Genomic DNA, 122383 nt, shown 5'->3' on the forward strand with positions numbered 1-122383 from the left:
CAGTCCCACTACGGCCCAGCCGCTATGTAAGTTAACCTCTGACCCTAACCTGCCCAGTCCCACTACAGCCCAGCCGCTATGTAAGTTAACCTCTGACCCTAACCTGCCCAGTCCCACTACGGCCCAGCCGCTATGTAAGTTAACCTCTGACCCTAACCGTTCCCCCCTGCCCAGTCCCACTACGGCCCAGCCGCTATGTAAGTTAACCTCTGACCCTAACCTGCCCAGTCCCACTACAGCCCAGCCGCTATGTAAGTTAACCTCTGACCCTAACCTGCCCAGTCCCACTACGGCCCAGCCGCTATGTAAGTTAACCTCTGACCCTAACCGTTCCCCCCCCTGCCCAGTCCCACTACGGCCCAGCCGCTATGTAAGTTAACCTCTGACCCTAACCGTTCCCCCCCTGCCCAGTCCCACTACAGCCCAGCCGCTATGTAAGTTAACCTCTGACCCTAACCGTTCCCCCCCTGCCCAGTCCCACTATGGCCCAGCCGCTATGTAAGTTAACCTCTGACCCTAACCGTCCCCCCCTGCCCAGTCCCACTACAGCCCAGCCGCTATGTAAGTTAACCTCTGACCCTAACCGTTCCCCCCTGCCCAGTCCCACTACAGCCCAGCCGCTATGTAAGTTAACCTCTGACCCTAACCGTCCCCCCCCTGCCCAGTCCCACTACAGCCCAGCCGCTATGTAAGTTAACCTCTGACCCTAACCGTTCCCCCCCCTGCCCAGTCCCACTACAGCCCAGCCGCTATGTAAGTTAACCTCTGACCCTAACCGTTCCCCCCCTGCCCAGTCCCACTACAGCCCAGTCCCACTACAGCCCAGTCCCACTACAGCCCAGCCGCTATGTAAGTTAACCTCTGACCCTAACCTGCCCAGTCCCACTACAGCCCAGTCCCACTACAGCCCAGTCCCACTACAGCCCAGCCGCTATGTGAGTCTCTATGACATATAACATATAAATCAATATATTCAGTCCTCTCCTCCTAATATTATTTTATATTATATTATTTTGTATTATATTATATTCAGTCCCCTCCTCCTAACCCAGACAGAATGGGTTATTTCTGTGTGGATCTAGGCAGAGTTACAAAGATAAAAGCCATATCTCAGACTGGCCAATGAAAAGAAAAGATTAAGATGGGGAAAAGAACACAGACACTGGACAGAGGAACTCTGCCTGGAAGGCCAGCATCCCGCTGTAGACCACCAGAATACTACTAGGTTACAGACTAACAGGTTGTTTACGTCCCGCTGTAGACCACCAGAATACTACTAGGTTACAGACTAACAGGTTGTTTATGTCCCGCTGTAGACCACCAGAATACTACTAGGTTACAGACTAACAGGTTGTTTACGTCCCGCTGTAGACCACCAGAATACTACTAGGTTACAGACTAACAGGTTGTTTATGTCCCGCTGTAGACCACCAGAATACTACTAGGTTACAGACTAACAGGTTGTTTATGTCCCGCTGTAGACCACCAGAATACTACTAGGTTACAGACTAACAGGTTGTTTACGTCCCGCTGTAGACCACCAGAATACTACTAGGTTACAGACTAACAGGTTGTTTACGTCCCGCTGTAGACCACCAGAATACTACTAGGTTACAGACTAACAGGTTGTTTATGTCCCGCTGTAGACCACCAGAATACTACTAGGTTACAGACTAACAGGTTGTTTATGTCCCGCTGTAGACCACCAGTTGCGGTGTGAAGAGACCGTAGTCATCTCCTTGGCTGTTGTCTCTGTCCTGGCTGTCATCATCTTCGCTGCCTTCTTCGGTTACCGCATGATGCACAGTGAGTAACCATGGCGATGACTAGACAATAATATGATGCTTATCTGTTGTTTATCCCCGTTCCCTAAGCCTCTGTTTATCCCCGTGCCCTAAGCCTCTGTTTATCCCCGTTCCCTAAGCCTCTGTTTATCCCCGTGTCCTAAGCCTCTGTTTATCCCTGTTCCCTAAGCCTCTGTTTATCCCCGTGCCCTAAACCTCTGTTTATCCCCGTGCCCTAAGCCTCTGTTTATCCCCGTGCCCTAAGCCTCTGTTTATCCCCGTGCCCTAAGCCTCTGTTTATCCCCGTGCCCTAAGCCTCTGTTTATCCCCGTGCCCTAAGCCTCTGTTTATCCCCGTGCCCTAAGCCTCTGTTTATCCCCGTTCCCTAAGCCTCTGTTTATCCCCGTGCCCTAAGCCTCTGTTTATCCCCGTGCCCTAAGCCTCTGTTTATCCCCGTGCCCTAAGCCTCTGTTTATCCCCGTGCCCTAAGCCTCTGTTTATCCCCGTGCCCTAAGCCTCTGTTTATCCCCGGGCCCTAAGCCTCTGTTTATTCCCGGGCCCTAAGCCTCTGTTTATTCCCGGGCCCTAAGCCTCTGTTTATCCCCGTGCCCTAAGCCTCTGTTTATTCCCGGGCCCTAAGCCTCTGTTTATTCCCGTGCCCTAAGCCTCTGTTTATCCCCGGGCCCTAAGCCTCTGTCTGTCTGTGGACTGTGTCTCTGACTGTGTGTATTTTCTCAGGAGGTGGTAAACAGGGCCTTCATAACCTCAACATGATGGAGGGAGCTGGTTCTGAGAGCTCTCTGGACCTGGATAACCTCAAACAGCTGGAGGTCAGACGGCTTCAACTACTACAGCTACTACAGCTATTACAGTTATTACAGCTACTACAGTTATTACAGCTATTACAGTTATTACAGTTATTACAGCTACTACAGTTATTACAGCTATTACAGCTACTACAGTTATTACAGTTATTACAGCTACTACAGTTATTACAGTTATTAAAGCTACTACAGTTATTACAGTTATTACAGTTATTATGGTTATTACAGCTATTACAGTTATTACACCTACTACAGTTATTACAGCTATTACAGCTACTACAGTTATTACAGCTATTACAGCTACTACAGTTATTACAGTTATTACAGCTACTACAGTTATTACAGTTATTACAGCTATTACAGTTATTACAGCTATTACAGTTATTATGGTTATTACAGCTATTACAGTTATTACAGTTATAACAGCTACTACAGTTATTACAGCTATTACAGTTATTACAGTTATTACAGCTACTACAGTTATTACAGCTATTACAGCTACTACAGTTATTACAGTTATTACAGTTATTACAGCTACTACAGTTATTACAGTTATTACAGCTATTACAGTTATTACAGCTACTACAGTTATTACAGCTATTACAGCTACTACAGTTATTACAGTTATTACAGCTATTACAGTTATTACAGCTACTACAGTTATTACAGCTACTACAGTTATTACAGTTATTACAGCTACTACAGTTATTAGCTATTACAGTTATTATGGTTATTACAGCTATTACAGTTATTACAGTTATAACAGCTACTACAGTTATTACAGTTATTACAGCTATTACAGTTATTACAGCTGCTACAGTTATTCGTTATTACAGTTATTACAGTTATTACAGCTGCTACAGTTATTACAGTTATTACAGCTACTACAGTTATTACAGATATTACAGTTATTACAGCTGCTACAGTTATTACAGCTGCTACAGTTATTACAGTTATTACAGCTACTACAGTTATTACAGCTATTACTGTTATTACAGTTATTACAGCTGCTACAGTTACTACAGTTATTTCAGTTATTACAGTTATTAGTTATTACAGTTATTACAGCTACTACAGTTATTACAGCTACTACAGTTATTACAGTTATTACAGCTACTACAGCTACTACAGTTATTACAGCTACTACAGCTATTACAGTTATTACAGCTATTACAGCTACTACAGTTATTACAGCTATTACTGTTATTACAGTTATTACAGCTGCTACAGTTACTACAGTTATTTCAGTTATTACAGTTATTAGTTATTACAGCTACTACAGTTATTACAGCAACTACAATTATTACAGCTAATACAGTTTTACAGTTATTACAGTTATTACAGCTACTACAGTTATTACAGCTATTACAGTTATTACAGTTTTACAGCTATTACAGTTATTAGTTATTACAGCTACTACAGTTATTACAGTTATTACAGCTACTACAGTTATTACAGCTACTACTGTTATTACAGCTGCTACAGTTATTACAGCCACTACAGTTATTACAGTTATTACAACTACTACAGTTATTAGTTATTAGTTATTACAGCTACTACAGTTATTACAGCTACTACAGTTATTACAGCTACTACAGTTATCACAGTTATTAAGCTGCTACAGTTATTACAGCTGCTACAGTTATTACAGTTATTACAGCTACTACCGTTATTACAGCTGCTACAGTTATTACAGCTGCTACAGTTATTACAGCTGCTACAGTTATTACAGCTGTTACAGTTATTGCAGCTACCACAGTTATTTCAGCTGTTACAGCTACCACAGTTATTACAGCTACCACAGTTATTACAGCTGTTACAGTTATTACAGCTATTACAGTTATTACAGTTATTACAGTTATTACAGCTGCTACAGTTATTACAGTTATTACAGCTACTACAGTTATTAAAGCTACTACAGCTATTACAGTTATTACAGCTACTACAGTTATTACAGTTATTACAGCTACTACAATTATTACAGCTATTACAGTTTTACAGCTATTACAGCTATTACAGCTATTACAGCTACTACAGTTATTACAGCTATTACAGCTACTACAGTTATTACAGTTATTACAGCTGCTACAGTTATTACAGTTATTACAGCTACTACAGCTATTACAGTTATTACAGCTACTACAGTTATTACAGTTATTACAGCTACTACAGTTATTACAGCTACTACAGTTATTACAGCTATTACAGCTACTACTGTTATTACAGCCAATACAGTTATTACAGCCAATACAGTTATTAGTTATTAGTTATTACAGCTACTACAGTTATTACAGCTACTACAGTTATTACAGTTATTACAGCTACTACAGTTATTACAGTTATTACAGCTACTACAGTTATTACAGCTACTACAGTTATTGCAGTTATTACAGTTATTATAGCTACTACAGTTATTACAGCTACTACAGTTATCACAGTTATTAAGCTGCTACAGTTATTACAGTTTTTACAACTACTACAGTTATTACAGCTGCTACAGTTATTACAGTTATTACAGCTACTACTGTTATTACAGCTGCTACAGTTATTACAGCCACTACAGTTATTACAGTTATTACAACTACTACAGTTATTAGTTATTACAGCAACTACAATTATTACAGCTAATACAGTTTTACAGTTATTACAGTTATTACAGCTACTACAGTTATTACAGTTATTACAGCTACTACAGTTATTACAGCTACTACAGCTATTACAGTTATAACAGCTATTACAGCTACTACAGTTATTACAGTTATTACAGCTACTACAGTTTTACAGCTATTACAGTTATTACAGTTATTACAGCTACTACAGTTTTACAGCTATTACAGTTATTACAGCTACTACAGTTTTACAGCTATTACAGTTATTACAGTTATTACAGCTACTACAGTTATTACAGTTATTACAGCTGCTACAGTTATTACAGTTATTACAGCTGCTACAGCTATTACAGTTATTACAGCAACTACAGTTATTACAGCTATTACAGTTATTACAGCTATTACAGCTATTACAGCTACTACAGTTATTACAGTTATTACAGCTGCTACAGTTATTACAGCTATTACAGCTATTACAGCTACTACAGTTATTACAGTTATTACAGCTATTACAGTTATTACAGCTACTACAGTTATTACAGTTTTTACAACTACTACAGTTATTACAGCTGCTACAGTTATTACAGTTATTACAGCTACTACTGTTATTACAGCTGCTACAGTTATTACAGCCACTACAGTTATTACAGTTATTACAACTACTACAGTTATTAGTTATTAGTTATTACAGCTACTACAGTTATTACAGCTACTACAGTTATTACAGCTACTAAAGTTATTACAGTTATTACACCTACTACAGTTATTACAGCTACTACAGTTATTGCAGTTATTACAGTTATTATAGCTACTACAGTTATTACAGCTACTACAGTTATCACAGTTATTAAGCTGCTACAGTTATTACAGCTACTACAGTTATTACAGCTACTACAGCTGCTACAGTTATTACAGTTATTACAGCTACTACAGTTATTACAGCTGCTACAGTTATTACAGCTGCTACAGTTATTACAGCTGTTACAGTTATTACAGCTATTACAGTTATTACAGCTGTTACAGTTATTACAGCTATTACAGTTATTACAGTTATTACAGCTACTACAGTTATTAGAGTTATTACAGCTACTACAGTTATTAAAGCTACTACAGCTATTACAGTTATTACAGCTATTACAGCTACTACGGTTATTACAGTTATTACAGCTACTACAGTTTTACAGCTATTACAGTTATTACAGCTACTACAGTTATTACAGCTATTACAGTTATTACAGTTATTACAGCTGCTACAGTTATTACAGCTGCTACTGTTATTACAGCTGCTACAGTTATTACAGCCACTACAGTTATTAGTTATTACAGCTACTACAGTTATTACAGCTACTACAGTTATTACAGCTACTACAGTTATTACAGTTATTACAGTTATTACAGTTATTACAGTTATTATAGCTACTACAGTTATTACAGCTACTACAGTTATTACAGCTACTACAGTTATTACAGTTATTACAGTTATTATAGCTACTACAGTTATTACAGCTACTACAGTTATCACAGTTATTAAGCTGCTACAGTTATTACAGCTACTACAGTTATTACAGCTACTACAGTTATCACAGTTATTAAGCTGCTACAGTTATTACAGCTACTACAGTTATTACAGCTACTACAGCTGCTACAGTTATTACAGTTATTACAGCTGCTACAGTTATTACAGCTGTTCCAGTTATTACAGTTATTGCAGCTGTTGCAGCTACCACAGTTATTTCAGCTGTTGCAGCTACCACAGTTATTACAGCTACTACAGTTATTACAGTTATTACAGCTATTACAGTTATTACAGCTATTACAGTTATTAGTTATTACAGCTACCACAGTTATTTCAGCTGTTACAGCTACCACAGTTATTACAATTACAGTTATTACAGCTATTACAGCTATTACAGTTATTACAGTTATTACAGCTGCTACAGTTATTACAACTATTACAGTTATTACAGTTATTACAGCTACTACAGCTATTACAGCTACTACAGTTATTACAGCTGTTACAGTTATTACAGCTGCCACAGTTATTAGTTATTACAGTTATTACAACTATTACAGTTATTAGTTATTACAGTTATTACAACTATTACAGTTATTACAGTTATTACAGTTATTACAGTTATTACAGTTGTTACAGCTACTATAGTTATTACAGTTATTACAACTGCTACAGTTATTACAACTACCCCATCTGCTACAGCTATTCTACCTACTACACATCTACAACTACCCCAGCTGCTACAGCTATTCTACCTACTACACATCTACACCTACCCCAGCTGCTACGGCTATTCTACCTACTACACATTTACAACTACCCCAGCTGCTACAGCTATTCTACCTACTACACATCTACAACTACCCCAGCTGCTACGGCTATTCTACCTACTACACATCTACACCTACCCCAGCTGCTACAGCTATTCTACCTACTACACATCTACAACTACCCCAGCTGCTACGGCTATTCTACCTACTACACATCTACAACTACCCCAGCTGCTACAGCTATTCTACCTACTACACATCTACACCTACCCCAGCTGCTACAGCTATTCTACCTACTACACATCTACAACTACTACAGCTATCCTACCTACTACACATCTACACCTACCCCAGCTATTCTACCTACTACACATCTACAACTACCCCAGCTGCTACAGCTGTTCTACCTACTACACATCTACAACTACTACAGCTATTCTACCTACTACACATCTACAACTACCCCAGCTGCTACAGCTATTCTACCTACACATCTACACCTACCCCAGCTATTCTACCTACTACACATCTACAACTACCCCAGCTGCTACAGCTATTCTACATACTACTCATCTACAACTACTACAGCTATCCTACCTACTACACATCTACACCTACCCCAGCTGCTACGGCTATTCTACCTACTACACATCTACAACTACCCCAGCTGCTACAGCTGTTCTACCTACTACACATCTACAACTACTACAGCTATTCTACCTACTACACATCTACAACTACCCCAGCTGCTACAGCTATTCTACCTACTACACATCTACACCTACCCCAGCTATTCTACCTACTACACATCTACAACTACCCCAGCTGCTACAGCTATTCTACATACTACACATCTACAACTACCCCAGCTGCTACAGCTATTCTACCTACTACACATCTACAACTACCCCAGCTGCTACGGCTATTCTACATACTACACATCTACAACTACTACAGCTATCCTACCTACTACACATCTACAACTACCCCAGCTATTCTACCTACTACACATCTACAACTACCCCAGCTGCTACGGCTATTCTACCTACTACACATCTACAACTACCCCAGCTGCTACAGCTATTCTACCTACTACACATCTACAACTACCCCAGCTATTCTACCTACTACACATCTACAACTACCCCAGCTGCTACGGCTATTCTACCTACTACACATCTACAACTACCCCAGCTGCTACAGCTATTCTACCTAGTACACATCTACACCTACCCCAGCTGCTACGGCTATTCTACCTACTACACATCTACAACTACCCCAGCTGCTACAGCTATTCTACCTAGTACACATCTACACCTACCCCAGCTATTCTACCTACTACACATCTACAACTACTACAGCTATTCTACCTACTACACATCTACAACTACCCCAGCTGCTACAGCTATTCTACCTACTACACATCTACACCTACCCCAGCTATTCTACCTACTACACATCTACAACTACCCCAGCTGCTACGGCTATTCTACCTACTACACATCTACAACTACCCCAGCTGCTACAGCTATTCTACCTACTACACATCTACAACTACCCCAGCTGCTACAGCTATTCTACCTAGTACACATCTACACCTACCCCAGCTATTCTACCTACTACACATCTACAACTACCCCAGCTGCTACAGCTATTCTACCTACTACACATCTACAACTACCCCAGCTGCTACAGCTATTCTACCTACTACACATCTACACCTACCCCAGCTATTCTACCTACTACACATCTACAACTACCCCAGCTGCTACGGCTATTCTACCTACTACACATCTACAACTACTACAGCTATTCTACCTATTACACATCTACAACTACCCCAGCTGCTACAGCTATTCTACCTACTACACATCTACACCTACCCCAGCTGCTACAGCTATTCTACATACTACACATCTACAACTACTACAGCTATCCTACCTACTACACATCTACAACTACCCCAGCTGCTACGGCTATTCTACCTACTACACATCTACACCTACCCCAGCTATTCTACCTACTACACATCTACAACTACCCCAGCTGCTACGGCTATTCTACCTACTACACATCTACAACTACCCCAGCTGCTACAGCTATTCTACCTACTACACATCTACACCTACCCCAGCTGCTACGGCTATTCTACCTACTACACATCTACAACTACTACAGCTGCTACGGCTATTCTACCTACTACACATCTACAACTACCCCAGCTGCTACGGCTATTCTACCTACTACACATCTACAACTACCCCAGCTGCTACAGCTATTCTACCTACTACACATCTACAACTACCCCAGCTGCTACGGCATAGAGAGAATCGGTTTCAGAGAATCGGACCAAAATGGAATTGAGATCCAGTCGTCTTTTCTCAACCTTTCTTCTCCCTGTTTTTCTCTCTGTCAGCTGATAGGTCGAGGCCGGTACGGCTCGGTGTTCTGTGGTTCGTTGGACGAGCGACAGGTGGCTGTGAAGGTGTTCAGCTCAGCCAATCGGCAGAACTTCCTGAACGAGTGTTCCATTTATTGTCTGCCCCTGCTGGAGCACGACAACATTGCACACTTCATCGCTGCCGACGAACGGCTGGGGACCGAGGGCCGAGTGGAGTACCTTCTGGTCATGGAGTACTACCCCCACGTAAGTACCTTCTACTGGGTTCTGCTGGTACCAGACGGCTGGGGGCTGGGTGGAGTACCTTCTACTGGGTTCTGCTGGTTCCAGACGGCTGGGGGCTGGGTAGAGTACCTTCTACTGGGTTCTGCTGGTTCCAGACGGCTGGGGGCCGAGGGGAGTACCTTCTACTGGGTTCTGCTGGTACCAGACGGCTGGGGGCTGAGGGGAGTACCTTCTACTGGGTTCTGCTGGTTCCAGACGGCTGGGGGCTGAGTGGAGTACCTTCTACTGGGTTCTGCTGGTTCCAGACGGCTGGGGGCTGGGTGGAGTACCTTCTACTGGGTTCTGCTGGTTCCAGACGGCTGGGGGCCGAGTGGAGTACCTTCTACTGGGTTCTGCTGGTTCCAGACGGCTGGGGGCTGAGGGGAGTACCTTCTACTGGGTTCTGCTGGTTCCAGACGGCTGGGGGCTGAGTGGAGTACCTTCTACTGGGTTCTGCTGGTTCCAGACGGCTGGGGGCTGGGTGGAGTACCTTCTACTGGGTTCTGCTGGTACCAGACGGCTGGGGGCTGGGTGGAGTACCTTCTACTGGGTTCTGCTGGTTCCAGACGGCTGGGGGCTGAGTGGAGTACCTTCTACTGGGTTCTGCTGGTTCCAGACGGCTGGGGGCTGAGTGGAGTACCTTCTACTGGGTTCTGCTGGTTCCAGACGGCTGGGGGCTGGGTGGAGTACCTTCTACTGGGTTCTGCTGGTACCAGACGGCTGGGGGCTGAGGGGAGTACCTTCTACTGGGTTCTGCTGGTACCAGACGGCTGGGGGCTGGGTGGAGTACCTTCTACTGGGTTCTGCTGGTTCCAGACGGCTGGGGGCCGAGTGGAGTACCTTCTGGTCATGGAGTACTACTGCTACAGTACTAAAAAAGTATTTGATCCCCTGCTGATTTTGTACGTTTGCCCACTGATAAAGAAATGATCAGTCTATAATTTTAATGGTAGGTTTATTTGAACAGTGAGAGACAGAATAACAACAAAAATATCCAGAAAAACGCATGTCAAAAATGTTATAAATTGATTTGCATTTTAATGAGGGAAATAAGTATTTGATCCCCTCTCAATCAGAAAGATTTCTGGCTCCCAGGTGTCTTTTATACAGGTAACGAGCTGAGATTAGGAGCACACTCTTAAAGGGAGTGCTCCTAACCACAGCTTGTTACCTGTATAAAAGACACCTGTCCACAGAAGCAATCAATCAATCAGATTCCAAACTCTCCACCATGGCCAAGACCAAAGAGCTCTCCAAGGATGTCAGGGATAAGATTGTAGACCGACACAAGGCTGGAATGGGCTACAAGACCATCGCCAAGCAGCTTGGTGAGAAGGTGACATTTGGTGCGATTATTCGCAAATGGAAGAAACACAAAAGAACTGTAAATCTCCCTCGGCCTGGGGCTCCATGCAAGATCTCACCTCGTGGAGTTGCAATGATCATGAGAACGGTGAGGAATCAGCCCAGAACTACATGGGAGGATCTTGTCAATGATCTCAAGGCAGCTGGGACCATAGTCACCCAGAAAACAATTGGTAACACACTACGCCGTGAAGGACTGAAATCCTGCAGCGCCCGCAAGGTCCCCCTGCTCAAGAATACATATACATGCCCGTCTGAAGTTTGCCAATGAACATCTGAATGATTCAGAGGACAACTGGGTGAAAGTGTTGTGGTCAGATGAGACGAAAATGGAGCTCTTTGGCATCAACTCAACTCGCTGTGTTTGGAGGAGGAGGAATGCTGCCTATGTCCCCAAGAACACCATCCCCACCGTCAAACATGGAGGTGGAAACATTATGCTTTGGGGGTGTTTTTCTGCTAAGGGGACAGGACAACTTCACCGCATCAAAGGGACGATGGACGGGGCCATGTACCGTCAAATCTTGGGTGAGAACCTCCTTCCCTCAGCCAGGGCATTAAAAATGGGTCGTGGATGGGTATTCCAGCATGACAATGACCCAAAACACACGGCCAAGGCAACAAAGGAGTGGCTCAAGAAGAAGCACATTAAGGTCCTGGAGTGGCCTAGCCAGTCTCCAGACCTTAATCCCATAGAACATCTGTGGAGGGAGCTGAAGGTCCGAGTTGCCAAACGTCAGCCTCGAAACCTTAATCACTTGGAGAAGATCTGCAAAGACGAGTGGGACAAAATCCCTCCTGAGATGTGTGCAAACCTGGTGGCCAACTACAAGAAACGTGTTTTGCAGAGGGGTCATATACTTATTTCCCTCATTAAAATGCAAATCATTTTATAACATTTTTTACATGCGTTTTTCTGGATTTTTTTGTTGTTATTCTGTCTCTCACTGTTCAAATAAACCTACTATTAAAATTATAGACTGCTCATTTCTTTGTCAGTGGGCAAACGTACAAAATCAGCAGGGGATCAAATACTTTTTTCCCCCACTGTAAGTACCTTCTACTGGGTTCTGCTGGTTCCAGACGGCTGGGGGCTGGGTGGAGTACCTTCTACTGGGTTCTGCTGGTTCCAGACGGCTGGGGGCTGGGTGGAGTACCTTCTACTGGGTTCTGCTGGTTCCAGACGGCTGGAGGCTGGGTGGAGTACCTTCTACTGGGTTCTGCTGGTTCCAGACGGCTGGAGGCTGGGTGGAGTACCTTCTACTGGGTTCTGCTGGTACCAGACGGCTGGGGGCTGGGTGGAGTACCTTCTACTGGGTTCTGCTGGTACCAGACGGCTGGGGGCTGAGTGGAGTACCTTCTACTGGGTTCTGCTGGTTCCAGACGGCTGGGGGCTGGGTGGAGTACCTTCTACTGGGTTCTGCTGGTACCAGACGGCTGGGGGCTGGGTGGAGTACCTTCTACTGGGTTCTGCTGGTTCCAGACGGCTGGGGGCTGAGGGGAGTACCTTCTACTGGGTTCTGCTGGTACCAGACGGCTGGGGGCTGAGGGGAGTACCTTCTACTGGGTTCTGCTGGTACCAGACGGCTGGGGGCTGGGTGGAGTACCTTCTACTGGGTTCTGCTGGTTCCAAACGGCTGGGGGCTGGGTGGAGTACCTTCTACTGGGTTCTGCTGGTTCCAGACGGCTGGGGGCTGAGTGGAGTACCTTCTACTGGGTTCTGCTGGTTCCAGACGGCTGGGGGCCGAGTGGAGTACCTTCTACTGGGTTCTGCTGGTTCCAGACGGCTGGGGGCTGAGGGGAGTACCTTCTACTGGGTTCTGCTGGTACCAGACGGCTGGGGGCTGGGTGGAGTACCTTCTACTGGGTTCTGCTGGTACCAGACGGCTGGGGGCTGAGTGGAGTACCTTCTACTGGGTTCTGCTGGTTCCAGACGGCTGGGGGCTGGGTGGAGTACCTTCTACTGGGTTCTGCTGGTTCCAGACGGCTGGGGGCTGGGTGGAGTACCTTCTACTGGGTTCTGCTGGTACCAGACGGCTGGGGGCTGGGTGGAGTACCTTCTACTGGGTTCTGCTGGTTCCAGACGGCTGGGGGCTGGGTGGAGTACCTTCTACTGGGTTCTGCTGGTACCAGACGGCTGGGGGCTGAGGGGAGTACCTTCTACTGGGTTCTGCTGGTTCCAGACGGCTGGGGGCTGAGTGGAGTACCTTCTACTGGGTTCTGCTGGTTCCAGACGGCTGGGGGCTGAGGGGAGTACCTTCTACTAGGTTCTGCTGGTACCAGACGGCTGGGGGCTGGGTGGAGTACCTTTTACTGGGTTCTGCTGGTTCCAGACGGCTGGGGGCTGAGGGGAGTACCTTCTACTGGGTTCTGCTGGTTCCAAACGGCTGGGGGCTGAGTGGAGTACCTTCTACTGGGTTCTGCTGGTTCCAGACGGCTGGGGGCTGAGTGGAGTACCTTCTACTGGGTTCTGCTGGTTCCAGACGGCTGGGGGCTGGGTGGAGTACCTTCTACTGGGTTCTGCTGGTACCAGACGGCTGGGGGCTGGGTGGAGTACCTTCTACTGGGTTCTGCTGGTTCCAGACGGCTGGGGGCTGAGGGGAGTACCTTCTACTGGGTTCTGCTGGTTCCAGACGGCTGGGGGCCGAGTGGAGTACCTTCTACTGGGTTCTGCTGGTTCCAGACGGCTGGGGGCTGAGGGGAGTACCTTCTACTGGGTTCTGCTGGTACCAGACGGCTGGGGGCTGGGTGGAGTACCTTCTACTGGGTTCTGCTGGTTCCAGACGGCTGGGGGCTGAGTGGAGTACCTTCTACTGGGTTCTGCTGGTACCAGACGGCTGGGGGCTGAGTGGAGTACCTTCTACTGGGTTCTGCTGGTTCCAGACGGCTGGGGGCCGAGGGGAGTACCTTCTACTGGGTTCTGCTGGTACCAGACGGCTGGGGGCCGAGGGGAGTACCTTCTACTGGGTTCTGCTGGTACCAGACGGCTGGGGGCTGAGGGGAGTACCTTCTACTGGGTTCTGCTGGTACCAGACGGCTGGGGGCTGGGTGGAGTACCTTCTACTGGGTTCTGCTGGTACCAGACGGCTGGGGGCTGGGTGGAGTACCTTCTACTGGGTTCTGCTGGTTCCAGACGGCTGGGGGCCGAGGGGAGTACCTTCTACTGGGTTCTGCTGGTACCAGACGGCTGGGGGCTGAGGGGAGTACCTTCTACTGGGTTCTGCTGGTACCAGACGGCTGGGGGCTGAGGGGAGTACCTTCTACTGGGTTCTGCTGGTACCAGACGGCTGGGGGCTGGGTGGAGTACCTTCTACTGGGTTCTGCTGGTTCCAGACGGCTGGGGGCTGAGGGGAGTACCTTCTACTGGGTTCTGCTGGTACCAGACGGCTGGGGGCTGAGGGGAGTACCTTCTACTGGGTTCTGCTGGTTCCAGACGGCTGGGGGCTGAGTGGAGTACCTTCTACTGGGTTCTGCTGGTACCAGACGGCTGGGGGCTGGGTGGAGTACCTTCTACTGGGTTCTGCTGGTTCCAGACGGCTGGGGGCTGGGTGGAGTACCTTCTACTGGGTTCTGCTGGTACCAGACGGCTGGGGGCCGAGGGGAGTACCTTCTACTGGGTTCTGCTGGTTCCAGACGGCTGGGGGCTGGGTGGAGTACCTTCTACTGGGTTCTGCTGGTTCCAGACGGCTGGGGGCTGGGTGGAGTACCTTCTACTGGGTTCTGCTGGTTCCAGACGGCTGGGGGCTGAGTGGAGTACCTTCTACTGGGTTCTGCTGGTACCAGACGGCTGGGGGCTGGGTGGAGTACCTTCTACTGGGTTCTGCTGGTTCCAGACGGCTGGGGGCTGAGTGGAGTACCTTCTACTGGGTTCTGCTGGTACCAGACGGCTGGGGGCTGGGTGGAGTACCTTCTACTGGGTTCTGCTGGTTCCAGACGGCTGGGGGGTGGGTGGAGTACCTTCTACTGGGTTCTGCTGGTACCAGACGGCTGGGGGCTGAGTGGAGTACCTTCTACTGGGTTCTGCTGGTACCAGACGGCTTAGGCAGCCGATTCCCTTTTATCTAAAGTGACAAACCACCTCAGCGCTCTCTGCTCTCTCTCTCTGTGTCCTGGTGTATTATGATGTATTAATACAGTATCTCTCTCTGTGTCCTGGTGTATTATGATGTATTAATACAGTATCTCTCTCTGTGTCCTGGTGTATTATGCTGTATTAATACAGTATCTCTCTCTGTGTCCTGGTGTATTATGATGTATTAATACAGTATCTCTCTCTCAGGGCTCGTTGTATCGCTACCTGGGGCTGCAGACAGGAGACTGGATGAGTAGCTGTCGTCTGGCCCATTCCATCACCAGAGGCCTGGCCTACCTGCATACTGAGCTGCTTAAAGGAGGTGAGACACACACCTGTCCTCCACACTCTGACCTCCTGACCTCCACACCCTGACCTCCACACTCTGACCTCCACACCCTGACCTCCTGACCTCCACACCCAGACCTCCTGACCTCCACACCTGTCCTCCACACTCTGACCTCCTGACCTCCACACCCTGACCTCCACACCCTGACCTCCTGTCCTCCACACCCTGACCTCCTGACCTCCACACCCTGACCTCCACACTCTGACCTCCACACCCTGACCTCCACACCCAGACCTCCTGACCTCCACACCTGTCCTCCACACTCTGACCTCCTGACCTCCACACCCTGACCTCCACACTCTGACCTCCACACCCTGACCTCCTGACCTCCACACCCTGACCTCCACACCCTGACCTCCTGACCTCCACACCCTGACCTCCTGACCTCCACACCCTGACCTCCTGTCCTCCACACCCTGACCTCCACACCCTGACCTCCACACCCTGACCTCCTGACCTCCACACCCTGACCTCCTGACCTCCACACTCTGTCCTCCACACCCTGACCTCCACACCCTGACCTCCTGACCTCCACACCCTGACCTCCTGTCCTCCACACCCTGACCTCCTGACCTCCACACCCTGACCTCCACACCCTGACCTCCACACCCTGACCTCCACACCCTGTCCTCCACACCCTGACCTCCACACCCTGACCTCCACACCCTGACCTCCACACCCTGTCCTCCACACTCTGACCTCCACACCCTGACCTCCACACCCTGACCTCCTGACCTCCACACCTGTCCTCCACACTCTGACCTCCTGACCTCCACACCCTGACCTCCACACTCTGACCTCCACACCCTGACCTCCACACCCAGACCTCCTGACCTCCACACCTGTCCTCCACACTCTGACCTCCTGACCTCCACACCCTGACCTCCACACTCTGACCTCCACACCCTGACCTCCTGACCTCCACACCCTGACCTCCACACCCTGACCTCCTGACCTCCACACTCTGTCCTCCACACCCTGACCTCCACACCCTGACCTCCACACCCTGACCTCCACACTCTGACCCCCTGTCCTCCACACTCTGACCTCCTGACCTCCACACCCTGACCTCCTGACCTCCACACCCTGACCTCCTGACCTCCACACCCTGACCTCCACTCCCTGTCCTCCACACCCTGACCTCCTGACCTCCACACCCTGACCTCCACACCCTGACCTCCACACCCTGTCCTCCACTCCCTGTCCTCCTAACTGGTAGAGGATCATCTATCAGAACAACACTGGTCCTAGTTCTAAATATTATCTCTGTTGTCCAGGACTCTCACTGCCCTCTGGTGGATACTGTGATACTGCACCAAGCCAATAGAGGTCCCTGGGCCCTGGTTGTCAGTAATAACTGGTAGAGGATCAGTTCTCCTCATCTATTACAACGATCCCGGTTATAAATATTATCTGGTAACTCCTTTCCCTCCTCCCACTCCTCCTCCTCCCACTCCTCCTCGTCCTCCCCCTCCTCCTCTCTCCCTTCCTCCTCCTCCTCCTCCTCCTCCTCTCTCCCTTCCTCCTCCTCCTCCTCGTCCTCCTCCTCTCTCCTTCCTCCTCCTCCTCCTCCTCGTCCTCCTCCTCTCTCCATTCCTCCTCCTTTCCCCTCTCCTCGTCCTCCTCCTCTCTCCATTCCTCCTCCTCCTCCTCCTCGTCCTCCTCCTCTCTCCATTCCTCCTCCTTTCCCCTCTCCTCGTCCTCCTCCTCTCTCCATTCCTCCTCCTCCTCCTCGTCCTCCTCCTCTCTCCCTTCCTCCTCCTTTCCCCTCTCCTCGTCCTCCTCCTCCTCCTCTCTCCCGTCCTCCTCCTCCTCGTCCTCCTCCTCTCTCCCTTCCTCCTCCTTTCCCCTCTCCTCGTCCTCCTCCTCCTCTCTCCCGTCCTCCTCCTCTCCCTTCCTCCTCCTCTCTCTCTCCCTTCCTCTCTCCCTTCCTCCTCCTCCTTCTCGTCCTCCTCTTCCTCTCTCCCTTCCTCCTGCAGACTTCTACAAGCCAGCTGTGTCTCACAGAGATCTGAACAGTCGGAACATTCTGGTGAAGAACGACGGAACGTGTGTCATCATCGACTTTGGTCTCTCCATGAAGTTGACGGGGAATCGGCCCGTACGGGGAGAGGAGGAGAACGCTGCCATCAGTGAGGTGAGACTATAGAACCCTTTGGAACCCATGTCACCAGTGAGGGGAGACCATAGAACCCTTTGGAACCCATGTCATCAGTGAGGGGAGACTATAGAACCCTTTGGAACCCATGTCATCAGTGAGGGGAGACTATAGAACCCTTTGGAACCAGGTCTCTCTCCAGGTGGGTACAGTCCGCTACATGGTTCTGGAGGGTTAGTGTAGTATTATAACCCTGGTTCTGTCTCTCTCCAGGTGGGTACAGTCCACTACATGGTTCTGGAGGGTTAGTGTAGTATTATAACCCTGGTTCTGTCTCTCTCCACGTGGGTACAGTCCACTACATGGTTCTGGAGGGTTAGTGTAGTATTATAACCCTGGTTCTGTCTCTCTCCAGGTGGGTACAGTCCACTACATGGTTCTGGAGGGTTAGTGTAGTATTATAACCCTGGTTCTGTCTCTCTCCAGGTGGGTACAGTCCACTACATGGTTCTGGAGGGTTAGTGTAGTATTATAACCCTGGTTCTGTCTCTCTCCAGGTGGGTACAGTCCACTACATGGTTCTGGAGGGTTAGTGTAGTATTATAACCCTGGTTCTGTCTCTCTCCAGGTGGGTACAGTCCACTACATGGTTCTGGAGGGTTAGTGTAGTATTATAACCCTGGTTCTGTCTCTCTCCAGGTGGGTACAGTCCACTACATGGTTCTGGAGGGTTAGTGTAGTATTATAACCCTGGTTCTGTCTCTCTCCAGGTGGGTACAGTCCACTACATGGTTCTGGAGGGTTAGTGTAGTATTATAACCCTGGTTCTGTCTCTCTCCAGGTGGGTACAGTCCACTACATGGTTCTGGAGGGTTAGTGTAGTATTATAACCCTGGTTCTGTCTCTCTCCACGTGGGTACAGTCCACTACATGGTTCTGGAGGGTTAGTGTAGTATTATAACCCTGGTTCTGTCTCTCTCCAGGTGGGTACAGTCCACTACATGGTTCTGGAGGGTTAGTGTAGTATTATAACCCTGGTTCTGTCTCTCTCCAGGTGGGTACAGTCCACTACATGGTTCTGGAGGGTTAGTGTAGTATTATAACCCTGGTTCTGTCTCTCTCCACGTGGGTACAGTCCACTATATGGTTCTGGAGGGTTAGTGTAGTATTATAACCCTGGTTCTGTCTCTCTCCAGGTGGGTACAGTCCACTACATGGTTCTGGAGGGTTAGTGTAGTATTATAACCCTGGTTCTGTCTCTCTCCAGGTGGGTACAGTCCACTACATGGTTCTGGAGGGTTAGTGTAGTATTATAACCCTGGTTCTGTCTCTCTCCAGGTGGGTACAGTCCACTACATGGTTCTGGAGGGTTAGTGTAGTATTATAACCCTGGTTCTGTCTCTCTCCAGGTGGGTACAGTCCACTACATGGTTCTGGAGGGTTAGTGTAGTATTATAACCCTGGTTCTGTCTCTCTCCAGGTGGGTACAGTCCACTACATGGTTCTGGAGGGTTAGTGTAGTATTATAACCCTGGTTCTGTCTCTCTCCAGGTGGGTACAGTCCACTACATGGTTCTGGAGGGTTAGTGTAGTATTATAACCCTGGTTCTGTCTCTCTCCAGGTGGGTACAGTCCACTACATGGTTCTGGAGGGTTAGTGTAGTATTATAACCCTGGTTCTGTCTCTCTCCAGGTGGGTACAGTCCACTACATGGTTCTGGAGGGTTAGTGTAGTATTATAACCCTGGTTCTGTCTCTCTCCAGGTGGGTACAGTCCACTACATGGTTCTGGAGGGTTAGTGTAGTATTATAACCCTGGTTCTGTCTCTCTCCACGTGGGTACAGTCCACTATATGGTTCTGGAGGGTTAGTGTAGTATTATAACCCTGGTTCTGTCTCTCTCCAGGTGGGTACAGTCCACTACATGGTTCTGGAGGGTTAGTGTAGTATTATAACCCTGGTTCTGTCTCTCTCCAGGTGGGTACAGTCCACTACATGGTTCTGGAGGGTTAGTGTAGTATTATAACCCTGGTTCTGTCTCTCTCCAGGTGGGTACGGTCCGATACATGGCCCCAGAGGTTCTGGAAGGGGCGGTGAACCTGAGGGACTGCGAGTCGGCTCTGAAGCAGGTGGACATGTACGCCCTGGGGCTCGTCTACTGGGAGACCTTCATGAGGTGTACTGACCTTTTCCCAGGTAATAACCCAGGTAATAACCCAGGAAATAACCCAGGTAATATCCCAGGTAATAACCCTGGGCCTCATCTACTGGGAGACCTTCATGAGGTGTACTGACCTGTTCCCAGGTAATAACCCAGGTAATAACCCTGGTAATAACCCAGGAAATAACCCAGGTAATATCCCAGGTAATAACCCTGGGCCTCATCTACTGGGAGACCTTCATGAGGTGTACTGACCTGTTCCCAGGTAATAACCCAGGGAATAACCCAGGTAATAACCCAGGAAATAACCCAGGTAATATCCCAGGTAATAACCCTGGGCCTCATCTACTGGGAGACCTTCATGAGGTGTACTGACCTGTTCCCAGGTAATAACCCAGGTAATAACCCAGGTAATAACCCAGGAAATATCCCAGGTAATAACCCTGGGCCTCATCTACTGGGAGACCTTCATGAGGTGTACTGACCTGTTCCCAGGTAATAACCCAGGTAATAACCCTGGTAATAACCCAGGTAATAACCCTGGGCCTCATCTACTGGGAGACCTTCATGAGGTGTACTGACCTGTTCCCAGGTAATAACCCAGGTAATAACCCTGGTAATAACCCAGGTAATAACCCTGGGCCTCATCTACTGGGAGACCTTCATGAGGTGTACTGACCTTTTCCCAGGTAATAACCCAGGTAATAACCCAGGTAATAACCCTGGGGCTCGTCTACTGGGAGACCTTGATGAGGTGTACTGACCTGTTCCCAGGTAATAACCCAGGTAATAACCCAGGTAATAACCCTGGTAATAACCCTGACCTCTAATCCTGGGAGACCTTCATGAGGTGTACTGACCTTTTCCCAGGTAATAACCCAGGTAATAACCCAGGTAATAACCCTGACCTCGTCTACTGGGAGACCTTCATGAGGTGTACTGACCTCTTCCCAGGTAATAACCCGGGTAATAACCCTGGTAATAACCCAGGTAATAACCCAGGTAATATCCCAGGTAATAACCCTGGGCCTCATCTACTGGGAGACCTTCATGAGGTGTACTGACCTGTTCCCAGGTAATAACCCAGGTAATAACCCAGGGAATAACCCAGGTAATAACCCAGGAAATAACCCAGGTAATATCCCAGGTAATAACCCTGGGCCTCGTCTACTGGGAGACCTTCATGAGGTGTACTGACCTCTTCCCAGGTAATAACCCTGGTAATAACCCAGGTAATAACCCAGGTAATAACCCAGGAAATATCCCAGGTAATAACCCTGGGCCTCATCTACTGGGAGACCTTCATGAGGTGTACTGACCTGTTCCCAGGTAATAACCCAGGTAATAACCCTGGTAATAACCCAGGTAATAACCCTGGGCCTCGTCTACTGGGAGACCTTCATGAGGTGTACTGACCTCTTCCCAGGTAATAACCCGGGTAATAACCCGGGTAATAACCCGGGTAATAACCCAGGTAATAACCCAGGTAATAACCCTGGGCCTCGTCTACTGGGAGACCTTCATGAGGTGTACTGACCTCTTCCCAGGTAATAACCCGGGTAATAACCCGGGTAATAACCCAGGTAATAACCCAGGTAATAACCCAGGTAATAACCCTGGGCCTCGTCTACTGGGAGACCTTCATGAGGTGTACTGACCTCTTCCCAGGATTTTTTTTAAATTTAACCTTTATTTAACTTGACAAGTCAGTTAAGAACAAATTCTTATTTACAATGACGGCCTCCCCCGGCCAAACCCGGACGACACTGGGCCAAATTGTGCGCCGCCCTATGGGAGTCCATGTCACGTCCGGATGTGATACAGCCTGGAATCTAACCAGGGTCTGTAGTGACACCTCTAGCACTGAGATGCAGTGCCTTAGACCGCTGTGATACAGCCTGGAATCTAACCAGGGTCTGTAGTGACACCTCTAGCACTGAGATGCAGTGCCTTAGACCGCTGTGATACAGCCTGGAATCTAACCAGGGTCTGTAGTGACGCCTCTAGCACTGAGATGCAGTGCTTTAGACCGCTGCGATACAGCCTGGAATCTAACCAGGGTCTGTAGTGACGCCTCTAGCACTGAGATGCAGTGCTTTAGACCGCTGCGATACAGCCTGGAATCTAACCAGGGTCTGTAGTGACGCCTCTAGCACTGAGATGCAGTGCCTTAGACCGCTGCGATACAGCCTGGAATCTAACCAGGGTCTGTAGTGACAGACCCATCTTAGACCGCTGTGATACAGCCTGGAATCGAACCAGGGTCTGTAGTGACAGACCGATCTCGGGAGCCCAGAGAAACTTAACAGTTAGTTGTGAAATCACAGTATTGAACGTCCACCTTAACGTTCTCTCTGCTTGGGTTCCTCGTTCCTCTCCAGGAGAATCCGTTCCAGACTTCCAGGTAGCATTCCAGGCCGAGGCAGGGAACCACCCTTCCTTTGAGGACATGCAGGTCCTGGTGTCCAGGGAGAAGCAGAGACCCAAGTTCCCCGAGGCCTGGAAGGAGAACAGCCTGGTGAGACCTGTGGTGGTGTGGTGGTGTGGTGTGGTGGTGTGGTGTGGTGGTGTGGTGTGGTGGTGTGGTGGTGTGGTGGTGTGGTGTGGTGTGGTGTGGTGGTGTGGTGGTGTGGTGTGGTGGTGTGGTGTGGTGGTGTGGTGTGGTGGTGTGGTGGTGTGGTGGTGTGGTGTGGTGGTGTGGTGTGGTGGTGGTGTGGTGGTGTGGTGTGGTGTGGTGGTGTGGTGTGGTGTGGTGGTGTGTATGGTGGTGTGGTGGTGTGTTGTGGTGTGGTGGTGTGGTGTGGTGGTGTGGTGTGGTGTGGTGGTGTGGTGTGGTGGTGTGGTGGTGTGGTGTGGTGTGGTGGTGTGGTGTGGTGGTGTGGTGTGGTGTGGTGGTGTGTATGGTGGTGTGGTGGTGTGTTGTGGTGTGGTGGTGTGGTGGTGTGGTGGTGTGGTGTGGTGGTGTGTATGGTGGTGTGGTGGTGTGTATGGTGGTGTGGTGGTGTGGTGGTGTGGTGTGGTGTGGTGTGGTGGTGTGTATGGTGGTGTGGTGTGGTGTGGTGGTGTGGTGTGGTGTGGTGTGGTGTGGTGGTGTGTGGTGGTGGTGTGGTGTGGTGGTGTGGTGGTGTGGTGTGGTGTGGTGTGGTGTGGTGGTGTGGTGTGGTGTGGTGGTGTGTATGGTGGTGTGGTGTGGTGGTGTGGTGTGGTGTGGTGGTGTGGTGTGGTGGTGTGGTGTGTATGGTGGTGTGGTGTGGTGTGGTGTGGTGTGTATGGTGGTGTGGTGGTGTGGTGTGGTGTGTTGTGGTGTGTATGGTGGTGTGGTGTGTGGTGGTGTGGTGGTGTGGTGGTATGGTGTGGTGTGGTGTGGTGGTGTGTATGGTGGTGTGGTGTGGTGTGGTGTGTATGGTGGTGTGGTGTGGTGGTGTGGTGTGGTGTGTTGTATTGTGGTGTGGTGTGGTGTGGTGGTGTGTATGGTGGTGTGGTGGTGTGGTGTGGTGGTGTGTATGGTGGTGTGGTGTGGTGTGGTGTGTTGTGGTGTGGTGGTGTGGTGTGGTGTGGTGGTGTGGTGTGGTGTGTATGGTGGTGTGGTGTGGTGTGTTGTGGTGTGGTGGTGTGTGTTGTGGTGTGTGTGGTGTGGTGTGTGTGGTGTGGTGTGTATTGTGGTGTGTGTGGTGTGTATTGTGTTGTGGTATGTGGTGTGTATTGTATTGTGGTGTGGTGTGTGTTGTGGTGTGTATTGTGTGTGTGGTGGTATGGTGTGGTGTGGTGTGTGTATTGTGGTGTGGTATGGTATGTGTGGTGTATTGTGGTGTGTATTGTGTGTGGTGTGGTATGGTGTGGTGTGTATTGTGGTGTGTGTGGTGTGTATTGTGTTGTGGTGTGTGTGGTGTGGTGTGTGTGGTGTGTATTGTGGTGTGGTATGGTGTGGTGTGGTATGGTGTGTATTGTGGTGTGTGTGGTGTGTATTGTGTTGTGGAATGTGGTGTGTATTGTATTGTGGTGTGGTGTGTGTTGTGGTGTGGTGTGTATTGTGTGTGTGGTGGTGTGGTGTGTATTGTGGTGTGGTGTGTAGTGTGGTGTGGTGGTGTGTGTGTTGTGGGGTGTGGTGGTGTGGTGTGTGTGTGGTGTGGTGTGGTGTGTGTGGTGGTGTGTGTGGTGTGGTATGGTGTGTGTGGTGTGTATTGTGGTGTGGTGTGGTATGGTGTGTGTGGTGTGTTGTGTATTGTGGTGTGGTATGGTGTGTATTGTGTGTGGTGTGTGTGGTGTGGTCTATTGTGGTGTGGTGTGTGTATTGTGGTGTGTGGTGTGTATTGTGGTGTGTGTTGTGTGTGTGGTGTGTGGTATGGTGTGGTGTGTATTGTGGTGTGGTATGGTGTGGTGTGGTATGGTGTGTGTGGTGTGTATTGTGGTGTGTATTGTGTTGTGGTGTGTATTGTGGTGTGTATTGTGTATGGTGTGGTGTGTATTGTGTGTGGTGTGGTGTGTGGTATGGTGTGTGGTGGTGTGTATTGTGTGTGGTGTATTGTGGTGTGTATTGTGGGTTGTGGTGTGTATTGTGGTGTGGTGTGGTGTGTGTTATGGTGTGGTGTGTGTATTGTGGTGTGGTGTGGTATGGTATGTGTGGTGTGGTGTATTGTGGTGTGTATTGTGTGTGGTGTGGTTTGGTGTGGTGTGGTGTGTATTGTGTGTGGTGTGGTGTGTATTGTGGTATGGTATGGTATGTGTGGTGTGGTGTGGTAAGGTGTGTTGTGGTGTGTATTGTGTGTGGTGTATTGTGGTGTGGTATGGTGTGGTGTGTTGTGGTGTGTATTGTGGTGTGTTGTGGTGTGTGTTATGGTGTGGTGTGTGTATTGTGGTGTGGTATGGTATGTGTGGTGTGTATTGTGTGTGGTGTGGTATGGTGTGGTGTGTATTGTGTGTGGTGTGTATTGTGGTGTGGTATGGTATGTGTGGTGTATTGTGGTGTGGTATGGTGTGTTGTGTGGTGTGGTATGGTGTGGTGTGTATTGTGTGTGGTGTATTGTGGTGTGGTGTGGTATGGTGTGTTGTGGTGTGTATTGTGTGGTGTGTGGTGTGTGGTGTATTGTGGTATGGTGTGGTGTGTTGTGGTGTGTATTGTGTGTGGTGTGGTGTGTATTGTGGTATGGTGTGGTGTGTGTATTGTGTTGTGGTGTGTGTATTTTGGTGTGGTATGGTATGTGTGGTGTGTATTGTGGTGTGGTGTGTATTGTGGTGTGGTATGGTGTGGTATTGTGGTGAGGTGTGGTGTTGTGTTGTGGTGTGGTGTGTATTGTGGTATGGTGTGGTGTGGTGTATTGTGGTGTGGTGTGTGTATTGTGGTGTGGTGTGTGTTATGGTGTGGTGTGTATTGTGGTGTGGTGTGGTATGGTGTGTTATGGTATGGTGTGGTGTGTGGTGTGGTATGGTGTATTGTGGTGTATTGTGGTGTGGTATTGTGTGGTGAGGTGTATTGAGGTGTGGTGGTGTATTGTGGTATGGTGTGGTGAGGTGTATTGAGGTGTGGTGAGGTGTTTTGAGGTGTGGTGTGGTGAGGTGTATTGAGGTGTGGTGTGGTGAGGTGTATTGAGGTGTGGTGTGGTGAGGTGTATTGTGGTGTATTGTGGTGTGGTATTGTGTGGTGTGGTATGGTGTGGTATGGTGTATTGAGGTGTGGTGTATTGTGGTGTGGTGTGGTATGGTGTGGTGAGGTGTATTGAGGTGTGGTGTGGTGGTGTATTGTGGTGTATTGTGGTGTGGTATTGTGTGGTATGGTCTATTGTGGTGTATTGTGGTGTGGTGTATTGTAGTGTGGTGCGGTGTGGTGTATTGTGGTATGGTGTATTGTGGTGTGTTATGGTGTGGTGTATTGTGGTGTATTGTGGTGTGGTGTAGTGTGGTGTGGTGTGGTAAGGTGTGTTGTGGTGTGTATTGTGTGTGGTGTATTGTGGTGTGGTATGGTGTGGTGTGTTGTGGTGTGTATTGTGGTGTGTTGTGGTGTGTGTTATGGTGTGGTGTGTGTATTGTGGTGTGGTATGGTATGTGTGGTGTGTATTGTGTGTGGTGTGGTATGGTGTGGTGTGTATTGTGTGTGGTGTGTATTGTGGTGTGGTATGGTATGTGTGGTGTATTGTGGTGTGGTATGGTGTGTTGTGTGGTATGGTGTGGTGTGTATTGTGTGTGGTGTATTGTGGTGTGGTGTGGTATGGTGTGTTGTGGTGTGTATTGTGTGGTGTGTGGTGTGTGGTTTATTGTGGTGTGGTATGGTATGGTGTGGTGTGTTGTGGTGTGGTGTGTATTGTGTGTGGTGTGGTGTGTATTGTGGTATGGTGTGGTGTGTGTATTGTGTTGTGGTGTGTGTATTTTGGTGTGGTATGGTATGTGTGGTGTGTATTGTGGTGTGTATTGTGGTGTGGTATGGTGTGGTATTGTGGTGAGGTGTGGTGTTGTGTTGTGGTGTGTATTGTGGTATGGTGTGGTGTGGTGTATTGTGGTGTGGTGTGTGTATTGTGGTGTGGTGTGTGTTATGGTGTGGTGTGTATTGTGGTGTGGTGTGGTATGGTGTGTTATGGTATGGTGTGGTGTGTGGTGTGGTATGGTGTATTGTGGTGTATTGTGGTGTGGTATTGTGTGGTGAGGTGTATTGAGGTGTGGTGGTGTATTGTGGTATGGTGTGGTGAGGTGTATTGAGGTGTGGTGAGGTGTTTTGAGGTGTGGTGTGGTGAGGTGTATTGAGGTGTGGTGTGGTGTGGTGTGGTGAGGTGTATTGTGGTGTATTGTGGTGTGGTATTGTGTGGTGTGGTATGGTGTATTGAGGTGTGGTGTATTGTGGTGTGGTGTGGTATGGTGTGGTGAGGTGTATTGAGGTGTGGTGTGGTGGTGTATTGTGGTGTATTGTGGTGTGGTATTGTGTGGTATGGTCTATTGTGGTGTATTGTGGTGTGGTGTATTGTAGTGTGGTGCGGTGTGGTGTATTGTGGTATGGTGTATTGTGGTGTGTTATGGTGTGGTGTATTGTGGTGTATTGTGGTGTGGTGTAGTGTGGTGTGGTATGGTGTATTGTGGTGTGGTGTGGTGTAGTGTAGTGTGGTGTGGTGTGGTATGGTGTATTGTGTGGTGTGGTGTGGTGTGGTGTGGTATAGTGTGGTGTAGTGTGGTGTGGTGTGGTATAGTGTATTGTGGTGTGGTGTGGTATGGTGTATTGTGGTGTGGTGTGGTATGGTGTATTGTGGTGTGGTATGGTGTATTGTGGTGTGGTGTGGTATGGTGTATTGTGGTGTATTGTGGTGTGGTGTGGTGTATTGTGGTATGGTGTATTGTGGTATGGTATGGTGTATTGTGGTGTGGTGTGGTATAGTGTGGTGTGGTATAGTGTGGTGTGGTGTAGTGTGGTGCGGTGTGGTGTATTGTGGTATGGTGTATTGTGGTGTGTTATGGTGTGGTGTATTGTGGTGTATTGTGGTGTGGTGTAGTGTGGTGTGGTATGGTGTATTGTGGTGTGGTGTGGTGTAGTGTAGTGTGGTGTGGTGTGGTATGGTGTATTGTGGTGTGGTGTGGTGTGGTGTGGTATAGTGTGGTGTAGTGTGGTGTGGTGTGGTATAGTGTATTGTGGTGTGGTGTGGTATGGTGTATTGTGGTGTGGTGTATGGTGTATTGTGGTGTGGTATGGTGTATTGTGGTGTGGTGTGGTATGGTGTATTGTGGTGTATTGTGGTGTGGTGTGGTGTATTGTGGTATGGTGTATTGTGGTATGGTATGGTGTATTGTGGTGTGGTGTGGTATAGTGTGGTGTGGTATAGTGTGGTGTGGTGTAGTGTGGTGTGGTCTGGTGTGGTATGGTGTATTGTGGTGTGGTGTGGTATAGTGTGGTGTAGTGTATTGTGGTGTGGTGTGGTATGGTGTATTGTGGTATGGTGTGGTATGGTGTGGTGTAGTGTAGTGTGGTGTGGTGTGGTATGGTGTATTGTGGTGTGGTGTGGTATGGTATGGTGTATTGTGGTATGGTGTGGTATGGTGTGGTGGAGTGTGGTGTGGTATAGTGTAGTGTAGTGTGGTGTGGTGTGGTATGGTGTATTGTGGTGTGGTATGGTATGGTGTATTGTGGTATGGTGTGGTGTAGTGTAGTGTGGTGTGGTGTGGTATGGTATAGTGTGGTGTGGTGTAGTGTAGTGTGGTGTGGTGTAGTGTAGTGTGGTATGGTGTATTGTGGTGTGGTATGGTGTAGTGTGGTGTATTGTGGTATGGTGTATTGTGGTGTGGTGTGGTATGGTATGGTGTATTGTGGTGTGGTGTAGTGTGGTGTAGTGTGGTGTAGTGTGGTATGGTGTGGTATGGTATGGTGTATTGTGGTGTGGTGTGGTATAGTGTGGTGTGGTGTAGTGTAGTGTGGTGTGGTGTGGTATGGTGTATTGTGGTGTGGTGTAGTGTATTGTGGTGTGGTGTATTGTGGTGTAGTGTAGTGTATTGTGGTGTGGTGTATTGTGGTGTATTGTGGTGTGGTGTATTGTGGTGTATTGTGGTGTGGTGTGGTATGGTGTATTGTGGTGTGGTATGGTATGGTGTATTGTGGTGTGGTGTGGTATAGTGTGGTATGGTGTAGTGTAGTGTGGTGTGGTATGGTGTATTGTGGTGTATTGTGGTGTGGTATGGTGTATTGTGGTGTAGTGTGGTGTGGTGTGGTGTATTGTGGTGTGGTGTGGTATGGTATGGTGTATTGTGGTGTGGTGTGGTATGGTGTATTGTGGTGTAGTGTATTGTGGTGTGGTGTATTGTGGTGTAGTGTAGTGTATTGTGGTGTGGTGTATTGTGGTGTATTGTGGTGTGGTGTGGTATGGTGTAGTGTGGTGTGGTATGGTGTAGTGTGGTGTGGTGTATTGTGGTGTGGTGTAGTGTGGTGTGGTATGGTGTATTGTGGTGTGGTGTGGTGTGGTGTAGTGTGGTGTGGTGTGGTGTATTGTGGTGTGGTGTGGTGTGGTGTTAACCTCCTCCTCCTCCTCCCAGGCGGTTCGTTCCCTGAAGGAGACCATGGAGGACTGTTGGGACCAGGATGCTGAGGCCAGGCTGACGGCTCAGTGTTCAGAGGAGCGAATGGCTGAACTCCTGCTGATCTGGGACCAGACCAAGTCCGTCAGCCCCACGGTTAACCCCACTGGTAGCAGCTGTACCTCACTGTATAATGATAGGTTAGTCTCCACCTGTTGTTTACTCTCTCACACACACACACACACACCCTAACCTTACACTCATACCTACTAATACCAGCTGCACCTCACTCCACAACGACACCCACCATGTATTCCTCCTTGGTAGTAAGTACATGTTGTGTTGTTAACGCTTCTGTGGCCCCAACAGAAACCGCATGGGGCCAAAGTCCGGCCCTGACCCCGCCTCGTCCTACATCGAGGAGCAGGAAGGCACGGCTAAGAACACACAGAGCGACGCTTCCTCCTCCGCTTTGATTGGCCGGACGAGAGATGGAGGCGTGGCGGCGGGAGAGAGGAACAGGAACTCGATAAACTACGAGCGGCAGCAGGCGGCTCACGCCCGTCTACCCAGCAGCCCCTCCGCTGGAACCTCCTCTGCCCTCACCACCATGACCTTCATCTCCGAGTCCAGCCAGGGTCATGACCCCAACCTCCACCTGACCCTGACCCAGGAGGATCTGGAGACCACCAAGCTGGACCCCAGGGAGGTGGATAAGAACCTGAAGGAGAGTTCTGATGAGAACCTGATGGAACACAGCCAGAAACAGTTCTGTTGTCCGGACCTGCTGAGCCCCGCCTCCTCCTCCCTGCTCCTCCCCTTCATCAAGATGGCTGCCGAGGAGTCTCCCCCCGCCGCGTTCCCTCTCCCCAAGCAGCAGAACCTCCCCAAACGACCCTCCAGCCTGCTGCTCCGCACCAAGCCGCCGAAGAAAGACTCATCCTCTCTGAGGTTTAAATTCGGTCGCCACGGCAAGTCCAACCTACGACAGGTAGAGGGCGGAGCTAAGACCAACGCCGTGTCCGAGCCCCACCGGGTCAGCGCCACCAACAACCTGCTGGTCCTACGGGACCTCTCCGTGAACGGGCACGCGGCCGGGTCCTCGCCAGCAGGGGCGCCAGCGGCGCGGCGGGACTCGCTCTAACTCAGGGCTCTGAGGACGGACAGCTGGGGCTCATCACCGCCAGCCCAGACGAACACCAACCACTGCTGAGCAGAGAGACGGGACAAGCAGATGTTCAGTCCTCTAACGCACGGCCCAACAACAACAATAACAACAATGGACTGGTACTGGGGGAGGGAGAGGGGGAGAGTGATGGGGGAGGAGAGGAAGAGGAGGAGGGAGCAGGAGGAAGTACCAGTGGAGAGACCCCCTGCACCCTGGGGGAGAGCTCTGTGTCTGGACCTGAGCCCAACCCTGTCCCCATGAGAGGTGAAGCCCTGCTCAGGGAGCCTAAAGGAGGCCGACGGCCGGAGAGACCCAGCTCCCTGGACCTGTCCTTCACCACCAGAGACCTGGTCTCACTGGGTGAGCAGAGCACCCTCACGGTCTGACCCTAACCCTCACGGCCTGACCCTCACAGTCTAACACTCACAGTCTGACCCTAACCCTCACGGCCTGACCCTCACAGTCTAACCCTCACGGCCTGACCCTAACCCTCACAGTCTGACCCTAACCCTCACGGCCTGACCCTAACCCTCACAGTCTGACCCTAACCCTCACGGTCTAACCCTAACCCTCACGGCCTGACCCACACAGTCTAACCCTCACAGTCTGACCTTAACCCTCACGGCCTGACCCTAACCCTCTCAGCCTGAGCCTAACCCTCACGGCCTGACCCTAACCCTCACGGCCTGACCCTAACCCTCACGGCCTGGCCCTAACCCTCACGGCCTGACCCTAACCCTCACGGCCTGACCCTAACCCTCACGGCCTGACCCTAACCCTCACGGCCTGACCCTAACCCTCACGGTCTGACCCTAACCCTCACGGCCTAACCCTAACCCTCGCGGCCTGACCCTAACCCTCACGGCCTGACCTTAACCCTCACGGTCTAACCCTCACGGCCTGACCCTAACCCTCACGGCCTGACCCTAACCCTCACGGCCTGACCCTAACCCTCACGGCCTGACCCTCACAGTCTAACCCTCACGGTCTGGCCCTAACCCTCACGGTCTGGCCCTAACCCTCACGGCCTGACCCTAACCCTCACGGCCTGACCTTAACCCTCACGGCCTGACCCTAACCCTCACGGCCTGACCTTAACCCTCTCGGCCTGACCTTAACCCTCACGGCCTGACCCTCACAGTCTAACCCTCACGGTCTGGCCCTAACCCTCACGGTCTGGCCCTAACCCTCACGGCCTGACCCTAACCCTCTCGGCCTGACCTTAACCCTCACAGTCTGACCCCAACCCTCTCGGCCTGACCTTAACCCTCTCGGCCTGACCCTAACCCTCTCGGCCTGACCTTAACCCTCACAGTCTGACCCTAACCCTCTCGGCCTGACCTTAACCCTCTCGGCCTGACCCTAACCCTCACAGCCTGACCTTAACCCTCTCGGCCTGACCTTAACCCTCACGGCCTGACCCTAACCCTCACGGCCTGACCCTAACCCTCACAGTCTGACCCTCACGGTCTGACCTTAACCCTCACGGCCTGACCCTAACCCTCACGGCCTGACCTTAACCCTCACGGCCTGACCCTAACCCTCTCGGCCTGACCCTGACCCTCTCGGCCTGACCTTGACCCTCACGGCCTGACCTTAACCCTCACGGCCTGACCTTAACCCTCACGGCCTGACCTTAACCCTCACGGCCTGACCTTAACCCTCACGGCCTGACCCTAACCCCTCGGCCTGACCTTAACCCTCACAGTCTGACCCTAACCCTCTCGGCCTGACCTTAACCCTCACGGCCTGACCTTAACCCTCACGGCCTGACCTTAACCCTCACGGCCTGACCCTAACCCTCACGGCCTGACCCTAACCCTCACGGCCTGACCCTAACCCTCTCGGCCTGACCCTAACCCTCTCGGCCTGACCTTAACCCTCACGGCCTGACCTTAACCCTCACGGCCTGGCCCTAACCCTCACGGCCTGGCCCTAACCCTCACGGCCTGACCCTAACCCTCTCGGCCTGACCTTAACCCTCACAGTCTGACCTTAACCCTCTCGGCCTGACCCTAACCCTCACGGCCTGACCCTAACCCTCTCGGCCTGACCCTAACCCTCTCGGCCTGACCCTAACCCTCTCGGCCTGACCCTAACCCTCTCGGCCTGACCTTAACCCTCACGGCCTGACCCTAACCCTCTCGGCCTGACCCTAACCCTCACGGCCTGACCCTAACCCTCACGGCCTGACCCTAACCCTCAGCCTGACCTTAACCCTCACGGCCTGACCTTAACCCTCACGGCCTGACCCTAACCCTCAGCCTGACCTTAACCCTCTCGGCCTGACCCTAACCCTCTCGGCCTGACCTTAACCCTCACGGCCTGACCCTAACCCTCTCGGCCTGACCCTAATTCTCACGGCCTGACCCTAACCCTCTCAGCCTGACCCCAACCCTGTGTTTGTGTTCCAGGGGAGGTGTTGGTCCAGGGAACAGGGGAGAAGATTAAGAAGCGTGTGAAGACTCCGTACTCCCTGAAGCGCTGGCGACCAGCCACCTGGGTCATCTCCACGGATACCAGGGGGTCAGAGGTGAACAACAACAGGGGAGAAGGTCAGGCCCGACCCAAGTCCAGCTCCGCTGTCTATCTGACCTCTGAACCCAGCGACACCCGCCTCTGAACTCTGACCTTTCGGGAAGGGACAACACAGACAGTCGTGTTGCTATGACAACAGAAAGCGAAGTGTTTCCCGGGTAACGGCAGCAGGAAGCGATCCAGAGTGTTGTAACCGCAGTCGGTCCAGTTTCTGTCTCTCGCTTTGCGTCTTTTGATGATTTTCGCTTTAAATTGAATCCAGCTATGCAGCCGTCCCTTCCTCGTGGTTCCATTAGTCTGTGTGTTTACTGGGGTTTAGTCATTCCATTTGTCTGTGTGTTTACTGGGGTTTAGTCGTCGTTCCATTTGTCTGTGTGTTTAGTGGGTTTTAGTCGTCTACTCCAGTTAATCCCAGTCTGTGACCATGAGGGAGGCTGCTCTGAGAATGTAAAACAATCATTGTATTTTCTCTGTCTTTCAGCACCAGAAGGAGTTTGCTTCAGAAATGACTAACTATGGTCTTAAAGACTCAATTATCCACTTCCACTTTTTACATGCGCTGTTCATTGTTTGTGTCCCCCCCCCTTTTTTGTATCATGATTTAAATTGTGCAAAAGGATACAGCTTTTAGGTGCTTTCGTTTGTTTTTAACCCTTCTGTTGTATTCTTGTTTCATTTTTTAATATAATCTCTGTGTTGCACTTATAAATGGACACCAAGTCAATATTTTATTCAGTCTGTAAACAGTCTATTTAGTAGAGGAATCTATCGGACAACAACCCTCTCCTCAAATCAATCACCGGACTGGACTGGGACTACAATCACCGGACTGGACTGGGACTACAATCACCGGACTGGACTGGGACTACAATCACCGGACTGGACTGGGACTACAATCACCAGACAGGACTGGGGGGACTACAATCACCAGACAGGACTGGGACTACAATCACCAGACAGGACTGGGGGGGACTACAATCACCAGACAGGACTGGGGGGACTACAATCACCAGACAGGACTGGGACTATAATCACCAGACAGGACTGGGACTACAATCATCAGACAGGACTGGTGGGACTACAATCACCGGACTGGACTGGGACTACAATCACCAGACAGGACTGGGGATACTACAATCACCAGACAGGACTGGGGGGACTACAATCACCAGACAGGACTGGGGGGACTGCAATCACCAGACAGGACTGGGGTGACTGCAATCACCAGACAGGACTGGGACTACAATCACCAGACAGGACTGGGGGGACTACAATCACCAGACAGGACTGGGGAGGACTACAATCACCAGACAGGACTGGGACTATAATCACCAGACAGGACTGGGACTACAATCATCAGACAGGACTGGTGGGACTACAATCACCGGACTGGACTGGGACTACAATCACCAGACAGGACTGGGGATACTACAATCACCAGACAGGACTGGGGATACTACAATCACCAGACAGGACTGGGGGGACTGCAATCACCAGACAGGACTGGGGTGACTGCAATCACCAGACAGGACTGGGACTACAATCACCAGACAGGACTGGGGGGACTACAATCACCAGACAGGACTGGGGGGACTGCAATCACCAGACAGGACTGGGGTGACTGCAATCACCAGACAGGACTGGGACTACAATCACCAGACAGGACTGGGGGGACTACAATCACCAGACAGGACTGGGGAGGACTACAATCACCAGACAGGACTGGGGAGGACTACAATCACCAGACAGGACTGGGGAGGACTACAATCACCAGACAGGACTGGGGGGACTACAATCACCGGACTGGACTGGGGATACTACAATCACCAGACAGGACTGGGGATACTACAATCACCAGACAGGACTGGGGATACTACAATCACCAGACAGGACTGGGGGGACTACAATCACCAGACAGGACTGGGGAGACTACAATCACCAGACAGGACTGGGACTACAATCACCAGACAAGACTGGGGGGACTACAATCACCAGACAGGACTGGGGGACTACAATCACCAGACAGGACTGGGGAGGACTGCAATCACCAGACAGGACTGAGGGACTAATCGCCAGACAGGACTGGGACTATAATCACCAGACAGGACTGGGGGGGACTACAATCACCAGACAGGACTGGGGGAGACTACAATCGCCAGACAGGACTGGGGGGACTACAATCGCCAGACAGGACTGGGACTACAATCACCAGACAGGACTGGGGATACTACAATCGCCAGACAGGACTGGGACTACAATCACCAGACAGGACTGGGGGGGACTACAATCACCAGACAGGACTGGGGGGGACTACAATCACCAGACAGGACTGGGGGACTACAATCACCAGACAGGACTGGGGGACTACAATCACCAGACAGGACTGGGGGGACTACAATCGCCAGACAGGACTGGGGGGACTACAATCACCAGACAGGACTGGGGGGACTACAATCACCAGACAGGACTGGGGGGACTACAATCACCAGACAGGACTGGGACTACAATCGCCAGACAGGACTGGGGGACTACAATCGCCAGACAGGACTGGGACTACAATCACCAGACAGGACTGGGGGGGACTACAATCACCAGACAGGACTGGGGAGGACTACAATCACCAGACAGGACTGGGGGGGCTACAATCGCCAGACAGGACTGGGGGGGACTACAATCACCAGACAGGACTGGGGAGGACTACAATCACCAGACAGGACTGGGGAGGACTACAATCACCAGACAGGACTGGGGGGACTACAATCACCAGACAGGACTGGGGGGACTACAATCACCAGACAGGACTGGGGAGGACTACAATCACCAGACAGGACTGGGGGGGCTACAATCGCCAGACAGGACTGAGGGACTAATCGCCAGACAGGACTGGGGGGGACTACAATCGCCAGACAGGACTGAGGGACTAATCGCCAGACAGGACTGAGGGACTAATCGCCAGACAGGACTGAGGGACTAATTGCCAGACAGGACTGAGGGACTAATCGCCAGACAGGACTGAGGGACTAATCGCCAGAGAACACTGGGATTCTGGGACGACATCAAGAGAAGCAGGATGGATCTGTTCAGAAATGGACGAACTACACCTCACTCTTTCAACAGAGAAACTCCGATTCCCACAATTCTGTCTGCTCGGAATCCAACTCTGTCTTTTAAAGCAAACCTTCTGAATCATGCTGGAACTGGTTTTACCCTGTCTTGTGAATCTGTCCCGTGTGGATGTGTGTGGGTGGGTGGGTGGGTGTGTGGGTGGGTGCCATGCAGGCCCTGAAGTGTGTGTCAGGGACTGTCTGTTTCAGTGTTCTGTAAGGGTGAACTCTGACCTCTGCTATGCTCTGTAAGGGTGAACTCTGACCTCTGCTATGCTCTGTAAGGGTGAACTCTGACCTCTGCTATGTTAATATGATGAACACTACAGGTTTGACACAAAACAAAAACATTTTAATAAATGTATCAAAACACAATGGTGTATTTATTAAGAACTCAGGGTTCGGTAATACCCTCACAGTTAATACCTGGTAACCCTAACCCTCACAGTTAATACCTGGTAACCCTAACCCTCACAGTTAATACCTGGTAACCCTAACCCTCACAGTTAATACCTGGTAACCCTAACCCTCACAGTTAATACCTGGTAACCCTAACCCTCACAGTTAATACCTGGTAACCCTAACCCTCACAGTTAATACCTGGTAACCCTAACCCTCACAGTTAATACCTGGTAACCCTAACCCTCACAGTTAATACCTGGTAACCCTAACCCTCACAGTTAATACCTGGTAACCCTAACCCTCACAGTTAATACCTGGTAACCCTAACCCTCACAGTGGTATAGATATAGTGGTATAGATATAGTGGTATAGTTATAGTGGTATAGATATAGTGGTATAGTTATAGTGGTATAGTTATAGTGGTATAGTGGTATAGATATAGTGGTATAGTGGTATAGTTATAGTGGTATAGTTATAGTGGTATAGATATAGTGGTATAGTGGTATAGTTATAGTGGTATAGTTATAGTGGTATAGTTATAGTGGTATAGTTATAGTGGTATAGATATAGTGGTATAGTTATAGTGGTATAGTTATAGTGGTATAGTTATAGTGGTATAGTTATAGTGGTATAGATATAGTGGTATAGTGGTATAGATATAGTGGTATAGATATAGTGGTATAGTTATAGTGGTATAGTTATAGTGGTATAGTTATGGTGGTATAGTTATAGTGGTATAGTGGTATAGTTATAGTGGTATAGTTATAGTGGTATAGATATAGTGGTATAGATATAGTGGTATAGTGGTATAGTTATAGTGGTATAGTTATAGTGGTATAGTTATAGTGGTATAGTTATAGTGGTATAGATATAGTGGTATAGTTATAGTGGTATAGTGGTATAGATATAGTGGTATAGTTATAGTGGTATAGTTATAGTGGTATAGTTATAGTGGTATAGTTATAGTGGTATAGTTATAGTGGTATAGTTATAGTGGTATAGTTATAGTGGTATAGTTATAGTGGTATAGATATAGTGGTGTAGTTATAGTGGTATAGTTATGGTGGTATAGTTATAGTGGTATAGTTATAGTGGTATAGTGGTATAGATATAGTGGTATAGTGGTATAGTTATAGTGGTATAGTTATAGTGGTATAGTTATAGTGGTATAGTTATAGTGGTATAGTTATAGTGGTATAGTTATAGTGGTATAGTTATAGTGGTATAGTGGTATAGTTATGGTGGTATAGATATAGTGGTATAGTTATAGTGGTATAGTTATAGTGGTATAGTGGTATAGTTATAGTGGTATAGTTATAGTGGTATAGTTATGGTGGTATAGTTATAGTGGTATAGTTATAGTGGTATAGTTATAGTGGTATAGTTATAGTGGTATAGTTATAGTGGTATAGTTATAGTGGTATAGTTATAGTGGTATAGTTATAGTGGTATAGTGGTATAGTTATGGTGGTATAGATATAGTGGTATAGTTATAGTCGTATAGTGGTATAGTTATAGTGGTATAGTTATAGTGGTATAGTTATGGTGGTATAGTTATAGTGGTATAGTGGTATAGTTATAGTGGTATAGTTATAGTGGTATAGTTATAGTGGTATAGATATAGTGGTATAGTTATAGTGGTATAGTTATAGTGGTATAGTGGTATAGTTATAGTGGTATAGTGGTATAGTTATAGTGGTATAGATATAGTGGTATAGTTATAGTGGTATAGATATAGTGGTATAGATATAGTGGTATAGTTATAGTGGTATAGTGGTATAGTTATAGTGGTATAGTGGTATAGTTATAGTGGTATAGATATAGTGGTATAGTTATAGTGGTATAGATATAGTGGTATAGTTATAGTGGTATAGTTATAGTGGTATAGTTATAGTGGTATAGTGGTATAGTTATAGTGGTATAGTGGTATAGTGGTATAGATATAGTGGTATAGTTATAGTGGTATAGTTATAGTGGTATAGTGGTATAGTTATAGTGGTATAGATATAGTGGTATAGGTATAGTGGTATAGTGGTATAGTTATAGTGGTATAGATATAGTGGTATAGTTATAGTGGTATAGTTATAGTGGTATAGATATAGTGGTATAGATATATTGGTATAGATATAGTGGTATAGTTATAGTGGTATAGATATATTGGTATAGTGGTATAGTTATAGTGGTATAGTTATAGTGGTATAGTTATAGTGGTATAGATATAGTCGTATAGTTATAGTGGTATAGTGGTATAGTTATAGTGGTATAGTTATAGTGGTATAGATATATTGGTATAGTGGTATAGATATAGTGGTATAGTTATAGTGGTATAGTTATAGTGGTATAGTTATAGTGGTATAGTGGTATAGATATAGTGGTATAGTTATAGTGGTATAGTTATAGTGGTATAGTTATAGTGGTATAGTTATAGTGGTATAGTTATAGTGGTATAGTGGTATAGATATAGTGGTATAGTGGTATTGTTATAGTGGTATAGTTATAGTGGTATAGTTATAGAGGTATAGATATAGTGGTATAGATATAGTGGTATAGTTATAGTGGTATAGTTATAGTGGTATAGTTATAGTGGTGTAGTTATAGTGGTATAGTGGTATAGTTATAGTGGTATAGTTATAGTGGTATAGTTATAGTGGTATAGTTATAGTGGTGTAGTTATAGTGGTATAGTGGTATAGTTATAGTGGTATAGTTATAGTGGTATAGTTATAGTGGTATAGTTATAGTGGTATAGTGGTATAGTTATAGTGGTATAGTTATAGTGGTATAGATATAGTGGTATAGTTATAGTGGTATAGATATAGTGGTATAGTGGTATAGTTATAGTGGTATAGTTATAGTGGTATAGTTATAGTGGTATAGTTATTATGGTATAGATATAGTGGTATAGTTATAGTGGTATAGATATAGTGGTATAGTGGTATAGTTATAGTGGTATAGTTATAGTGGTATAGTTACAGTGGTATAGTTATAGTGGTATAGTTACAGTGGTATAGTGGTATAGTTATAGTGGTATAGATATAGTGGTATAGTTATAGTGGTATAGTGGTATAGTTATAGTGGTATAGATATAGTGGTATAGTTATAGTGGTATAGATATAGTGGTATAGATATAGTGGTATAGTTATAGTGGTATAGATATAGTGGTATAGTTATAGTGGTATAGTTATAGTGGTATAGATATAGTGGTATAGATATAGTGGTATAGTTATAGTGGTATAGTGGTATAGTTATAGTGGTATAGTTATAGTGGTATAGTGGTATAGTTATAGTGGTATAGTTAAAGTGGTATAGTGGTATAGTTATAGTGGTATAGTGGTATAGATATAGTGGTATAGTTATAGTGGTATAGTTATAGTGGTATAGTTATAGTGGTATAGATATAGTGGTATAGTTATAGTGGTATAGTGGTATAGATATAGTGGTATAGATATAGTGGTATAGCTTTAGTGGTATAGTTATAGTGGTATAGTGGTATAGTTATAGTGGTATAGTTATAGTGGTATAGTGGTATAGTTATAGTGGTATAGTGGTATAGTTATAGTGGTATAGTTATAGTGGTATAGTGGTATAGTTATAGTGGTATAGATATAGTGGTATAGTTATAGTGGTATAGTTATAGTGGTATAGTTATAGTGGTATAGTGGTATAGTTATAGTGGTATAGATATAGTGGTATAGTTATAGTGGTATAGTTATAGTGGTATAGATATAGTGGTATAGTTATAGTGGTATAGATATAGTGGTATAGTTATAGTGGTATAGTTATAGTGGTATAGTGGTATAGTTATAGTGGTATAGATATAGTGGTATAGTTATAGTGGTATAGTGGTATAGATATAGTGGTATAGTTATAGTGGTATAGATATATTGGTATAGTGGTATAGTTATAGTGGTATAGTTATAGTGGTATAGTTATAGTGGTATAGATATAGTCGTATAGTTATAGTGGTATAGTGGTATAGATATAGTGGTATAGTTATAGTGGTATAGTTATAGTGGTATAGTTATAGTGGTATAGTGGTATAGATATAGTGGTATAGATATAGTGGTATAGTGGTAGTGGTATAGTTATAGTGCTATAGATATAGTGGTATAGTGGTATTGTTATAGTGGTATAGATATAGTGGTATAGTTATAGTGGTATAGTGGTATAGTTATAGTGGTATAGTTATAGTAGTATAGTTATAGTGGTATAGATATAGTGGTATAGTTATAGTGGTATAGTTATAGTGGTGTAGTTATAGTGGTATAGTGGCATAGTTATAGTGGTATAGTTATAGTGGTATAGTTATAGTGGTATAGTTATAGTGGTATAGTTATAGTGCTATAGTGGTATAGTTATAGTGGTATAGTTATAGTGGTATAGATATAGTGGTATAGTTATAGTGGTATAGTTATAGTGGTATAGATATAGTGGTATAGTTATAGTGGTATAGTTATAGTGGTATAGTTATAGTGGTATAGTTATAGTGGTATAGTTATAGTGGTATAGATATAGTGGTATAGTGGTATAGTTATAGTGGTATAGTTATAGTGGTATAGTTGTAGTGGTATAGTTATAGTGGTATAGTTATAGTGGTATAGATATAGTGGTATAGTTATAGTGGTATAGTGGTATAGTTATAGTGGTATAGATATAGTGGTATAGTTATAGTGGTATAGATATAGTGGTATAGTTATAGTGGTATAGATATATTGGTATAGTTATAGTGGTATAGATATATTGGTATAGTGGTATAGTTATAGTGGTATAGTTATAGTGGTATAGTGGTATAGTGGTATAGTTATAGTGGTATAGATATAGTGGTATAGTTATAGTGGTATAGTTATAGTGGTATAGATATAGTGGTAGAGATATAGTGGTATAGATATAGTGTTATAGTTATAGTGGTATAGATATATTGGTATAGTGGTATAGTTATAGTGGTATAGTTATAGTGGTATAGTGGTATAGTTATAGTGGTATAGATATAGTCGTATAGTTATAGTGGTATAGTGGTATAGATATAGTGGTATAGTTATAGTGGTATAGTTATAGTGGTATAGATATAGTGGTATAGTTATAGTGGTATAGTGGTATAGTTATAGTGGTGTAGTTATAGTGGTATAGTGGCATAGTTATAGTGGTATAGTTATAGTGGTATAGTGGTATAGATATAGTGGTATAGATATAGTGGTATAGTGGTATAGTGGTAGTGGTATAGTTATAGTGGTATAGTTATAGTGGTATAGATATAGTGGTATAGTGGTATTGTTATAGTGGTATAGTTATAGTGGTATAGTTATAGTGGTATAGTGGTATAGTTATAGTGGTATAGTTATAGTGGTATAGTGGTATAGTTATAGTGGTATAGTTATAGTGGTATAGTTATAGTGGTATAGTTATAGTGGTATAGATATAGTGGTATAGATATAGTGGTATAGTTATAGTGGTATAGTTATGGTGGTATAGTTATAGTGGTATAGTTATAGTGGTATAGTTATAGTGGTATAGTTATAGTGGTATAGTTATAGTGGTATAGTTATAGTGGTATAGTTATAGTGGTATAGTGGTATAGTTATAGTGGTATAGTTATAGTGGTATAGTGGTATAGTTATAGTGGTATAGTTATAGTGGTATAGTTATGGTATAGTGGTATAGTTATAGTGGTATAGTTATAGTGGTATAGTGGTATAGTTATAGTGGTATAGTTATAGTGGTATAGTGGTATAGTGTATAGTGGTATAGTTATAGTGGTATAGTTATAGTGGTATAGTTATGGTGTATAGTGGTATAGTTATAGTGGTATAGTTATAGTGGTATAGATATAGTGGTATAGTTATAGTGGTATAGTGTATAGTGGTATAGTTATAGTGGTATAGTTATAGTGGTATAGTTATAGTGGTATAGTTATAGTGGTATAGGTATAGTGGTATAGATATAGTGGTATAGTGGTATAGTTATAGTGGTATAGTTATAGTGGTATAGTTATAGTGGTATAGATATAGTGGTATAGTGGTATAGTTATAGTGGTATAGTTATAGTGGTATAGTTATAGTGGTATAGTTATAGTGGTATAGATATAGTGGTATAGTTATAGTGGTATAGATATAGTGGTTATAGTTATAGTGGTATAGATATAGTGGTATAGTTATAGTGGTATAGTTATAGTGGTATAGTTATAGTGGTATAGTTATAGTGGTATAGTTATAGTGGTATAGTGGTATAGTGGTATAGTTATAGTGGTATAGTTATAGTGGTATAGTTATAGTGGTATAGTTATGGTGGTATAGTGGTATAGTTATAGTGGTATAGTTATAGTGGTATAGTGGTATAGTTATAGTGGTATAGTTATAGTGGTATAGTTATAGTGGTATAGATATAGTGGTATAGTTATAGTGGTATAGTTATAGTGGTATAGTTATAGTGGTATAGATATAGTGGTATAGTTATAGTGGTATAGTTATAGTGGTATAGTTATAGTGGTATAGATATAGTGGTATAGTTATAGTGGTATAGTTATAGTGGTATAGTTATAGTGGTATAGTTATAGTGGTATAGTTATAGTGGTATAGTTATAGTGGTATAGTGGTATAGTTATAGTGGTATAGTTATAGTGGTATAGTTATAGTGGTATAGTTATAGTGGTATAGTGGTATAGTTATAGTGGTATAGTTATAGTGGTATAGATATAGTGGTATAGTTATAGTGGTATAGTGGTATAGTTATAGTGGTATAGTTATAGTGGTATAGTTATAGTGGTATAGATATAGTGGTATAGTTATAGTGGTATAGTTATAGTGGTATAGATATAGTGGTATAGTGGTATAGTTATAGTGGTATAGTTATAGTGGTATAGTTATAGTGGTATAGTGGTATAGTTATAGTGGTATAGTTATAGTGGTATAGATATAGTGGTATAGTTATAGTGGTATAGTTATAGTGGTATAGTTATAGTGGTATAGTGGTATAGTTATAGTGGTATAGTTATAGTGGTATAGTTATAGTGGTATAGATATAGTGGTATAGTTATAGTGGTATAGTGGTATAGTTATAGTGGTATAGTTATAGTGGTATAGTTATAGTGGTATAGTTATAGTGGTATAGATATAGTGGTATAGTTATAGTGGTATAGTGGTATAGTTATAGTGGTATAGTTATAGTGGTATAGTTATAGTGGTATAGTTATAGTGGTATAGTTATAGTGGTATAGTTATGTGGTATAGTTATAGTGGTATAGTTATAGTGGTATAGTTATAGTGGTATAGTGGTATAGTTATAGTGGTATAGTTATAGTGGTATAGTTAGTGGTGTATAGTTATAGTGGTATAGTTGTATAGATATAGTGGTATAGTTATAGTGGTATAGTTATAGTGGTATAGTTATAGTGGTATAGTTATAGTGGTATAGTGGTATAGTTATAGTGGTATAGTTATAGTGGTATAGTTATAGTGGTATAGTGGTATAGTTATAGTGGTATAGTTATAGTGGTATAGTGGTATAGTTATAGTGGTATAGTTATAGTGGTATAGTTATAGTGGTATAGTTATAGTGGTATAGATATAGTGGTATAGTTATAGTGGTATAGTTATAGTGGTATAGTGGTATAGATATAGTGGTATAGATATAGTGGTATAGTGGTATAGTGGTAGTGGTATAGTTATAGTGGTATAGTTATAGTGGTATAGATATAGTGGTATAGTGGTATTGTTATAGTGGTATAGTTATAGTGGTATAGTTATAGTGGTATAGATATAGTGGTATAGTTATAGTGGTATAGTGTATAGTGGTATAGTGTGTATAGTGGTATAGTGGTATAGTTATAGTGGTATAGTTATAGTGGTATAGTTATAGTGGTATAGATATAGTGGTATAGTTATAGTGGTATAGTTATAGTGGTATAGTTATAGTGCTATAGTGGTATAGTTATAGTGGTATAGTTATAGTGGTATAGATATAGTGGTATAGTTATAGTGGTATAGTGGTATAGTTATAGTGGTATAGATATAGTGGTATAGTGGTATAGTTATAGTGGTATAGTGGTATAGTTATAGTGGTATAGTTATAGTGGTATAGTGGTATAGTTATAGTGGTATAGTTATAGTGGTATAGTTATAGTGGTATAGTTGTATAGTGGTATAGTTATAGTGGTATAGTTATAGTGGTATAGTTATAGTGGTATAGTTATAGTGGTATAGATATAGTGGTATAGATATAGTGGTATAGTGGTATAGTTATAGTGGTATAGTTATAGTGGTATAGTGGTATAGTTGTAGTGGTATAGTTATAGTGGTATAGTTATAGTGGTATAGATATAGTGGTATAGTTATAGTGGTATAGTGGTATAGTTATAGTGGTATAGATATAGTGGTATAGTTATAGTGGTATAGTTATAGTGGTATAGATATAGTGGTATAGTTATAGTGGTATAGATATATTGGTATAGTGGTATAGTTATAGTGGTATAGTTATAGTGGTATAGTGGTATAGTGGTATAGTTATAGTGGTATAGATATAGTGGTATAGTTATAGTGGTATAGTTATAGTGGTATAGATATAGTGGTAGAGATATAGTGGTATAGATATAGTGGTATAGTTATAGTGGTATAGATATATTGGTATAGTGGTATAGTTATAGTGGTATAGTTATAGTGGTATAGTGGTATAGTTATAGTGGTATAGATATAGTCGTATAGTTATAGTGGTATAGTGGTATAGATATAGTGGTATAGTTATAGTGGTATAGTTATAGTGGTATAGTTATAGTGGTATAGATATAGTGGTATAGTGGTATAGTGGTAGTGGTATAGTTATAGTGGTATAGTTATAGTGGTATAGATATAGTGGTATAGTGGTATAGTTATAGTGGTATAGTTATAGTGGTATAGATATAGTGGTATAGTTATAGTGGTATAGTGGTATAGTTATAGTGGTGTAGTTATAGTGGTATAGTGGCATAGTTATAGTGGTATAGTTATAGTGGTATAGTTATAGTGGTATAGTGGTATAGATATAGTGGTATAGTTATAGTGGTATAGTGGTATAGTTATAGTGCTATAGTGGTATAGTTATAGTGGTATAGTTATAGTGGTATAGATATAGTGGTATAGTTATAGTGGTATAGTGGTATAGTTATAGTGGTATAGATATAGTGGTATAGTTATAGTGGTATAGTTATAGTGGTATAGATATAGTGGTATAGTTATAGTGGTATAGATATAGTGGTATAGTGGTATAGTTATAGTGGTATAGTTATAGTGGTATAGTTATAGTGGTATAGATATAGTGGTATAGTTATAGTGGTATAGTTATAGTGGTATAGATATAGTGGTATAGTGGTATAGTTGGTATAGTTATAGTGGTATAGTTATAGTGGTATAGTGGTATAGTGTATAGTGGTATAGTTATAGTGGTATAGATATAGTGGTATAGTTATAGTGGTATAGTTATAGTGGTATAGTGGTATAGTTATAGTGGTATAGTTATAGTGGTATAGTTATAGTGGTATAGTTATAGTGGTATAGATATAGTGGTATAGTTATAGTGGTATAGTTATAGTGGTATAGTGGTATAGTTATAGTGGTATAGTTATAGTGGTATAGTTATAGTGGTATAGATATAGTGGTATAGTTATAGTGGTATAGTGGTATAGTTATAGTGGTATAGTTATAGTGGTATAGTTATAGTGGTATAGTTATAGTGGTATAGTTATAGTGGTATAGTTATAGTGGTATAGATATAGTGGTATAGTTATAGTGGTATAGTTATAGTGGTATAGTTATAGTGGTATAGTGGTATAGTTATAGTGGTATAGATATAGTGGTATAGTTATAGTGGTATAGTTATAGTGGTATAGATATAGTGGTATAGTTATAGTGGTATAGTTATAGTGGTATAGTTATAGTGGTATAGTGGTATAGTTATAGTGGTATAGTTATAGTGGTATAGATATAGTGGTATAGTGGTATAGTTATAGTGGTATAGTTATAGTGGTATAGTTATAGTGGTATAGATATAGTGGTATAGTTATAGTGGTATAGTGGTATAGTTATAGTGGTATAGTTATAGTGGTATAGTTATAGTGGTATAGTGGTATAGTTATAGTGGTATAGTTATAGTGGTATAGTGGTATAGTTATAGTGGTATAGTTATAGTGGTATAGTTATAGTAGTGGTATAGTTATAGTGGTATAGTTATAGTGGTATAGTTATAGTGGTATAGTTATAGTGGTATAGATATAGTGGTATAGTTATAGTGGTATAGTTATAGTGGTATAGTTATAGTGGTATAGTTATAGTGGTATAGTTATAGTGGTATAGTTATAGTGGTATAGTATATAGTGGTATAGTTATAGTGGTATAGTTATAGTGGTATAGTGGTATAGTTATAGTGGTATAGTTATAGTGGTATAGTTATAGTGGTATAGTGGTATAGTTATAGTGGTATAGTTATAGTGGTATAGATAGTGGTATAGTTATAGTGGTATAGTTATAGTGGTATAGTTATAGTGGTATAGTGGTATAGTTATAGTGGTATAGTTATAGTGGTATAGTTATAGTGGTATAGTTATAGTGGTATAGTTATAGTGGTATAGTGGTATAGTTATAGTGGTATAGTTATAGTGGTATAGTTATAGTGGTATAGTTATAGTGGTATAGTTATAGTGGTATAGTTATAGTGGTATAGTTATGGTGGTATAGTTATAGTGGTATAGTTATAGTGGTATAGTTATAGTGGTATAGTTATAGTGGTATAGTTATAGTGGTATAGTGGTATAGTTATAGTGGTATAGTTATAGTGGTATAGTTATAGTGGTATAGTGGTATAGTTATAGTGGTATAGTTATAGTGGTATAGTTATAGTGGTATAGATATAGTGGTATAGTTATAGTGGTATAGTGGTATAGTTATAGTGGTATAGTTATAGTGGTATAGTTATAGTGGTATAGTTATAGTGGTATAGATATAGTGGTATAGTTATAGTGGTATAGTTATAGTGGTATAGTTATAGTGGTATAGTTATAGTGGTATAGTGGTATAGTTATAGTGGTATAGTTATAGTGGTATAGTTATAGTGGTATAGTTATAGTGGTATAGTGGTATAGTTATAGTGGTATAGTTATAGTGTATAGTGGTATAGATATAGTGGTATAGTTATAGTGGTATAGTTATAGTGGTATAGATATAGTGGTATAGTGGTATAGTTATAGTGGTATAGTTATAGTGGTATAGTTATAGTGGTATAGATATAGTGGTATAGTTATAGTGGTATAGTGGTATAGTTATAGTGGTATAGTTATAGTGGTATAGTTATAGTGGTATAGTTATAGTGGTATAGTTATAGTGGTATAGTTATAGTGGTATAGTTATAGTGGTATAGATATAGTGGTATAGTTATAGTGGTATAGATATAGTGGTATAGTGGTATAGTTGTATAGTGGTATAGTTATAGTGGTATAGATATAGTGGTATAGTTATAGTGGTATAGTTATAGTGGTATAGATATAGTGGTATAGTTATAGTGGTATAGTTATAGTGGTATAGTTATAGTGGTATAGTATATGGTATAGTGGTATAGTTATAGTGGTATAGTTATAGTGGTATAGTGGTATAGTTGTAGTGGTATAGATATAGTGGTATAGTTATAGTGGTATAGTTATAGTGGTATAGTTATAGTGGTATAGTGGTATAGTTATAGTGGTATAGATATAGTGGTATAGTTATAGTGGTATAGTGGTATAGTGGTAAGTGGTATAGTTATAGTGGTATAGTTATAGTGGTATAGATAGTGGTGTATAGTGGTATAGTTATAGTGGTATAGTTATAGTGGTATAGTTATAGTGGTATAGATATAGTGGTATAGTTATAGTGGTATAGTGGTATAGTTATAGTGGTATAGTTATAGTGGTATAGTTATAGTGGTATAGTTATAGTGGTATAGTTATGGTGGTATAGTTATAGTGGTATAGTTATAGTGGTATAGTTATAGTGGTATAGTGGTATAGTTATAGTGGTATAGTTATAGTGGTATAGTTATAGTGGTATAGTTATAGTGGTATAGTTATAGTGGTATAGTGGTATAGTTATAGTGGTATAGTGGTATAGTGGTATAGTTATAGTGGTATAGATTATAGTGGTATAGTTATAGTGGTATAGTTATAGTGGTATAGTGGTATAGTTATAGTGGTATAGTTATAGTGGTATAGTGGTATAGTTATAGTGGTATAGATATAGTGGTATAGTTATAGTGGTATAGTTATAGTGGTATAGTTATAGTGGTATAGTTATAGTGGTATAGTTATAGTGGTATAGTTATAGTGGTATAGTTATAGTGGTATAGTTATAGTGGTATAGATATAGTGGTATAGTTATAGTGGTATAGTTATAGTGGTATAGTGGTATAGTTATAGTGGTATAGTTATAGTGGTATAGTTATAGTGGTATAGTGGTATAGATATAGTGGTATAGTTATAGTGGTATAGTTATAGTGGTATAGTTATAGTGGTATAGTTATAGTGGTATAGATATAGTGGTATAGTTATAGTGGTATAGTTATAGTGGTATAGTTATAGTGGTATAGTGGTATAGTTATAGTGGTATAGTTATAGTGGTATAGTTATAGTGGTATAGATATAGTGGTATAGTTATAGTGGTATAGTTATAGTGGTATAGTTATAGTGGTATAGATATAGTGGTATAGTTATAGTGGTATAGTTATAGTGGTATAGTTATAGTGGTATAGTTATAGTGGTATAGTTATAGTGGTATAGTTATAGTGGTATAGATATAGTGGTATAGTTATAGTGGTATAGTTATAGTGTATTGGTATAGTGGTATAGTTATAGTGGTATAGTTATGGTTATAGTGGTATAGATATAGTGGTATAGTTATAGTGGTATAGATATAGTGGTATAGTGGTATAGTTATAGTGGTATAGTTATAGTGGTATAGTTATAGTGGTATAGTTATAGTGGTATAGATATAGTGGTATAGTTATAGTGGTATAGTGGTATAGTTATAGTGGTATAGTTATAGTGGTATAGTTATAGTGGTATAGTTATAGTGGTATAGTTATAGTGGTATAGTTATAGTGGTATAGTTATAGTGGTATAGTTATAGTGGTATAGTTATAGTGGTATAGTTATAGTGGTATAGTTATAGTGGTATAGTGGTATAGTTATAGTGGTATAGTTATAGTGGTATAGTGGTATAGTTATAGTGGTATAGTTATAGTGGTATAGTTATAGTGGTATAGTTATAGTGGTATAGTTATAGTGGTATAGATATAGTGGTATAGTGGTATAGTTATAGTGGTATAGTTATAGTGGTATAGTTATAGTGGTATAGATATAGTGGTATAGTTATAGTGGTATAGTGGTATAGTTATAGTGGTATAGTTATAGTGGTATAGTGGTATAGTTATAGTGGTATAGTTATAGTGGTATAGTTATAGTGGTATAGATATAGTGGTATAGTTATAGTGGTATAGTTATAGTGGTATAGTTATAGTGGTATAGTTATAGTGGTATAGATATAGTGGTATAGTGGTATAGTTATAGTGGTGTAGTTATAGTGGTATAGTGGCATAGTTATAGTGGTATAGTTATAGTGGTATAGTTATAGTGGTATAGTGGTATAGATATAGTGGTATAGTTATAGTGGTATAGTTATAGTGGTATAGTTATAGTGGTATAGTGGTATAGTTATAGTGGTATAGTTATAGTGGTATAGATATAGTGGTATAGTTATAGTGGTATAGTGGTATAGTTATAGTGGTATAGATATAGTGGTATAGTTATAGTGGTATAGATATAGTGGTATAGTTATAGTGGTATAGTTATAGTGGTATAGTGGTATAGTTATAGTGGTATAGTTATAGTGGTATAGTTATAGTGGTATAGATATAGTGGTATAGTGGTATAGTTATAGTGGTATAGATATAGTGGTATAGTTATAGTGGTATAGTTATAGTGGTATAGATATAGTGGTATAGATATAGTGGTATAGATATAGTGGTATAGTTATAGTGGTATAGTTATAGTGGTATAGTTATAGTGGTATAGTTATAGTGGTATAGTTATAGTGGTATAGATATAGTGGTATAGTTATAGTGGTATAGTGGTATAGATATAGTGGTATAGTTATAGTGGTATAGTTATAGTGGTATAGATATAGTGGTATAGTTATAGTGGTATAGGTGGTATAGTGGTATAGTTATAGTGGTATAGTTATAGTGGTATAGTTATAGTGGTATAGTGGTATAGTTATAGTGGTATAGTTATAGTGGTATAGTTATAGTGGTATAGTTATAGTGGTATAGTTATAGTGGTATAGATATAGTGGTATAGTTATAGTGGTATAGATATAGTGGTATAGGTATAGTGGTATAGTGGTATAGTTATAGTGGTATAGTGGTATAGTTATAGTGGTATAGTTATAGTGGTATAGTGGTATAGTTATAGTGGTATAGTTATAGTGGTATAGTTATAGTGGTATAGTTATAGTGGTATAGATATAGTGGTATAGTTATAGTGGTATAGTTATAGTGGTATAGTGGTATAGTTATAGTGGTATAGTTATAGTGGTATAGTTATAGTGGTATAGTTATAGTGGTATAGTTATAGTGGTATAGTGGTATAGTTATAGTGGTATAGTTATAGTGGTATAGATATAGTGGTATAGTTATAGTGGTATAGTGGTATAGTTATAGTGGTATAGATATAGTGGTATAGTTATAGTGGTATAGTTATAGTGGTATAGATATAGTGGTATAGTTATAGTGGTATAGATATAGTGGTATAGTGGTATAGTTATAGTGGTATAGTTATAGTGGTATAGTTATAGTGGTATAGTTATAGTGGTATAGTGGTATAGTTATAGTGGTATAGTTATAGTGGTATAGTGGTATAGTTATAGTGGTATAGTTATAGTGGTATAGATATAGTGGTATAGTTATAGTGGTATAGTGGTATAGTTATAGTGGTATAGTTATAGTGGTATAGTGGTATAGTTATAGTGGTATAGTTATAGTGGTATAGTTATAGTGGTATAGATATAGTGGTATAGTTATAGTGGTATAGTTATAGTGGTATAGTTATAGTGGTATAGTTATAGTGGTATAGTTATAGTGGTATAGTTATAGTGGTATAGTTATAGTGGTATAGTGGTATAGTTATAGTGGTATAGTTATAGTGGTATAGTGGTATAGTTATAGTGGTATAGTTATAGTGGTATAGTTATAGTGGTATAGTTATAGTGGTATAGTATAGTTAGTGGTATAGTGGTATAGTTATAGTGGTATAGTTATAGTGGTATAGTTATAGTGGTATAGTTATAGTGGTATAGTTATAGTGGTATAGTGGTATAGTTATAGTGGTATAGATATAGTGGTATAGTTATAGTGGTATAGTGGTATAGTTATAGTGGTATAGTTATAGTGGTATAGTTATAGTGGTATAGTTATAGTGGTATAGATATAGTGGTATAGTTATAGTGGTATAGTTATAGTGGTATAGTTATAGTGGTATAGTTATAGTGGTATAGTTATAGTGGTATAGTGGTATAGTTATAGTGGTATAGTTATAGTGGTATAGTTATAGTGGTATAGTTATAGTGGTATAGTGGTATAGTGGTATAGATATAGTGGTATAGTTATAGTGGTATAGTGGTATAGTATAGTGGCATAGTGGTATAGTTATAGTGGTATAGTTATAGTGGTATAGTTATAGTGGTATAGTTATAGTGGTATAGATATAGTGGTATAGTTATAGTGGTATAGTGGTATAGTTATAGTGGTATAGTTATAGTGGTATAGTTATAGTGGTATAGTTATAGTGGTATAGTTATAGTGGTATAGTATTATAGTGGTATAGTTATAGTGGTATAGTTATAGTGGTATAGTTATAGTGGTATAGTGGTATAGTTATAGTGGTATAGTTATAGTGGTATAGTTATAGTGGTATAGTTATAGTGGTATAGTTATAGTGGTATAGTTATAGTGGTATAGTTATAGTGGTATAGTGGTATAGTTATAGTGGTATAGTTATAGTGGTATAGTGGTATAGTTATAGTGGTATAGTTATAGTGGTATAGTTATAGTGGTATAGTTATAGTGGTATAGATATAGTGGTATAGTGGTATAGTTATAGTGGTATAGTTATAGTGGTATAGTTATAGTGGTATAGATATAGTGGTATAGTTATAGTGGTATAGTTATATAGTGGTATAGTTATAGTGGTATAGTTATAGTGGTATAGTTATAGTGGTATAGTTATAGTGGTATAGTTATAGTGGTATAGTGGTATAGTTATAGTGGTATAGTTATAGTGGTATAGTTATAGTGGTATAGTTATAGTGGTATAGATATAGTGGTATAGATATAGTGGTATAGTGGTATAGTTATAGTGGTATAGTTATAGTGGTATAGTGGTATAGTTATAGTGGTATAGTTATAGTGGTATAGTTATAGTGGTATAGATATAGTGGTATAGTTATAGTGGTATAGTTATAGTGGTATAGATATAGTGGTATAGTTATAGTGGTATAGTTATAGTGGTATAGATATAGTGGTATAGTTATAGTGGTATAGTTATAGTGGTATAGTTATAGTGGTATAGTGGTATAGTTATAGTGGTATAGTTATAGTGGTATAGTTATAGTGGTATAGTTATAGTGGTATAGTTATAGTGGTATAGTTATAGTGGTATAGATATAGTGGTATAGTTATAGTGGTATAGTTATAGTGGTATAGTTATAGTGGTATAGTTATAGTGGTATAGTGGTATAGTTATAGTGGTATAGTTATAGTGGTATAGTGGTATAGTTATAGTGGTATAGTTATAGTGGTATAGTTATAGTGGTATAGTGGTATTGTTATAGTGGTATAGTTATAGTGGTATAGTTATAGTGGTATAGTGGTATAGATATAGTGGTATAGTTATAGTGGTATAGTTATAGTGGTATAGTTATAGTGGTATAGTTATAGTGGTATAGTTATAGTGGTATAGTTATAGTGGTATAGATATAGTGGTATAGTTATAGTGGTATAGTGTTATAGTGGTGTAGTTATAGTGGTATAGTGGCATAGTTATAGTGGTATAGTTATAGTGGTATAGTTATAGTGGTATAGTGGTATAGATATAGTGGTATAGTTATAGTGGTATAGTTATAGTGGTATAGTTATAGTGCTATAGTGGTATAGTTATAGTGGTATAGTTATAGTGGTATAGATATAGTGGTATAGTTATAGTGGTATAGTGTTATAGTGGTGTAGTTATAGTGGTATAGTGGCATAGTTATAGTGGTATAGTTATAGTGGTATAGTTATAGTGGTATAGTGGTATAGATATAGTGGTATAGTTATAGTGGTATAGTTATAGTGGTATAGTTATAGTGGTATAGTGGTATAGTTATAGTGGTATAGTTATAGTGGTATAGTTATAGTGGTATAGTTATAGTGGTATAGTTATAGTGGTATAGTGGTATAGATATAGTGGTATAGTTATAGTGGTATAGTTATAGTGGTATAGTTATAGTGGTATAGTGGTATAGTTATAGTGGTATAGTTATAGTGGTATAGTTATAGTGCTATAGTGGTATAGTTATAGTGGTATAGTTATAGTGGTATAGTTATAGTGGTATAGTTATAGTGGTATAGTTATAGTGGTATAGTTATAGTGGTATAGTTATAGTGGTATAGTGGTATAGTTATAGTGGTATAGTTATAGTGGTATAGTTATAGTGGTATAGTTATAGTGGTATAGTTATAGTGCTATAGTGGTATAGTTATAGTGGTATAGTTATAGTGGTATAGATATAGTGGTATAGTTATAGTCGTATAGTTATAGTGGTATAGTTATAGTGGTATAGTTATAGTGGTATAGTGGTATAGTTATAGTGGTATAGTTATAGTGGTATAGTTATAGTGGTATAGTTATAGTGGTATAGTGGTATAGTTATAGTGGTATAGATATAGTGGTATAGATATAGTGGTATAGTTATAGTGGTATAGTTATAGTGGTATAGTGGTATAGTTATAGTGGTATAGTTATAGTGGTATAGTTATAGTGGTATAGATATAGTGGTATAGTTATAGTGGTATAGTGGTATAGTTATAGTGGTATAGATATAGTGGTATAGTTATAGTGGTATAGTTATAGTGGTATAGATATAGTGGTATAGTTATAGTGGTATAGATATAGTGGTATAGTTATAGTGGTATAGTTATAGTGGTATAGTGGTATAGTTATAGTGGTATAGTGGTATAGTTATAGTGGTATAGTTATAGTGGTATAGATATAGTGGTATAGTTATAGTGGTATAGTGGTATAGTTATAGTGGTATAGATATAGTGGTATAGTTATAGTGGTATAGTGGTATAGTTATAGTGGTATAGTTATAGTGGTATAGTGGTATAGTTATAGTGGTATAGTTATAGTGGTATAGTTATAGTGGTATAGATATAGTGGTATAGTTATAGTGGTATAGTGGTATAGTTATAGTGGTATAGATATAGTGGTATAGTTATAGTGGTATAGTTATAGTGGTATAGGTATAGTGGTATAGTTATAGTGGTATAGTTATAGTGGTATAGATATAGTGGTATAGTTATAGTGGTATAGATATATTGGTATAGTGGTATAGTTATAGTGGTATAGTGGTATAGTTATAGTGGTATAGATATAGTGGTATAGTTATAGTGGTATAGTTATAGTGGTATAGATATAGTGGTATAGATATAGTGGTATAGATATAGTGGTATAGTTATAGTGGTATAGATATATTGGTATAGTGGTATAGTTATAGTGGTATAGTTATAGTGGTATAGTGGTATAGTTGTAGTGGTATAGATATAGTGGTATAGTGGTATAGTGGTATAGATATAGTGGTATAGTTATAGTGGTATAGTTATAGTGGTATAGTGGTATAGATATAGTGGTATAGATATAGTGGTATAGTGGTATAGTGGTAGTGGTATAGTTATAGTGGTATAGATATAGTGGTATAGTTATAGTGGTATAGATATAGTGGTATAGTTATAGTGGTATAGATATAGTGGTATAGTGGTATTGTTATAGTGGTATAGTTATAGTGGTATAGTTATAGTGGTATAGATATAGTGGTATAGTTATAGTGGTATAGTGGTATAGTTATAGTGGTGTAGTTATAGTGGTATAGTGGCATAGTTATAGTGCTATAGATATAGTGGTATAGTGGTATAGTTATAGTGGTATAGTTATAGTGGTATAGTTATAGTGGTATAGATATAGTGGTATAGTTATAGTGGTATAGTTATAGTGGTATAGTTATAGTGCTATAGTGGTATAGTTATAGTGGTATAGTTATAGTGGTATAGATATAGTGGTATAGTTATAGTGGTATAGTTATAGTGGTATAGTGGTATAGTTATAGTGGTATAGTTATAGTGGTATAGATATAGTGGTATAGATATAGTGGTATAGTGGTATAGTTATAGTGGTATAGTTATAGTGGTATAGTGGTATAGTTATAGTGGTATAGTTATAGTGGTATAGTGGTATAGTTATAGTGGTATAGATATAGTGGTATAGTTATAGTGGTATAGTTATAGTGGTATAGATATAGTGGTATAGTTATAGTGGTATAGATATAGTGGTATAGTTATAGTGGTATAGTTATAGTGGTATAGATATAGTGGTATAGTTATAGTGGTATAGTTATAGTGGTATAGATATAGTGGTATAGTTATAGTGGTATAGATATAGTGGTATAGTTATAGTGGTATAGTTATAGTGGTATAGTGGTATAGTTATAGTGGTATAGCTATAGTGGTATAGTTATAGTGGTATAGTTATAGTGGTATAGTTATAGTGGTATAGTGGTATAGTTATAGTGGTAATAACTGTATAAACAGGTATCTCCTCTCCCTTCCCCTGTTAGAAGGTGATTAGGTATGGTAGCTAGCCAGGGCGGTTACAGCATTATGAACTTTACATTTGCACAACTAGAATGTCTCACATAATGGACAAATTATAAATTGAACGTTTGATGTGTGTGTCTATAGTACCCCTTGGAGAGTTAATCCTAACTCCTTGGAGAGTTAATCCTAACCCCTTGAAGGGTTAATCCTAACCCCTTGGAGGGTTAATCCTAACCCCTTGGAGAGTTAATCCTAACCCCTTGGAGGGTTAATCCTAACCCCTTGGAGGGTTAATCCTAACCCTAACCCCTTGGATAGTTAATCCTAACCCTAACCTCTTGGAGAGTTAATCCTAACCCCTTGGAGGGTTAACCCTAACCCTTTGGAGGGTTAATCCTAACCCCTTGGAGGGTTAACCCTAACCCCTTGGAGGGTTAATCCTAACCCCTTGGAGAGTTAATCCTAACCCCTTGGAGAGTTAATCCTAACCCCTTGGAGAGTTAATCCTAACCCCTTGGAGAGTTAATCCTAACCCTAACCCCTTGGAGAGTTAATCCTAACCCCTTGGAGAGTTAATCCTAACCTTAACCAGTTGGAGAGTTAATCCTAACTCCTTGGAGAGTTAATCCTAACCCCTTGGAGAGTTAATCCTAACCCCTTGGAGAGTTAATCCTAACCCTAACTCCTTGGAGAGTTAATCCTAACCCTAACCACTTGGAGAGTTAATCCTAACTCCTTGGAGAGTTAATCCTAACCCCTTGGAGGGTTAATCCTAACCCTAACCCCTTGGAGAGTTAATCCTAACTCCTTGGAAAGTTAATCCTAACCCCTTGGAAAGTTAATCCTAACCCCTTGGAGGGTTAATCCTAACCCTAACCCCTTGGAGGGTTAATCCTAACCCCTTGGAGGGTTAATCCTAACTCCTTGGAGAGTTAATCCTAACCCCTTGGAGAGTTAATCCTAACCCCTTGGAGAGTTAATCCTAACCCCTTGGAGAGTTAATCCTAACCCCTTGGAGAGTTAATCCTAACCCCTTGGAGAGTTAATCCTAACCCCTTGGAGAGTTAATCCTAACCCTAACCACTTGGAGGGTCAATCCTAACCCTAACCACTTGGAGGGTTAATCCTAACCCCTTGGAGAGTTAATCCTAACCCCTTGGAGAGTTAATCCTAACCCTAACCCCTTGGAGGGTTAATCATAATCCTAACCCCTTGGAGAGTTAATCCTAACCCCCTTGGAGAGTTAATCCTAACCCCTTGGAGGGTTAGCCCTAACCCTAACCACTTGGAGGGTCAATCCTAACCCTAACCACTTGGAGGATTAATCCTAATCCTAACCCCTTGGAGAGTTAATCCTAACCCCTTGGAGAGTTAATCCTAACCCTAACCCCTTGGAGGGTTAATCCTAACCCTAACCCCTTGGAGAGTTAATCCTAACCACTTGGAGGGTTAGCCCTAAACCCTAACCCCTTGGAGGGTTAATCCTAACCCTAACCCCTTGGAGGGTTAGCCCTAACCCCTTGGAGGGTTAATCCTAACCCCTTGGAGAGTTAATCCTAACCCCTTGGAGAGTTAATCCTAACCCCTTGGAGAGTTAATCCTAACCCCTTGGAGAGTTAATCCTAACCTTAACCAGTTGGAGAGTTAATCCTAACTCCTTGGAGAGTTAATCCTAACCCCTTGGAGAGTTAATCCTAACCCCTTGGAGAGTTAATCCTAACCCTAACTCCTTGGAGAGTTAATCCTAACCCTAACCACTTGGAGAGTTAATCCTAACTCCTTGGAGAGTTAATCCTAACCCCTTGGAGGGTTAATCCTAACCCTAACCCCTTGGAGAGTTAATCCTAACTCCTTGGAGAGTTAATCCTAACCCCTTGGAAAGTTAATCCTAACCCCTTGGAGGGTTATCCTAACCCTAACCCCTTGGAGAGTTAATCCTAACCCCTTGGAGGGTTATCCTACTCCTTAGAGTTAATCCTAACCCCTTGGAGAGTTAATCCTAACCCCTTGGAGAGTTAATCCTAACCCCTTGGAGAGTTAATCCTAACCCCTTGGAGAGTTAATCCTAACCCTAACCACTTGGAGGGTCAATCCTAACCCTAACCACTTGGAGGGTTAATCCTAACCCCTTGGAGAGTTAATCCTAACCCCTTGGAGAGTTAATCCTAACCCTAACCCCTTGGAGGGTTAATCATAATCCTAACCCCTTGGAGAGTTAATCCTAACCCCTTGGAGAGTTAATCCTAACCCCTTGGAGGGTTAGCCCTAACCCTAACCACTTGGAGGGTCAATCCTAACCCTAACCACTTGGAGGATTAATCCTAATCCTAACCCCTTGGAGAGTTAATCCTAACCCCTTGGAGAGTTAATCCTAACCCTAACCCCTTGGAGGGTTAATCCTAACCCTAACCCCTTGGAGAGTTAATCCTAACCACTTGGAGGGTTAGCCCTAAACCCTTGGAGGGTTAATCCTAACCCCTTGGAGAGTTAATCCTAACCCCTTGGAGAGTTAATCCTAACCCCTTGGAGAGTTAATCCTAACCCCTTGGAGAGTTAATCCTAACCCCTTGGAGAGTTAATCCTAACCTTAACCAGTTGGAGAGTTAATCCTAACTCCTTGGAGAGTTAATCCTAACCCCTTGGAGAGTTAATCCTAACCCCTTGGAGAGTTAATCCTAACCCTAACTCCTTGGAGAGTTAATCCTAACCCTAACCACTTGGAGAGTTAATCCTAACTCCTTGGAGAGTTAATCCTAACCCCTTGGAGGGTTAATCCTAACCCTAACCCCTTGGAGAGTTAATCCTAACTCCTTGGAAAGTTAATCCTAACCCCTTGGAAAGTTAATCCTAACCCCTTGGAGGGTTAATCCTAACCCTAACCCCTTGGAGGGTTAATCCTAACCCCTTGGAGGGTTAATCCTAACTCCTTGGAGAGTTAATCCTAACCCCTTGGAGAGTTAATCCTAACCCCTTGGAGAGTTAATCCTAACCCCTTGGAGAGTTAATCCTAACCCCTTGGAGAGTTAATCCTAACCCCTTGGAGAGTTAATCCTAACCCTAACCACTTGGAGGGTCAATCCTAACCCTAACCACTTGGAGGGTTAATCCTAACCCCTTGGAGAGTTAATCCTAACCCCTTGGAGAGTTAATCCTAACCCTAACCCCTTGGAGGGTTAATCATAATCCTAACCCCTTGGAGAGTTAATCCTAACCCCTTGGAGAGTTAATCCTAACCCCTTGGAGAGTTAATCCTAACCCTAACCCCTTGGAGGGTTAATCCTAACCCTAACCCCTTGGAGAGTTAATCCTAACCACTTGGAGGGTTAGCCCTAAACCCTAACCCCTTGGAGGGTTAATCCTAATCCTAACCCCTTGGAGAGTTAATCCTAACCCCTTGGAGAGTTAATCATAATCCTAACCCCTTGGAGAGTTAATCCTAACCCCTTGGAGAGTTAATCCTAACCCCTTGGAGGGTTAGCCCTAACCCTAACCACTTGGAGGGTCAATCCTAACCCTAACCACTTGGAGGATTAATCCTAATCCTAACCCCTTGGAGAGTTAACCCTAACCCCTTGGAGGGTTAATCCTAACCCTAACCCCTTGGAGAGTTAATCCTAAACCCTTGGAAATGCTTGAAATGTCTGTGATATCAACAGAGAGGTATATTTTCTGGGTGATTTAAATATTGACCGGCTCTCATCAAGCTGCCCACTCAAGACAAAGCTTTAAACAGTAACCAGTGCCTGCAACCTGGTTCAGGTTATCAGTCAACCTACCAGGGTAGTTACAAACAGCACAGGAATGAAATCATCAACATGTATTGATCACATATTTACTAACTCTGCAGATATTTGTTTTAAAGCAGTATCCAGATCCATAGGATGTAGTGATCACAATATAGCAGCCATATCTAGGAAAACCAAAGTTCCACAGGCTGGGACTAATATAGTGTATAAGAGGTCATACAATAAGTTTTGTAGTGATTCCTATGTTGATGATGTAAATAATATTTGTTGGTCTGTGGTGTGTAATGAGGAGCAACCAGACGCTGCACTGGACACATTTATGAAACTACTGATCCCAGTTACTAATAAACCATTAAGAACATGTGTAAAAACGGGTAAATCCCCGTGGATTGATGAGGAATTGAAAAATGTTATGGTTGAGAGGGACGAGGATAAAGGAACTGCAAATAAGTCTGGCTGCACAAGCGATTGGCAAACGTACTGCAAATTGAGAAACCATGTGACTAAACTAAATAAAAAAGACTACACTATGGAACAAAGATTAATTATATAAAGAATGAAAAGCTTTGGGGCTCCTTCATTTATTGAGCAAGTGGAGATGACTAAAGTGCTTGGAGTAACACTAGATTGTAAACTGTCACGGTCAAACCGTATTGATGGAGTAGTAGCTAAGATGGGGAGAAGTCTGTCTATAATAAACCGATGCTCTGCCTTCTTAACAACACTATCAACAAGGCAGGTCTTTTGTTAGCCTTTAGCCGTACCCTTATCCTACTCCTCCTCTGTTCCTCTGGTGATGAAGAGGTTAACCCAGGCCCTGCAGCCCCCAGCACCACTCCCATTCCCCAGGTTCTTATAGCCTTTAGCCGTACCCTCATCCTACTCCTCCTCTGTTCCTCTGGTGATGAAGAGGTTAACCCAGGCCCTGCAGCCCCCAGCACCACTCCCATTCCCCAGGTTCTTATAGCCTTTAGCCGTACCCTCATCCTACTCCTCCTCTGTTCCTCTGGTGATGAAGAGGTTAACCCAGGCCCTGCAGCCCCCAGCACCACTCCCATTCCCCAGGTTCTTATAGCCTTTAGCAGTACCCTTATCCTACTCCTCCTCTGGTGATGTAGAGGTTAACCCAGGCCCTGCAGCCCCCAGCACCACTCCCATTCCCCAGGTTCTTATAGCCTTTAGCAGTACCCTCATCCTACTCCTCCTCTGGTGATGTGAGGTTAACAGCGCCCAGCATATTCCCGGTTCTTATAGCCTTGCTTATCTCTCTTTTAAATAACCCAGGCCCTGCCCAGTTCTTATAGCCTTTAGCAGTACCCTCATCCTACTCCTCCTCGGGTGATGTAGAGGCTAACCCAGGCCCTGCGTTTCCCCAGCTATGGAACCCTGACCTGTTCACTGTGATTACTATTATTTGACCCTGCTGGTCATTTATGAACATTTTAACATCTTGGCCATGTTCTGTTATAATCTCTACCCGGCACAGCCAGAAGAGGACTGGCCACCCCTCAGAGCCTGGTTCCTCTCCAGCCAGTACAGCCAGAAGAGGACTGGTCACCCCTCAGAGCCTGGTTCCTCTCCACCCAGTACAGCCAGTAGAGGACTGGCCACCCCTCAGAGCCTGGTTCCTCTCTACCCAGTACAGCCAGTAGAGGACTGGTCACCCCTCAGAGCCCGGTTCCTCTCTACCCAGTACAGCCAGTAGAGGACTGGCCACCCCTCAGAGCCTGGTTCCTCTGGTCTACCCAGTACAGCCAGTAGAGGACTGGCCACCCCTCAGAGCCTGGTTCCTCTGGTCTACCCAGTACAGCCAGTAGAGGACTGGTCACCCCTCAGAGCCTGGTTCCTCTCTACCCAGTACAGCCATTAGAGGACTGGCCACCCCTCAGAGCCTGGTTCCTCTCTACCCAGTACAGCCAGTAGAGGACTGGTCACCCCTCAGAGCCTGGTTCCTCTGGTCTACCCAGTACAGCCAGTAGAGGACTGGCCACCCCTCAGAGCCTGGTTCCTCTGGTCTACCCAGTACAGCCAGTAGAGGACTGGTCACCCCTCAGAGCCTGGTTCCTCTCCACCCAGTACAGCCAGTAGAGGACTGGCCACCCCTCATAGCCTGGTTCCTCTCTAGGTTTCTTCCTAGGTTCTGGCCTTTCTAGGGAGTTTTTCCTAGCCACCGTGCTTCTACACCTGCATTGCTTGCTGTTTGGGGTTTTAGGCTGGGTTTCTGTACAGCACTTTGAGATATCAGCTGATGTAAGAAGGGCTTTATAAATACATTTGATTTGATATTTAGCTAGTCTGGTAGGCTCTTGCCACTGGACAGCTCGTAGCTGGGTTGTAATCCGTATGAAATGAAGGACGTGTGTATCTGGAGCATGTCTGTCTATTCCTCATATCTAATCAAACGTCAGATATCCTGAACAATGTAGATACAGATATCCAGTGTGATCCCTAGTTTCCCACTTGGGAAGTATCAGAGTTAACCAATAGGAAGCTCTACACAAATAGCGTATTCATTCCAACTCGGAGGTTCCTAGTTTCCGAGTAGCACATGAACTGGGCATTAACGAGTGGATTCCGTGATGACCCTGTATCTGCAAATCTAAACCCTGTTGTAGCTGTGCTTGTTTTAACGTGGTGCCTCTATCGCGGAAGCTACCATCCAAACACACAGCTGTGCTTGTTTTAACGTGGTGCCTCTATCGCGGAAGTTACAATCCAAACACACAGCTGTGCTTGTTTTAACGTGGTGCCTCTATCGCTGAAGTTACAATCCAAACACACAGCTGTGCTTGTTTTAACGTGGTGCCTCTATCGCGGAAGTTACAATCCAAACACACAGCTGTGCTTGTTTTAACGTGGTGCCTCTATCGCGGAAGTTACAATCCAAACACACAGCTGTGCTTGTTTTAACGTGGTGCCTCTATCGCGGAAGTTACAATCCAAACACACAGCTGTGCTTGTTTTAACGTGGTGCCTCTATCGCGGAAGTTACAATCCAAACACATTACATGGAATTCTGTGGTTAACCTTCCAACCTTCTAACGCCAAAGGCACAATATGGGCGATGTTTAAACAATAGGCTCGTTGTAGCTGGTGCTTTCACAGTTGGGTTATATTATATATCATTTGAAAGGTAATTTCATGACCTTTCAGAACCACTTGTCAAACTTGGTTTAAAACGTATCAATGTTTTTCCTTTTGTTCCTGTCCTCTGGTGAAAAACCCTATGGGACAGATGTATGCGATGGAGGGATAAAACAACGCGTTATTACATACATACTACCATCGCTGCACTGCTGTCACACAATTCACAACTCTAGGGCACATAGACCTTCAAAAACATCACTATGAGAAATCGTCTCCCCAAGTGAGCCTGACCCTGGCTGATGGACTATACACGTTATAGTCTGTGTTGCTGAGAACTGACTCAAAGTCTATTAGATTTCAGGCATTGTTTTTGTTCTGTAACGGAAAATAATCAGTTTCCGTGACTGTTAAACCCGTATAGACCGACCGGTGGGTTTTATAGACGGTCTGAAACGCAGCCCCAGTCCGCATGGAAACCACCGCACTGTTATTTATACGGTAAATCTCGATCCGCACACGCGCGCCTTGGTCGGTGCAGATCCATCTGCACCACGCGCCCTAGCAACTGCAGCATCAGCACGAGCCGCGCGGTGACTCGCTACGACAAAAGCCACGCACGGGATCCGCTGTGACGGTCTCTCTCCGCTCTGCAAAGCAAAGGATCTTCCAACCCTGTTATTTCCCTGATATTCTCCGCGCTAATCTGCAACGTGGATCCTCGCTATCTGAAATATTTTACATCATTTTCATCGGATGATATATTTTCACCATCACGACAAAAACGGACTGCTCATCGATCAACAACACCGCGCGTTTCAGGACGGCAGGCTACAGCAACGCCCATAGCAACCTCTCTATGCGCATCCACGAGCCATCTGTTCATTACTGCTTGTTTGTGTCTGTCGTCTCCGTCAACGACATCTCTGCTCCGCTGTCGCCCTCTCCCGGTCCCTCTCCCGGTCCCTCTCCCCTGATCCCCCCCAGTCTCCTCTCCAGATTAGCGGCAGGTCTCATCTCTCGCCTCGTTGCTGGGCACGTACCCTCCATCACAAGGCCTCTTCACAGGTGAGCCAATCACTGGATCTGATTATCAACAGGATAATACTACCGGTAATAAATGCACGGCTCGGTATTGATCATACATTTATCATTTATCTTCTCTTGATCATGGCTGTGTGTCCTTAATAGTGATGACTACTGTATCATGTTGTTGTCCCATGTTTAAGAGTGTGGTCCTGTTGAGAGAGAGAGAGAGGGGGAGAAAGAGGGGAGAGAGAGAAAGAGAGAGCACATTGTTGGCATCTGGTTTGTGTTTGGATCCAGATATGCAGTATGAAGTGCCCTAGTCCCATAGCAACAGTGATGCTTGGTTCTGAGGGAAAGGGGGGGCTCTACTGCCAAATATAGCTTCTCTGCTGGACCAGCTCTCTCTCTCTTGTGTTCGGGTTCATCTGACCAGCATGACAATCATAGCAGAACCAGCTTGTTTCTTCATTGAAACAGGGTTGAGGAGACAGGAGGTAGAGGGACAGGAGGTAGAGGGACAGGGGGTTGAGGGACAGGGGGTTGAGGGACAGGAGGTAGAGGGACAGGGGGTAGAGGGGACAGGGGGTAGAGGGACAGGGGGTAGAGGGACAGGGGTTGAGGGACAGGGGGTAGAGGGACAGGCGGTAGAGGGACAGGAGGATATCTGGGGACAGGAGGATATCTGGGGACAGGGGGTAGAGGGGACAGGGGGTAAAGGGACAGGGGGTAGAGGAGACAGGAGGATATCTGGGGACAGGAGGATATCTGGGGACAGGAGGTAGAGGGGACAGGGGGATATCTGGGGACAGGGGGTAGAGGAGACAGGGGGTAGAGGGACAGGGGGTAGAGGAGACAGGAGGATATCTGGGGACAGGAGGATATCTGGGGACAGGAGGTAGAGGGGACAGGAGGTAGAGGGACAGGGAGTAGAGGGGACAGGGGGTAGAGGGAACAGGAGGATATCTGGGGACAGGGGGTAGAGGGGACAGGGGGTTGAGGGACAGGGGGTAGAGGGACAGGGGGTAGAATGACAGGGAGTAGAGGAGACAGGGGGATATCTGGGGACAGGGGGTAGAGGGGACAGGGGGATATCTGGGGACAGGAGGATATCTGGGGACAGGAGGATATCTGGGGACAGGGAGTAGAGGGACAGGAGGATATCTGGGGACAGGAGGATATCTGGGGACAGGGAGTAGAGGGGACAGGGGGTAGAGGGGACAGGGAGTAGAGGGACAGGGGGTAAAGGGGACAGGGGGTAGAGGGGACAGGGGGTAGAGGGGACAGGGAGTAGAGGGGACAGGGGGTAAAGGGGACAGGGGGTAGAGAGGACAAGGGGTAGAGGGACAGGGGGTAGAGGAGACAGGAGGATATCTGGGGACAGGAGGATATCTGGGGACAGGAGGTAGAGGGGACAGGAGGTAGAGGGACAGGGAGTAGAGGGGACAGGGGGTAGAGGGAACAGGAGGATATCTGGGGACAGGGGGTAGAGGGGACAGGGGGTTGAGGGACAGGGGGTAGAGGGACAGGGGGTAGAATGACAGGGAGTAGAGGAGACAGGGGGATATCTGGGGACAGGGGGTAGAGGGGACAGGGGGATATCTGGGGACAGGAGGATATCTGGGGACAGGGAGTAGAGGGACAGGAGGATATCTGGGGACAGGAGGATATCTGGGGACAGGGAGTAGAGGGGACAGGGGTAGAGGGGACAGGGAGTAGAGGGACAGGGGGTAAAGGGGACAGGGGGTAGAGGGGACAGGGGGTAGAGGGGACAGGGAGTAGAGGGGACAGGGGGTAAAGGGGACAGGGGGTAGAGAGGACAGGGGGTAGAGGGGACAGGGAGTAGAGGGGACAGGGGGTAGAGGGGACAGGGAGTAGAGGGGACAGGGGGTAGAGGGGACAGGGAGTAGAGGGACAGGGGGTAAAGGGGACAGGGGGTAGAGGGGACAGGGAGTAGAGGGGACAGGGAGTAGAGGGGACTTGGATGGTCTGTGTGATGGCTAAGGGTTTATATGGCTGGTTGGATGGTCTGTGTGATGGCTAAGGGTTTATATGGCTGGGTTGGATGGTCTGTGTGATGGCTAAGGGTTTATATGGCTGGGTTGGATGGTCTGTATGATGGCTAAGGGTTTATATGCCTGGGTTGGATGGTCTGTATGATGGCTAAGGGTTTATATGGCTAGGTTGGATGGTCTGTATGATGGCTAAGGGTTTATATGGCTGGGTTGGATGGTCTGTGTGATTGCTAAGGGTTTATGTGGCTGGGTTGGATGGTCTGTATGATGGCTAAGGGTTTATATGGCTGGGTTGGATGGTCTGTGTGATGGCTAAGGGTTTATGTGGCTGGGTTGGATGGTCTGTATGATGGCTAAGGGTTTATATGGCTGGGTTGGATGGTCTGTGTGATGGCTAAGGGTTTATATGGCTGGTTGGATGGTCTGTGTGATGGCTAAGGGTTTATATGGCTGGGTTGGATGGTCTGTATGATGGCTAAGGGTTTATATGGCTGGGTTGGATGGTCTGTGTGATGGCTAAGGGTTTATATGGCTGGTTTGGATGGTCTGTGTGATGGCTAAGGGTTTATACGGCTGGGTTGGATGGTCTGTGTGATGGCTAAGGGTTTATATGGCTGGGTTGGATGGTCTGTGTGATGGCTAAGGGTTTATATGGCTGGTTGGATGGTCTGTGTAATGGCTAAGGGTTTATATGGCTGGTTGGATGGTCTGTGTGATGGCTAAGGGTTTATATGGCTGGGTTGGATGGTCTGTATGATGGCTAAGGGTTTATGTGGCTGGGTTGGATGGTCTGTGTGATGGCTAAGGGTTTATATGGCTGGGTTGGATGGTCTGTATGATGGCTAAGGGTTTATATGGCTGGGTTGGATGGTCTGTATGATGGCTAAGGGTTTATATGGCTAGGTTGGATGGTCTGTATGATGGCTAAGGGTTTATATGGCTGGGTTGGATGGTCTGTATGATGGCTAAGGGTTTATATGGCTGGTTGGATGGTCTGTATGATGGCTAAGGGTTTATGTGGCTGGGTTGGATGGTCTGTGTGATGGCTAAGGGTTTATATGGCTGGGTTGGATGGTCTGTGTGATGGCTAAGGGTTTATATGGCTGGTTGGATGGTCTGTATGATGGCTAAGGGTTTATATGGCTGGGTTGGATGGTCTGTGTGATGGCTAAGGGTTTATATGGCTGGGTTGGATGGTCTGTGTGATGGCTAAGGGTTTGTATGGCTGGTTGGATGGTCTGTATGATGGCTAAGGGTTTATATGGCTGGGTTGGATGGTCTGTGTGATGGCTAAGGGTTTATATGGCTGGGTTGGATGGTCTGTATGATGGCTAAGGGTTTATATGGCTGGGTTGGATGGTCTGTGTGATGGCTAAGGGTTTATATGGCTGGGTTGGATGGTCTGTGTGATGGCTAAGGGTTTATATGGCTGGGTTGGATGGTCTGTGTGATGGCTAAGGGTTTATACGGCTGGGTTGGATGGTCTGTATGATGGCTAAGGGTTTATATGGCTGGGTTGGATGGTCTGTATGATGGCTAAGGGTTTATATGGCTGGGTTGGATGGTCTGTATGATGGCTAAGGGTTTATATGGCTGGGTTGGATGGTCTGTATGATGGCTAAGGGTTTATGTGGCTGGGTTGGATGGTCTGTGTGATGGCTAAGGGTTTATATGGCTGGGTTGGATGGTCTGTATGATGGCTAAGGGTTTATATGGCTGGGTTGGATGGTCTGTATGATGGCTAAGGGTTTATATGGCTGGGTTGGATGGTCTGTATGATGGCTAAGGGTTTATATGGCTGGGTTGGATGGTTAGTGTGTATTGTATTGATGGTTTACATCAGTAGGGCACCTGCCTCAGTCTGAGCATCTCACAGTAGAATGAGCTTTAGCATAGGCCTGTGGAGGGTTAGGGATTGGACAGACAGACAGAGGATCAAACCATCTGTCTAGCTGCCCCAGACTTTATCCCCAGCCAACAAATGCCTATAGGGTCGCTCTGGGTAGATAGGCTTTCTGTTGACATAGCTAATGTTTGTTTACTAACACAAGGGCTGTTTACAAACAACTCTTTGCTAATTTGTTAGAATGAAATGTATTTCTTATTATCCCCTCTCTTCTTCTCCTCCTGTCTTTCTGCAGAGAGCAGCTGATTCAGCTCCCCCCATTTCCTCTGGCTCCTCCCAGCTGTGGCCCCTACTGGGCACGCTCCCTGGCTCTTACCAGATTGGTCCCCGGCCTCAGGACGGAAGCCACGCCCACCACACTCCCTGCATGAGGGACAAGGCCACTCAGGTGAGTGTGTGTATGAGTGTGTGTTTGTTTGTATGCCTGCGTCTCACCTGTCTCTCTCTGTGGTGTCAGACCCCCAGGGCCTGGGCGGATGAGAGGAGGCGGGGGAGCCACAAGAGGTCCGCCTCCTGCGGGAGCACCGACCAGCTGAAAGAGGTCAGTCACACGGTTCAGCCTCTGCCTTTAGATAGTGACAACATAATGACAACATAATGACAACATAGTTACAACATAATGACAACATAATGACAACATAATGACAACATAATGACAACATAGTTACAACATAATGACAACATAATGACAACATAGTTACAACATAATGACAACATAATGACAACATAGTTACAACATAGTTACTCCTCCAGATTGCTAACCCAGTAACTCTTCTCTCCTCCAGATTGCTAACCCAGTAACTCTTCCCTCCTCCAGATTGCTAACCCAGTAACTCTTCCCTCCTCCAGATTGCTAACCCAGTAACTCTTCCCTCCTCCAGATTGCTATCCCAGTAACTCCTCTCTCCTCCAGATTGCTAACCCAGTAACTCTTCTCTCCTCCAGATTGCTAACCCAGTAACTCTTCTCTCCTCCAGATTGCTAACCCAGTAACTCTTCTCTCCTCCAGATTGCTAACCCAGTAACTCTTCCCTCATCCAGATTGCTAACCCAGTAACTCTTCCCTCCTCCAGATTGCTAACCCAGTAACTCTTCCCTCCTCCAGATTGCTAACCCAGTAACTCTTCCCTCCTCCAGATTGCTAACCCAGTAACTCTTCCCTCCTCCAGATTGCTAACCCAGTAACTCTTCTCTCCTCCAGATTGCTAACCCAGTAACTCTTCCCTCCTCCAGATTGCTAACCCAGTAACTCTTCTCTCCTCCAGATTGCTAACCCAGTAACTCTTCCCTCCTCCAGATTGCTAACCCAGTAACTCTTCCCTCCTCCAGATTGCTAACCCAGTAACTCTTCCCTCCTCCAGATTGCTAACCCAGTAACTCTTCCCTCCTCCAGATTGCTAACCCAGTAACTCTTCCCTCCTCCAGATTGCTAACCCAGTAACTCTTCCCTCCTCCAGATTGCTAACCCAGTAACTCTTCCCTCCTCCAGATTGCTAACCCAGTAACTCTTCCCTCCTCCAGATTGCTAACCCAGTAACTCTTCTCTCCTCCAGATTGCTAACCCAGTAACTCTTCCCTCCTCCAGATTGCTAAATTGCGACAGCAACTCCAGCGCAGTAAGCGCAGCAGCCGTCACCGCAGGGACAAGGACCGCAAGTCCCCCTTCAACGGTAGTCATGCTGCCATCACCCAGTCACAGGTACCCTACCCTGAGCCTAAGCCTAACCCTAACCCTAACCCAGTCACAGGTACCCTACCCTGAGCCTAACCCTAACCCTAACCCAGTCACAGGTACCCTACCCTGAGCCTAACCCTAACCCTAACCCTAACCCAGTCACAGGTACCCTACCCTGAGCCTAACCCTAACCCTAACCCAGTCACAGGTACCCTACCCTGAGCCTAACCCTAACCCTAACCCAGTCACAGGTACCCTACCCTGAGCCTAACCCTAACCATCACCCAGTCACAGGTACCCTACCCTGAGCCTAACCCTAACCATCACCCAGTCACAGGTACCCCACCCTGAGCCTAACCCTAACCATCACCCAGTCACAGGTACCCTACCCTGAGCCTAACCCTAACCATCACCCAGTCACAGGTACCCTACCCTGAGCCTAACCCTAACCCTAACCCAGTCACAGGTACCCTACCCTGAGCCTAACCCTAACCATCACCCAGTCACAGGTACCCTACCCTGAGCCTAACCCTAACCATCACCCAGTCACAGGTACCCTACCCTGAGCCTAACCCTAACCCTAACCCAGTCACAGGTACCCCACCCTGAGCCTAACCCTAACCATCACCCAGTCACAGGTACCCTAACCTTTAGTTATAGAGAGTACCCTAACCCTAACCTTTAGTTATAGAGAGTACCCTAACCCTAACCTTTAGTTATAGAGAGTACCCTAACCCTAACCTTTAGTTGCAGAGAGTACCCTAACCCTAACCTTTAGTTACAGAGAGTACCCTAACCTTTAGTTGCAGAGAGTACCCTAACCCTAACCTTTAGTTATAGAGAGTACCCTAACCTTTAGTTATAGAGAGTACCCTAACCCTTAGTTACAGAGAGTACCCTAACCTTTAGTTGCAGAGAGTACCCTAACCCTAACCTTTAGTTACAGAGAGTACCCTAACCCTAACCTTTAGTTATAGAGAGTACCCTAACCTTTAGTTATAGAGAGTACCCTAACCCTAACCTTTAGTTACAGAGAGTACCCTAACCCTAACCTTTAGTTACAGAGAGTTCCCTAACCTTTAGTTACAGAGAGTACCCTAACCTTTAGTTATAGAGAGTACCCTAACCTTTAGTTGCAGAGAGTACCCTAACCTTTAGTTACAGAGAGTACCCTAACCTTTAGTTACAGAGAGTACCCTAAACCTAACCTTTAGTTACAGAGAGTACCCTAACCTTTAGTTACAGAGAGTACCCTAACCCTAACCTTTAGTTACAGAGAGTACCCTAACCTTTAGTTACAGAGAGTACCCTAACCTTTAGTTACAGAGAGTACCCTAACCCTAACCTTTAGTTATAGAGAGTACCCTAACCTTTAGTTATAGAGAGTACCCTAACCTTTAGTTACAGAGAGTACCCTAACCCTAACCTTTAGTTACAGAGAGTACCCTAACCCTAACCTTTAGTTACAGAGAGTACCCTAACCCTAACCTTTAGTTATAGAGAGTACCCTAACCTTTAGTTATAGAGAGTACCCTAACCTTTAGTTACAGAGAGTACCCTAACCCTAACCTTTAGTTACAGAGAGTACCCTAACCCTAACCTTTAGTTACAGAGAGTACCCTAACCCTAACCTTTAGTTACAGAGAGTACCCTAAACTTTAGTTACAGAGAGTACCCTAACCTTTAGTTACAGAGAGTACCCTAACCCTAACCTTTAGTTACAGAGAGTACCCTAACCTTTAGTTACAGAGAGTACCCTAACCCTAACCTTTAGTTACAGAGAGTACCCTAACCCTAACCTTTAGTTACAGAGAGTACCCTAACCTTTAGTTACAGAGAGTACCCTAACCTTTAGTTACAGAGAGTACCCTAACCCTAACCTTTAGTTACAGAGAGTACCCTAACCTTTAGTTGCAGAGAGTACCCTAACCCTAACCTTTAGTTACAGAGAGTTCCCTAACCTTTAGTTACAGAGAGTACCCTAACCCTAACCTTTAGTTATAGAGAGTACCCTAACCCTAACCTTTAGTTATAGAGAGTACCCTAACCTTTAGTTATAGAGAGTACCCTAACCCTTAGTTACAGAGAGTTCCCTAACCTTTAGTTACAGAGAGTACCCTAACCCTAACCTTTAGTTACAGAGAGTACCCTAACCCTAACCTTTAGTTATAGAGAGTACCCTAACCCTAACCTTTAGTTACAGAGAGTACCCTAACCCTAACCTTTAGTTATAGAGAGTACCCTAACCCTAACCTTTAGTTACAGAGAGTACCCTAACCCTAACCTTTAGTTACAGAGAGTACCCTAACCCTAACCTTTAGTTACAGAGAGTACCCTAACCCTAACCTTTAGTTACAGAGAGTACCCTAACCCTAACCTTTAGTTATAGAGAGTACCCTAACCCTAACCTTTAGTTACAGAGAGTACCCTAACCTTTAGTTGCAGAGAGTACCCTAACCCTAACCTTTAGTTACAGAGAGTACCCTAACCTTTAGTTATAGAGAGTACCCTAACCCTAACCTTTAGTTACAGAGAGTACCCTAACCTTTAGTTACAGAGAGTACCCTAACCCTAACCTTTAGTTACAGAGAGTACCCTAACCTTTAGTTGCAGAGAGTACCCTAACCCTAACCTTTAGTTACAGAGAGTACCCTAACCTTTAGTTATAGAGAGTACCCTAACCCTAACCTTTAGTTACAGAGAGTACCCTAACCTTTAGTTACAGAGAGTACCCTAACCTTTAGTTATAGAGAGTACCCTAACCTTTAGTTATAGAGAGTACCCTAACCCTAACCTTTAGTTATAGAGAGTACCCTAACCCTAACCTTTAGTTACAGAGAGTACCCTAACCCTAACCTTTAATTACAGAGAGTACCCTAACCCTAACCTTTAGTTATAGAGAGTACCCTAACCCTAACCTTTAGTTATAGAGAGTACCCTAACCCTAACCTTTAGTTACAGAGAGTACCCTAACCCTAACCTTTAGTTATAGAGAGTACCCTAACCCTAACCTTTAGTTGCAGAGAGTACCCTAACCCTAACCTTTAGTTACAGAGAGTACCCTAACCTTTAGTTGCAGAGAGTACCCTAACCCTAACCTTTAGTTATAGAGAGTACCCTAACCTTTAGTTATAGAGAGTACCCTAACCTTTAGTTATAGAGAGTACCCTAACCTTTAGTTACAGAGAGTACCCTAACCCTAACCTTTAGTTATAGAGAGTACCCTAACCCTAACCTTTAGTTACAGAGAGTACCCTAACCTTTAGTTACAGAGAGTACCCTAACCCTAACCTTTAGTTACAGAGAGTACCCTAACCCTAACCTTTAGTTATAGAGAGTACCCTAACCTTTAGTTATAGAGAGTACCCTAACCCTAACCTTTAGTTACAGAGAGTACCCTAACCCTAACCTTTAGTTATAGAGAGTACCCTAACCTTTAGTTACAGAGAGTACCCTAACCCTAACCTTTAGTTACAGAGAGTACCCTAACCCTAACCTTTAGTTACAGAGAGTACCCTAACCTTTAGTTATAGAGAGTACCCTAACCCTAACCTTTAGTTATAGAGAGTACCCTAACCCTAACCTTTAGTTACAGAGAGTACCCTAACCCTAACCTTTAGTTACAGAGAGTACCCTAACCCTAACCTTTAGTTATAGAGAGTACCCTAACCCTAACCTTTAGTTACAGAGAGTACCCTAACCCTAACCTTTAATTACAGAGAGTACCCTAACCTTTAGTTACAGAGAGTACCCTAACCCTAACCTTTAGTTACAGAGAGTACCCTAACCTTTAGTTACAGAGAGTACCCTAACCCTAACCTTTAGTTATAGAGAGTACCCTAACCTTTAGTTACAGAGAGTACCCTAACCCTAACCTTTAGTTACAGAGAGTACCCTAACCTTTAGTTACAGAGAGCACCCTAACCCTAACCTTTAGTTATAGAGAGTACCCTAACCTTTAGTTATAGAGAGTACCCTAACCTTTAGTTACAGAGAGTACCCTAACCCTAACCTTTAGTTATAGAGAGTACCCTAACCCTAACCTTTAGTTACAGAGAGTACCCTAACCCTAACCTTTAGTTACAGAGAGTACCCTAACCTTTAGTTATAGAGAGTACCCTAACCTTTAGTTATAGAGAGTACCCTAACCCTAACCTTTAGTTACAGAGAGTACCCTAACCTTTAGTTATAGAGAGTACCCTAACCCTAACCTTTAGTTACAGAGAGTACCCTAACCTTTAGTTATAGAGAGTACCCTAACCCTAACCTTTAGTTATAGAGAGTACCCTAACCTTTAGTTGCAGAGAGTACCCTAACCTTTAGTTGCAGAGAGTACCCTAACCCTAACCTTTAGTTACAGAGAGTACCCTAACCTTTAGTTACAGAGAGTACCCTAACCCTAACCTTTAGTTATAGAGAGCACCCTAACCCTAACCTTTAGTTATAGAGAGCACCCTAACCCTAACCTTTAGTTACAGAGAGTACCCTAACCTTTAGTTATAGAGAGTACCCTAACCCTAACCTTTAGTTACAGAGAGTACCCTAACCTTTAGTTACAGAGAGTACCCTAACCTTTAGTTACAGAGAGTACCCTAACCCTAACCTTTAGTTACAGAGAGTACCCTAACCCTAACCTTTAGTTACAGAGAGTACCCTAACCTTTAGTTATAGAGAGTACCCTAACCCTAACCTTTAGTTACAGAGAGTACCCTAACCCTAACCTTTAGTTATAGAGAGTACCCTAACCCTAACCTTTAGTTGCAGAGAGTACCCTAACCCTAACCTTTAGTTACAGAGAGTACCCTAACCCTAACCTTTAGTTATAGAGAGTACCCTAACCCTAACCTTTAGTTACAGAGAGTACCCTAACCCTAACCTTTAGTTATAGAGAGTACCCTAACCCTAACCTTTAGTTACAGAGAGTACCCTAACCTTTAGTTATAGAGAGTACCCTAACCCTAACCTTTAGTTACAGAGAGTACCCTAACCCTAACCTTTAGTTGCAGAGAGTACCCTAACCCTAACCTTTAGTTACAGAGAGTACCCTAACCCTAACCTTTAATTACAGAGAGTACCCTAACCTTTAGTTACAGAGAATACCCTAACCCTAACCTTTAGTTACAGAGAGTACCCTAACCTTTAGTTACAGAGAGTACCCTAACCCTAACCTTTAGTTATAGAGAGTACCCTAACCTTTAGTTACAGAGAGTACCCTAACCCTAACCTTTAGTTACAGAGAGTACCCTAACCTTTAGTTACAGAGAGCACCCTAACCCTAACCTTTAGTTATAGAGAGTACCCTAACCTTTAGTTATAGAGAGTACCCTAACCTTTAGTTATAGAGAGTACCCTAACCCTAACCTTTAGTTATAGAGAGTACCCTAACCCTAACCTTTAGTTACAGAGAGTACCCTAACCCTAACCTTTAGTTACAGAGAGTACCCTAACCTTTAGTTATAGAGAGTACCCTTACCTTTAGATATAGAGAGTACCCTAACCCTAACCTTTAGTTACAGAGATTACCCTAACCTTTAGTTATAGAGAGTACCCTAACCCTAACCTTTAGTTACAGAGAGTACCCTAACCTTTAGTTATAGAGAGTACCCTAACCCTAACCTTTAGTTATAGAGAGTACCCTAACCTTTAGTTGCAGAGAGTACCCTAACCTTTAGTTGCAGAGAGTACCCTAACCCTAACCTTTAGTTACAGAGAGTACCCTAACCTTTAGTTACAGAGAGTACCCTAACCCTAACCTTTAGTTATAGAGAGCACCCTAACCCTAACCTTTAGTTACAGAGAGTACCCTAACCTTTAGTTATAGAGAGTACCCTAACCCTAACCTTTAGTTACAGAGAGTACCCTAACCCTATTTAGTTATAGAGAGTACCCTAACCCTAACCTTTAGTTACAGAGAGTACCCTAACCCTAACCTTTAGTTACAGAGAGTACCCTAACCCTAACCTTTAGTTACAGAGAGTACCCTAACCTTTAGTTGCAGAGAGTACCCTAACCCTAACCTTTAGTTACAGAGAGTTCCCTAACCTTTAGTTGCAGAGAGTACCCTAACCCTAACCTTTAGTTACAGAGAGTACCCTAACCTTTAGTTACAGAGAGTACCCTAACCCTAACCTTTAGTTACAGAGAGTACCCTAACCTTTAGTTACAGAGAGTTTCCTAACCTTTAGTTACAGAGAGTACCCTAACCCTAACCTTTAGTTACAGAGAGTACCCTAACCTTTAGTTACAGAGAGTACCCTAACCTTTAGTTGCAGAGAGTACCCTAACCCTAACCTTTAGTTACAGAGAGTACCCTAACCTTTAGTTACAGAGAGTACCCTAACCTTTAGTTACAGAGAGTACCCTAACCCTAACCTTTAGTTACAGAGAGTACCCTAACCCTAACCTTTAGTTACAGAGAGTACCCTAACCTTTAGTTATAGAGAGTACCCTAACCCTAACCTTTAGTTACAGAGAGTACCCTAACCCTAACCTTTAGTTATAGAGAGCACCCTAACCCTAACCTTTAGTTATAGAGAGTACCCTAACCCTAACCTTTAGTTACAGAGAGTACCCTAACCCTAACCTTTAGTTATAGAGAGCACCCTAACCCTAACCTTTAGTTACAGAGAGTACCCTAACCTTTAGTTACAGAGAGTACCCTAACCCTAACCTTTAGTTATAGAGAGTACCCTAACCCTAACCTTTAGTTGCAGAGAGTACCCTAACCCTAACCTTTAGTTACAGAGAGTACCCTAACCTTTAGTTATAGAGAGTACCCTAACCCTAACCTTTAGTTATAGAGAGTACCCTAACCCTAACCTTTAGTTACAGAGAGTACCCTAACCCTAACCTTTAGTTATAGAGAGTACCCTAACCCTAACCTTTAGTTACAGAGAGTACCCTAACCTTTAGTTATAGAGAGTACCCTAACCCTAACCTTTAGTTACAGAGAGTACCCTAACCCTAACCTTTAGTTGCAGAGAGTACCCTAACCTTTAGTTACAGAGAGTACCCTAACCCTAACCTTTAGTTACAGAGAGTACCCTAACCTTTAGTTGCAGAGAGTACCCTAACCTTTAGTTACAGAGAGTACCCTAACCCTAACCTTTAGTTACAGAGAGTACCCTAACCCTAACCTTTAGTTACAGAGAGTACCCTAACCCTAACCTTTAGTTATAGAGAGTACCCTAACCTTTAGTTGCAGAGAGTACCCTAACCTTTAGTTGCAGAGAGTACCCTAACCTTTAGTTGCAGAGAGTACCCTAACCTTTAGTTATAGAGAGTACCCTAACCCTAACCTTTAGTTACAGAGAGTACCCTAACCTTTAGTTACAGAGAATACCCTAACCTTTAGTTATAGAGAGTACCCTAACCCTAACCTTTAGTTACAGAGAGTACCCTAACCTTTAGTTATAGAGAGTACCCTAACCCTAACCTTTAGTTACAGAGAGTACCCTAACCTTTAGTTACAGAGAGTACCCTAACCTTTAGTTATAGAGAGTACCCTAACCCTAACCTTTAGTTACAGAGAGTACCCTAACCCTAACCTTTAGTTACAGAGAGCACCCTAACCTTTAGTTGCAGAGAGTACCCTAACCCTAACCTTTAGTTATAGAGAGTACCCTAACCCTAACCTTTAGTTATAGAGAGTACCCTAACCTTTAGTTACAGAGAGTACCCTAACCCTAACCTTTAGTTACAGAGAGTACCCTAACCCTAACCTTTAGTTACAGAGTACCCTAACCTTTAGTTATAGAGAGTACCCTAACCCTAACCTTTAGTTATAGAGAGTACCCTAACCCTAACCTTTAGTTACAGAGAGTACCCTAACCCTAACCTTTAGTTACAGAGAGTACCCTAACCCTAACCTTTAGTTATAGAGAGTACCCTAACCCTAACCTTTAGTTACAGAGAGTACCCTAACCCTAACCTTTAATTACAGAGAGTACCCTAACCTTTACTTACAGAGAGTACCCTAACCCTAACCTTTAGTTACAGAGAGTACCCTAACCTTTAGTTACAGAGAGTACCCTAACCCTAACCTTTAGTTATAGAGAGTACCCTAACCTTTAGTTACAGAGAGTACCCTAACCCTAACCTTTAGTTACAGAGAGTACCCTAACCTTTAGTTACAGAGAGCACCCTAACCCTAACCTTTAGTTATAGAGAGTACCCTAACCTTTAGTTATAGAGAGTACCCTAACCTTTAGTTATAGAGAGTACCCTAACCCTAACCTTTAGTTATAGAGACTACCCTAACCCTAACCTTTAGTTACAGAGAGTACCCTAACCCTACTTTAGTTACAGAGAGTACCCTAACCCTAACCTTTAGTTACAGAGAGTACCCTAACCTTTAGTTATAGAGAGTACCCTAACCCTAACCTTTAGTTACAGAGAGTACCCTAACCCTAACCTTTAGTTACAGAGAGTACCCTAACCCTAACCTTTAGTTATAGAGAGCACCCTAACCCTAACCTTTAGTTACAGAGAGTACCCTAACCTTTAGTTACAGAGAGTACCCTAACCCTAACCTTTAGTTATAGAGAGTACCCTAACCCTAACCTTTAGTTGCAGAGAGTACCCTAACCCTAACCTTTAGTTACAGAGAGTACCCTAACCTTTAGTTATAGAGAGTACCCTAACCCTAACCTTTAGTTATAGAGAGTACCCTAACCCTAACCTTTAGTTACAGAGAGTACCCTAACCCTAACCTTTAGTTATAGAGAGTACCCTAACCCTAACCTTTAGTTACAGAGAGTACCCTAACCCTAACCTTTAGTTGCAGAGAGTACCCTAACCCTAACCTTTAGTTACAGAGAGTACCCTAACCCTAACCTTTAGTTATAGAGAGTACCCTAACCCTAACCTTTAGTTACAGAGAGTACCCTAACCCTAACCTTTAATTACAGAGAGTACCCTAACCTTTAGTTACAGAGAATACCCTAACCCTAACCTTTAGTTACAGAGAGTACCCTAACCTTTAGTTACAGAGAGTACCCTAACCCTAACCTTTAGTTATAGAGAGTACCCTAACCTTTAGTTACAGAGAGTACCCTAACCCTAACCTTTAGTTACAGAGAGTACCCTAACCTTTAGTTACAGAGAGCACCCTAACCCTAACCTTTAGTTATAGAGAGCACCCTAACCCTAACCTTTAGTTACAGAGAGTACCCTAACCCTAACCTTTAGTTATAGAGAGTACCCTAACCCTAACCTTTAGTTATAGAGAGCACCCTAACCCTAACCTTTAGTTACAGAGAGTACCCTAACCTTTAGTTACAGAGAGTACCCTAACCTTTAGTTATAGAGAGTACCCTAACCTTTAGTTATAGAGAGTACCCTAACCTTTAGTTATAGAGAGTACCCTAACCTTTAGTTATAGAGAGTACCCTAACCCTAACCTTTAGTTATAGAGAGTACCCTAACCCTAACCTTTAGTTACAGAGAGTACCCTAACCCTAACCTTTAGTTACAGAGAGTACCCTAACCTTTAGTTATAGAGAGTACCCTAACCCTAACCTTTAGTTACAGAGAGTACCCTAACCTTTAGTTATAGAGAGTACCCTAACCCTAACCTTTAGTTACAGAGAGTACCCTAACCTTTAGTTATAGAGAGTACCCTAACCCTAACCTTTAGTTATAGAGAGTACCCTAACCTTTAGTTGCAGAGAGTACCCTAACCTTTAGTTGCAGAGAGTACCCTAACCCTAACCTTTAGTTACAGAGAGTACCCTAACCTTTAGTTACAGAGAGTACCCTAACCCTAACCTTTAGTTATAGAGAGCACCCTAACCCTAACCTTTAGTTATAGAGAGCACCCTAACCCTAACCTTTAGTTACAGAGAGTACCCTAACCTTTAGTTATAGAGAGTACCCTAACCCTAACCTTTAGATACAGAGAGTACCCTAACCCTAACCTTTAGTTATAGAGAGTACCCTAACCCTAACCTTTAGTTACAGAGAGTACCCTAACCCTAACCTTTAGTTACAGAGAGTACCCTAACCCTAACCTTTAGTTACAGAGAGTACCCTAACCTTTAGTTGCAGAGAGTACCCTAACCCTAACCTTTAGTTACAGAGAGTACCCTAACCTTTAGTTACAGAGAGTACCCTAACCTTTAGTTACAGAGAGTACCCTAACCCTAACCTTTAGTTACAGAGAGTACCCTAACCCTAACCTTTAGTTACAGAGAGTACCCTAACCTTTAGTTATAGAGAGTACCCTAACCCTAACCTTTAGTTACAGAGAGTACCCTAACCCTAACCTTTAGTTATAGAGAGCACCCTAACCCTAACCTTTAGTTATAGAGAGTACCCTAACCCTAACCTTTAGTTACAGAGAGTACCCTAACCCTAACCTTTAGTTATAGAGAGCACCCTAACCCTAACCTTTAGTTACAGAGAGTACCCTAACCTTTAGTTACAGAGAGTACCCTAACCCTAACCTTTAGTTATAGAGAGTACCCTAACCCTAACCTTTAGTTGCAAGAGTACCCTAACCCTAACCTTTAGTTACAGAGAGTACCCTAACCTTTAGTTATAGAGAGTACCCTAACCCTAACCTTTAGTTATAGAGAGTACCCTAACCCTAACCTTTAGTTACAGAGAGTACCCTAACCCTAACCTTTAGTTATAGAGAGTACCCTAACCCTAACCTTTAGTTACAGAGAGTACCCTAACCTTTAGTTATAGAGAGTACCCTAACCCTAACCTTTAGTTACAGAGAGTACCCTAACCCTAACCTTTAGTTGCAGAGAGTACCCTAACCTTTAGTTACAGAGAGTACCCTAACCCTAACCTTTAGTTACAGAGAGTACCCTAACCTTTAGTTGCAGAGAGTACCCTAACCTTTAGTTACAGAGAGTACCCTAACCCTAACCTTTAGTTACAGAGAGTACCCTAACCCTAACCTTTAGTTACAGAGAGTACCCTAACCCTAACCTTTAGTTATAGAGAGTACCCCAACCTTTAGTTGCAGAGAGTACCCTAACCTTTAGTTGCAGAGAGTACCCTAACCTTTAGTTATAGAGAGTACCCTAACCCTAACCTTTAGTTACAGAGAGTACCCTAACCTTTAGTTACAGAGAGTACCCTAACCTTTAGTTATAGAGAGTACCCTAACCCTAACCTTTAGTTACAGAGAGTACCCTAACCTTTAGTTATAGAGAGTACCCTAACCCTAACCTTTAGTTGCAGAGAGTACCCTAACCTTTAGTTACAGAGAGTACCCTAACCTTTAGTTATAGAGAGTACCCTAACCTTTAGTTACAGAGAGCACCCTAACCTTTAGTTGCAGAGAGTACCCTAACCTATTTAGTTATAGAGAGTACCCTAACCCTAACCTTTAGTTATAGAGAGTACCCTAACCCTAACCTTTAGTTACAGAGAGTACCCTAACCCTAACCTTTAGTTACAGAGAGTACCCTAACCTTTAGTTATAGAGAGTACCCTAACCCTAACCTTTAGTTACAGAGAGTACCCTAACCCTAACCTTTAGTTACAGACAGTACCCTAACCTTTAGTTACAGAGAGCACCCTAACCTTTAGTTGCAGAGAGTACCCTAACCCTAACCTTTAGTTATAGAGAGTACCCTAACCCTAACCTTTAGTTATAGAGAGTACCCTAACCCTAACCTTTAGTTACAGAGAGTACCCTAACCCTAACCTTTAGTTACAGAGAGTACCCTAACCTTTAGTTATAGAGAGTACCCTAAACCTAACCTTTAGTTACAGAGAGTACCCTAACCCTAACCTTTAGTTATAGAGAGTACCTTAACCCTAACCTTTAGTTACAGAGAGTACCCTAACCTTTAGTTACAGAGAGTACCCTAACCCTAACCTTTAATTACAGAGAGTACCCTAACCCTAACCTTTAGCTATAGAGAGTACCCTAACCCTAACCTTTAGTTATAGAGAGTACCCTAACCCTAACCTTTAGTTACAGAGAGTACCCTAACCCTAACCTTTAGTTATAGAGAGTACCCTAACCCTAACCTTTAGTTGCAGAGAGTACCCTAACCCTAACCTTTAGTTACAGAGAGTACCCTAACCTTTAGTTGCAGAGAGTACCCTAACCCTAACCTTTAGTTATAGAGAGTACCCTAACCTTTAGTTATAGAGAGTACCCTAACCTTTAGTTATAGAGAGTACCCTAACCTTTAGTTACAGAGAGTACCCTAACCCTAACCTTTAGTTACAGAGAGTACCCTAACCCTAACCTTTAGTTATAGAGAGTACCCTACCCTTTAGTTATAGAGAGTACCCTAACCCTAACCTTTAGTTACAGAGAGTACCCTAACCCTAACCTTTAGTTATAGAGAGTACCCTAACCTTTAGTTACAGAGAGTACCCTAACCCTAACCTTTAGTTACAGAGAGTACCCTAACCCTAACCTTTAGTTATAGAGAGTACCCTAACCCTAACCTTTAGTTATAGAGAGTACCCTAACCCTAACCTTTAGTTACAGAGAGTACCCTAACCCTAACCTTTAGTTACAGAGAGTACCCTAACCCTAACCTTTAGTTATAGAGAGTACCCTAACCCTAACCTTTAGTTACAGAGAGTACCCTAACCCTAACCTTTAATTACAGAGAGTACCCTAACCTTTAGTTACAGAGAGTACCCTAACCCTAACCTTTAGTTACAGAGAGTACCCTAACCTTTAGTTACAGAGAGTACCCTAACCCTAACCTTTAGTTATAGAGAGTACCCTAACCTTTAGTTACAGAGAGTACCCTAACCCTAACCTTTAGTTACAGAGAGTACCCTAACCTTTAGTTACAGAGAGCACCCTAACCCTAACCTTTAGTTATAGAGAGTACCCTAACCTTTAGTTATAGAGAGTACCCTAACCTTTAGTTATAGAGAGTACCCTAACCTTTAGTTATAGAGAGTACCCTAACCCTAACCTTTAGTTATAGAGAGTACCCTAACCCTAACCTTTAGTTACAGAGAGTACCCTAACCCTAACCTTTAGTTACAGAGAGTACCCTAACCTTTAGTTATAGAGAGTACCCTAACCTTTAGTTATAGAGAGTACCCTAACCCTAACCTTTAGTTACAGAGAGTACCCTAACCTTTAGTTATAGAGAGTACCCTAACCCTAACCTTTAGTTACAGAGAGTACCCTAACCTTTAGTTATAGAGAGTACCCTAACCCTAACCTTTAGTTATAGAGAGTACCCTAACCTTTAGTTGCAGAGAGTACCCTAACCTTTAGTTGCAGAGAGTACCCTAACCCTAACCTTTAGTTACAGAGAGTACCCTAACCTTTAGTTACAGAGAGTACCCTAACCCTAACCTTTAGTTATAGAGAGCACCCTAACCCTAACCTTTAGTTACAGAGAGTACCCTAACCTTTAGTTATAGAGAGTACCCTAACCCTAACCTTTAGTTATAGAGAGCACCCTAACCCTAACCTTTAGTTACAGAGAGTACCCTAACCCTAACCTTTAGTTATAGAGAGTACCCTAACCCTAACCTTTAGTTACAGAGAGTACCCTAACCCTAACCTTTAGTTACAGAGAGTACCCTAACCCTAACCTTTAGTTACAGAGAGTACCCTAACCTTTAGTTGCAGAGAGTACCCTAACCCTAACCTTTAGTTACAGAGAGTACCCTAACCTTTAGTTACAGAGAGTACCCTAACCTTTAGTTACAGAGAGTACCCTAACCCTAACCTTTAGTTACAGAGAGTACCCTAACCCTAACCTTTAGTTACAGAGAGTACCCTAACCTTTAGTTATAGAGAGTACCCTAACCCTAACCTTTAGTTACAGAGAGTACCCTAACCCTAACCTTTAGTTATAGAGAGCACCCTAACCCTAACCTTTAGTTATAGAGAGTACCCTAACCCTAACCTTTAGTTACAGAGAGTACCCCTAACCTTTAGTTATAGAGAGCACCCTAACCCTAACCTTTAGTTACAGAGAGTACCCTAACCTTTAGTTACAGAGAGTACCCTAACCCTAACCTTTAGTTATAGAGAGTACCCTAACCCTAACCTTTAGTTGCAGAGAGTACCCTAACCCTAACCTTTAGTTACAGAGAGTACCCTAACCTTTAGTTATAGAGAGTACCCTAACCCTAACCTTTAGTTATAGAGAGTACCCTAACCCTAACCTTTAGTTACAGAGAGTACCCTAACCCTAACCTTTAGTTATAGAGAGTACCCTAACCCTAACCTTTAGTTACAGAGAGTACCCTAACCTTTAGTTATAGAGAGTACCCTAACCCTAACCTTTAGTTACAGAGAGTACCCTAACCCTAACCTTTAGTTGCAGAGAGTACCCTAACCTTTAGTTACAGAGAGTACCCTAACCCTAACCTTTAGTTACAGAGAGTACCCTAACCTTTAGTTGCAGAGAGTACCCTAACCTTTAGTTACAGAGAGTACCCTAACCCTAACCTTTAGTTACAGAGAGTACCCTAACCCTAACCTTTAGTTACAGAGAGTACCCTAACCCTAACCTTTAGTTATAGAGAGTACCCCAACCTTTAGTTGCAGAGAGTACCCTAACCTTTAGTTGCAGAGAGTACCCTAACCTTTAGTTATAGAGAGTACCCTAACCCTAACCTTTAGTTACAGAGAGTACCCTAACCTTTAGTTACAGAGAGTACCCTAACCCTAACCTTTAGTTATAGAGAGTACCCTAACCTTTAGTTACAGAGAGTACCCTAACCTTTAGTTATAGAGAGTACCCTAACCCTAACCTTTAGTTACAGAGAGTACCCTAACCTTTAGTTACAGAGAGTACCCTAACCTTTAGTTATAGAGAGTACCCTAACCCTAACCTTTAGTTACAGAGAGTACCCTAACCCTAACCTTTAGTTGCAGAGAGTACCCTAACCCTAACCTTTAGTTATAGAGAGTACCCTAACCCTAACCTTTAGTTATAGAGAGTACCCTAACCCTAACCTTTAGTTACAGAGAGTACCCTAACCCTAACCTTTAGTTACAGAGAGTACCCTAACCTTTAGTTATAGAGAGTACCCTAAACCTAACCTTTAGTTACAGAGAGTACCCTAACCCTAACCTTTAGTTATAGAGAGTACCCTAACCCTAACCTTTAGTTACAGAGAGTACCCTAACCCTAACCTTTAGTTACAGAGAGTACCCTAACCTTTAGTTACAGAGAGTACCCTAACCCTAACCTTTAGTTATAGAGAGCACCCTAACCCTAACCTTTAGTTATAGAGAGTACCCTAACCCTAACCTTTAGTTACAGAGAGTACCCTAACCCTAACCTTTAGTTACAGAGAGTACCCTAACCTTTAGTTACAGAGAGTACCCTAACCCTAACCTTTAGTTACAGAGAGTACCCTAACCCTAACCTTTAGTTACAGAGAGTACCCTAACCTTTAGTTACAGAGAGTACCCTAACCCTAACCTTTAGTTACAGAGAGTACCCTAACCCTAACCTTTAGTTATAGAGAGTACCCTAACCTTTAGTTACAGAGAGTACCCTAACCTTTTGTTTCAGAGAGACCTAACCTTTAGTTACAGAGAGTACCCTAACCCTAACCTTTAGTTATAGAGAGTACCCTAACCCTAACCTTTAGTTACAGAGAGTACCCTAACCTTTAGTTATAGAGAGTACCCTAACCCTAACCTTTAGTTAGAGAGAGTACCCTAACCTTTAGTTATAGAGAGTACCCTACAACCTTTAGTTACAGAGAGTACCCTAACCTTTAGTTACAGAGAGTACCCTAACCTTTAGTTACAGAGAGTACCCTAACCCTAACCTTTAGTTACAGAGAGTACCCTAACCCTAACCTTTAGTTACAGAGAGTACCCTAACCCTAACCTTTAGTTATAGAGAGTACCCTAACCTTTAGTTACAGAGAGTACCCTAACCCTAACCTTTAGTTACAGAGAGTACCCTAACCTTTAGTTATAGAGAGTACCCTAACCCTAACCTTTAGTTATAGAGAGTACCCTAACCCTAACCTTTAGTTACAGAGAGTACCCTAACCCTAACCTTTAGTTACAGAGAGTACCCTAACCCTAACCTTTAGTTACAGAGAGTACCCTAACCCTAACCTTTAGTTACAGAGAGTACCCTAACCTTTAGTTATAGAGAGTACCCTAACCCTAACCTTTAGTTATAGAGAGTACCCTAACCCTAACCTTTAGTTATAGAGAGTACCCTAACCTTTAGTTACAGAGAGTACCCTAACCTTTAGTTACAGAGAGTACCCTAACCCTAACCATTAGTTATAGAGAGTACCCTAACCCTAACCTTTAGTTACAGAGAGTACCCTAACCCTAACCTTTAGTTACAGAGAGTACCCTAACCCTAACCTTTAGTTACAGAGAGTACCCTAACCCTAACCTTTAGTTACAGAGAGTACCCTAACCCTAACCTTTAGTTATAGAGAGTACCCTAACCTTTAGTTAAAGAGAGTACCCTAACCCTAACCTTTAGTTACATAGAGTACCCTAACCCTAACCTTTAGTTACAGAGAGTACCCTAACCTTTAGTTACAGAGAGTACCCTAACCCTAACCTTTAATTACAGAGAGTACCCTAACCTTTAGTTACAGAGAGTACCCTAACCCTAACCTTTAGTTATAGAGAGTACCCTAACCTTTAGTTATAGAGAGTACCCTAACCTTTAGTTACAGAGAGTACCCTAACCTTTAGTTATAGAGAGCACCCTAACCCTAACCTTTAGTTACAGAGAGTACCCTAACCCTAACCTTTAGTTACAGAGAGTACCCTAACCTTTAGTTATAGAGAGTACCCTAACCCTAACCTTTAGTTACAGAGAGTACCCTAACCTTTAGTTATAGAGAGTACCCTAACCCTAACCTTTATTTACAGAGAGTACCCTAACCTTTAGTTATAGAGAGTACCCTAACCCTAACCTTTAGTTATAGAGAGTACCCTAACCCTAACCTTTAGTTACAGAGAGTACCCTAACCCTAACCTTTAGTTATAGAGAGTACCCTAACCCTAACCTTTAGTTATAGAGAGTACCCTAACCCTAACCTTTAGTTACAGAGAGTACCCTAACCCTAACCTTTAGTTAGAGAGTACCCTAACCCTAACCTTTAGTTACAGAGAGTACCCTAACCCTAACCTTTAGTTATAGAGAGCACCCTAACCCTAACCTTTAGTTATAGAGAGTACCCTAACCCTAACCTTTAGTTACAGAGAGTACCCTAACCCTAACCTTTAGTTACAGAGAGTACCCTAACCTTTAGTTACAGAGAGTACCCTAACCCTAACCTTTAGTTACAGAGAGTACCCTAACCCTAACCTTTAGTTACAGAGAGTACCCTAACCTTTAGTTACAGAGAGTACCCTAACCCTAACCTTTAGTTACAGAGAGTACCCTAACCTTTAGTTATAGAGAGTACCCTAACCCTAACCTTTAGTTACAGAGAGTACCCTAACCTTTAGTTACAGAGAGTACCCTAACCTTTAGTTGCAGAGAGTACCCTAACCTTTAGGTATAGAGAGTACCCTAACCCTAACCTTTAGTTATAGAGAGTACCCTAACCCTAACCTTTAGTTACAGAGAGTACCCTAACCTTTAGTTACAGAGAGTACCCTAACCCTAACCTTTAGTTACAGAGAGTACCCTAACCCTAACCTTTAGTTACAGAGAGTACCCTAACCCTAACCTTTAGTTACAGAGAGTACCCTAACCCTAACCTTTAGTTACAGAGAGTACCCTAACCTTTAGTTACAGAGAGTACCCTAACCCTAACCTTTAGTTACAGAGAGTACCCTAACCCTAACCTTTAGTTACAGAGAGTACCCTAACCCTAACCTTTAGTTACAGAGAGTACCCTAACCCTAACCTTTAGTTACAGAGAGTACCCTAACCTTTAGTTACAGAGAGTACCCTAACCCTAACCTTTAGTTACAGAGAGTACCCTAACCTTTAGTTATAGAGAGTACCCTAACCCTAACCTTTAGTTATAGAGAGTACCCTAACCCTAACCTTTAGTTACAGAGAGTACCCTAACCCTAACCTTTAGTTACAGAGAGTACCCTAACCCTAACCTTTAGTTACAGAGAGTACCCTAACCCTAACCTTTAGTTACAGAGAGTACCCTAACCTTTAGTTATAGAGAGTACCCTAACCCTAACCTTTAGTTATAGAGAGTACCCTAACCCTTTAGTTATAGAGAGTACCCTAACCTTTAGTTACAGAGAGTACCCTAACCTTTAGTTACAGAGAGTACCCTAACCCTAACCATTAGTTATAGAGAGTACCCTAACCCTAACCTTTAGTTACAGAGAGTACCCTAACCCTAACCTTTAGTTACAGAGAGTACCCTAACCCTAACCTTTAGTTACAGAGAGTACCCTAACCCTAACCTTTAGTTATAGAGAGTACCCTAACCTTTAGTTAAAGAGAGTACCCTAACCCTAACCTTTAGTTACATAGAGTACCCTAACCCTAACCTTTAGTTACAGAGAGTACCCTAACCTTTAGTTACAGAGAGTACCCTAACCCTAACCTTTAATTACAGAGAGTACCCTAACCTTTAGTTACAGAGAGTACCCTAACCCTAACCTTTAGTTATAGAGAGTACCCTAACCTTTAGTTATAGAGAGTACCCTAACCTTTAGTTACAGAGAGTACCCTAACCTTTAGTTATAGAGAGCACCCTAACCCTAACCTTTAGTTACAGAGAGTACCCTAACCCTAACCTTTAGTTACAGAGAGTACCCTAACCTTTAGTTACAGAGAGTACCCTAACCCTAACCTTTAGTTACAGAGAGTACCCTAACCTTTAGTTATAGAGAGCACCCTAACCCTAACCTTTAGTTACAGAGAGTACCCTAACCTTTAGTTATAGAGAGTACCCTAACCCTAACCTTTAGTTATAGAGAGTACCCTAACCCTAACCTTTAGTTATAGAGAGTACCCTAACCCTAACCTTTAGTTACAGAGAGTACCCTAACCCTAACCTTTAGTTACAGAGAGTACCCTAACCCTAACCTTTAGTTACAGAGAGTACCCTAACCCTAACCTTTAGTTACAGAGAGTACCCTAACCTTTAGTTACAGAGAGTAACCCAACTCTAAGGGTTAACCCTAACCCCCATCTCTAAGGGTTAACCCTAACCCTCATCTCTAAGGGTTAACCCTAACCCCCATCTCTAAGGGTTAACCCTAACCCCATCTCTAAGGGTTAACCCTAACCCCCATCTCTAAGGGTTAACCTTAACCCCCATCTCTAAGGGTTAACTCTAACCCCCATCTCTAAGAATGAACCCTAACCCCCATCTCTAAGGGTTAACCCTAACCCCCATCTCTAAGGATGAACCCTAACCCCCATCTCTAAGGGTTAACCCTAACCCCCATCTCCAAGGGTTAACCCTAACCCCCATCTCTAAGGGTTAACCCTAACCCCCATCTCTAAGGGTTAACTCTAACCCCCATCTCTAAGGATTAACCCTAACCCCCATCTCTAAGGATGAACCCTAACCCCCATCTCTAAGGGTTAACCCTAACCCCCCATCTCCAAGGGTTAACCCTAACCCCCATCTCTAAGGGTTAACCCTAACCCCCATCTCTAAGGGTTAACTCTAACCCCCATCTCTAAGGATTAACCCTAACCCCCATCTCTAAGGATTAACCCTAACCCCCATCTCTAAGGGTTAACCCTAACCCCCATCTCTAAGGGTTAACCCTAACCCCCATCTCTAAGGTTTAACCCTAACCCCTGTCTCTAAGGGTTAACTCTAACCCCATCTCCAAGGGTTAACCCTAACACCTATCTCTAAGGGTTAACCCTAACCCCATCTCTAAGGGTTAACCACAAACCCCCATCTCTAAGGGGGGTTTGGGGTTAACCCTTCTCTAACCCTAACCCTAACCCCCATCTCTAAGGGTTAACCCTAACCCCCATCTCTAAGGGTTAACCCTAACCCCCATCTCTAAGGTTTAACCCTAACCCCTATCTCTAAGGGTTAACTCTAACCCCATCTCCAAGGGTTAACCCTAACCCCATCTCTAAGAGTTAACCCTAACCCCCATCTCTAAGGGTTAACCCTAACCCCCATCTCTAAGGGTTAACCCTACCCCCCATCTCTGAGGGTTAACCCTAACCCCCATCTCTAAGGGTTAACCCATCTCTAAGGGTTAACCCTAACCCCATCTCTAAGGGTTAACCCTAACCCCCATCTCTAAGAGTTACTCCTAACCCCCATCTCTAAGAGTTAACCCTAACCCCCATCTCTAAGGGTTAACCCTAACCCCCATCTCTAAGGGTTAACCCCAAACCCCCATCTCTAAGGGTTAACCCATCTCTAAGGGTTAACCCTAACCCCCATCTCTAAGGGTTAACCCTACCCCCCATCTCTAAGGGTTAACCCTAACCCCCATCTCTAAGGGTTAACCCTAAGCCCCATCTCTAAGGGTTAACCCTAACCCCCATCTCTAAGGGTTAACCCATCTCTAAGGGTTAACCCTAACCCCCATCTCTAAGGGTTAACCCATCTCTAAGGGTTAACCCTAACCCCCATCTCTAAGGGTTAACCCTAACTCTACCACTAACCTTTCCCCTGTCTGTATGTAAGGCCCAGATGCCCAATAAGACCATCCTGATCCCCGTCCCCAAGTCCACGGCGCCGCGCTTCCGGAACAGCGTGGAAGGTCTCAACCAGGAAATCGAACGCATCATCATCCGCGATACACCGCAGCTACGAGATGAAGTTATTATTGTGAGTCCTCGTTCACACACACACACACACACACACACACACACACACACACACACACACACACACACACACACACACACACACACACAAACCAAGTGTTATTATTTATGTGTGCTTTTGTGTTCAGCCCCAGGATGTCCCAGACGGGCACCGCGCCCCCCTACCCCTCCCCCTCCAGCGCAGCAGCTCCACCCGAAGCATCGACACGCAGACCCCCTCTGGGGGCCTCGGGGGCGGTAAGCATAGCAACAGCAGCAGCCGGCCCGACTCCATCTCTCCCTCCTACCTCACCATCCTCAACGATATGGGAGGAGGCAGCCCTTACCCCGTGGAGGAGAAAGGTACACACACACACAGACACACACACATATCCATAGCTTTGTCCTCCTCTCCCTGAATATTGTGACTGACCTGCTGCCTGCCTGCCTGCCTGCCTGCCTGCCTGCCTGCCTGCCCTCAGATCCGGGCCCCTGCTCTCCTCTCCCTGAATATTGTGACTGACCTGCTCCCTGTCTGTCTGTCTGTCCTCAGATCCGGGCCCCTGCTCTCCTCTCCCTGAATATTGTGACTGACCTGCTCCCTGTCTGTCTGTCTGTCCTCAGATCCGGGCCCCTGCTCTCCTCTCCCTGAATATTGTGACTGACCTGCTCCCTGTCTGTCTGTCTGTCCTCAGATCCGGGCCCCTGCTCTCCTCTCCCTGAATATTGTGACTGACCTGCTCCCTGTCTGCCTGTCTGTCCTCAGATCCGGGCCCCTGCTCTCCTCTCCCTGAATATTGTGACTGACCTGCTCCCTGTCTGCCTGTCTGTCCTCAGATCCGGGCCCCTGCTCTCCTCTCCCTGAATATTGTGACTGACCTGCTCCCTGTCTGCCTGTCTGTCCTCAGATCCGGGCCCCTGCTCTCCTCTCCAGTATGCAGCGTCTCCAAAGCCCAACAACAGCTACATGTTCAAGAGGGAGCCGCCGGAGGGCTGTGAGAAGGTCAAGGTCTTTGAGGAGTCAATGTGAGTACAGCCTAACCCCTAACCCCTAACCCCTAACCCCTGACCCCTGACCCCTAACCCCTGACCCTAACCCCTAACCCTAACCCCTGACCCCTAACCCCTAACCCCTGACCCCTAACCCTAACCCCTGACCCCTAACCCCTGACCCTAACCCCTAACCCTAAACGTCCTGAGGGCTGTGAGAAGCTCAAGGTCTTTGAGGAGTCACTGTGAGTACAGCCTAACCCCTAACCCCTAACCCCTGACCCTAACCCCTAACCCCTTACCCCTAACCCCTGACCCCTAACCCCTGACCCTAACCCCCAACCCCTAACCCTAAACGTCCTGAGGGCTGTGAGAAGTTCAAGGTCTTTGAGGAGTCACTGTGAGTACAGCCTAACCCCTGACCCTAACCCCTAACCGTCCTGAGGGCTGTGAGAGTACACCCTAACCCCTAACCCTGACCCCTGACCTCTCCTTTCTCATTTAAAATATCATAATAACAATCCACATTAACATATCAGCCTCCCCATATCCTCCTAACATATCAGCCTCCCCATATCCTCCTGAACATATCAGCCTCCCCATATCCTCCTAACATATCAGCCTCCCCATATCCTCCTAACATATCAGCCTCCCCATATACTCCTAACATATCAGCCTCCCCACATATCAGCCTCCCCACATCTTCCTAACATATCAGCCTCCTCATATCCTCCTAACAGATCCGCCTCCCCATATCATCCTAACATATCAGCCTCCCCATATCCTCCTGACATATCAGCCTCCCCATATCCTCCTGACATATCAGCCTCCCCATATCCTCCTAACATATCAGCCTCCCCATATCCTCCTGAACATATCAGCCTCCCCACATATCAGCCTCCCCACATCTTCCTAACATATCAGCCTCCTCATATCCTCCTAACAGATCCGCCTCCCCATATCATCCTAACATATCAGCCTCCCCATATCCTCCTAACATATCAGCCTCCCCATATCCTCCTAACATATCAGCCTCCCCACATATCAGCCTCCCCATATCCTCCTAACATATCAGCCTCCCCATATCCTCCTGAACATATCAGCCTCCCCACATCCTCCTAACATATCAGCCTCCCCATATCCTCCTAACATATCAGAGCATTAAAACTAGCTGGAGCCCACCATAGTAGAAGCTAACTCAGAGCATTAAAACTAGCTGGAGCCCACCATAGTAGAAGCTAACTCAGAGCATTAAAACTAGCTGGAGCCCACCATAGTAGAAGCTAACTCAGAGCATTATAACTAGCTGGAGCCCACCATAGTAGAAGCTAACTCAGAGCATTAAAACTAGCTGGAGCCCACCATAGTAGAAGCTAACTCAGAACATTAAAACTAGCTGGAGCCCACCATAGTAGAAGCTAACTCAGAGCATTATAACTAGCTGGAGCCCACCATAGTAGAAGCTAACTCAGAACATTAAAACTAGCTGGAGCCCACCATAGTAGAAGCTAACTCAGAACATTAAAACTAGCTGGAGCCCACCATAGTAGAAGCTAACTCAGAGCATTAAAACTAGCTGGAGCCCACCATAGTAGAAGCTAACTCAGAGCATTAAAACTAGCTGGAGCCCACCATAGTAGAAGCTAACTCAGAACATTAAAACTAGCTGGAGCCCACCATAGTAGAAGCTAACTCAGAACATTAAAACTAGCTGGAGCCCACCATAGTAGAAGCTAACTCAGAGCATTAAAACTAGCTGGAGCCCACCATAGTAGAAGCTAACTCAGAGCATTATAACTAGCTGGAGCCCACCATAGTAGAAGCTAACTCAGAGCATTAAAACTAGCTGGAGCCCACCATAGTAGAAGCTAACTCAGAGCATTAAAACTAGCTGGAGCCCACCATAGTAGAAGCTAACTCAGAACATTAAAACTAGCTGGAGCCCACCATAGTAGAAGCTAACTCAGAGCATTAAAACTAGCTGGAGCCCACCATAGTAGAAGCTAACTCAGAGCATTATAACTAGCTGGAGCCCACCATAGTAGAAGCTAACTCAGAGCATTATAACTAGCTGGAGCCCACCATAGTAGAAGCTAACTCAGAGCATTAAAACTAGCCATATACAGCCTTTCTTGGCCAAACTGGTATTACTCCTCTTATATAGGAAAAGGGCTCTCTGCTCAGTAAATACCATAAATATTATGTCATATTAGTGTTGAATGACAATGTGTGTGTTTGTGTTACAGTCCCAGACCCCTGCAGGAGATTCCTCCCTTCCTGTGTCCGGACCGTAACAAGGTGAACTTCATCCCTAAGAGTGGCTCAGCCTTCTGCCTGGTCAGCATCCTGAAACCCCTGCTTCCTGCCCCGGAGCTCAGCTTCAGATCAGGGGTTGGCCTCCGCAGCCTGTCCCCCAGCTTGGTGCCTCTGGGTGGGGTTGGCCTGCGCAGTCTGTCCCCGTCCATGATGCCACTCGGTGGGGTGGGCCTCCGTAGCCTGTCCCCTTCCCTAGGGGTATCCTGGGGCACCAGCACGGTCCACCAGCAACCCTGCTTGCCCAGACACCTGGAGGAACCAGAGAGCTAGAGGTCCACACTTCTGCCCTGGAGGACAGACTGCTGAATAACATGACAGATAAACATAACGAGCAGAAAACAGTGCCGCTGGAGACGCCTTCGACATGCTAACTCCACCCACTGGTTCTACCTGGTCATTCTAACTCCACCCACTGGTTCTACCTGGTCATTCTAACTCCACCCACTGGTTCTACCTGGTCATTCTAACTCCACCCACTGGTTCTACCTGGTCATTCTAACTCCACCCACTGGTTCTACCTGGTCATTCTAACTCCACCCACTGGTTCTACCTGGTCATTCTAACTCCACCCACTGGTTCTACCTGGTCATTCTAACTCCACCCACTGGTTCTACCTGGTCATAACTGTCCCCCTGGTTCTACCTGGTCATTAACTGTCCACCCACTGGTTCTACCTGGTCATTCTAACTCCACCCACTGGTTCTACTTGGTCATAACTGTCCCCCTGGTTCTACCTGGTCATAACTGTCCCCCTGGTTCTACCTGGTCATAACTGTCCCCCTGGTTCTACCTGGTCATTCTAACTCCACCCACTGGTTCTACTTGGTCATAACTGTCCCCCTGGTTCTACCTGGTCATAACTGTCCCCCTGGTTCTACCTGGTCATTCTAACTCCACCCACTGGTTCTACCTGGTCATAACTGTCCCCCTGGTTCTACCTGGTCACAACTGTCCCCCTGGTTCTACCTGGTCATAACTGTCCCCCTGGTTCTACCTGGTCATAACTGTCCCCCTGGTTCTACCTGGTCATAACTGTCCCCCTGGTTCTACCTGGTCATTCTAACTCCACCCACTGGTTCTACCTGGTCATAACTGTCCCCCTGGTTCTACCTGGTCATTCTAACTCCACCCACTGGTTCTACCTGGTCATAACTGTCCACCTGGTTCTACCTGGTCATAACTGTCCCCCTGGTTCTACCTGGTCATAACTGTCCCCCTGGTTCTACCTGGTCATAACTGTCCCCCTGGTTCTACCTGGTCATAACTGTCCCCCTGGTTCTACCTGGTCATTCTAACTCCACCCACTGGTTCTACTTGGTCATAACTGTCCCCCTGGTTCTACCTGGTCATAACTGTCCCCCTGGTTCTACCTGGTCATAACTGTCCCCCTGGTTCTACCTGGTCATAACTGTCCCCCTGGTTCTACCTGGTCATTCTAACTCCACCCACTGGTTCTATCTGGTCATAACTGTCCCCCTGGTTCTACCTGGTCATAACTGTCCCCCTGGTTCTACCTGGTCATTCTAACTCCACCCACTGGTTCTACCTGGTCATAACTGTCCCCCTGGTTCTACCTGGTCATTCTAACTCCACCCACTGCTTCTACCTGGTCATAACTGTCCCCCCTGGTTCTACCTGGTCACAACTGTCCCCCCTGGTTCTACCTGGTCATAACTGTCCCCTGGTTCTACCTGGTCATAACTGTCCCCCTGGTTCTACCTGGTCATTCTAACTCCACCCACTGGTTCTACCTGGTCATAACTGTCCCCCTGGTTCTACCTGGTCATTCTAACTCCACCCACTGGTTCTACCTGGTCATAACTGTCCCCCCTGGTTCTACCTGGTCATAACTGTCCACCCCTGGTTCTACCTGGTCATAACTGTCCCCCTGGTTCTACCTGGTCATCAACTGCCACCCACTGGTCCTACCTGGTCATAACTGTCCCCCTGGTTCTACCTGGTCATTCTAACTCCACCCACTGGTTCTACCTGGTCATAACTGTCCCCCTGGTTCTACCTGGTCATAACTGTCCCCCTGGTTCTACCTGGTCATAACTGTCCCCCTGGTTCTACCTGGTCATAACTGTCCCCCTGGTTCTACCTGGTCATTCTAACTCCACCCACTGGTTCTACTTGGTCATAACTGTCCCCCTGGTTCTACCTGGTCATAACTGTCCCCCTGGTTCTACCTGGTCATTCTAACTCCACCCACTGGTTCTACCTGGTCATAACTGTCCCCCTGGTTCTACCTGGTCATTCTAACTCCACCCACTGGTTCTACCTGGTCATAACTGTCCCCCTGGTTCTACCTGGTCATAACTGTCCCCCTGGTTCTACCTGGTCATTCTAACTCCACCCACTGGTTCTACCTGGTCATAACTGTCCCCCTGGTTCTACCTGGTCACAACTGTCCCCCTGGTTCTACCTGGTCATAACTGTCCCCACTGGTTCTACCTGGTCATAACTGTCCCCCTGGTTCTACCTGGTCATAACTGTCCCCCTGGTTCTACCTGGTCATAACTGTCCCCCTGGTTCTACCTGGTCATTCTAACTCCACCCACTGGTTCTACCTGGTCATAACTGTCCCCCTGGTTCTACCTGGTCATTCTAACTCCACCCACTGGTTCTACCTGGTCATAACTGTCCCCCTGGTTCTACCTGGTCATAACTGTCCCCCTGGTTCTACCTGGTCATTCTAACTCCACCCACTGGTTCTATCTGGTCATAACTGTCCCCCTGGTTCTACCTGGTCATCTAACTGTCCACCCACTGGTTCTACCTGGTCATTCTAACTCCACCCACTGGTTCTACCTGGTCATAACTGTCCCCCTGGTTCTACCTGGTCATTCTAACTCCACCCACTGGTTCTACCTGGTCATAACTGTCCCCCTGGTTCTACCTGGTCATTCTAACTCCACCCACTGCTTCTACCTGGTCATTCTAACTCCACCCACTGGTTCTACCTGGTCATAACTGTCCCCCTGGTTCTACCTGGTCATTCTAACTCCACCCACTGGTTCTACCTGGTCATTCTAACTCCACCCACTGGTTCTACCTGGTCATAACTGTCCCCCTGGTTCTACCTGGTCATTCTAACTCCACCCACTGGTTCTACCTGGTCATAACTGTCGCCCTGGTTCTACCTGGTCATTCTAACTCCACCCACTGGTTCTACCTGGTCATTCTAACTCCACCCACTGGTTCTACCTGGTCATAACTGTCCCCCTGGTTCTACCTGGCCATTCTAACTCCACCCACTGGTTCTACCTGGTCATTCTAACTCCACCTACTGGTTCTACCTGGTCATTCTAACTCCACCCACTGGTTCTACCTGGTCATTCTAACTCCACCCACTGGTCCCACCTGGTCCCAACGTTCCACTGATCCTATGTAATGAGAGGATACAGGAAACGACTTTTTATTTTCATCGCATTAAAACCATGAAACCTCTCCACATTTTTAAATCATTATTATGTATCTTGAATTAAGATGTCTTGCTGGGTGGTTTCCACGGTGATCTGGGCCGTGTGGTTTCCATGGTGATCCGGACTGTGTAGTTTCCGATGGTGATCTGGGCTCAGAGATATCGTAGCAAAACTAAGATGGGGGGGGGGGACGAAAGAAAAACAATAATGTGCCTGAAGACCGTGGTTTCTGTCCAGTGTTCTGCTTTGTCTGCCTCCTCATGCTCTCTCTCTCTCATTCCCTCCCTCATTTCCTCCCTCCCTCCCTTCCTCCATCCCTTCCTTCCTTCCTCCATCCATCCCTCCCTCCCCTTTCCTCCCTCCCTCCCTTCCTCCATCCTTCCCTTTTCCTCCCTCCCTCCCTCCCTCCCTCCCTCCCTCCCTTGCTCTCCCTTCCTCCATCCCTCCTCCCTCCTCTTTCTTCCCTTCCTCTATCCCTCCCCTTTCCTCCCACGGGTGGTTGTTGTCCTTGATCTTTTTTGGCCTTCCTGTGACATCGGGTGGTGTAGGTGTCCTGGAGGGCAGGTAGTTTGCCCCCGGTAATGTGTTGTGTAGACCGCACCACCCTCTGGAGAGCCCTGCGGTTGTGGGCGGTGCAGTTGCCGTACCAGGCGGTGATACAGCCCGACAGGATGCTCTCAATTGTGCATCTGTAGAAGTATGTGAGGGTTTTAGGTGCCAAGTCAAATTTATTCAGCCTCCTAAGGTTGAAGAGGCGCTGTTACTTTACTGTGCCTGCCATGGGGAAGTGTCTGAAATGTATTGGATCTGGAGATAATATTGAGGCACTGTGTTTGTATTTTAGGCTGACAAGGAGAACTGGATTAAAATAGTAATAATATAACATTATTATTAGGTTGGCTAGGGGGGTTAGGGGTCATTTAAGGTTGGTTAGGGGTTAGGGGTCATTTAAGGGGTCTCTCACGTCACCCCGCTCCTCCGCTCTCTCCACTGGCTTCCAGTCGAAGCTCGCATCCGCTACAAGACCATGGTGCTTGCCTACGGAGCTGTGAGGCGAACGGCACCTCCGTACCTTCAGGCTCTGATCAGGCCCTACACCCAAACAAGGGCACTCCGTTCATCCACCTCTGGCCTGCTCGCCTCCCTACCTCTGAGGAAGCACAGTTCCCGCTCAGCCCAGTCAAAACTGTTCGCTGCTCTGGCACCCCAATGGTGGAACAAGCTCCCTCACGACACCAGGACAGCGGAGTCAATCACCACCTTCCGGAGTCACCTGAAACCCCACCTCTTCAAGGAATACCTGGGATAGGATAAAGTAATCCTTCTAACCCCCCCCTTAAAAGATTTAGATGCACTATTGTAAAGTGGTTGTTCCACTGGATATTATAAGGTGAATGCACCAATTTCTAAGTCGCTCTGGATAAGAGCGTCTGCTAAATGACTTAAATGTAAATGTTAAGGCTGGTTAGGGGGTTAGGGGTCATTTAAGGCTGGTTAGGGGGTTAGGGGTCATTTAAGGTTGGTTAGGGGTCATTTAAGGTTGGTTAGGGGTCATTTAAGGTTGGTTAGGGGGTTAGGGGTAATTTAAGGTTGGTTGGGGGTAATTTAAGGTTGGTTAGGGGGTTAGGGGTCATTTAAGGTTGGTTAGGGGTCATTTAAGGTTGGTTAGGGGGTTAGGGGTCATTTAAGGTTGGTTAGGGGTCATTTAAGGTTGGTTAGGGGGTTAGGGGTCATTTAAGGTTGGTTGGGGGTAATTTAAGGTTGGTTAGGGGGTTAGGGGTCATTTAAGGCTGGTTAGGGGGTTAGGGGTAATTTAAGGTTGGTTGGGGGTAATTTAAGGTTGGTTAGGGGTTAGGGGTAATTTAAGGTTGGTTAGGGGTTAGGGGTCATTTAAGGTTGGTTAGGGGTTAGGGATCATTTAAGGTTGGTTAGGGGTCATTTAAGGCTGGTTAGGGGTTAGGGGTCATTTAAGGCTGGTTAGGGGTCATTTAAGGCTGGTTAGGGGTTAGGGATCATTTAAGGTTGGTTAGGGGTCATTTAAGGTTGGTTAGGGGTCATTTAAGGCTGGTTAGGGGTCATTTAAGGCTGGTTAGGGGGTTAGGGGTCATTTAAGGCTGGTTAGGGGTCATTTAAGGCTGGTTAGGGGGTTAGGGGTCATTTAAGGTTGGTTAGGGGTCATTTAAGGCTGGTTAGGGGTCATTTAAGGCTGGTTAGGGGGTTAGGGGTCATTTAAGGCTGGTTAGGGGTCATTTAAGGCTGGTTAGGGGGTTAGGGATCATTTAAGGTTGGTTAGGGGTCATTTAAGGCTGGTTAGGGGTCATTTAAGGCTGGTTAGGGGGTTAGTGTAACTTACTTAGGGTTCGGTTACTCAGCTAGAATTAGGGCTGTATTCAATCTGGATGGCTGAAACATTACAGGCCGTGTGATAGAAATGTAAAGGTCATTTCCCATTGGAGAGCTGACATATGCAGCGCTGACCGTGAATCTCTGCTAATACAGGAACGTTGCCTTTACATTTCTATCAGCTGGTTGAACATCAGCCATACGGATTGAATAGAGCCCTTAGAGTCGGGAGGACCTTTTGGGTGGGTTATTACTAGAGCTCAGAGTTTATCCCGGTTTAGGGTCAGGGCTCTAAACGTTCTACAGAACTGTTACAGACTTCTAAACTACCGGTACTGTCGACTCAGCAGAGAAATGAAGAGCTCTTCTGTCACAAAGTAGATGTTAATATTGGAGATGATATTTGATCATGTTTTATAACCTGTAGCAGTAGAGATGGGGATTTCCTGTTAAAGGTCAACTTTGGACACGAAAAATAGTCCAAATCCGCATCTTTCCCAATTTTTCAAACGTAAATGGGGTGTGCCTTTGGTGTTACATCAGGGTCATTCTAGTCACATGACCAACGCGCAGTTGAAGTAGGAAGTTTACATACACCTCAGCCAAACACATTTACACTCAGTTTTTCACAATTCCTGACATTTTAATCCTAATAAAAATTCCCTGTCTTAGGTCAGTTAGGATCACCACTTTATTTTAAGAATGTGAAATGTCAGAATAATAGTAGAGAGAATGATTTATTTCAGCTTTTATTTCTTTCATTACATTCCCCGTGGGTCAGAAGTTTACATACACTCAATTAGTATTTGGTAGCATTGCCTTTAAATTGTTTACCTTGGGTCAAACGTTTCGGGTAGCCTTCCACAAGCTTCCCACAATAAGTTGGGTGAATTTTGGCCCATTCCTCCTGACAGAGCTGGTGTAACTGAGTCAGGTTTGTAGGCCTCCTTGCACGCACACACTTTTTCAGTTATGCCCACAGATTTTCTATAGGATTGAGGTCAGGGCTTTGTGATGGACACTCCAATACCTTGACTTTGTTGTCATTAAGGCATTTTGCAACAACTTTGGAAGTATGCTTGGGGTCATTGTCCATTTGGAAGACCCATTTGAGACCAAGCTTTAACTTCCTGACTGATGTCTTGAGATGTTGCTTCAATATATCCACATAATTTTCCAGCCTCGTGATGCCATCTATTTTGTGAAGTGCACCAGTCCCTCCTGCAGCAAAGCACCCCCCACAACATGATGCTGCCACCCCCGTGCTTCACGGTTGGGATGGTGTTCTTCGGCTTGCAAGCCTCCCCCTTTTTCCACCAAACATAACGATGGTCATTATGGCCAAACAGTTCTATTTTTGTTTCATCAGACCAGAGGACATTTCTCCAAAAAGTACGATCTTTGTCCCCATGTGCAGTTGCAAACCGTTGTCTGGCTTTTTTAATGGCGGTTTTGGAGCAGTGGCTTCTTCCTTGCTGAGCGGCCTTTCAGGTTATGTCGAAATAGTACTCGTTTTACTGTGGATATAGATACTTTTGTACCTGTTTCCTCCAGCATCTTCACAAGGTCCTTTGCTGTTGTTCTGGGATTGATTTGCACTTTTCACACCAAAGTACGTACATCTCTAGGAGACAGAACGCGTCTCCTTCCTGAGCGGTATGACGGCTGCGTGGTCCCATGGTGTTTATACTTGCGTACTATTGTTTGTACAGATGAACGTGGTACCTTCAGGCGTTTGGAAATTGCTCCCAAGGATGAACCAGACTTGTGGAGGTCTAGAATTTTTTTTCTGAGGTCTTGGCTGATTTCTTTTGATTTTCCCATGATGTCAAGCAAAGAGACACTGAGTTTGAAGGTAGGCCTTGAAATACATCCACAGGTACACCTCCAATTGACTCAAATGATGTCAATTAGCCTATCAGAAGCTTCTAAAGCCATGACATCATTTTCTGGAATTTTCCAAGCTGTTTAAAGGCACAGTCAACTTAGTGTATGTAAACTTCTGACCCACTGGAATTGTGATACAGGGAATTATAAGTGAAATAATCTCTCTGTAAACAATTGTTGGAAAAATTACTTGTGTCATGCACAAAGTAGATGTCCTAACCGACTTTCCAAAACTATAGTTTGTTAACAAGAAATTTGTGGAGTGGTTGAAAAACAAGTTTTAATGACTCCAACCTAAGTGTATGTAAACTTCGACTTCAACTGTAGCTCGTTCATTAGCTATGAAAGCCACTGTAGCTAGTTTGTTAGCTAAGATAGCCACTGTAGCTAATTCGTTAGCTAAGCTAGCCACTGTAGCTAATTCGTTAGCTAAGCTAGCCACTGTAGCTAGTTCGTTAGCTAAGCCATCCACTGTACTTAGTTTGTTAGCTAAGCCAGCCACTGTAGCTAGTTTGTTAGCTAAGCTAGCCACTGTATCTAGTTCGTTAGCTAAGCTAGCCACTGTAGCTAGTTTGTTAGCTAAGCTAGCCACTAGAGCTAGTTCATTAGCTAAGCCATCCACTGTAGCTAGTTTGTTTGCTAAGCCAGCCACTATAGCTAGTTTGTTAGCAAAGCTAGCCACTGTAGCTAGCCAGTAACTCCTCCAGTATGTGTTGACATCATTTCACAGGATTTGTTTTTGGAGATCGGAAAGAAATGGCACTTCTGTAGCCAAATATCTTATTTAACCATTTTAAGCAATAAATGACCATGTATGGTGGTGCATTGATCAGTTATACTGTTTAAAATACATAATTTTTGCGCTTTTGCCCAGAATCGACCTTCAAATGTATTGGCAGAGATGTCCAGCAGGGTAGACTGGAGGGGATGGGAGGTGAGTTGGTAATGAAATACTAAACTTGATGACAAATAAATACTTTTAAAGAAACGCACAAATGGAAAAACATCTCAAATAACAGTTTAATAAAGTTCCTTCAACATGTCTGTTGATAACAGCCCTGTTTCATCCTATGACATTACATACATCCCCGTTTCATCCTATGATGTTATATACATCCTTTAAGTGAAATAAAAGGCAATGTTGAATAACATAAAGCATTTGTGATTGATATACATTCTTGTCTGTATGTATCAGTGCATTTGGAAAGTATTCAGACCCCTTCACTTTTTCCACATTTTGTTACATTACAGCCTTATTCTAAAATTGATTAAATTCATTTTTTTCCTCAATCTACACACAATACCCCATAATGACATCACAATACCCCATAATGACATCACAATACCCCATAATGACATCACAATACCCCATAGACATCACAATACCCCATAATGACATCACAATACCCCATAATGACATCACAATACCCCATAATGACATCACAATACCCCATAATGACAAGGCGGAAACAGATTTTTAGAAATCTTCTCACGTTAATTAAAAATAAGAAACAGAAATACCTTATTTATATAAGTATTCAGACCATTTGCTATGAGAGTCGCCCGGGCCAAGCTGAGTAATCGGGGTAGAAGGGCCTTGATCAGGGAGGTGACCAAGAACCCGATGGTCACTCTAACAGAGCTCCAGAGTTCCTCTGTGGAGATGGGAGAACATTCCAGAAGGACAACCATCTCTGCAGCACTCCACCAATCAGGCCTTTATGGTAGAGTAGCCAGATGGAAGCCACTCCTCAGTAAAAGGCACATGATAGTCCGCTTGGAGTTTGACAAAAGGCACCTAAAAGACTCTCAGACCATGAGAAACAAGATTCTCTGGTCTGAATAAAGCAAGATTGAACTCTTTGGCCTGAATGCCAAGCGTCACGTCTAGAGGAAACCTGGCCCCGCTCATCACCTGGCCAATACCATCCCTACGGTGAAGCATGGTGGTGGCAGCATCATGCTGTGGGGATGTTTTTCAGAGGCAGGGACTGGGAGACTAGTCAGGATCAAGAGAATGATGAACAGGGAAAAGTACAAAGAGATCCTTAATGAAAACCTGCTCCAGAGCTCTCAGGACCTCCGACTGGGGCGAAGTTTCACCTTCCAACAGGACAACGACCTAAGCACGAACATCTCTGGAGAGACCTGAAAATAGCTGTGTAGCGACGCTCCCCATCCAACCTGACAGAGAGAGAGAGGATCTGCAGAGAAGAATGGGAGAAACTCCCCAAATACAGGTGTGACAAGCCTGTAGCATTATACCCAAGATGACGCAAGAATGTAATCACTACCAAAGGTGCTTCTTCAAATTACTGACTAAATGTTCTGAATACTTATGAAAATGTGATATTTCCTGGGGGTTTTTGTAATACGTTTGCAAACATTTCTAAAAACCTGTTTTTGCTTTGTCATTACGGGGTATTGTGATGTCATTATGGGGTATTGTGATGTCATTACAGGGTATTGTGATGTCATTACGGGGTATTGTGATGTCATTACGGGGTATTGTGATGTCATTACGGGGTATTGTGTGTAGATTAATGAGGGGGGGAAAAAACGATTTAATCCATTTTAGAATAAGGCTGTAATGTAACAAAATGTGGAAAAAGTGAAGGGGTCTGAATACTTTCCGAATGCAGCCTAAAGTAAGAAAAACTGCATCATGAGACTTACGACTGCACAATATTCCCGTTCTTCACATGAAAAGACGTCATCCCAACAGAGCTACCTGGGCTAGCGATAATCAGGCTTCTGTTGATTCAGAAGAAGATACACAATAATCAAACCGATTCCAGAGAAGCGGAAAAGCTTCTAGATTTCCTGTATGACGAAAACAAAAATCACTGATAGGAGCTCCAGTGAGGTAGAAAACGCTGTTTCCTAGGTGATCTATGTGACTCCAGTACAGTAGTACAGTATAAATCCTATCTGCTAAAGGGGCTGGATGGTAGTATTAGCAGGGGAGATGTTATCAAATCCAGTTCTTATAGTGGAGATAAGAACCAGCTGCTGCAGTTTACATGATTAGGCCATCAGTAATACTATCTTAGACATCATCTCTGTTAACTCACAGCTGTGTGTTACAGACTGGGCGTTACGGTTTGCCCCCCACCTCCCCTGCTGATTTTACCCCCCCCGCCTTCATCCAAATAATCAGTGATGGGGGGGGACAGTGACCTAAAGCCAATGTTAACCCACTGGATAAGCTGTATAAGCCATCTGCTCGTTGCTTGACATCGTTCCACATCACTCCAGTGTTGATACTCTCCTAAATCATGATTCTTGGGGGAAAACATTTTTTTCCCAGCTTTTAGTTCAAAACAAAACTAGATGTGGAATCTGCAGCTCTTCAGCACCATAATAGTTGTGTTGGAACTAGAGATCCACGGGGAGTGTTGAGTTAATAAGGCCAGAGGGGCTGTGATATATGGCCAATATACCCAGCGTAAAGGCTGTTGGTACGACGTGAAGCAGAGGTCCACGGGGAGTGTTGAGTTAATAAGGCCAGAGGGGCTGTGATATATGGCCAATATACCCAGCGTAAAGGCTGTTGGTACGACGTGAAGCAGAGGTCCAGCGTACAGCCCTCAGCACTGCTCTACTGGCCATATACCACCAACCCAGAAGTGCCTTATTGCTATTCTAAACTGCTTCCCAATATAAACGGAACAGCAAACAGGGAGTTGTGTCATACTGTGGTATATCGTCTGATATACACACGACTGGAATGCTGTTTCAGCCAATCAGAATTCAGGACCCAAACTATCCGCTTTATAATTAGTATTATAGACCATGTCACTGGTAGAAACTGGTCCGGTGATAGGTTGTTGGGCCAACCAATCAGGTGTTAGGTTGTTGGGCCACCCAATCAGGTGTTAGGTTGTTGGGCCAACCAATCAGGTGTTAGGTTGTTGGGCCAACCAATCAGGTGATAGGTTGTTGGGCCAACCAATCAGGTGATAGGTTGTTGGGCCAACCAATCAGGTGTTAGATTGTTGGGCCAACCAATCAGGTGTTAGATTGTTTGGGCCAACCAATCAGGTGATAGGTTGTTAAGCCAACCAATCAGGTGTTAGGTTGTTGGGCCAACCAATCAGGTGATAGGTTGTTGGGCCAACCAATCAGGTGGTAGGTTCTATATTCTATCTCTAAGGTTAAACCCACCCCCTTACAGGACATATCCTGTATAGAAGATTAATCTCAGTCAAATCCTCCTCTATCACCAATATGGAATATTACAGACATTATAAAGTATACAGTAACTACACACACACACACACACACACACACACACACACACACACACACACACACACACACACACACACACACACACACCCCTCAGGCATTGAGGATCTCATCTTCAGAGCGTCCGATGACGTCAGGGTTAGAGAGGGGGTCCAGATCAGCAAACAGGTTGAACCATGCAGACATGTCCCGCGATGCACCTTTAGGAACTAAACACACACACACACACACACACACACACACACCTTGAGTGTGGTGAATTGGTACTGTAAGGCACATCTAAAACTAAACCCTGCACTACTGAGCCAACGACAGCAAGCCTCACAAACCACACCCTCTCACCATTGGCTGTTGACTTTGGGCCGCCCTTAGCTGACTGGACCTGGCCAGACACTGGGGACTGTAGGGGCGGAGCCTGGAACATGGGAGGCGTCGCCCAGCCTGAGAGACAGAAGGACAGAGGATGAGGGAGGACAGAAAGGAGGAAGAGGAGACAAGGGAATGTGATGTCATCATTCTTCCAGGAAAAAAGAGAAGACTGAACACAACAAGCTGATAAGAATGTACTAGAATCAGTTTCTAGATGAACTGCAGACAAACTATCAGCTTCTAGATGAACTGCAGACAAACTATCAGCTTCTAGATGAACTGCAGACAAACTATCAGCTTCTAGATGAACTGCAGACAAACTATCAGCTTCTAGATGAACTGCAGACAAACTATCAGCTTCTAGATGAACTGCAGACAAACTATCAGCTTCTAGATGAACTGCAGACAAACTATCAGCTTCTAGATGAACTGCAGACAAACTATCAGCTTCTAGATGAACTGCAGACAAACTATCAGTTTCTAGATGAACTGCAGACAAACTATCAGCTTCTAGATGAACTGCAGACAAACTATCAGCTTCTAGATGATACTAGAACTGCAGACAAACTATCAGCTTCTAGATGAACTGCAGACAAACTATCAGCTTCTAGATGAACTGCAGACAAACTATCAGTTTCTAGATGAACTGCAGACAAACTATCAGCTTCTAGATGAACTGCAGACAAACTATCAGCTTCTAGATGATACTAGAACTGCAGACAAACTATCAGCTTCTAGATGATACTAGAACTGCAGACAAACTATCAGCTTCTAGATGATACTAGAACTGCAGACAAACTATCAGTTTCTAGATGAACTGCAGACAAACTATCAGCTTCTAGATGAACTGCAGACAAACTATCAGCTTCTAGATGAACTGCAGACAAACTATCAGCTTCTAGATGAACTGCAGACAAACTATCAGCTTCTAGATGAACTGCAGACAAACTATCAGCTTCTAGATGAACTGCAGACAAACTATCAGTTTCTAGATGAACTGCAGACAAACTATCAGCTTCTAGATGAACTGCAGACAAACTATCAGTTTCTAGATGAACTGCAGACAAACTATCAGCTTCTAGATGATACTAGAAGAGGTCAGACAGGCAGTAAGGTCATCTATCTACTAGAGGTCAGACAGGCAGTAAGGTCATCTGGCCACTAGAGGTCAGACAGGCAGTAAGGTCATCTGGCCACTAGAGGTCAGACAGGCAGTAAGGTCATCTGGCCACTAGAGGTCAGACCAGGAGATGGTGCTGACTGACTGACCTGTAGAACTCAGACTGTGGTCCAGCAGCTAGGAGCGCAGGAAGCCGGTGGGACTGGGGGGCTGAGAGGGGGGGCAGGCTGCTCCAGTAAGGGGAGGAAGGACCAGGGTGGGGGTGAGGGCTGTGGGGGGGACAGGGTCAGAGAACTCCAAGCAGCCGAAGGTGCCTTGCCAATCTCGACTGAACTCATCTGCTTCCATTGGTCCAGGGCTCAGGAGGTCCTTCAGAAAGGCCATGTCCCCAGTCTCCCTGTCCTCCTCCTCCTTGTCCTCCACCCTGGGCCCCTGCTGCAGTACAGAGCTTCCAGAGAGGTCCCCACCTAGAACACACAGCACAGAGAGACAGACAAAGGGTTAGAAACTGCATGTAGCCAGGTCATCAGAAACTATTAACTGTTACATGTCGATTGGCATTTTTCCTATTTTGTTGCATTACAACCTGTTTCCTGTTTCCAGTCACAACTTGCAGACTTGTTTACGCTGCTGTGCGTTTTTGTTGCCGATCTACTTTGCTACCTGACGGTTTTTACTTTTTCATTACCGTATATATTTTTAGTTTTTCCCCTCACTCAACTTTTTCACCCCGGAGGTTTTATCTGGACATGGTTCGTCAGGACTTCAAACAGCCGAAGCTAAGTAGTAACATTAACATGATGCCTTCTAATTGCAGTCGCTGTACTCATAATATACAGGAGAACGATCGCCTTACGGCGAGGATAGCTGTGCTGCAAGCCCAGCTTCAGATGCAATCGTTAGGCAAGGGTAATTTCAGTGTAGGAAAGGATGAAACAGCGTCTGTGCCACCAGTAAGTACAGATAGTAACGTTAGTATAAATCCCCTCGCACGGTCCCCGCAGCCGGACAACTTTCTCATGGCTTCTGGAGGGAAACGCTGTAGGAATGCTCAACCGGTGTCGCTCATTCAGCCGACAGAAACTTTCAACCGGTTCTCCCCATTAAGCAGCGAGTCGGAGTCAGAGGCCGAGACTTCTCTGGTCTCCCCTCCTCCCGTTACGGGGTCTGAGACGCCGAAGCCTCCCACCATTAGCTCTGACAAATTGAAAACCCTAGTCATTGGCGACTCCATTACCCGCAGTATTAGACTTAAAACATATCATCCAGCGATCATACACTGTTTACCAGGGGGCAGGGCTACCGACGTTAAGGCTAATCTAAAGACGGTGCTGGCTAAAGCTAAAACTGGCGAGTGTAGAGCGTATAGAGATATTGTTATCCACGTCGGCACCAACGATGTTAGGATGAAACAGTCAGAGGTCACCAAGCGCAACATAGCTTCAGCGTGTAAATCAGCTAGAAAGATGTGTCGGCATCGATTAATTGTCTCTGGCCCCCTCCAAGTTAGGGGGAGTGATGAGCTCTACAGCAGAGTCTCACAACTCAATCGCTGGTTGAAAACTGTTTTCTACCCCTCCCAAAAGATAGAATTTGTAGATAATTGGCCCTCTTTCTGGGACTCACCCACAAACAGGACCAAGCCTGGCCTGTTGAGGAGTGACGGACCCCATCCTAGCTGGAGGGTGCTCTCATCTTATCTACGAACATAGACAGGGCTCTAACTCCTCTAGCTCCACAATGAGAGAGGGTGCAGGCCAGGCAGCAAGCTGTTAGCCAGCCTGCCAGCTTAGTGGAGTCTGCCACTAGCACAGTCAGTGTAGTCAGCTCAGCTTTCCCCATTGAGACCGTGTCTGTGCCTCGATCTAGGTTGGGCAAAATTAAAGATGGCGGTGTTCGCTTTAGCAATCTCACTAGTATAAAGACCTCCTCCATTCCTGCCATTATTGAAAGAGATTGTGATACCTCACATCTCAAAATAGGGCTACTTAATGTTAGATCCCTCACTTCCAAGGCAGTTATAGTCAATGAACTAATCACTGATAATAATCTTGATGTGATTGGCCTGACTGAAACATGGCTTAAGCCTGATGAATTTACTGTGTTAAATGAGGCCTCACCCCCAGGTTACATTAGTGACCATACCCCCCGTGCATCCGGCAAAGGCGGAGGTGCTAACATTTACGATAGCAAATTTCAATTTACAAAAAAAAAAAACAATGACGTTTTCGTCTTTTGAGCTTCTAGTCATGAAATCTATGCAGCTACTCAATCACTTTTTATAGCTACTGTTTACAGGCCTCCTGGGCCATATGCAGTGTTCCTCACTGAGTTCCCTGAATTCCTATCGGATCTTGTAGTCATAGCAGATAATATTCAAATTTTTGGTGACTTTAACATTCACATGGAAAAGTCCACAGACCCACTCCAAAAGGCTTTCGGAGCCATCATCGACTCAGTGGGTTTTGTCCAACATGTCTCTGGACCTACTCACTGCCACAGTCATACTCTGGACCTAGTTTTGTCCCATGGAATAAATGTTGTGGATCTTAATGTTTTTCCTCATAATCCTGGACTATCGGACCACCATTTTATTACATTCGCAATCGCAACAAATAATCTGCTCAGACCCCAACCAAGGAGCATTAAAAGTCGTGCTATAAATTCTCAGACAACCCAAAGATTCCTTGATGCCCTTCCAGACTGCCTCTGCCTACCCAAGGACGTCAGAGGACAAAAATCAGTTAACCACCTAACCGAGGAACTCAATTTAACCTTGCGCAATACCCTAGATGCAGTTGCACCCCTAAAAATTTAAAACATCTGTCATAAGAAACTAGCTCCCTGGTATACAGAAAATACACGAGCTCTGAAGCAAGCTTCCAGAAACTTGGAACGGAAATGGCGCCACACCAAACTGGAAGTCTTCCGACTAGCTTGGAAAGACAGTACCGTGCAGTATCGAAGAGCCCTTACTGCTGCTCGATCATCCTATTTTTCCAACTTAATTGAGGAAAATAAGAACAATCCGAAATTTCTTTTTGATACTGTCGCAAAGCTAACTAAAAAGCAGCCTTCGCAAATGGAGGATGGCTTTCACTTCAGCAGTAATACATTTATGAACTTCTTTGAGGAAAAGATCATGATCATTAGAAAGCAAATTACAGACTCCTCTTTAAATCTGGGTATTCCTCCAAAGCTCCATTGTCCTGAGTCTGCACAACTCTGCCAGGACCTAGGATCAAGGGAGACACTCAAGTGTTTTAGTACTATATCTCTTGACACAAATAATCATGGCCTCTAAACCCTCAAGCTGCATACTGGACCCTATTCCAACTAAACTACTGAAAGAGCTGCTTCCTGTGCTTGGCCCTCCTATGTTGAACATAATAAACGGCTCTCTATCCACCGGATGTGTACCAAGCTCACTAAAAGTGGCAGTAATAAAGCCTCTCTTGAAAAAGCCGAATCTTGACCCAGAAATTATAAAAAACTATCGGCCTATATCGAATCTTCCATTCCTCTCAAAAATGTTAGAAAAAGCTGTTGCACAGCAACTCACTGCCTTCCTGAAGACAAACAATGTATACGAAACGCTTCAGTCTGGTTTTAGACCCCATCATAGCACTGAGACTGCACTTGTGAAGGTGGTAAATGACCTTTTAATGATGTCAACACAGGTAGAACCTGAGGCAAAAGGTGATTGAGGCGGAGAGATACCAGCACAGGTAGAACCTGAGGCAAAAGGTGATTGAGGCGGAGAGATACCAGCACAGGTAGAACCTGAGGCAAAAGGTGATTGAGGCGGAGAGATACCAGCACAGGTAGAACCTGAGGCAAAAGGTGATTGAGGCAGAGAGATACCAGCACAGGTAGAACCTGAGGCAAAAGGTGAATGAGGAGAGATACCAGCACAGGTAGAACCTGAGGCAATAGGTGATTGAGGCGGAGAGATACCAGCACAGGTAGAACCTGAGGCAAAAGGTGAATGAGGAGAGATACCAGCACAGGTAGAACCTGAGGCAAAAGGTGAATGAGGAGAGATACCAGCACAGGTGGAACCTGAGGCAAAAGGTGATTGAGGCGGAGAGATACCAGCACAGGTAGAACCTGAGGCAAAAGGTGATTGAGGCAGAGAGATACCAGCACAGGTAGAACCTGAGGCAAAAGGTGAATGAGGAGAGATACCAGCACAGGTAGAACCTGAGGCAATAGGTGATTGAGGCGGAGAGATACCAGCACAGGTAGAACCTGAGGCAAAAGGTGAATGAGGAGAGATACCAGCACAGGTAGAACCTGAGGCAAAAGGTGAATGAGGAGAGATACCAGCACAGGTAGAACCTGAGGCAAAAGGTGAATGAGGAGAGATACCAGCACAGGTGGAACCTGAGGCAAAAGGTGAATGAGGCAGAGAGATACCAGCACAGGTGGAACCTGAGGCTCCATGGAATTCCAGAGCAGGCAGGTGAGGACATCAAATGCAGAGTTGTTGACGTCTGTGGAGCTGTTATTCCCGAATCAAAAGCCAAACTTCAGGGAAATGTGGACATCGTTCATCGTTTGACTCAACGATCAAGACCAGAGTCCGAAGACAACTATCATCCGGTTCACCAACAGATCTACACGAGATCTTCTCTGGAGGCCAAGAACTGTCAGTTCACCAACAGATCTACACGAGATCTTCTCTGGAGGCGAAGAACTGTCAGTTCACCAACAGATCTACACGAGATCTTCTCTGGAGGCCAAGAACTGTCAGTTCACCAACAGATCTACACGAGATCTTCTCTGGAGGCCAAGAACTGTCGGTTCACCAACAGATCTACACGAGATCTTCTCTGGAGGCGAAGAACTGTCAGTTCACCAACAGATCTACACAAGATCTTCTCTGGAGGCCAAGAACTGTCGGTTCACCAACAGATCTACACGAGATCTTCTCTGGAGGCGAAGAACTGTCAGTTCACCAACAGATCTACACGAGATCTTCTCTGGAGGCCATGAACTGTCAGTTCACCAACAGATCTACACGAGATCTTCTCTGGAGGCCAAGAACTGTCAGTTCCACATCAAGCTAAAATTGAGGTTGACGAAGGATCTGACCTCTGCGGACAAAGTGACACGGGAGAAACTGTGGCCGATGGTGGCTGCAGCTCGAAAGGCAGGGGAATCTGAATTGTATTATTTTAAAACGATAATAATATCAGGGGTATTGGTGATTTAGTCAAACATAAGGCTATTTTCCTGCACTGCAAACGGTTTAATGCAGACATTTACTTCCTACAAGAGACTCATACATATTCTTCTGATCTTTTTGGAAGAATCTATGGGGTAACAACATCTAGTTATCATATGGCAACAGCCCCTCTGCAGGTCTAGCAGTTCAGAGGCGCATTTAAAGGGAAGGTCTTCAAATCACATTTTATTTGGCAACAGCCCCTCTGCAGGTATAGCAGTTCAGAGGCCCATTTAAAGGGAAGGTCTTCAAATCACATTTTATATGGCAACAGCCCCTCTGCAGGTATAGCAGTTCATAGGCGCATTTAAAGGGAAGGTCTTCAAATCACATTTTATTTGTCACATGCGCCAAATACAACAGGTGTAGGTAGACTTTACAGTGAAATGCTGACTTACAAGCCCTTTACCAACAATGCAGTTCAAGAAATAGAAAAGATTTACTAAATAAACTAAAGTAAAAAATTTAATAAAAAGTAACACAATAAAATAACAACAACGAGGTTATAAACAAGAGGTATTGGTACCGAGTCAAAGTGCAGGGGTACAGGTTAGTAATGAGGCTATAAACAGGGGGTACCGGTACAGAGTCAATGTGGAGGCTATATACAGGGGGTACCGGTACAGAGTCAATGTGGAGGCTATATACAGGGTATTACGGTACAGAGTCAATGTGGAGGCTATATACAGGGGGGGTACCGGTACAGAGTCAATGTGGAGGCTATATACAGGGGGTACCGGTACAGAGTCAATGTGGAGGCTATATACAGGGTATTACGGTACAGAGTCAATGTGGAGGCTATATACAGGGGGTACCGGTACAGAGTCAATGTGGAGGCTATATACAGGGGTACCGGTACAGAGTCAATGTGGAGGCTATATACAGGGGGTACCGGTACAGAGTCAATGTGGAGGCTATATACAGGGGGTACCGCTACAGAGTCAATGTGGAGGCTATATACAGGGGGTACCGGTACAGAGTCAATGTGGAGGCTATATACAGGGGGTACCGGTACAGAGTCAATGTGGAGGCTATATACAGGGGGTACCGGTACAGAGTCAATGTGGAGGCTATATACAGGGTGTACCGGTACAGAGTCAATGTGGAGGCTATATACAGGGTATTACGGTACAGAGTCCATGTGGAGGCTATATACAGGGGGTACCGGTACAGAGTCAATGTGGAGACTATATACAGGGGGTACCGGTACAGAGTCAATGTGGAGGCTATATACAGGGGGTACCGGTACAGAGTCAATGTGGAGGCTATATACAGGGGGTACCGGTACAGAGTCAATGTGGAGGCTATATACAGGGGGTACCGGTACAGAGTCAATGTGGAGGCTATATACAGGGTGTACCGGTACAGAGTCAATGTGGAGGCTATATACAGGGTATTACGGTACAGAGTCAATGTGGAGGCTATATACAGGGGGTACCGGTACAGAGTCAATGTGGAGGCTATATACAGGGGGTACCGGTACAGAGTCAATGTGGAGGCTATATACAGGGGGTACCGGTACAGAGTCAATGTGGAGGCTATATACAGGGGGTTACTGTACAGAGTCAATGTGGAGGCTATATACAGGGGGTACCGGTACAGAGTCAATGTGGAGGCTATATACAGGGGGTACCGGTACAGAGTCAATGTGGAGGCTATATACAGGGGGGTACCGGTACAGAGTCAATGTGGAGGCTATATACAGGGGGTACCGGTACAGAGTCAATGTGGAGACTATATACAGGGGGTACCGGTACAGAGTCAATGTGGAGGCTATATACAGGGGGGGTACCGGTACAGAGTCAATGTGGAGGCTATATACAGGGGGTATCGGTACAGAGTCAATGTGGAGGCTATATACAGGGGGTACCGGTACAGAGTCAATGTGGAGGCTATATACAGGGGGTACCGGTACAGAGTCAATGTGGAGGCTATATACAGGGGGTACCGGTACAGAGTCAATGTGGAGGCTATATACAGGGGGTACCGGTTAGTCAAGGTAATTTGTACATGTAGGTAGAGTTATTAGTGTAGTGTAGTGCATAGATAATAAACAGTAGGTAGGGGTGTAGTGCATAGATAATAAACAGTAGGTAGGGGTGTAGTGCATAGATAATAAACAGTAGGTAGGGGTGTAGTGCATAGATAATAAACAGTAGGTAGGGGTGTAGTGACTATGCATAGATAATAAACAGTAGGTAGGGGTGTAGTGGCGATATACAGGTGGTACCGGTACCGGGTCAAAGTGCAGGGGTACAGGTTAGTAACGAGGCTATATACAGGTGGTACCGGTACCGAGTCAAAGTGCAGGGGTACAGGTTAGTAACGAGGCTATATACAGGTGGTACCGGTACCGAGTCAAAGTGCAGGGGTACAGGTTAGTAACGAGGCTATATACAGGTGGTACCGGTACCGAGTCAAAGTGCAGGGGTACAGGTTAGTAACGAGGCTATATACAGGTGGTACCGGTACCGAGTCAAAGTGCAGGGGTACAGGTTAGTAACGAGGTGATATACAGGTGGTACCGAGTCAAAGTGCAGGGGTACAGGTTAGTAATGAGGTGATATACAGGTCAAAGTGCAGGGGTACAGGTTAGAGGTCATTTGTACATGTTGGATGGGGTGAAGTGACTATGCATAGATAATAAACAGCGAGTAGCAGCAGGGTACAATATAAATAGATGGGGGTTCAATGTAGATTTTCTTAACTCTTTCTTGAACTGCATTGTTGGTTAAGGGCTTGTAAGTCAGCATTTCGCGGTAAGGTACCTGCTGTATTCGGCGCATGTGACAAATAAAGTTTGATTTGATTTGAAATAGTCCAGGTAATCAATTTTCTCTCATTGCCAAGGGTCGACCTGGGGACCAACATCCATTCATCTGACGTTCAACCTGCCTCTAGACAGGTTGAACTGAAGCCTTCGCTTAGATCCAGCGGTGAACCGTGATTATAGGACTTAGGCCGTCAGAAGGACCAAACATCTTCCAACACGTCGTGTCAAACTATAAAATCATCAGAATAAGAGAAAACACAGCATCACGTAATGCTCCCGACATTATATAGTCTGTAGTCGGGTCGTTCTAGTTGTAGTGAAGGAGGAGCAATGCTTTTTGATGACATTCACTCCAGTCGGCCCCAAGAAGTCAGAACAATACAATTACACAACTGTTTCATTTCCAAAATGAAATGAACAAACCAGCTGTTACTTCCCATTGCAAAAATATATCACTGGTTAGTGTGCTGAACGTCATAAAATAAAGTTTGAATGCAGTAATGTTTCACAGTCATTGTAAGTGAGGACCTGGTGGACCTAATGGATAACTGTACAATAATTTGGGGTTTTTGGCTCATTAAATGTGGTTAATGTAGGGCTCATAAAATGTATTTATTATATGTCTCATCAGACTCAGGTAGCATCAGATTACAATGTTCATGCTGATCAAAGCTCTCATCAAATCCACACATTTGTATACCTTATAATGCTTTTGAATGACACTTCCAGTTTGGATGGAAACTACCAGGTTACCTGGGAGAAAAGTGATTTATTATCCTATAATCCCGGGGAAATATTCAACCCTAATGCGCATACAGGTTGATTCACAAGACACCAATCAAGTAACTTACATATATATATATATATATATATATATATAGTATCTTCATTAGGCCTAATGGCATTTTATGAAGTTTGTTGTAGTGACTAAGTAAGCCTCCAAAGTGCTGTGTTTGTTAGTTTATTATGTGGAGGAAACATTCAGGCAGCCAGGACCATAAGCCAGTCCTTAGGCCGTACTGTAGGCCTGGCTCTCTCACTGCAGTCCAGTGCTGTGTTTGTTAGTTTATTATGTGGAGGAAACATTCAGGCAGCCAGGACCATAAGCCAGTCCTTAGGCCGTACTGTAGGCCTGGCTCTCTCACTGCAGTCCAGTGTTTTACTGCTGGCTCTCTCACTGCAGTCCAGTGCCGTGGACATCTTTGAAGTTTGGCATCTAGTAATTTAGGAGGGACACTTTATGAAGACCTCCTCACAATGGCCTGATCATACAAGGCTCTACAGACAGATACAAAAAAAAGACAGGCTATTTTTTACTGTTCACATTATTTTCGTTGACGACGTATTGAAGTCAAGTGGTTGAACATGAGATGCAGTTTGCTGAACTACAGGACAGGAAGGAAACAGCGAGGGTCGGTGGATCTCTGGCGCCACCAGGTGGACAATTACTTCAGTTCGGTTGTAGCAGCAACGATACCAGATATATTGAATACAAGATCAAATGTTATGTCAATATTATTATCTCCATATTGTCCCCCCACCACCACCCGTAATATATTATTATTCCAATTTAGCTGTTGATCTGGTTTTAATTTAACAACGCTTTCTCTCGTTTCTGATTGGAGGGCGGAGGGCGGATGACCACGTGACTTTATAACCTACCAAAGTGTAACTTTATAACAGTGAAACGTGGTTATTCCTGACTTTGATCAACTCCCGATCCATTGCTAACATTTATTTAAAGCATTATCTTTTTAATGGAAAACAAAAAACATACCGAGCTCATTTTGGTGTAACCATAGTAGAATTTGACGTGTCGGTGAACGGCGACTTCCTCCCGAAAGCATTGCGGTATCGCTTCTCGGCCTTTTGGCTAAGATCAAGTGTAGTATCTGTTCTTATCAGTTTAATATCTGATACGTCCCCTATCTGGGGACCATATATTAAATTGATTTTTGGAACAGGGAGATGGAATAGGGGCTTGCTCCGTCCACTCCACGCATCGACCTGGTATTGCAGTACCTCCAGGAACGGTGCACCTCCTGTGATTGTGAAGAGAAATCAGAATGAGTCGCTTCGTTGGTCTATATTGTGTTTTCACATTGAGCAAGTGAATTATCAGTATCAGTGATGGCTAGATAGTGCTGCTCACATCGGTACGACAGCTGTTGTGAATGGGGGTCCGTTCATCTTCTAATCAAAGATTTCTCTTCACGGGATACAGGGAAATGCTGACCTGCAAACTTCCCTCAACAGTACAATACCCATGATCAAAAATATACACAAATATACACAAATAGCTAAGTAATAAAGTAGTAACATTTTTGTTGTTGTTATGATTGGAAATATATACATTAGAAGACTATACAGAATAAAGTATGAAATGTGTTAAAGTCATGTACTGGTAACATGGACTGCCTCACAAGCAACAGTCTGGATGAAAACAACTTTTGCAAAACAGTAAATGTATTTTGAAAATGTAGTTGTCTTTTAAACACATAAAAACATTCATAAAAAATATATTATACAGTCAAAATTGCAAATACATTGATCAAAATAACACAACTGCCTGCAGAAATATGAACACATCTCTGCTGATCTCTTGAGTGCAACAGCCAACAGAACAGGAAGTTGGTCTCTTTAAAACCCCAGGAGATCCATTAATGTTCTTTGCCGTCACTAAATCATGATGATCAACTATCCAAAGGTGCAGAATTATGGGCGATTACTCTCCTTTTATGCAAATTTCACTAAACTATTTCATGCACATCAAATTTGATTCCTGATTAAAAAAAATAATACAAATTGTGTGCACGACTCATTTATCGGTATCATCACAATCCAATTCCATGTATTAAATACATAGGCTGGTTTTCTCATAGTTTTGTAGACTTTCCATTGGCGGACAGAAACACAATCCACAATAGAAATAAGGAGAGCTGAATACAACGGGGGACACAGGCCTCAATCCACATCAAAACATTTGGATTTGGACTAAACTATTTAATGTCAGATAAATCATGTAAAACAATCTGGTTGATGGTTAGCCTCATATACATGATCTATTTATAATGTAGAACATGCAGCTAACTACACAATAAGGAAATGATGTGTGAGTTCAGCTATTCAAAGGGCACATTCATTGATTGCACATGTCCATTAGGCCAGTAATGCCATCATACTGTAGACATACAGTATGGCAGCGTTGGTAATGCCATCATACTGTAGACATACAGTATGGCAGCGTTGGTAATGCCATCATACTGTAGACATACAGTATGGCTGCGTTGGTAATGCCATCATACTGTAGACATACAGTATGGCAGCGTTGGTAATGCCATCATACTGTAGACATACAGTATGGCAGCGTTAGTAATGCCATCATACTGTAGACATACAGTATGGCTGCGTTGGTAATGCCATCATACTGTAGACATACAGTATGGCAGCGTTGGTAATGCCATCATACTGTAGACATACAGTATGGCAGCGTTGGTAATGCCATCATACTGTAGACATACAGTATGGCAGCGTTGGTAATGCCATCATACTGTAGACATACAGTATGGCTGCGTTGGTAATGCCATCATACTGTAGACATACAGTATGGCAGCGTTGGTAATGCCATCATACTGTAGACATACAGTATGGCAGCGTTGGTAATGCCATCATACTGTAGACATACAGTATGGCTGCGTTGGTAATGCCATCATACTGTAGACATACAGTATGGCAGCGTTGGTAATGCCATCATACTGTAGACATACAGTATGGCTGCGTTGGTAATGCCATCATACTGTAGACATACAGTATGGCAGCGTTGGTAATGCCATCATACTGTAGACATACAGTATGGCAGCGTTGGTAATGCCATCATACTGTAGACATACAGTATGGCAGCGTTGGTAATGCCATCATACTGTAGACATACAGTATGGCTGCGTTGGTAATGCCATCATACTGTAGACATACAGTATGGCAGCGTTGGTAATGCCATCATACTGTAGACATACAGTATGGCAGCGTTGGTAATGCATGCCATTATGATAAGCAGCAAAATGGATGATATCCTGAGAAAGCGTGAAAATCAAATAAAAACCCTCGCTGAACTAGCCCAGAGCCATTCTTAGATAGCCTGTGTAGCGTCTATAATATAATTTAATTGTGGTTAAGAACAATGCAGTGTGAAAAGGCCTGAATATGCTAAGGTAATGTGGTTATCGTAGCGTCTATAATATACAGTCTATAGCCAGAACATTACTCTGAATATGCTAAGGTAATGTGGTTATCGTAGCGTCTATAATATACAGTCTATAGCCAGAACATTACCCTGAATATGCTAAGGTAATATGGCTATCGTAGCGTCTATAATATACAGTCTATAGCCAGAACATTACCCTGAATATGCTAAGGTAATGTAGTTATCGTAGCGTCTATAATATACAGTCTATAGCCAGAACATTACCCTGAATATGCTAAGGTAATGTATTTATCGTAGCGTCTATAATATACGGTCTATAGCCAGAACATTACCCTGAATATGCTAAGGTAATGTGGTTATCATAGCATCTATAATATACGGTCTATAGCCAGAACATTACCCTGAATATGCTAAGGTAATGTGGTGCTGGTAGCATCTATAATATACAGTCTATAGCCAGAACATTACCCTGAATATGCTAAGGTAATGTGGCTACCGTAGCGTCTATAATATACGGTCTATAGCCAGAACATTACCCTGAATATGCTAAGGTAATGTAGTTATCGTAGCGTCTATAATATACAGTCTATAGCCAGAACATTACCCTGAATATGCTAAGGTAATGTGGTTATCGTAGCGTCTATAATATACAGTCTATAGCCAGAACATTACCCTGAATATGCTAAGGTAATGTAGTTATCATAGCATCTATAATATACAGTCTATAGCCAGAACATTACCCTGAATATGCTAAGGTAATGTGGCTATCGTAGCGTCTATAATATACGGTCTATAGCCAGAACATTACCCTGAATATGCTAAGGTAATGTGGTTATCATAGCATCTATAATATACAGTCTATAGCCAGAACATTACCCTGAATATGCTAAGGTAATGTGCCTATCATAGCGTATGTAATATACGGTCTATAGCCAGAACATTACCCTGAATATGCTAAGGTAATGTGGTTATCGTAGCGTCTATAATATACGGTCTATAGCCAGAACATTACCCTGAATATGCTAAGGTAATGTGGTTATCATAGCGTCTATAATATTCGGTCTATAGCCAGAACATTACCCTGAATATGCTAAGGTAATGTGGTTATCATAGCGTCTATAATATACGGTCTATAGCCAGAACATTACCCTGAATATGCTAAGGTAATGTGGTTATCATAGCGTATATAATATACAGTCTATAGCCAGAACATTACCCTGAATATGCTAAGGTAATGTGGTTATCATAGCGTATATAATATACGGTCTATAGCCAGAACATTACCCTGTCCGGGGGTTTCATCGGATGGGGCCACAGTGTCTTCTGATCCCTCCTGTCTCAGCCTCCAGTATTTATGCTGCAGTAGTTTATGTGTCGGGGGGCTAGGGTCAGTCTGTTACATCTGGAGTATTTCTCTTGTCTTATCCGGTGTCCTGTGTGAATTTAAATATGCTCTCTCTAATTCTCTCTTTCTCTCTTTCTGTCTTTCTCTCGGAGGACCTGAGCCCTAGGACCATGCCTCAGGACTACCTGGCATGATGACTCCTTGCTGTCCCCAGTCCACCTGGCCGTGCTGCTGCTCCAGTTTCAACTGTTCTGCCTGCGGCTATGGAAGCCTGACCTGTTCACTGGACGTGCTTGTTGCACCCTCGACAACTACTATGATTATTATTATTTGACCATGCTGGTCATTTATGAATATTTTAACATCTTGACCATGTTCTGTTATAATATCCACCCTGCACAGCCAGAAGAGGACTGGCCACCCCTCATCGCCTGGTTCCTCTCTAGGTTTCTTCCTAGGTTTTTGGCCTTTCTAGGGAGTTTTTCCTAGGGAGTTTTTCCTAGGGAGTTTTTCCTAGCCACCGTGCTTCTTTCACATGCTTTGCTTGCTGTTTGGGGTTTTAGGCTGGGTATCTGTACAGCACTTTGAGATATCAGCTGATGTACGAAGGGCTATATATAAATAAATTTGATTTGATTTGATTTGAATATGCTAAGGTAATGTGGTTATCGTAGCGTCTATAATATACGGTCTATAGCCAGAACATTACCCTGAATATGCTAAGGTAATGTGGTTATCATAGCGTCTATAATATACAGTCTATAGCCAGAACATTACCCTGAATATGCTAAGGTAATGTGGCTATCATAGCGTATGTAATATACGGTCTATAGCCAGAACATTACCCTGAATATGCTAAGGTAATGTGGTTATCGTAGCGTCTATAATATACAGTCTATAGCCAGAACAGTACCCTAAATATGCTAAGGTAATGTGGTTATCGTAGCGTCTATAATATACGGTCTATAGCCAGAACATTACCCTGAATATGCTAAGGTAATGTGGTTATCATAGCGTCTATAATATTCGGTCTATAGCCAGAACATTACCCTGAATATGCTAAGGTAATGTGGTTATCATAGCGTCTATAATATACGGTCTATAGCCAGAACATTACCCCTAATATGCTAAGGTAATGTGGTTATCATAGCGTATATAATATACAGTCTATAGCCAGAACATTACCCTGAATATGCTAAGGTAATGTGGTTATCATAGCGTATATAATATACGGTCTATAGCCAGAACATTACCCTGTCCGGGGTTTCATCGGATGGGGCCACAGTGTCTTCTGATCCCTCCTGTCTCAGCCTCCAGTATTTATGCTGCAGTAGTTTATGTGTCGGGGGGCTAGGGTCAGTCTGTTACATCTGGAGTATTTCTCTTGTCTTATCCGGTGTCCTGTGTGAATTTAAATATGCTCTCTCTAATTCTCTCTTTCTCTCTTTCTGTCTTTCTCTCGGAGAACCTGAGCCCTAGGACCATGCCTCAGGACTACCTGGCATGATGACTCCTTGCTGTTCCCAGTCCACCTGGCCGTGTTGCTGCTCCAGTTTCAACTGTTCTGCCTGCGGCTATGGAACCCTGACCTGTTCACCGGACGTGCTTGTTGCACCCTCGACAACTACTATGATTATTATTATTTGACCATGCTGGTCATTTATGAACATTTTAACATCTTGACCATGTTCTGTTATAATATCCACCCGGCACAGCCAGAAG

General features: G+C 44.1%; 2 protein-coding genes, 2 long non-coding RNA genes and 1 other non-coding gene across 7 annotated transcripts in view; 3 read left to right on the forward strand and 2 right to left on the reverse strand.

Annotated features, from left to right (window-relative positions):
- Positions 1-34381, forward strand: part of LOC106591870 (bone morphogenetic protein receptor type-2) — an 81516-nt gene extending 47135 nt beyond the window's left edge. Inside the window, 11 exon segments of the mRNA XM_045698445.1 lie at positions 1702-1806; positions 2523-2614; positions 9917-10147; positions 15810-15924; positions 17931-18088; positions 20098-20245; positions 22592-22728; positions 29208-29389; positions 29559-30286; positions 30289-30717; positions 32772-34381. Of these exon segments, the coding sequence (XP_045554401.1) occupies positions 1702-1806; positions 2523-2614; positions 9917-10147; positions 15810-15924; positions 17931-18088; positions 20098-20245; positions 22592-22728; positions 29208-29389; positions 29559-30286; positions 30289-30717; positions 32772-32980 (2534 nt within the window). The 3' untranslated portion in view covers positions 32981-34381.
- A 29005-nt stretch (positions 34382-63386) lies between these two features.
- LOC106575048 (protein FAM117B-like) lies at positions 63387-94350 on the forward strand. The gene is made up of 10 exons (XM_045696746.1): positions 63387-63406; positions 63665-63716; positions 63973-64191; positions 68306-68458; positions 68528-68611; positions 69656-69769; positions 90290-90433; positions 90561-90774; positions 91320-91437; positions 93648-94350. Exons 1-10 carry the CDS (start codon positions 63387-63389, stop codon positions 93985-93987), a joined length of 1458 nt encoding a protein of 485 aa, XP_045552702.1. The 3' UTR covers positions 93988-94350.
- Positions 94351-94573: 223 nt separating this feature from the next.
- Positions 94574-94943, reverse strand: LOC123727926 (uncharacterized). The gene is made up of 3 exons (XR_006759890.1): positions 94888-94943; positions 94712-94767; positions 94574-94627 (listed from the first exon to the last, which is right to left on the reverse strand). It is a non-coding gene; the product is annotated as an uncharacterized lncRNA (long non-coding RNA).
- A 232-nt stretch (positions 94944-95175) lies between these two features.
- On the reverse strand, positions 95176-97061 carry LOC123727925 (uncharacterized). Of its 3 annotated transcripts, none has more exons than XR_006759887.1 (10): positions 97017-97061; positions 96773-96832; positions 96649-96740; positions 96529-96616; positions 96348-96463; positions 96256-96315; positions 95939-96026; positions 95791-95906; positions 95409-95496; positions 95176-95323 (listed from the first exon to the last, which is right to left on the reverse strand). It is a non-coding gene; the product is annotated as an uncharacterized lncRNA (long non-coding RNA). The 3 variants fall into 3 exon arrangements; XR_006759889.1 differs by lacking the exons at positions 95176-95323; positions 95409-95496 and adding exons at positions 95584-95615; positions 95647-95762 and having other exon boundaries at positions 95819-95906; XR_006759888.1 differs by lacking the exons at positions 95176-95323; positions 95409-95496 and adding an exon at positions 95641-95674 and having other exon boundaries at positions 95707-95906.
- A 19907-nt stretch (positions 97062-116968) lies between these two features.
- On the forward strand, positions 116969-117159 carry LOC123727931 (U2 spliceosomal RNA). Its single transcript, XR_006759893.1, has one exon. It is a non-coding gene; the product is annotated as a U2 spliceosomal RNA (small nuclear RNA).
- Positions 117160-122383: the final 5224 nt, after the last annotated feature.

This window comes from Salmo salar, chromosome ssa16 (genome assembly GCF_905237065.1).
Source record: "Salmo salar chromosome ssa16, Ssal_v3.1, whole genome shotgun sequence".
Lineage (NCBI taxonomy): Eukaryota > Metazoa > Chordata > Actinopteri > Salmoniformes > Salmonidae > Salmo > Salmo salar.

Excerpts from the sequence above, each read along its gene's own strand:
- LOC106575048 (XM_045696746.1), top strand. The coding sequence starts at position 63,387 with ATGAGAAATCGTCTCCCCAA. Across the intron at positions 90,775-91,319 it reads TTACCCCGTGGAGGAGAAAG|ATCCGGGCCCCTGCTCTCCT; the intron begins GTACACACACAC and ends GTCTGTCCTCAG. Across the intron at positions 91,438-93,647 it reads AAGGTCTTTGAGGAGTCAAT|TCCCAGACCCCTGCAGGAGA; the intron begins GTGAGTACAGCC and ends TTTGTGTTACAG.